At 51.3% G+C, this 105,680-nt stretch overlaps 6 protein-coding genes and 1 pseudogene across 19 annotated transcripts; 2 read left to right on the top strand and 5 right to left on the bottom strand.

The window, feature by feature from the left end:
• Positions 1-11,287: 11,287 nt before the first annotated feature.
• On the top strand, positions 11,288-27,017 carry MYLK2 (myosin light chain kinase 2). Of its 2 annotated transcripts, XM_081149880.1 has the most exons (13): positions 11,288-11,550; positions 11,647-11,744; positions 12,215-14,606; positions 15,514-15,815; positions 17,376-17,481; positions 18,037-18,130; positions 20,419-20,528; positions 20,611-20,752; positions 23,793-23,863; positions 23,984-24,112; positions 24,675-24,827; positions 24,966-25,098; positions 26,066-27,017. In XM_081149880.1, exons 2-13 carry the CDS (start codon positions 11,693-11,695, stop codon positions 26,144-26,146), a joined length of 3,765 nt encoding a protein of 1,254 aa, XP_081006006.1. In that variant the 5' UTR covers positions 11,288-11,550; positions 11,647-11,692; the 3' UTR covers positions 26,147-27,017. The 2 variants fall into 2 exon arrangements, with proteins under 2 accessions (XP_081006006.1, XP_081006007.1); XM_081149881.1 differs by lacking the exon at positions 11,288-11,550 and having other exon boundaries at positions 11,565-11,744.
• An 8,610-nt stretch (positions 27,018-35,627) lies between these two features.
• FOXS1 (forkhead box S1) lies at positions 35,628-36,934 on the bottom strand. Its single transcript, XM_081149911.1, has one exon. The coding sequence runs from the start codon at positions 36,918-36,920 to the stop codon at positions 35,871-35,873; it is 1,050 nt and encodes a 349-aa protein (XP_081006037.1). The 5' UTR covers positions 36,921-36,934; the 3' UTR covers positions 35,628-35,870.
• A 1,666-nt stretch (positions 36,935-38,600) lies between these two features.
• On the bottom strand, positions 38,601-48,281 carry LOC308563143 (interferon regulatory factor 4-like). The gene is made up of 8 exons (XM_081149903.1): positions 47,972-48,281; positions 43,001-43,190; positions 42,611-42,705; positions 41,686-41,797; positions 41,502-41,567; positions 40,429-40,803; positions 39,792-39,910; positions 38,601-39,549 (listed from the first exon to the last, which is right to left on the bottom strand). The coding sequence occupies exons 1-8, from the start codon at positions 48,200-48,202 to the stop codon at positions 39,457-39,459; spliced, it is 1,281 nt and encodes a 426-aa protein (XP_081006029.1). The 5' UTR covers positions 48,203-48,281; the 3' UTR covers positions 38,601-39,456.
• A 2,813-nt stretch (positions 48,282-51,094) lies between these two features.
• Positions 51,095-59,730, bottom strand: DUSP15 (dual specificity phosphatase 15). Of its 3 annotated transcripts, XM_081149914.1 has the most exons (7): positions 59,316-59,724; positions 58,581-58,614; positions 56,955-57,037; positions 54,899-54,948; positions 53,845-53,919; positions 52,513-52,684; positions 51,095-51,671 (listed from the first exon to the last, which is right to left on the bottom strand). In XM_081149914.1, exons 1-7 carry the CDS (start codon positions 59,334-59,336, stop codon positions 51,399-51,401), a joined length of 708 nt encoding a protein of 235 aa, XP_081006040.1. In that variant the 5' UTR covers positions 59,337-59,724; the 3' UTR covers positions 51,095-51,398. The 3 variants fall into 3 exon arrangements, with proteins under 3 accessions (XP_081006040.1, XP_081006041.1, XP_081006042.1); XM_081149915.1 differs by lacking the exon at positions 53,845-53,919 and having other exon boundaries at positions 59,316-59,730; XM_081149916.1 differs by lacking the exon at positions 56,955-57,037 and having other exon boundaries at positions 59,316-59,726.
• Positions 59,731-60,249: 519 nt separating this feature from the next.
• On the top strand, positions 60,250-95,756 carry TTLL9 (tubulin tyrosine ligase like 9). 9 transcript variants are annotated; one of them, XM_081149894.1, is made up of 17 exons: positions 60,250-60,488; positions 61,355-61,584; positions 63,375-63,496; positions 66,145-66,188; positions 69,149-69,241; positions 72,987-73,098; positions 73,841-74,026; positions 80,044-80,112; positions 80,773-80,847; positions 82,251-82,341; positions 84,109-84,149; positions 85,017-85,104; positions 86,488-86,546; positions 87,381-87,577; positions 88,918-89,031; positions 90,175-90,299; positions 94,439-95,756. In XM_081149894.1, the coding sequence occupies exons 3-17, from the start codon at positions 63,482-63,484 to the stop codon at positions 94,513-94,515; spliced, it is 1,386 nt and encodes a 461-aa protein (XP_081006020.1). In that variant the 5' UTR covers positions 60,250-60,488; positions 61,355-61,584; positions 63,375-63,481; the 3' UTR covers positions 94,516-95,756. The 9 variants fall into 9 exon arrangements, with proteins under 9 accessions (XP_081006020.1, XP_081006023.1, XP_081006022.1 ...); XM_081149897.1 differs by lacking the exon at positions 63,375-63,496; XM_081149896.1 differs by lacking the exon at positions 80,773-80,847.
• Positions 95,757-95,829: 73 nt separating this feature from the next.
• On the bottom strand, positions 95,830-96,941 carry LOC308563150 (large ribosomal subunit protein eL6 pseudogene; annotated as a pseudogene). The gene has a single exon. The product of its transcript is annotated as a large ribosomal subunit protein eL6 pseudogene (transcript).
• A 737-nt stretch (positions 96,942-97,678) lies between these two features.
• On the bottom strand, positions 97,679-104,806 carry PDRG1 (p53 and DNA damage regulated 1). 2 transcript variants are annotated; one of them, XM_081149927.1, is made up of 5 exons: positions 104,597-104,764; positions 102,372-102,447; positions 101,294-101,368; positions 99,231-99,311; positions 97,679-98,642 (listed from the first exon to the last, which is right to left on the bottom strand). In XM_081149927.1, exons 1-5 carry the CDS (start codon positions 104,681-104,683, stop codon positions 98,560-98,562), a joined length of 402 nt encoding a protein of 133 aa, XP_081006053.1. In that variant the 5' UTR covers positions 104,684-104,764; the 3' UTR covers positions 97,679-98,559. The 2 variants fall into 2 exon arrangements, with proteins under 2 accessions (XP_081006053.1, XP_081006052.1); XM_081149926.1 differs by lacking the exon at positions 99,231-99,311 and having other exon boundaries at positions 104,597-104,806.
• Between the last annotated feature and the right edge of the window lie 874 nt (positions 104,807-105,680).

Here is a 105,680-nt window from a genome sequence, read left to right as displayed (position 1 = left end):
CCCACAAACTGATGCAAAATATGGTTCCTTTATTTACTACTAGACGTGTATGGTGTACAGTTCCGTAACTACTCATGTAGTTCATGTAACAAATAGTAATTTGGTGCCAACTACATATAACTTGGCATTGTGCTAGTCTCTAGGAATACAGCAGTGAACAAAAATAGAACATCTTGCTTCATGGATCTTACCTTTTATGACGGGAGACAGTAAGCAAGACACTGTCCTGCCAGGTGATAAGTGTTTCCCTGGCCGACTGCTGTGTGGAGACGGGCGGGCGGGCGGGCATGTGAGGTGGGAAGCGGGGATGCTGAGTCGGCTCTTGCCGCTGTCTGGGTGTCTGGGTGAGCCGATAGTGGCCCGGGCTCCGCTGGCACTGGAGGTGGCGAGAAACGGCTGGATTCTGAATGGATTTTGAAGCTGTAACTGATGTGACTTGCTAGCGGATTGGAAGTGGAGAGTAAGTGGAAGGGAAGTTAAGGAGGCACCCAGGTATCAGCCCCAGGCGGAGACAGAGTTCCCCATCCCTTGTACTCTACCGCAGTCCTCACATCTCTTGTGGCTTCTCAGGGGGGCTTAGTTTTTTTTTTCCCTGGTCACCTCTTGCTTAGGTTTTTTACTTCCATTCATCTCTTGATCCCCTCTCTGTTCTGTGTAGCTTTTCTCCCTACCGCTACCAGCCTTTCCCTTCTAACAGTTCACTGGCATTCATGTATTTCCATCTGGTATCATTTTTGTTGTCCATCTTTTGGGTTTGGTTGTTTAGGTAAGAGGATAAATCTGGCCCTCAAGCTGAGGCTTTGGAAGGAGCGTTACTGAGAATTACGGACCTGTGGCTCCTTCCATCCCATTTGCTTCACTCTGGGTTGCCTCTTCCAGAAACACCCGTAGCAGCATGATGCGTGACGGTCTTGTTGAAGCAACAGAGAGGGATTACAATTAATTCAGAGTAAAGAGCTTGAGCTGAGACGCAGGTGGCCGTCGCCTCTTGCTTCCCAGAATTCCTCAATTTTCCAGTGGTGCTCTCTTCTCAGCAGTCTGTCTAATATTTAATCCTCTCTGGACGACCTCATACCACCTTCATTTTTCTACTACAGCCTCCCATTTCCCCTGAAACGTTTGCACACTCTCTCCACTCTTATTTTACAGAGAAATTCAGGTTCTTTACCCCTTCAGGCCATGTCCTAGGAGCCTCTCAACACTCAGAGGTCACTGCAGTTTTTCTAAACAAAGGGATTTACTGATTTCTGAGAAATCTGACTGTCACACTTTGCTTGGCAACTTTGCAAAGTTCCTGGCACATGTGCATTGTTGGAATTCCCACAATTTCTGGGAAGAGCTCTTTGCTTCCCATGTTGTTTTGACTTGGTCATGGTTTCCCTCTGCTGATGGTCCTACGCTGAGTTACACACTCAGATCATTGTTCACTCTTTGCTTGATTGCTTTGTTCTTGTCTAACTGCTTTGTTGCCATCTTGACTGCTGCACTAGTTCTTACCGGTTCTTTTCCAAAGAGTTTGTCACTGGAAAGTAGAGCTTGGGTGTAGACAGGCTGTGGTCACAGTTGCTCCATCATTTAACAGAGGTGAGACCTGTGCATGAGTAATAGTAAAACAAGATGGGATTGAGCCATGTGAGACCGACAGGACAAGTGCTAAGGGAGATTCTTGGAGGTAAGGTTGCAGTTTTTTGTGTGTGTTTTTTTTGGAGAGGGAGAGAAACATTGATTTGCTGCTCCACTTGTTTATACACTCATTGGCTGATTCTTGTATGTGCCCTGGCCAGGGATGGAACCCACAACCTTGGCATATCCTGATGATGCTCTAACCAACTGAGAGCTACCTGGCCAGGGCGAGGTTGCAGTTCTTGAAGATGCTTCTTTTTTTTCCTTTGTAAAGTAAAAATTACAAAAGTAATACTGCCTTTTGGAAGCAGAACAATACTGATTATATCAAAACACGAACATCTCCTTCCTTCCCCTATTCCCATCCCCCATGGATAACCCATAGTTAACAGTCATATATTCTTTTTATAGAGCACAGACATCTAGAGCATTTTTCTTTTTATAACAATGTGACTATAGCACTGCATTTTAATTTTAATTTGTTCTTTGAAAGGTTATGCATTCACATGGTTCTAAATTCGAAAGCTACCAAGGCAAAATCTCCCCTTTTTCCTCCAGCTGCTCCCTCCCCAGAGATAGTGCTGCCAGGTGTTCCCTTGCAGAGATGGCTTCCGTACTAAGGGTTCCTACCTCTTCCCTTTTATTTTTACACAAATAGTGTCACGCTCCACACTCTGTGCCTCGCTCTTTTCCTATGTTCTGCATTGAATGATGTGGTTCAGCTGCTACCTTGGGCATGTCCTGGCTTGCTCCCTGACTTGAGTAAGAAACCTCTTATGAGAATCTAGTGACACAGAAACAGATCTGGAGTGGGGTCTAGTTGCTCTACATGATGTCCTAGGCTAGTGACCTGAGGTCCCATGGACTTGAGGGCAGGTCAGCAACACCTGGTCTTTTAGCTCCTGGCTTAGCTGGGCCTTGGGGGCTTATGGGCTTGCGTATCTGGTCAAACCTGTTCGTCCCTTTATATAAATCTTGACATTGCTTTCCTTTCAGTTCCCTTCTGAATCTTGTCTGCTGGGAAAGTTCCTCACTGCTGAGAGTAGCAGTTAAAGCCATTAGCCACGCTGCTGGGCTCCTATTTCTGCACAGGCAGGCTGAGTTACAGCCTGGTGCTGTCGGTCCAGGTAGGAATTGGTCAACATTTGGAATCCTGAGCTGCCATCCGCCCTGCAGCCTGCTGGGATGCTCAGTTTAGACAACATATAAAGTTTCCTGGATACAGGACAAACCCAGGCCTATGGAAAGAGCAGAGAGGTTAAAGTGTGTGGTACTTTGAGCAGTGACGAAGGCGTAACCAGGGAGCTGACATGTTTGCTCTGTCGCCAAGAATTCCAGGACAATTTGTTATCCAGCTGAAGCCAGTATAGTTGGCTGCAGAAAAGAAGCCTGGGGACAAAAACATAGCTTTTCCTTGTTGCCTTTGTTTTCTGGCATACCTACTCTTTTCTAGTGCTGTAGTGATGGCACCGACATCGAAAATGTCTGATGATATTTGCTATTCTCATGCCAGAGGAGAGGCTGGGCTCAGGCCAAAGCATGGCTTTTATGTGCTGAAGGTGTCAGCTTTCTGAAGGGCTTGACAAACGCAGGCATTTCACTTGCAGAAACGCTAGTTGCAGGGGCAGGGCTAAAAGCTTCGGAAAATACTAGGTTTTATTTAGAAACTATTTCACCAGACTGAGTGTAACCCGAGGTATCACCTGCACTCTCCCTTTTCCATTAAAAACCCTCCTGTCTGGTCTGCCGAGACCCACGTAGTTATGGGATTGGTATCCTAGCACCTCGCAGGCAGGTGTGTGGATGTGCTGAGAACTGCAGCCAAGTGCTGTTGCCCAGCTTGTTTTGGCACCGGTGGTATTTCCTCAGTCCTTTCAGGAGCAAGGGTGGGAGACAGCCTGCAGTTGGTCAAGATACTAAATAGCCAGTGGTTGTAAATTGTAATATGAAAAGCAGTTTGGCAGCATTGTTCAGGCTTGTCTGGTGGTGAGAGATGGTCTCTAGCCTGACAGTGACACTTTCACTCGTGGGCACTCATGTACACGGTCTGTCACAGAAAGCCCACAGCGTCCTTAGAAAGTGACTTTAAATTTGCTCTATGCACAGATCTCACAACATTGTTATTTTCAGTTTTATTGTTAGTGATGTACAATTTGGAATATACCTGGTAATAGGAGGAAAGAGAAAAAAATCCATGGTCCCATCACCCACCTTGAATATTGGTGTTTCTTTGTATAATCTCTTTTTTCTTGTGTAAAAGTTTCATCTTTTTCTACATTGTAGGGTTTTTCTGTGTATATATTTTGTATTCTGCTTTTTTTACTTAGCATAGTAGTGACTCAAATGTTTTTCCTGTATTACCGCACACTTTGTAAATACCAGTTAACAGCAGCATACTGCTCCACTGTTTGAGTTTGCTTTTCTCTGTTGAAAATGCTTGCTTTGCAAAGAATTTTTCTAGACTCTTTATAGGACAGATTTGTCTTTATTTGCTTCCCTCTAATGTATCTTGTCTGTGTCAACTTTAAATGACTGTTTCAAACCACTTAGTCAATCTTTGTAATTAAAATATTAAAAAGAAATATAAGCCCCTCCCCAAAGCATAGTTAGTGGCATTACTCCGGTGTACCCGTTTGCAAGATGGAAAGCTCCTTTCGGCTGGCGTGATGTCAATGTTACTGGCACTCATGCCCAGCAAGAAAGTTGATTGGCATTTAGCAAAGTTTTTCTGGAGAGGACTCTAGTTATGTTATTTTAAAGTCTTGGAACACGACATCTTCAGACACCGCGGGTTGTCCCTCAGCCTCAGCCTTCAAGTCCGATGTGAAAGGAGGACGCCCTTGTCCTAACTCTGGCTGGGGCTGTGATGTGTCTCTGGGGAAGAACAGGAGCGGGGATATCATCTCACTCTGTCACTGACATGCTAGGTGACAACAAGTTGCTTCCCTTTTCTGGACCTCAGTTTCCACATCTGTCAAACGAGATTGAACTAAAAGGATTCGTAGGGCTCTTTTCAGCTTGAATATCTTAAGAATTTTTTTCTAGGCAATTTGTCTTCACGACACCAGCCCTACTTTCGTGTTTACATTTTTCTATAACCAGCTGCTCAGTCACTGAGGGAGGGCACCTCTAGCAAACTCTCCTGCCCCTGGATCTTCATTTGAACCTCAGCGGAGTATGTTGGAGACCAGTTTGCTGTCTTGTTGAGGACGTTCCAAGAGTTGTTCTGGAAGCGGAAATCTATCCCAGATCACTCCAGGGGACTAATCCCTGAATAATGTCCTCTGACACACACACATATTTTCTGATGTTTCTCTTGACCTTGGAACTGGTTAAAGACTACACCGAATGTTCAATGAATTCTTACAGACTGCTGCATGATGTCCCCCCATTCTTGGTGTTTTCAAGGTGTGAAGTTATCTCTGGTGGTTTAAGGACATCACAGTCAACCGATGCCAGACCCCTCAGTCAGACACTGGCAACTGTGTGTGTTTTAACAAGCCCTGCAGGGGACTGGTGCATGCCCAAGTGTGGGGACCACTGCTTGGAGAGGGACCTGCAGGTCTCCCAGCTCAAAGGTTTCTATGGGCAGGGAGCCAGCAGCCATTTCCTCATGTGACCTTGTGTCCAGACCAAACATGAGCCAATCTGGAGGGCAAGAACACCCCTCCCCTCCAGAGCTCCCTGGGAGTCACCTTTGTGCAGTGTGTCATGTACACAGGAGAGCTGCTGAGTGTTGAGTAGGTATTTATCTCCTTAACCAAGACTTTATGACCAGGATGAAGACGGAGGAAAGAATGCTTTCTCAGTGTCCTCCCAGTAAGTCAGATGACAGATAAGGAAACCGAGGCTCAGAGTTTAAGTTACTTTCCAAAAGGTCACAAAGCTAGTAAGTAGCAGAGTCAGAGTTCGGATCCAGGTCTCTTTGTCCCCAAGTGCCCTTTCCACCACATCCGTTGCATCCCTGAGTAGAGCCGGCTGTAGGGAATGGGCATTCTTTGTCACCAGGGGTTGCCAGAAGCCCCTGCTGTTTACCCAAACAGGACACAGCCGGCAGCTGCCCCTTAACTGCAGGGTTAACAGCCAGCGAAGGGAGCAGGGGGACTTCTCAGGGAGGAGGCCACGTGGGAGTCTGTGCTTTCCTGGCTCTTTTTAGAATTGAGTGACTCGCTTGAAGGCCCCTGGCTGAAGAAGAGATTGTTTTGCCACCCTCCAGGACCAGCAGCTCCCGACTGGAGCAAGTGTCCTGTGAAGGTTGCGGTTTGGGCTGGGGCCTGCCCTGAACTCTTGACCTTGCTGCGGGAGCCTCCAGCTAAGCTTCCCAGAGGCTGGGAGGCAGGTCCTCTCCTCGCTTTCGCACAGCAGGCACCTCCGCAGGCCGTTCCGGATGCTTGGGTTCCTGTCAGGGATGTGGTAGCTGCCAGTCAATTAAGTCACAAGCCTCGGCGGGCCTAAGTGATAGCCAAGGCGGCCGGAGTGCCAGGCACCCCGAGCCAGGAGGCGTCTCGCCCGGCCCACTCCTCACCCTTTGCTTGGACGCCCCTCAGCATCCCGCACGGCCCCCTTCTCCCAGCAGTCACTCAGCTCGCCGTGAACCCCCTGCTTCTTATGGCGACAGCTTAGCAAACGGCCTGGTTTTATAAATAGCACCATGGTGGCCGGGGAAGTGGCCTGTGCACTAGGGCAGAACACACATTCCCTGCCTTTTGAGCCCTTTCCTGGGACCCTGGGACGAGGGACTTCTGGTGCAGATAAAGCCGAATTACTCTCAACTCCAGGTCTCTACTCTTCTCGCCCTTGGGTCTCGCTTCTCTTATATGCGTTTGGCCCCCGCCCCTGCCCCCACCAGGCCTCTGTCCTGAGGTGGTGCTTCCAAGTCTGCTCCTGGGACATTTCCTGTTCTTGGAACAGCTGCACCAGCCTGGGGTACCCTCCTGCTACTTGATCCTATAGGGAGGTGTCCAGTGGCTGTGGGCAATTTTCAGATGACCTTGTTCCTCTGACGTCATTAGATGGCTATTTTTGGCTTTGCTGTTTATGCTGCAGAGAAGTTGGGCTGAGACGGGGAGAGGGAGGAATGAAGAAGGGCTGGTCCTGGTGCCAATGGTCCCAGGGCCCTACCAAAGTAGGAGCATTTCTTTGTCGACATTTACAGAGCACCTACTGAATGTCAGGCCCTGGGCTTCCAAACTGGTGACAGAGTCATCTTCACTCACTCACAGATTTATTTCTCAGCAGACTTTTACTTTGTGGTATGGAGTAAGTGTGAGGGCTCTGAGCCAGGCGGCTTGGGTTTAAATCCCCACCCCACAGGAATTCTATCTCTGAAGCTTTGGACGAGTTACTCCCCCGTGCCTCAGTTTCCTCTTGGAAATAGGAATGGTAATAGTATCTACCTTGTAAGGTTGCTATGAAGATTAAGGGAGTTAATATCTGTGCCTAGCGCATGGTAAATACACAATAAAATGAGCGGCTACTCCTGTTAACCGCAGCACATTTTGTACAGGGTCCTTGGGATACAGTTGACTGACATGGTCCCTGAATGTTCTGAGCTGGCATCTGTGTCCCCAGAGTCTCAGACTCTGGGACAGCGTGCACAGTCAATACAAGTCAGGGTGGAGCGCCCGCCACATGCACTGCTTTGCCCAGGGGTACTCCAAGGAAACAAGGTGATGTCCTGGCCCTGGCACAGCCTCAGGGCAGTGACTCTCACCCTGACTGCACATCAGAATCTTCTGGGGAGATTTAAAAAATACCCAGAGTCGGGCTTTACCTCTAAACCGTCTGATTTAATTGGCCTGAGCTGAGGATGGGCTCAGGTTTCAGGAGTTGCGAAGCTCTCCCTGCGCTCCCCAGGTGCACCAGGCTTGAGAGGCGCGGCCCAGAGCGCTCTGGAGGGAGATGTGCTCTCAAATCACCAGGGGCTGCACCAGGGGGGCGCTATCAGGAGAGCTTCAAAGCCGGCCCCCTGACGTGGGGCTTCTCACGCTCGGGTGTGCATGAAAACCACCCGAAATGCCGGTGACAGATTCCAAGGAGGCTTCATTCAAGCTTGGGGGCCTGGGCACTGAGAAAGCCTGCACTAGCCTTCCCTTTGGCTGAGAGTGCATCCCTGATCATAGTCCTAAAGATTCCTCCTCTAAAATCCCAGTGTTTTATATTTCCTGGGTAGCTCCTACCATTTTCTGTCTTGAATTGTAGAAATCCGAGTCCATATTGATATGTTTTGAATTATTTATTAATCTGCTCAGTTACAAATGGTCACTTCAAAAAAATTTGCAAAATCCAAAGTAAAAATTGTCTGCACTCCACATGTTCATATGTATGTCTCTATTCCTCCAGACGTTTTCTCTATAAATATTTTTACCAAAACGATCCTAAATTCATGAATGATTTTACAGTCTGTTTTCACCTAAAAGGAACTATGTGGTGATTCTAGCTTTGCCCCAACTCTCTCTTTGTCCCCAAGGTGACCAGTTTAGTCCTTGCCAGAGAGTAAAGCACTCAGTGAGTAATCTTTGCAATAAAACAACAATTCCAGGATGGAACAGTGTGTCATTTGAGCTTCCAGATAAATCTACGTCCAATTGGCACACAGAATGCCCATAGATTTCTGCGTACCAGCCTTGGGGGAAGGAGGGAGAACCTGCTTTAAGGACAGCAGCCTGACCAAGGGCTTCCCCAGAGGCTGGAGAGCTGCTGCTAAAGCCCTGGGCTCAGGGGCCCAAGGTGGGAGAGGGCAGGAGAAAACATCCCTGAGTGGCTCCCGTACCAGGACTAGAGGAGAACTGTGAGGGGACTTGGCTGCTCTCTTTAGAGTCAGAAGGTCATTGCTCAACTCCCTAAATTTTCCATCACAGCCGAGTAGGGAGAGGGTGAGGCTGGGAAATGTCTCCTCTGAGCAGGTCCTTTTAAAAGCATCTTGGCTGGATCAATTTCGTCCTAGGAGCCAGGGAAGCAGTGCCCGGCTGGAGTTAACCCCTCCACTCCCAAGGAAATCTCCCAGAAATGCGTGAGCCTGGGAGCCCAGGCTTCTGGAGTGCAGAGCCATCCAGGGCAAGAGGCCTAAGGAGCCGTGAACTCTGGCTGGAGATGCCTTCCCTCTGGCCTTGTTAAATCCAACAGGCATAATTGCATCCTGCTGACCTTAATTCCCTTGGCACGTTTAATTGGTTCTGGCATTGCCCCACTTCCTGCCCTGCCCCTGTAGAGGCAAAGAGAGTTGCTGCACAGCTGGTGCCGGGTGGGAAAGCCCCTTGTTAAGGATGGGCAGGGGCTCTGGTGGCCCCCAGCTGGATGGAGGAGGTTTCCCCGTGCCCCACCCCTGTGCCTCCAAGAGAGAGCTAAGAAGAAGCTCCGGGACTCCCAGCAGCAGCTGGCCAAGCTGAGCTCAGCCCGGGTGGCCAGCAAGCTACAGGCAATCCTGTGGATCTGGAACGAAGGCCAGTCTCTCATCCCAGGAGGGACCACAGAGGAGCCTGCAGGGACAGCTGAGCCCTCTACCTGGGGTGTCCACATCATTATGGAGACCCCACCATGTCGCAGCACTCTGATACATGTGCTCACTAAATGGTCCCAGCCACCCTGGGAGACAGGCCATGGGCAGAGTGGCGATGAGCTGAGCCTTGGACTAGATAGTTCAAACCGAACTCTGAGTTTGCTCTGTGACTTAGTTTTCCTGTCACATCTTTGAAATGGGGTTGAAATGGCTGACATTTATAAAGCACTTACTATGTACCCAGGCACTGTTCAAAATGCTTCCATCCCTCCCCATGAAGAAGATGTTCCTCCAGCAGATGAGGAAACAAGCCTCAATTCTTAGTCTCAGCTTGGCTGGCAGAGCGCTAACCATCGCTGACTGTGAGAGCTGGATGGGGGACACTCATGAAGCTGCTTACCCAGGTCTGGCCTGTTTATGGAAGAGTTCGAGAGACACTAGTTATTATTTGGGAATTGCGACAGTGACAAAGGCAGCAAGTTCGGCCCCTTATGTTGTCCCAGCTTGGATTTTGGTCTCATCAGGAGGTGGCTCTGGATTTGAATCTGAGTAATTTGAAGCTACTCAATAGCTGTGTGACTCTAGAGACAGGCCTCTTACCCTTTCTCAGCATCAGTTTCTGTACCATTAAAATGGTCTAAAAGCTGGCGCCTCGAGTCCCTTTTGAGGATCCAATGAGCTGGGGTGAAGCCTTTGGCAGAGTCAAGTCTGGCCCTTAGTGGGCACTCACTCAATAAATGAGCGGTATTGACAACCACACTAATGACAAGAGGGTGTCAGCAAGGATCATCATGGTAGAGCAATTCCACACACCCAGTTCAGACCCTTGCTAGTCACTCATCAAACACTGACTGGCAAGTACACTTTGTGCTGGGGACACACATTAGCTCCATACAGCCCCTGCACCCTAGGGCTCCCAGACAGTGTCAATAGTGGGACTGACTGGGGTTGAAGGAGGCCAGAGGAGGGAGGTCCAGCACTTCAAGCTAAACCAGAACCTGCTAAGGGGATGACCAAACGGAGGGCCAGGGTTCCCAATAACAGGCACAGACAGGAAGCATTTCAACCTTCAGAATGATACGAAACCCCAGTGGGGCAAGTCACAGGCTGGGAAATTTTACAGAAGAAAGAGAACTTTGGACTGAAAAGGAGGACATTTTGGGCTCAACTTCCTTCCTTGTGGAGTGATTCTGGGCAAGTTACTCGGTCTTTTGGTCTCCCTGTCTTCATCTAGAAAATAAGACGAAAGCCCCACAAACATTGTCAAGATGATGCTTTAAGACAATATAGACAGCCTGGCTGGCGTGGCTCAGCGGTTGAGGGCCAACCTCTGAACCAGGAGGTCGTGGTTCAGTTTCCAGTCAGGGCTCATGCCCGGGTTGTGGGCTCGGTCCCCATTAGGGGGCGTGCAGGAGGCAGCCAATCAATGACTCTCATCATTCATGTTTCTCTCTCTCCTCCCTTCCTCTCTCCGAAGTCAATAAAAACATATATAAAAAAACAACAACCCAAAACCAAATATTTTTTAAAAAGACAATATGAATAAAGCTAATAATGGTAGGCACTCAAAAAAATGGGAGCTCCCTTCCCTTCGGAGAGCCTGGGTTTGGGTCCCAGCTCAGTCCCTTACAAACTAGATGACTTTGGATAAGTTACTTAGCCTCTCCGTGCCTCAGCTTCTCTATCTGTAGTCCTACCTACCTCATTGGGCTGTTCTGAAGATCACATGAGTGAATCACCACAAGAGCCCTGAGAACGAGGCCTGGCACATGTGGCAGGTAGCAGACAGCATCCATTATTCGTTGTGCTTTCTAGCAGGGGCAGGCTGTCAGCTGGCCCTCGAGGAGAGAAGTGAAGGGGGGGCAGGTCAGGGCAGGAGGGAAGGGCCAGGAAGAGCAAAAGTCGTGAATGAGGAAGGAGCAGCAACTCTGTTTTTTCCTAGCCTATACCAACCTCCCAGAGTGGCTCTAACCAGTTCTAGGGACCCCAGGAGATGTGGCAGGCAGGCGGGCAGAGCTAGGGCCCAGCCTCGGCATAGTCTTGCCCTTCAGCCCGACCTGAGAGCCCCTCTTCTTCCAGGTCCCCTCCCTGATCCTCTTCAAGCCAAGGCCTGGGGAAGGCTGCTCCCCCAGGGCCCCAGGTGCCCCCTCCCTTTTCTCTTCCTGCCTGTTCCAACGCCACTCTCCCCCCAGTCGGTCCGTGGGAAGAATGCTGTGTCCTCTGAATGGGGGCCAAGAGTGACAGGTGGTGGCAGTCCGAGCTGCATGGCCCCTGGTGTAAGAGATCCTCTCCTCCGTCCCCGCCTCCCCTGCCCGAGCCCCTGCCTCCGCCTCTGCCCACCCGGCCCAATCCCTTACAACTGCCCCAGGACTGCTCCTGGGCAGCCGCTGCAAAACAGACGGCCACCAGGCTGCCCTTCTCTGCTCCAGGTACCTTTCTCCCCTCGGTCAGCTGGCCTGGCTTCCCCTCGGCCTGACAAGAGGCGGAATCCGACAGCTTGACACGCTTCACACTTCTTTCTGCAGCTAGAAAGACGCGTTAGTCCAGTGGAAGCGTCTGCCTCCCTACCTCATGGCGACAGAAAACGAAGCAGTGGAGCTGGGAACCCAGAGCTCATCAACAGGTGCCAAGCCGGGGCAGGAGGCGGAGGGAGGAGCTTGGGAAGGGGTATCTGAATGCAGGTTGGGCCGGTTCCTCAGTGGTAGTTCTGTGCCCAAGGCCTCTTTGCATGGTGTATGGGGACTCAGAAATCAGAATTCTCTCTGGGTAGCACTGGGCTGGGTCAAGAGCTTACGTGAATTCCTCCCGGAGAGACTAGGGAAATGTGAAGCTCCCATGGACAGCACCTAAACACAGGGCAAGGGATGGGGGGCATCCGGGCCCACCAGAGGACCAGAGCCTTCCATACAGGCCTCTGAGGTCCCAGCAGCCCATCTCTAGAGCCCGTCAAGTGGTCCTAGAGGCTCAGTGGGACAAGCATTTGCAAATTGTTGCCTTAGTGGGGACCTGGGCCCAGAGCCGGTCTCTGGCCAGCCTGGCTGGGGAAAGAGGGGAGGAGGGTGAATCCTGACTGGTGTCTCACCTCCTCTACAGACAAGGCACCTAAAGGTGCAGCAGGCGAAGGACCCCCAGCTTCAGAGAAAGACCCTGCCCCCCCAGGCCCACAGAAAGAACCTGCCCCCCCAGAACCAAAGAAAGAACCTGGCCCCCCAGACCCAAAGAAAGAGCCTGCCCCCCCAGAACCAAAGAAAGAATCTGGCCCCCCAGACCCAAAGAAAGAACCTGTTCCCTCAGACCCAAAGAAAGAAACTGCCCCCCCAGGCCCAATGAAAGAGTATGTCCCCCCAGACCCAAAGAAGGAACCTGCCTCCCCAGACCCAAAGAAAGACCCTGGCCCCCCAGACCCAAAGATGGAACCTGACCAAGATCCAAAAAAACCTGGCTCCTCAGACCCAAATAAAGACCTTGCCTCCCCAGACCCAAAGAAAGAACCTGTCCCCCCAGACCCAATGAAAGAACCTGCCCCTCCAGACCCAAAGAAGGAAACTGGCCCCCTAGAACCAAAGAAAGAATCTGTCCCCCCAAACCCAAATAAAGACCTTTTCCCCCCAGAGCTGAAGAAAGAACCTGTCCCCCTAGACTCAAAGAAAGACCCTGTCCCCCCAGACCCAAAGAAGGAAACTGTCCCCCCAGACCCAAAGAAGGAAACTGGCCCTCCAGACCCAATGAAAGAATCTGGCTCCCCAGAACCAAAGAAGGAAACTAGCCCCCCAGACCCAATGAAAGAATCTGGCCCCCCAGAACCAAAGAAAGAACCTGGCCCCCAAGACCTAAAGAAAGACCCTGCCCCCCCAGACTCAAAGAAAGACCCTGCCCCCCCAGACTCAAAGAAAGAATCTGGCTCCCCAGACCCAAAGAAAGAACCTGCCCCCCCAGATGCAAAGAAAAAAACTGCTCCTCCAGACCCAAAGAAAGACTCTGCCCCTCCAGACCCAAAGAAAGAATCTGGCCCCCCAGATGCAAAGAAAGAACCTGCCTCCCCAGATGCAAAGAAAGAACCTGCCCCTCCAGACCCAAAGGAAGAATCTGGACCCCCAGACCCAAAGAAAGAACCTGCCTCCCCAGGTGCAAAGAAAGAGCCTGCCCCTCCAGACCCAAAGAAAGAACCTGGCCTCCCAGACCCAAAGAAAAAGCCTGTCTCCCCAAACTCAAAGAAAGACTCTGCCCCTCCAGACCCAAAGAAAGAATCTGGCCCCCCATACCCAAAGAAAGAACTTGCCTCCCCAGATGCAAAGAAAGAGCCTGTCCCTCCAGACCCAAAGAAAGGATCTGGCCCCCCAGACCCAAAGAAAGAACCTGCCTCCCCAGATGCAAAGAAAAAGCCTATCCCCCCAAACTCAAAGAAAGACTCTGCCCCTCCAGACCCAAAGAAAGAATCTGGCCCCCCAGATGCAAAGAAAGAACCTGCCTCCCCAGATGCAAAGAAAGAACCTGCCCCTCCAGACCCAAAGAAAGAATCTGGCCCCCCAGATGCAAAGAAAGAACCTGCCTCCCCAGACCCAAAGAAAGAACCTGCCTCCCCAGATGCAAAGAAAGAACCTGCCCCTCAAGACCCAAAGAAAGAATCTGGCCCCCCAGATGCAAAGAAAGAACCTGTCTCCCCAGACCCAAAGAAAGAACCTGCCTCCCCAGATGCAAAGAAAGAATCTGCCCCTCCAGACCCAAAGAAAGAACCTGCCCCCCCAGGTGCAAAGAAAGAGCTTGCCCCTCCAGACCCAAAGAAAGGATCTGGGCCCCAAGACCCAAAGAAAGAACCTGGCCCCCCAGACCCAAAGAAAAAGCCTGTCCCCCCAAACTCAAAGAAAGACTCTGCCCCTCCAGACCCAAAGAAAGAATCTGGCCCCCCAGACCCAAAGAAAGAACCTGCCTCCCCAGATGCAAAGAAAGAACCTGCCCCTCCAGACCCAAAGAAAGGATCTGGCCCCCCAGATGCAAAGAAAGAACCTGCCCCCTCAGACCCAAAGAAAGAACCTGCCCCTCCAGACCCAAAGAAAGGATCTGGCCCCCCAGATGCAAAGAAAGAACCTGCCCCCTCAGACCCAAAGAAAGAACCTGCCCCCTCAGAATCAAAGAAAGACCCTGGTCCACCCACCCTGAAGAAAGGTGCCAAAGCCCCTGCCCCAGAGAAGGGGGATGGTGCCCTAGCCCAACCCTCAACTAGCAGCCCGGGCCCTGATGGAGAAGGAGACTTGGGCGGGGGGCCTTCGGAGGGCAGTGTGGGGCAGCCAGCAGCCCTACCCCAGCAGACCCAGACAGCTGAGGCCAGTGTCAAGAAGCTCAACGACCGCGATGCTCAGGAGTCCTCGGGCAGCCAGGATCCTGGAGAGCCCAAGGAGCGCAAGAAGGCAGCAGAGGGCCAAGCAGCCGCCAGGAGGGGCTCACCGGCCTTTCTACACAGCCCCAGCTGCCCTGCGGCCATCTCCAGGTGAATGCCTCCCGCCTGGGAGTGGGGAGGGGTCCTGGGCTCTGTCCCCAGGGGTCGTGCTGAGCTCCTCTGTCCTGGGAATCATTGCCATCACATTCAGGGCTGGATTGGGTAGTTCTGATGTTCAGCTACCTCTGTCCTGGGCATTGGCCGTACCTCCTTGTACCCTGGCATCAAGCAGGGATCTCACAGGAGCCTGGCGTGTCAGGGAGGAGAGGTCCTCAGACACTACCCAGGCCGAACCTTCTCTTCTAGGCACCTGGAGTCCAGAGTTCGCCTTACTCTGTGAACTTGGGTCTAGCCAAGGGTGGAACTGAGATGTCAGGGGGAAAGGCTAAGCCCTCTTCTTCGTCTAATTATCAGTATAACATGGAAAGATGACTAGTAACAGATTGGTAGATCCTTACTAATACTTTCATAACTTACTAATACTTTTCATATAAAGCATCACTCTTGTGATGCAATCAATTTCACTTACCTGAATGCTAATCATATTACTGAGGTCATTAATGATATATTGTATACCACAATAATAACACAATATCAACTTAAATTTTATATTAATATCAATTGCATTGCCACAGTTTTTATGAGTCAAGAGCTATCTTATCTCCCTAATTATATCCATATGATTACCCATATCAACAATCCTTCTAAAGGTTAGTTATTAATTACCTATTACTGTGTTGATAGTCAAGAAAATGACCACAGTCATTTATGAAATACTAACACCCCTTGATTTTGTCTAAAGTGAATTTGGATGCATTGCCCTGTGCATTTGGGGTTGGGGGGCAGGATTATATTAGTTCCAGAGAGCAGATGAGGCTTTGGAAGCATGAAGACCTGCCGGAGGCTGCAGTGGGGCTGTGGCTGCTAAGGGCATCACCTCTGTGTTCTCACCTTCTAGCCCTGAGAAGCTGCTGGCCGAGAAGCCCCCAAATGAGACATCAGAGCTCATCTTTGAAGGGGTGCCCGTGGCCCCCGGCCCCACGGATCCCATGCCAACCAAAGCAGCAGCAGGAGGGAAAAACATCCTGGAAGGCAGCCAGAAGGAAGCAGGAGAGAAGGCTTCAGGCCAGGCTGGCCAGGCTGAGGTGCAAGGGGACACCTCGAGGGGGATCGAGTTCCAGGCTGTGCCCCCGGAGAGATCAGAGGTGGGGCAGGCCCTCTGTCTCACAGCCAGGGAGGAGGACTGCTTCCAGATTTTGGGTAGGCCAGGGGCAGGTGTGGGCTTGGGGCTGCCTGGGGGCCAAGGGAAGAGGGAAGGGGGATCCCTAAGTCTCTCCAGTTTAGAGGACTGAACTGCTCTGAGCCATGTCTCACCCAGGCTGATTCACCTAAGTGTCACACAACTCCAGGCAGTATGAGTTTCTAGATCCTTCTGATAGATGGGGAAACAGAGACTCAGCAAAATGGGATGTGTGACCCCAAATCCATAGCTAGAATAGGACTTTAACCTGTTAGGATAGCCTGACTCCAGAGCTCACTTTTGACTTTCTTTTGCTTTGGCTAAAATGGGACTTTGAAAAAAAATCAGGCAGGTTATTGGAGCAACACCAGCTCTCTGGGCAGCGGAATCTGAAGTCAGTCTGCGGAAGGACTAAAATGCCAGGCTTTGGTGCTTTAACTACATCGTGGGCCGGGTGGGGAGGGTCATGGGAGCCAGAGAGTGTTCATGAGCTGAGGAGCACAGGTGTGTGTGTGTGGAAGCAGTGACCAAGGGAGCTGGGGCAGGACTGTGGCGCGGCCTTACCTGGTGGTTTCTGCAGGAGCAGCAGGGCGCCCCTGAGCCTGCGTGAGCGTGGCGAGCGGGGGAAAGGCCGGGCTGGGGGCGGGTGAGACGGGGTCGGGAGAGCCCGGAGTGCGCGGACAACCCCCGCCCCCTGGGCCGAGGTGCCCCGGGACACTCGCCAGCCTGCCTAGTGAGCGGCACAGTGCCACCCAGACGGGGCGGGAGGGCCTGGCGGCTGGGCGGCGGCCAGGAGCCCGCCTCCCCCCCCCCCCCCCCATCCCAGTAGCGGCGGTGACCTCCGCCCCGCCCCGCCCCGAAATCACATCCTCAGGGCGACGGGACCTGAACAACCTCCAAGGGCCGTCTGATTTATCACCAGCCCGGCTTCCCTGCGACCTCCTGCTATTTATAAAGAGGTTTCCATTGCCGATGATTCAGCCCGTCGGCGGCCAGGGCCCCTGTTCACCGTTGTTGTCACTAGGTGGCAGCCTCTCCCTACCAAACTCCATCCCTGCCTCTACTCCCCACCCCCTGCCCATCCGCCCCTCCCCGCCCCTGGGCCCTGCCCAGGTTAGCCGCCCATTCCACAGGTCTGACCCGCTTGTGGTGTTGTTTGAGGGGAGGGTAGGCAGATCCCATCACCTGCCCCATCAGACTTAGCAACCCCTATCTGGCACTCCATTACAGTTGCCCCTTTTTCCTCAATGGAAATGCAGAGAGCTTGGGATGCAGATAGCTTGGGGTGCAGATAGCTTGGGTGGGTCCCCTAGTCTAATGAGCCATCCTCGTTGTGGTGCTGGGAGTAGGTAAGCCTCCCTCTGTCAGAGGCAGAGGCCTCCCAAGGCCATTTTGTATGGTGGTGGCAGAGCTGAAATTGGAAACTGGGCTCCCTAGCCCCTGTCCTGGAGCCAGTTGTCCCCCAGGTATCACTCAGTGAACTTCTCTGGATGGGCTTAGGCCAGGCAGGAGGGGGTGGTTCCAAGGTGGATCCTCAGCAGCCCCTGGCACTGACTGAGATGGCTCTACTCTGCCTCCAGATGATTGCCCGCCACCCCCGGCCCCCTTCCCCCACCGCATTGTGGAGCTGAGGACCGGGAATGTCAACAGTCAGTTCAGCATGAACTCCAAGGAGACGCTGGGCGGGTAAGAGCTGGAACCCTGGGCCCCTGGAGAGCAACAAACCCCCTGGGGCTTTACATCTTCCCTGTGCAAGGCCCTGCCACACCCCATTGGACATGACCCACATGGACACAATTGCTTCCAGTGGTTGCACCTGTCATGTGCAAGCTGTCACGTGGCTGATGTCTAATCATGTCACTGTCACACAGACACATCATCAGCCGTTCAGTATTTCCTGTAGAAAACACACAGTATTTTCCTGTCTGTCTGTTTCAGACACTGCACTGATCCCTCAAGGTAATTCCTGCTTTGTAAAAAGCCCGGAAAGTTTCCTCCCCTGGGGCCCAGAACCCCAGGTTGTCACATCAGGGACCACCCTTCAGATCAGCCTGCACCTTCCTGTGCCCACAGTTTGTGTGGTTCAGCCATTGTCCTCAAAGTAGAGCTTTAGGAGGGAGTCAGGGCTAGCTGGGATGAGTACCCCCATCTCATGGTGGGGACCCAAGTGGTCACAAAGCACAGGCCCCGTCAGCCCTTGCCCCTGAGAACTCCCTCACTCTCAGCCTCATGTCTCCGCAGTGGCAAGTTTGGAGCAGTCTGTACCTGCACAGAGAAAGCCACAGGCCTCAAGTTGGCAGCCAAGGTCATCAAGAAACAGACACCCAAAGACAAGGTAATGGGGGTGGGGGCTTGCTATGTGGGAGAGGGAGATCTTTGGAGTGGGAGGGCCTCTCACCTCCCTCTACCCATGTGTCTGTCCAGATGGACAGACAGACAGCCCTGCCACTGGGGCCTGATGCCCCTCAGTTAGTGAACTTACCCTGGGGACTTTCCCTTCTAGCCACAGGATATTCATACCCTCTGTTTTGGTCAATTCAACAAGTATTGATAAGTGCAGGCTCAGGGCCAGGCCCCATGCTGGGCACTGGGTGTCCAGAAGTGAAGAGAATGTGGTCCCTGCCCTCAGGGAGCACCAAGGTAAACAGGCCTGGTCCAGAGTTCTACCTCCAGCACCCAGCCCATGCCTGGTTCAGAGGAGGCCGAGAGCAGGGCCTGTGGAAGGAAGGAAGGAAGGAAGGAAGGAAGGAAGGAAGGAAGGAAGGAAGGAAGGAGGGAGGGAGGGAGGGAGGGAGGGAGGGAGGGAGGGAGGGAGGGAGGGAAGGAAGGAAGGAAGGAAGGAAGGAAGGAAGGAAGGAAGGAAGGAAGGAAGGGAGGAGAGAGGAAGGGAGGAGGGAGGGAGGGAGGGAGGGAGGGAGGGAGGGAGGGAGGGAGGGAGGGAGGGAGGGAGGGAGGGAGGGAGGGGGAAGGGGGGAAGGGGGGAAGGGGGGAAGGGGGGAAGGGAGGAAGGGACTCATGGAGTGACAGAGTTGGATGTATGAGGAGGTGATGACAACCTAGCCACCTGGCGTGGTGAAAGCTGTAACTCGGGAAAGCTAGGGCAGGGGCAGTGAGAAGGGGGCAGAGGAGGCTCCTGTTTCAGTCTGTGGGGTCAGGGAAGCTTCCTGAACTGCTGTCTCTTTAATGAAGGCTTTGAAGAAGGAGAGACTGTGAGAGGAGAGGCCCGAGTGCTGGAAATAGCAGGCAACTGCTGGGGACACTTGAGTTGAAGCTGGGGGAGCCGAGAAGTGAGGTTGTGGGCATTCCAGGCAGAGACCACAGCACGTGCAGAGGCCTGGAGCCCAGAAAGAGTGGGAGAAGCAGCTCTGGATTGCTTCTGCCCTCAACTCCCGGCATAGCTCTAAGCACCTTTGGGAGGCACGTATTTTCTATGTGACTCTGTCTTTCTCTGCCTCTTCCACTCGACAGGGCCTGGATCCATATTATTGACTGCTGGGTCCCCAGGTCTCTATCATGGACCTGGCTCACCGTAGATGCTCAATTCATTTGTGCTGTGTAAATTAACTTGAGGCAGCTATTGATTGATTAATTACCAAGCAATTTCTGTGTGTGCCATTCACTGTGCAAGGGAAATGTCAGTGAACTAAAAGAGCCCCTGCCCTTCTGGGCTGACATGCTAGAGAAGAGAAACAGACAACTAAAATGCAAAACGCAACAAAAAGCATGGTGTCAGGAACTGAGAAGTGCTAGGAAGAAAAATAAAGGCAGGTAAGAAGCAGGGAGTGTGGAGCTGATAAGGGATGTTGAGGTGGGAGGGTGAGGTTAGGCCTCTCTGAGGAATGTGTGTGAGGTGAGAGATGAATGAAGGAGTGGAGGGAGTCATGAGAGAGAAGAAGTAATTTGGGTGGCGATACAATGTTCTGGGGGCACAGTTCAGGGAGAGGCCTGATTTGTGGCATTTGCCAATTTCCATGGTGTAAATATTTCTACTATAGCTGATTTCAAACTACCAATGTGACAACCATCTTGCGAACTTTTTCAAAGTGACAGATAATGGTGGCTTAGGCTAGGAAGGCAGTGGTGGAGGAGGTGAGAAATTATTGGATTTGTAATCTAGTTTGAAGGTAGGGTCAGAAGATTTACTGATGGATTGGATGTGGGGCGTGAGGAAGCATGATTAAGAGAAGAATCTGGGATTGCCTATTAGACATCCAAGGGAAATGGCAGTTGGGCAGTTGGAGATAAGAGTATGTTGAGTTCAAGGGAGTGCTCAAAGGTAGAGATAAGTATTCGGAGATGGATCACATTCGGGTGGAATTATCTAGTCCTGGGGCTTGGGGAGAATGCCCAGGGAGAGAGTGTAGGGAGGGGAATGATGAGTGCGGGTGGGGGGGACTGGGCTCTCGGGATCCCAGTATTCAGTCAGGAGGAGAGGAAGAACCACAAAGGAATGGTGTTCCCACAGGAAGACCTGGGGGGGGGGCACAGGCTTGGGGTTGAGGAGAGATGGGAGGCAAGGAGGCCATCGAGGAGGAGGCTGGGCAGTGGTCCGGGCAAGGTCTGGAGGGTGGAGGGCAGGAGTGATGGCACTTGGATGTTCCCCCCGACTTCTTTGGTCCCCAGGAAATGGTGATGCTTGAGATCGAGGTTATGAACCAGCTAAACCACCGCAATCTGATCCAGCTCTACGCAGCCATCGAGACCCCACACGACATAATCCTGTTCTTGGAGTAGTGAGTGCCAGCAGTGGGGGCGGGGGGCAGGGTGGGGTGTCAGAGGCCCAGAAGCAGCCTGTAGAGGGGTCTGTGCATGCAGCATCGAGGGCGGCGAGCTCTTCGAGAGGATTGTGGATGACGACTATCAGCTGACCGAGGTGGACACCATGGTGTTTGTCAGGCAGATCTGCGACGGGATCCTCTTCATGCACGAGATGCAGGTTCTGCACCTGGACCTCAAGGTACGGGGCCTCTTGAAGTCAGCGCTGCAGCCGGCCGCCCCCCCCCCACCCCCTCGTCCCTTCGTCGGTCCTTCCACCTGCAGGCTCAGAAAGGGTTTATCCGGAACTTTCTAAGTCCCAGCAGTGAAGAGTAAGAGAAAACAAAAGAAAACAAAACACAGGACTGGTCCTCGCTCTTAGGAGCTTCTAATCTAATACTAGATACTTGTTGAAAGTGTCTTTTGTGGTCCTGTGAACCCCAAGCTCGGTGCCTCCCACAAAGAACTGACTAAGAACTGTTGCAAAAGCGCCTACCTCCGGGCTGGGCCCTGAGAGACACTGCAAGTGTTTGTTTATTTACTTAACAAATATTTGTTGAGCCTACTTTGTGGGCAGCAGTGTCCTAGCGGGCGGAGACCCAGGGGTGAGCAAAATAGACCAAAATGCCCGGCCTCGTGAAGCTTACGCTCTAGGAGGGGAGTCGGAAAGACAGCGATAGGCCGTGTCGGTGCAGCAATACGGTGGGCACCAACGAAAAGTGTTTAATGAAAAATATTTGTATCCCTCTTCTGACCTTGCTTGGTCCTTGCACACAGCAGGTTAGGGCAAGCAGGAGATTTTATGCTTAACTGGTAGCGGCTGCCTGGAGCTTAGTGACCTCGGCTGCGGCGTGGGACAGGCAGGGCATCGGGAGCGCCCGCTAGCCCCGGTCCTTACGGCGGCTGTTACTGTGCCGAGGGGATGTGGCCAGGCCAGGAGAGAGCAAGTGCGCACACGGAGGTGGCGCAGTGCCCAGCAGCAAGGTGGACGGCACTTGCGCCGGTCCGTTTGATAAATCCGTGCCGAGCACCTGCTCTGCTGGCGCCCACTGCGCCTCGGGGGAGACGCAGGCGTTACCATACCCATGAGGAAGGCCAGGCCTTGCCCCATGGAGCCTGCAGGCTGGTGGGGGAAGCAGACATGCATAAAATAGCAACCGAATAAACAGATCATTTAAAACCATCAGAAGCACTATGAAAAAATGCATTAGAGAAATGGGGAGATGTGCAAGGTGAAACTGGGGGAGTGGGCAAAGCCCAGAGCGTTCCAGATCTGATGCAGGCCCGGGAGCTGCTGCTGGCTACGCCTGTCCCGTGCTCGGCGGGGTTAGATGCTGCTCAGGCGGGCCTCCCACCAGCCCATGGGGTCAGGTGTCCGCTGCCATCCCCACTGACAGGGGAGGAAGAGAAGGCGCAAGATGAGTTTAATGGGGCCAGTATGGCAGAGGGCATTTCGGAGGCTGTTGTGATAAGCCAGGAGAGAGGGTGGGGCTGGAACCAGTGGCTGTAGGGGGATGGGAAGTGGCCAGAGGATGGAGCATTCTGAAAATAGAGCCATTCTGATTTGCTGATGGTTTGGATGAAGGTTGGGGAGGGGGAGGAAGGAAAGAGTATGGGTGACTCTTGAGTTTCTGGATGGGGCTGGGTCATTGGAGCCTTGCCATTCCCCAGGGAAGGCCAGTTTCTTTGGGGTAGAAAATGCAATGTCCTGGGAAGAAGCTCAACCTTAAGCCTCTGTATCCTAAAATGTGCTTTTTTCAGGATAGCAATAAGTTTCATCAAAAAAGGGCTTCACCACCAACTAAGTTGGGTGAACCATTTTGCATGCTAGGGCTTCTCAGAAGGTTTCGCCTCCTCCAATAGGAGATCTAAGTCTGTCTTGTTTCCCCAAATAATTGTACCCTGGGACCTTTCTGTTCCTTCTCTGTTTTGGTGGGACACCTGGTGGAGCTATTAAAGTTGTAAGTGTCCTGCTCTAAGTGAATGCATCATTTGGGCCTTCAGGAAGTATGTCATTAGATGCCCACAGAACCAGGAGGAATAATGGAACTGGTTAAAGTGCCTATCAGGCTGGCAAAGGCCCCCAGGGAACTGGAGACTTCGCAGACTCAGGGGTCTGTGCGGCTGGGGCTTCTGCTGTTTCAGGAGGTGCTAAAAATCAGGAAATCAGGGTGCTTGTGCAAAATCTCCTGCCTTTTAAACATTGTTAACTACTTAAAATATTTCTGCCCGATAACCTCTGATTCATCCTGTGTCCTTGTGTTATATGAAGAGGACATAGAGACCCAGTGTGGGGAGGGACTAGCCTTAAGTAACTTCATTCACACGCTCACCTTGCTTGGAATACAGGGTTCTGGGAACCATGGCTGAGCACCTTTGTTAGACACTGAAGGTGTGGAGCAAGGGGCCAAGGGAAGACCGTCCTTACCCTGGAAGAGCCAACCCACAAACACATTGTCTGCCTAGCCCCTTCACTGTAGAGCTCACTGTGGGTCCTTGCAGGCTGGTGGCAGGCAGAGAGATATCTAGAGACCAGAACTGGAGTCAGACAGTCCTGGGGTCAAGTCCTGGCTCCATCATTTACTTGTTGGGTGACTGTGGCCAGGTCACTTCTGTGTCTGAGCCTCAGTTTTCTCAACTGTGAAATGGGGATGAAAAGTGACAGCCTCTGCCTCATAGAGCTATTGGGAGGATTGGGGAGTGAACATGTGGAAAGTGACTCCCACAGGGCCTGACATTTTGTAGGTGTTGTTGTCACCCCTAACTGGGGAGACAAGAGTAGCACATCTTAGAGCATGCCAGGAGCAGCATGAAGCCCCTCTGTTCCCAAGAGGCTTTCCCTGGGAGCCCTGAGCTGGTGTTTTCTTTCTCTGGTCTCTGGAGCTTCATGTACCTGGTGGTGGCCCTGGACTAGCCTCACACCCAGGCATAGCTCTCCTCTGCAGGCTTCAGTTTCTCCATCTTCAGAATTGCTAGAACACTGTTGTCCTTTCATGGCCTGAAATGAGGGAAAATACCTCCTGCAGTCATCCAGAAGCCTTGTGCTGTGTGGCCTCATCTGAATCCCTCTCGGGCCCTCAGGTTCAACATCTGGGCCTGGAGCAGGCGGGTCCAGGGTTCTTGGATGGGCTGCCAACTCTGGCAGCCTGGGTCTCTGGCTGGACCTGGGACTTGGGTGGACCTGAACAGGGAGGGAGGGTGAGCTGGGTCAGAGGCCAATCCAGGCCACCCCTTCTCCTCAGCCAGAGAACATCCTGTGCGTCAACACCACGGGCCATTTGGTGAAGATCATTGACTTCGGCCTGGCACGGAGGTACCACCTGGGGGGGGGGTTCAGGGCAAGCCTCTGAGGAGGGCAGAGGGCAAGGGAGGGGTGTAGAGTGTCTGGGAATGGACTGGGAGCTGTCCTCTGAGCATTTGGTCTCACTCTCAGGTATAACCCCAACGAGAAGCTGAAGGTGAATTTTGGGACCCCAGAGTTCCTGTCACCTGAGGTGGTGAATTACGACCAAATCTCCGACAAGACAGACATGTGGAGTATGGGGGTCATCACCTACATGCTGTGAGCCCCAAGAGAGCATGGTGTTCCTGGGGTTGGGGCACCTGGGTGGGCAGCTAAGGCCAAGACTGGCCTTGGGGTCTTGGGGGGTGGTGCCATCTCCTCACTCACTCAGTCAGGGATTTGCTGGGTGTTGGGAATGCTAGAGAGAACCAGGAAAGGGGAACTTCGTACCCATTTTATAAATTGAGAAACCAAGGCCCCTAAAGGCATAGCATCCCAGCCCAGGGCTCTGGACAGCAGATCTCTGATCACCCAGGGTGGGGGCAGAGGGATAGTGGACACTTTTTGTGCACTCACCATTCCTCTTCCTCACTGTAATGCTGGGAAGCTGGGATGATTATGCCCATTTTACAGATGAGAAGAGTGAGGCTCAGAGAGGGGAAGTGACTTGCCCAAGGTCACCCAGCCAGATTCAAATTCAGGTCTGTCCCCCGTGAGAGGCTGGGGGTCTTTTCAGCATCTGGTGCTGCCTCCTAGGATCTATCCCCACTCCCCAAACCCTCAAAGGTGACTTAGCATCTTTAATCTCACCTCTCTGCCCTCTGCCATCCCCTCCCTCCAGGCTGAGCGGCCTCTCCCCCTTCCTGGGAGATGATGACACAGAGACCCTAAACAATGTTCTATCTGCCAACTGGTACTTTGATGAGGAGACCTTCGAGGCTGTGTCAGATGAGGCCAAAGACTTTGTCTCCAACCTCATCGTCAAGGAGCAGGGGTGAGGCTCACCACAGGACATGAACCCCGTGTGTGCGAGCCCAGTGTACAGGCAGGGCGGGAACTGGTAGGAAGGCCGGCTGGGCTCCAGTGCCTGTGGCATGCCACCCACCCTCAGCATGCTACCTCCTCCCCACAGGGCCCGCATGAGCGCTGCCCAGTGCCTCGCCCACCCCTGGCTCAACAACCTGGCAGAGAAAGCCAAGCGCTGTAATCGACGCCTCAAGTCCCAGATCTTGCTTAAGAAATACCTCATGAAGAGACGCTGGAAGGTACCACTGGGCTGGGGGTAGGTGGAGGGAGGGGCTGCAAGGCAGGAAGAGCTCCTGGCACCAGATCCGGGGCCCCACCAGCCCTGCCTTGGCAGGTTCCATCCATCAGGCCTGGCCCTGTCTGGAAAACAGGGTTGGCTTTTCTCTCTTTGTCCTGGGCTGGCTCCTGACCCTCCACCCACCCCCTCCACCCTGAGGAGGGGCGTCCATCTGGGGCTCTGGCTCAGGAAAAGGTCTCTGACCTCATCACAGGCTTCCTTCCTTCATTTTACAGATATTTATTGAGCCTCTACTACTTCTAGGCACTGGGGATACACCGGTGGATAAGAGAGACGAGGATTTCTGTCTTTGTGGATTTACTTTTGGTGGGGGTGGGGGCTGGGAGATATTAAAAGGGTTAAGGAAGGGCTCTAGAAAAAACAAGAATGGTCAGAGTGCCAGAAGAGAGGTCGCACTTCTAGATGGGTGGTCAGGGAGGATTCCCTCAGAGGGAGAATGTGAACAAAGACCCGAAGGAGGTGAGGGGTGATTGGTGTGGTCCTAGGGGAAGAGTGTCCCAGGCAGAGGGAACAGCCAGTGCAAAGGCCCTGAGGTAGAAGCATGGTTGGCAAGTGTGAGGAAAAAGTAGGAAACTAGTACGGATGGAATGGAAGAATTGAGGGGGTTGTGGAGATGAGCTCAGAGAGGAGCGGGAGGCAGGGTGTGGAGGGATTCACCGGCCATGAGGAGGGGTTGATCTTTTACTTGGAGCGCCTTAGAGCAATAGTCTGGCTGACAAAATCTTTTGAATGAAGGAAGGAATCCTGGAGGATGCAATGTCATGGCTTCTCCTGTGGCCATTTTGAGCACTGCACCCTCCCTGGCATCTGGCCCTCCTGCGATAAAGGGGAATTAGGAGACACTCATCTGTCCCATAGCTTCTCCCCTGCCCTGATGCTGACTGGGACCCCTCTCCACCATCCCCTAGAAAAACTTCATTGCTGTCAGCGCTGCCAATCGCTTCAAGAAGATCAGCAGCTCGGGGGCACTGATGGCTCTGGGGGTCTGAGCCCCAGGAATGGCTGAGGCCTGGATGCAGCTGCACGGTGGCCAGGGCTGAGGCCACACAGCCCAGAAGGCCAGAGCAGGAGGGCCAGACCCCAGGGTGGGCTGGCCAGGACAAGGCTGCGCCAGGCTGGGAGGCTCGGGGCTCCCCACGCCCCCCATGCAGTGACTGCTTCCCCGATGAGAGCTGCCTCGGATGTGGCCCGAATCCATCCTGCTAACAAACGCCTCCCCAGACAGGGCTCCAGCCCATCAGCCACAGCCCCGACGCCACAGGCTCGTTGTTCCCTCCCCGGCCTCCCCTCTTGGAACTGCTGCCCTGGTGACCCCTGCTTGGCCCCACCTGGGCTTCCCTGGCCTGGGCTTGCTACTAGCTGAAGTGGGGGGGCTGGGGCCCAGTGTGTAGGGCTCCTGCGGTTGTGGATGGGAGGCTCTTGGCCGGGCAGGAAGGCAACAAAGCCGGTTCCTGAGGCCAGCTGCCGGGAGACAGAGCGGGCTTTGTGAAAGAGCATCTTCCTCCCCACACCCAACAGATAAGGCCTAGCACACCATCTGGCCAGGCCCACCCCCGCCCACCTTCCTGGTCGACCACCAACACACAGGAACTCCAGCGCGAGAGCACGCCCAGCCCAGGCCTGGCGGAGGGGGCAGGAGGGGGTGGGGAACACCAGAGACCACCCCCGAGCTTGCCTGAGGGCCTAGCTGGCTCCACCCAGCCACTCTGGGCCCCCATCCCGGGGGTCACACTCGGGCCTCCGATGATGGAGTCAGCAGGCCCAGGAGGAGTGAAAAGGCCGTGGGGCAGCCCCCAACCTGCTCTCAGCTTGTGCCTTGTAAATAAATGTACAGGTTGGACGTGGCCTCCTTCCCTCTGCATTCGTTTGGGTGAATTCACAGGCGACTCCCATTCATTGAGAACTCCCTGTGCCAGCAGCCTTAGCTGTGGCTGTCAGTCCGCAGTGCAGTGGCACCAGGGCCGCCTCAGGAGCCAGCCTGCCCAGGGCATGATCTGGGCAAGTGGTTTCCTGCCTTGTGCCTCAGTTTCCTCATCTGTGGGAGGGAGATCGCAGTGCCAGCTAACATTTATTGGGTGATTACTGTGTGCCAGGCTCTATTTAAGCACGTGCATGTGTATGAACTCTTCTCAGAAAGGATATGCAGTAGATATTATTATTATTCCTATTACAGAGGGGGAAACTGAGGCTCATAGAGGGGAAGAAACTTGAAGACTCAACAAGTCAGGAGCTGGGGCTTGAAATGAACTTTTCTATCTCACAGAGGAGGGTTCTGCTCACAAGCCCACCCTGCTTCTCACCAGAGCAAGGCATAAGCGTCAAGCAGCGTGTTTGCTGGGCCTGCAGAGATGGGGTTCTCCAGGGAGACCTCGGAAAAGAGCTGTTCTCTGCTGGGCCACAGCCCACCTCACCACGGGCCTGCAATGCAGAGGAGCAGGCTCCATCTGCTGGGGTCGGCGGTGGGGCAGGAGAGCTTACCCTAAAAGGGTGCAGCTTTTCTGGTTGTGGGACACTGAGTCAGAAGTGAGACTGACCTAAGCGGTGCAGCTGGTCTACCTGCTGGAGGCATTTCTACTGGTTCCAGCAGGAATGGAGTGATAGCAGTTCACACGCATGGTGCATCTCCTGGATGCTGTTCCTGGCCCAGCTCTGTGTGTTCATGATCACATCGACTGCTCACAGTGACCCTGCATGGCGGGCGCTGTGTTGTGTCCATTTCTCAGATGGGAAAGCCAAGCCTCAGGGAGGGTAAGCCACTTGCTCAGGGTCATATAGTTAGCTAGTCAGTGGCAGAGCTAGGATTTGTACCCAACCTAGGCCCAGAGCCCATGCTCTTAACTTCTACACTGCCTGCCTCCTGAGAATCTTGGACTTGCCCATAGACAGAAACCATGACAGTTCATCCCCTCCCTCCCTGCCTCTATGGACATTGGCCTGGTAGGTGAGGCCAGGGTCCTTACCATCCAGCAGGTGGGTACAGCGTCCTGCTATAGCAGGTGCCGCATGGGGTGGGCAACTCTGGGGTCTAAGCCTCGTGGGGTTTTCAGTCAGGGCTTGGAGGGACTTGGGGAGCCTGGCTTGAGCTCTTGGTGGGAGATGAGTTGATGGGCAAGGCCCCCATGGACGTGGATCCCTGCCTTCCTGTCCGCCTGCCACCTGCCAGCTGGGCCAGGGCTGTGGTTTCCTCTGAATTTTCTCAGCCTCACTGGCCCCCACCCAGGCTGAGCTTTGGCCACACAGCATGATGATGAGGAATGAATCACTGCTGTGGGGTGGGGGGAGGAGGAAATGAGGTCTGGTGAGAGCAGAGATTCGGGGCCTGGATCCAGCTGGGGAAACCGAGGCCAAAACGAGGAAGGCCTCTCAGCAGGGACAGCAACAGCTGGAACTAGAACCCAGGACCCCTGACTCCCAGCACAAGCCTCAATTTCCTCCTCTATAATATGAAAACCTCAGCTCCGCTCTCCTCTGCCATTCCTAGGACCATGGTGACAATCAAGATATGGGACTGGATGCTCATTCACCATATTTCATAGGTTCAGAAAGGGAAAGTGACTTGACGAAAGTCACATAGCAGATTGGGCAAGAAGCCCACCCAGAACCATGGAATAGGGCTGATCACTGCCTCTGTCCCCTTCCCCTCCCAGGAGTACATCTCAGAAAACTCTTTTTGATTCATTAGATACCTCCTTTGGGCCTCCCCTGGTCCCTGGAGGTAACAATATGGATGGAGAAATGGGGATTCAGAGAGATTTTGCTCCCTTCAAGGGCCATGGAGTGCACCTAGGAAAAAGCTGGGGTGGCAGCCCCTAAAATGGGACTGAGTCTCTGCCTCTCTGTAGGCCTGGCCCCAGCAACGTAACTAGAGCTCCCATCCCCAGCAGCCTCAGGGCAGCAGGGAATAGGTTTTTCACCCTAGGAGCCACCCTGATGGAAGGAGTGCACCCTCAGCTGGTTTGGGCCTGCCAGCTGGAGCCAGGGCCAGGGCCAAAGCTCTGGGTCTGGGGTTCTGCGAGTCTTGGATGCTAGGCTCTGACTGTCCCCTGCCCTTTACTTGGTGTCCCCTGCCCGCCATGGTGCCTGGGTTGTGGGCTCCTCCTGCACAGTGCCCAGCACATGGCTGATGCCGTGACCCTTCTTCCTGGGGCCAGAACCACAAACTTCCTCTGCCTCGTGTCCTGGGCTCTCTTCGCGGGCTAAGAAGGGTTAACAGCCTCAATGGGACAGCTCCTCCTGGTTGGTCCCAGCCCAGAGAGCGTTCCTTCAAGACTATTTCCTGCCTCTGGGCCTTGGCCAAGCCCACAGTGACCACCCCATGGGTCTGAGGCTGCATCTGGTTTGGATTACACCAGAGCTGGTGACGCTGCCTTTTCCTGTCTGCGTCCAATGGCCTCAAATTCCACTGGCCACCTTGGACCCCAGAGGGCAGCGGTGGGAAAAGATTCAGCCAGTGATAGGCATGCCTCAAGGGCGTGAAGCAACCAGGGCGGCCTGAAGAATGTGCCCACCTGGACCAAGCCCCCACTCCTGCAGCTGCGCACCACCTGTTCCTCCTTCACTCTAATAGGTGTTATTTATTGAGCACTAGGCTCTGTACCAAGTGATTCCATGTATGAACTCATTTCGTCCCCACCCTATGAGTGGGTATTTTCATTACCAGCATTGCACAGAAGAGGAAACTGAGGCACAGGAAGTTTATGGACTAGTCCATGAATTCCCAGCCAATAAATAGTGGATGCAAAGCCAGCAGTCTGACTTCCGACACATCCAGTCACCTCATGGTTAATTGTTGAGTCCCTGCTCTGGGCCTGGCCCCAAGCTAGAGCGTGGAGATGAATTAGTCATGGCTCCCACCCTTGGGGGAGTTCACAACCCCTGGAACCCCCATGGGTAGGAGGTTGGAGATGGCAGTGAACCTGGAAAGATATGGAAGAAGACACTAACCCTTATTCTCTCTCCAGTGAAAGTGACAGCCAAACTGAGAGCCAATAGGAGCAGGGTTTTTCCAGATCAAGGGAATAGGGGGGTCCAGGCATAGGGGAGTCACAAGTCCAGAGACTTGGAGCAGAGAACGAGGTTGTCTTGGAGCATTGCAATAAGGCTTTTGCATATGATGAAGCAGGAGATAAGACTGGAGAAGTTGGCAGGGCCTCAAATGCCAGGCTGGATCGGGGCAATAGGGAGCCATGGAAGGGTTTTGAGCAAAGAAGGGACATGGTCACATCTGTGGTTCAGAAGGATCTCTGCAGCCAGGGAGGTCAGTGAGCGGGAGAGAGAGATTGGAGACAGGGAGACCAGAGAGGGGCTGAGCCATGTCTGCTTGAGAGGCTGTGAGAATTATGGGGACAGGAGGATGGAGATGTGATTTCATACACCTCTCAGGAGACAGGCTGGTGACAGAGAGACGGTGCAGGAGGCTGGCTGGTGACAGAGAGACTGGGTGCAGGCCAGACAGAACAGGGTTCTAATCTTCTCTGAGCCTCAGATTCCTGTCCATGAAATGGGGTAATAATAGTACCTGCCTTCCAGAACCAGTACAAAAGTTACATGAGCTGTGTAGAGCCGGCACAGGCTGCTGACCTTATGTTTGCCCCACAGTTATTTCTCCAGCTCCTACTATGTTGCAGACACTGTTCTAGGTTCTGGTATAAGCAGTCCATTGACAAAAACCTCTGGCCTCATGAAACTTCATTCTGGCGGCGAGAACTCTAAAGAGCAATAATGAATTTAGAATGTGTTGGGTGGCTGGGGATATGGTAGTCAGGGAGGGCTTCCCTGAGGGCGTGAAAGGCATGGGGGAGCGAATCCCGAGGGGAGGGCAAGAGGAGGTGAAGCCAGGTCACACAGGCCCCAAAGGATCTGGGCTTTTGCTCTGACGGGGCCAGGGAGCCCTCTGAGATTTAATTCATGGCAAATGGATGAGTGGCTGACCGGGACTCCACTTGTCCCTCAGCAAACCTTTATTGAGGGCCTGCTCTGTGCTGGTGACCGGCTTAAGGAATTGGACACGATGAGCGAGGCAGACCCAACCCCTGCCTCCTGAAGCTTACGTTCCGAGGTGAAAATGCAATAAAAAGTGAATACACCAGAAATGCATACTCCCACATTGCAGTAGATGCCAGGTGGAGGAAGCAAATGAGGTGCAGAGAAAGAAAATAATCTGGGGGCACCTAACAGATTGGGGAGAGGGGCTTCTCGGAGGAGGTGATATTTAACTTGGGCTCTGGATGTGGAGTCAGCCAGTGGGGAGGGAGCATCCCAGGTGGATCGGGGTCTCATTTGTATCAGAGAGATCAGTGCACCCAAGGACTGTGGTCAGGAGCAGGTGGCCCTGGCCTTTCAGGGGGCACCAGGCTGGGTTCCGGCTGGCTCAGGCTGGCTTTTAACCTAGAACTGCTCCTTCAGCCCCATGGGCTGCCTCCCTGAGTTACCAGCCAATTACCAGCAGGGCAGGAATAAGGGGTTAGGCACTTCCAGATCTGCTGGAATGGAGGTTTTGCCACATGCAAAGGGAGGGGAAGAGGGGACTGGGCTGAGGGTACAAGGCCCTCCAGCAGAGCTCTTTTATGTTCCAACTTTATTCTCATTGACTGAATTGTACATATAGTACGCAGGTTTCCCACATACCAGCCCTGGGAATTGGAATCATTACTCCCATTTTACAGATGAAGAAACTGGAACTCAGGAAGGTGAATTCACTTGCTCCAGGCCACACAGCAAGGAAGGGGAGATGCCAGGAATTAAATCCAAAACATTGTCTACATAAGTCTTCCTCCCCTGCATCCCCCCACCTCCATAGTAGCTTGACCTTCTCTTAGAGGTAAATTAGTTTAAGGGCCCAAATATTTATTTATTGTACTTAACAATTGTATCGCAGTTTCCATGTTAGACTCTGTTGTAAGCACTTTGCAAATATTAACTCATGTAATCCTCACAACTACCCCATGGGATAGGTACTGTTAATGTTCATATTTTAAAGATAAACACAGAAAACCATGGAAAAGGAGAGTGATTTGCCTAAAGCCACACAGCTAGGGACTGATAGAGCTCGGATCTGAAACCGGGCATTTGGGCTCCAGAGCGCTTGCTCTTAGCCGCTGCACCTACCGCCTCTGGCAGCCTAGCCTTCAGGGAGATGGGAGCCTGTGTGGGGAGGAGCCGTTTTGGCTGAGGCCTGGATTCCTGGGTTCTGCATACTCCCAGCAGGGGGACGTCCCAGGCTGGCTGACATGGCCTCTCCCTTCCTTCTTCCACATCACTTGGTGGCCTCTGAGTCCCCCGCCCTCCGAGGGAGAGGGAGAGGGTCTCCCCACCCCTGGCCCAGGGGCTGCCTGGGGTGTGGGAAGGAGTGCTGAACTCTGGGCAATGGAATGCCAGAAACCAGGGAAGGAAACGGGTGGGCGGAGAGCTGGAGGGGAGATAAGATGTGGAGGGTGGAGGAGCCGCTGAGGAAGGCCCAGCCCGTGGGTGGGGTGGCCTCCTTGGGGGCAGGGAGAGCAGAGACCAAAAGTCCAGCAGGTGAAGAACTTCCTGACAGTCCTTTGGAGCTGCTCAAAGTCAGGGGGCTCCCTTTTCCTGGAACCCCATGTGATATGCACCGCTTGGTGTAGAGGGGATTCTGAAATGGAGCAGGAGACGCCCTTTCAACTCTGATATTCCAAGAATCTGAGCTGCTGTGATTAAACACTCTGGAATATTCTGAAATACCACTGGTTTTACCGTTTTGAATTTTGATTTAGCAAGGTGACTCAGGACCTGTTTTTGCTCTAACCTTCGAGGAGGAGTGGGGGCTGTGATTCCCCTCTCGGTTTCAGATGAGTCTGCAGTGAAAAGGGTCCTCGAAGCAGAGTCCGATGGGATGACCCTTGTCCTGCAACAGCTGAAAGGAGCAGAGGGGGACCATGGGTAGGTAGGGAGGACAGTTCTGCTTCCACCTTGCTGTGTGGCCTTAGGAATGTCACTTGCCTTCTCTGGCCTCAGTCTCCCCAGCTATGCCGAGGTTACTCTCTGGATCGGCCCAGCTTGGGCATTCTGAATCTCTGCTAAGCACTGTCCACCCCCTTCAGGTGGGGGTGGCCAGGCAGGAGCCAGAGGGTGTCTGTTGGTCATGGAAAGAATGTGAGGGCAGAAGGCCCAGTGGGTGGGGTCCCCAGGCTGGGCAGCAAGCAGAGGGCAACATGAGATCATGATGTCTGGGTCTCCTGGTCCAGCACCTCTGGGGATGAGATCTCCTCCAGGCCACCCCCAGGTCACACCCTCCTCTGGGATCCAGACTAAAAAAGTCAGGCTGTTCCCTTGCTCCCCCACTCCCCCTGGGGCAAAGGAAATGAAACCAGGGCCAAAGAGGTGGGCGCTGGTCCAGTCTTATATAGCGAGTCCAAGGCAGGCACTGAGCCCAGGGTCCTGCTTGGGGATTGGGACTGAGGGGGGCCTGTCTTCACTTCTTGGCTATGTTGGGAGCCAGAGAGGGATGTGGAGAGCAGGTTCATGCCCAGAGCTGACTCTGCGCTCCTGGGTGTGGGTGACTCTTTTGCATGTTTCCCCAGGGCAAAGGGTGGGTAGGGGACATAGCATTCTTCTCGCCAAGCCCTCACCCCAGTTCAGAAGCCAAACGTCCTCGGGAGGGCTGGGCAGAATGCAGAGGCTTGGGCTCCCGGAGGCAGGCCAGCTTCCCCATCCTCATAATGGTTCAGGACACAGGCTGGGAAGGGACTAGGGTTACCGGGTCTCCACAGGAATGCACCCCAGGGAACAGTGTCTGGCAGAGAGGCCTCTTTCCCTGACCCAAGTGAGAAAGAACCCCCACTCCTCTGATCTGCTTGTCCCTGTCTCTAGGACTGTCTGTCTCTGTGCATCTCACACACACACACACACCCTGGGACATACTGACCCACACAGGCACACACCGTTGTATGAACCCACACAAGGACATCCTTCCCCTCTCCCCATCCTTGTCCCCACAAACAGGACCTTTCTCTCCTCACCTTTCAGCTATGAGGCTGCCTGACTGCGATAGGACAGACCCTCTCTCCTTTTCCCCACCTCTCAATGGGTTCCAGGCTGGGGTCCAGCAGGCATGGGAGGGAGGGGCCCCACAGCTGGCCAGGCACTTTCTCAACCCTTCCGGACTCAGTTAGCCCCCACCCTGCAGGTCCCCTTTCCACCCTGGCTCTGGAGTCTGTGGGAACCAGACAGTTGGGGCTGTCCAGCCGGGCTCGCTTCCTCCCAGGCCCCAGGGGACCTCCTGAGGGAGGAGGGAGCAGCAGAGACTGAAGTCGGTGTGGCAGCCTGCCCAGGAAGGGCCTTTGGGGGGGACTGGGCTGCCTGCCCGATGAAGGGGTCTCCAGCCCCTGGATGTTACCTTGTGGGACATAAGACCCCCTAGGCCACTACACCAAAGATCAGAAAGGGGGTTCCTCAGTGTCCTGGCCCTTCTCTTCTCTCCCTATACCCATGATCCAGATGGGGGAACTGAGGCTCTGGAAGGAAGCCTCAGCAACTCTGGTATTAGGGGTGTGGGGACAATGAAGTTTCAGGACCTCAACTCCCTTCCTCTTATGGGGACGACAATACATCCATTTCTCCTGCTTCCCCAAGGGGGAGCTAGAGAAGGCCAAAGGTCAGAACTCTGTCACTTCTGATCTGTACCCAGGACAGCCACTCCCCTTCCCCATGAGAGAAATGCTTTCTTAAAGAGTCACCAGGAGAGCTCAGCAAACTGGGACTCAGGGAGGCCCCATTCGTGTGGGAGATCCAGACAAGAAGGTTGGTGCCTGCCTTCTGAGCCTCGAAAGGCATAAGCAATGCCTTTCTACCACTGGCATCTGACCACCCCCTTCTCCCCATCCCCTGAGAGCTCCTTCCCGATACCACCAGCTCTGCTTCTACTCTCTGTGGCACCCCTGCATCTCTCTCAAACTGCAGGTCAGGGGCTTGGGGTAGAGTACACAGACCTAGTTATGATTTCCTCTCTGCCATTCATGTGCCATCCGGAGTTGAAGTTAGGAGGCCCAAACTCTCCAAGCGTCAGTTTCCACCAATGTAAAATGAGGATATCATTCCATATCAAACAGAATATATATATATACATATACATATATACATATATATATAAAGAATGGAATAAATGTCACAAGTTGTCATAGTTATTCTGACTGCTCAAGATGGGGGTAGCTAAGCCACAGAGTTTGGGGTTGGAGAGCCAGCCCCTGAGGCCAGGCCGGCCTCACTCCCTGCCTGGTATCGCTCATGGCTGCAGCCCTCCTCTCTCTACTCTAGTCCCTGTTTCCCCTTCCTCTGCCTTCCTGGGAAACTCCCTGAGAAAGTCCCCAGAAGAAGAAGTCTTCATGTGGAATGTTTCCATCTGGGGTCTCTCACCCCCGCACATAATCCCACAGCCACAGCCACCCCGCACAGAATTAGACGTCCCGGCCCTTAGCCCCCAACCATCCAGCAAGCTGACCCTCATCATCACACTGGCTTTATTGGCCCTGAGAGCCACAGAGTAAATCCAAGGGGGCTCTGCTTCCCCTCACCCCAAGTCTGTCCGGAGGCCCTGGGGGGCTGGCTGAGTGTTCACCACTCCAATCTTGGCTTCCCATCCCAGTTGTCGTTGGTTTGCCAGACCTGGGTCCTTTGAGAACTCCCCGGATCCTAGAGTCAGGCTCAGCCTGGAGGGTGTAGTGGCAGGGACTGCCCAAGGCCAGGCTGGCTTCACTCAAAGAAGAACATTCCTGGAGTCCGGTATAGACAGGGGGTCAGCCCCAATGGGTAGCCAGAGCCTCCCTGGACAGGGAAGCTGCCTGCAACCCAGGGCTCCTTGGGGTCAGCTGTCAGGGGCAGCGGGCCCCGCAGTGAAGCTGGAGGGGTGGGAGGTGCAGGGGAGGGGGCTGCTGAGGCCAAGAGGTGTTCAAAGCCTGGGTCTGCGCCCATGCAGAAATTCAGGGCCTGCAGCCGGCACTGGTAACTGCTCCCAATGCCCGCCTCGGGGGTCAGGATGGGTGTAGGGGCCTTGCTAAAACCCTCGGCCTCAGAGAAGCTTGCAGGAAAGCCAAAGGCTGGGCATGAGGAAGGTGAGGTGGCCATGGGGAGCTCCCCCGAGCCTGTGGGCTTGGGTGTGGGCATCTCTTTGGGCTCCGCAGATGGCCGGGGCCTGACATCGGTGGTTGCCGGGCACATGCTGGAGGGCAAGGCCCCCACCAACCCCCCAAAGCTTAGGCTTTTGGGCTCCGGCAGCTCGGGCAGGAATGGGCACTGCCTGCCAGTCGTAGTATCGGGGACTCCTGGGTCCTGGCTGGTCACTCTGAGGGGTCCTCGGCGTGCCTTGGCAGGGCCCTTGGTGCCCTCGGCACCTGCCCGCCGGGTGAAGCGTCGGCGTCGGCGCAGGAAGCTGCCGTGCTCGAACATGTCGTGACAGTCGGGGTCCAGCGTCCAGTAGCTGCCCTTGCCTGGTTTGCGGTCATCGCGAGGCACCTTGACAAAGCACTCGTTGAGTGACAGGTTGTGGCGAATGCTGTTCTGCCAGCCGGGCCGGTTGTGGCGGTAGAAGGCGAAGCGGCCCATGATGTAGCGGTAGATGCCACTGAGTGTGGCCCGCTGCCCCGGGGAGCTCTGGATGGCCATGGCGATCAGGGCTATGTAGCTGTAGGGGGGCTTGGTTGGCTCGGCTGCAGGGGCCAGGGGCCCGGGCGGGGGCTGCTGTTGCATGCTGGCTGGGCTGGCCTGGCTCACAGCTGCCGAGACCACGGGAGCCAGGCACTGCATCCAGGGCTGGTGTCCGGCACAGCCTGCCCAGGCTGGTTAAAAGGCCCACTGGCCCAGCCTCCCAGCCTGGAAAGGCAAAAAGGGGTGGGCCCGCCAGGCTGCCCTCCCTTCCTCCCTCGCCCCCCTCCTCCAAGGCCCAAGAAGGGCGGGCAGGAGAGGCCAGGATTGGGAAGCTTTGAGCAGCTGCCAGGGGTGAGGAGTTGGGAGGGAAGGGACTGAGTGAGACCCTCAGCCCACATGTGCTGGGTGGTGGTGGCTGGGGAAGGATAGGTTGTGAAACTGAGGGAGACAGAGACAGAAACAAAAAGAGATAGAGGCAGAGATGTAAAGAGACAGAGATAGTGAAAGGTAGAGACATAACAAGAGACAGAACCACACACACAAAGATAGAGGCAGAGACATGGAGAGACAAAGACAGAAAAACATACACACACGCACACGCATGCACGCGCGTAGTCTACAGAAAACGTTAGAATTACTGAAACAGAGGAATAGAGAGACATACAGAGATAGAGAGAAAAAGGAAGAAACAGGGAGAGACACAAGTACAGATACAAGGGAGGGAGGGGCAGAGAGACAGAGACGGTCATCCCTGATGAGAGACGGCAGAAGTTAGAATCTGAACTAGAGAACTGGGAATCTCTGTGAGAAAAGCCACCAGGGCTTCTCGAGTCCCCACCTCCAGGTCCCTTTTCTCCTCTCCTCCTCTCCCAGGCCTGTGGTCTGCTTCTCCCCACAGTGCAGGGCCCTGAGGTCACACTATTTATTCCCTGCTCTCCTCTCACTAGGGTGTATGAGGATGTGGGGCCGGGCGGCTAGGACGGTGAGGAGAGCCGGCCAAACCTGGTCTGCTGAGCCCCCGCGCCCTCTAGTGGTGTGGGGAGGACGGACATTTGGGCAGAGACATTCCCCCTCCCAAGAGGTGTCTCCAGCAAGTCCCTGACCCTGGCTGAGCCTCAGTTTCCCATCTCTAAAGTGGAGCTGGCAACTCTTCATCTGTACGAGCTGTGGTGAGGAGGCAACAGGCTTCCTTACATGGAATCCAGCACCCTCTGTGAGCCTAGCGGAGAGTAGGACATGATGAGGACTGTCACTCTGAACTGAGGCTCCCCGCCGGCTGCAGGCTTGGGTCAGGGGTACAGCAAAGCCCAGGACAGACACTCGGGCCTTCTGAAGGATGGGGCAGCCTCCTCCATAATCTCCCAACCACAAGTAACCAAGTCAGAGGGTACCTACTGTGTGCCACTCTTCACGCTAGGCCCATTCACCTCCCTTCTCCACATTTACTTCTCAGACCAACCCCGCTCTAGAGGCCTTCAGAGCTTCCTTTGGATAGATGAGGAATCTGAGGCTCAGAGAAGTAAAGTGACTTGCTTAAGGTCACACAGCTAGTGAATGAAAAAGCTGGTGAGTGAAATCCTGGATTTTAACCCAGGATTCTGTAACTCCGTAACATCACCCCTCCTGTGAGTGGCAGGGATAGAGAACAGTCACTGGGACCCCACTGGAAAACAGGCTGTGAACCCTAAGAGAGTAGGGACCATGCTGTTTTGCTCTATCCCCACTGTCTGGCATTGGCCTGGAACAGGTGTTCAATCCACTTTTTAAAAATAGTGATTTGATTGACTTTTGTCCTTTGTTGAATCATACAGTTTCCCCCTATTAAAGTGACTTATTAATGAATCACTAAAAGAGATTTATTATGTTGCCATCTGTAAATCAGAAAAGGGAAAAATGTTTGATATCTGCAGCAGAAAACAGTGACTTACTGATAAGGCAGGATTAACTGCCTTCATGGTTGAGGGGCTCCCTCTCAATTCTCAAGAATTTCTGACAACTTATACTTTGCAAGGACTGAAGGGGCTTGGGAAGGCGCTGGACTCCTCCTGGTTCCCACTTTGGCTTCTGCCTTAGGGCTCTGTTTGGGAGCCTGGCTCAGTTTCTCCAAAGAAAGTATCTAACGGTGCTGGTGGTTCAGTGGTTAACATCCAAAGCCTCAGATTCAGGCCAAGTCCTCTGTTTGGGAACTTCCTTCTCCTCCCCCCTGGCCTCACCCAGAAAGAAGAGAGATGGGGCACCAGATACCCCTAGTGGCAGGTAGGAGGAAGGGTCTGGAAATTCAGAGCTCCTCAGAGGTAAACTCAGCTTTAAGCAAAGCTTATGATGGATCAATCACAGGTAAGGTCTGCTTTAGATAAACTGCTATAGGCAAATTGGGCTCTCAACAAAGAGATGAAGTCTCATTTTTTCTGCCCTAGTTGCTGTTTCCGGAATCTCAAGGTCCAGTTCAGTTTCCACCTGATGCCCCAGGCCCAACTGCGGGCCATCCACCTACACACACCACGCTCCAGGGCTACACCTCCTCAGTTCAGAAGTTTAAGGCCACGATTGGGTCAGGGGAGGCCCAAGTCCACTGGCTCAGTTTGGGCAGAGCTGGGGTGGGGTCTGCACCCTTTGGGGGGCTGACTTTAGAGGGTATGAGGAAGCAGCAGCTGCTTAGGGCTGACTCAGCGGTGTCATCAAGTGAGTGATGCCATCACGGATGTGGGGACTGGGAACCGGCCACTGGGGCACTGTGGTTGTGTTGCTTCAAGTGCCGGAGGAGCTCCCGGGCAAAGACCGGCTCCACCTGCAGGGGTAGAAGGTGGGGCAATGAGCCCACTTTCTCCGTCACCCATCCCCTATGTTCCTGTGGGAAGTCATAGCCCTAGTGATAGCCCCCTCCCCACACACATTTTACATGCAGGCTCATACAGATCAGAGGGTCATACAGCAGGTCAGGGGCAGAGCTGGGACTAGAGGGAGCAGTGAGGGCTTGTTAGGAGGGGACTGGAGGATGTGGGTCTCCACTGCAGTGGGGAGGTGACTCACGTGGGCCATGATGAGCCGCTCCTGGGGCTGGTCTGGGGGGCCTGGGTACTCCTCACCAAAGCACAGACGGATCTGGTACTCGGGCTCTGGGTGGCCATCCTGCAGGTGGGCCCGCAGTTCTACAGACACTGAGACTGTAGGGGCTGGGCCAAGATGGGGCATCCCACCTGGTGCCCACCTTGTGCCCATATCCCATCCCACGTCCTGCAAGCCCCATATCCTCATCGTGTATGCCCATGCCTTATGCCCACTTCCATGTCCCTATGCCTGTCTCATGTCCCACACCCATGCCCACTTCCAGAGCTCCTGCCCCATGCTTTGTGCTCCTATGCTCACTGCCACTCCTTTATGCCCACCCCTCTGCTTAGTGCCCTGGGATGATACAGGTGCCCGAGTCCTATGTGTATGTCCCACACCCAATGCCTGAAGCCTCTTCCTCGCCTAAATCTCCCATGTGCCTCTGTCAATATCTGTGCCCAGCTCTCCCGAAGCCCACACTTGTCCCCACTCCGGGTATTTTTGTGTCATGCCCTTTGTTTCAATGTGCAACCCACACCTCGTGCGCCCGTGTCCCTCTCCCACGCTCGCGTCCCGCCACTCTGTCCCGCGCCACGCGCGGCTCCACCTTCTGTCTTACCCGCGAGGAAGCGGCGCGTGTCGAGCAGCTGGCAGGTGCGCTCGCGCTCCAGCTTGTTGGGCCGCGCGCGGTGCGGGGCCAGCGGGCCGCGCCAGTACACGCGGCCCTGGCACAGGCGCTTGGCGAACACTCCCTCGGGCGCCACCCACAGCAGCAGGCCGCGCTCCAGGTGCGGGAGCAGGCGCCGCAGCACGCGCGCTCCGGGCGGCGGCTCCGGGAAGCCCACCTGCGCGACCCGCGCCGGCGGCCCCAGCAGGCGCTCGGCGGCGGAGGGGCCGGCGGCCCGCGGGCTCAGGCGGCAGCCCTCGGCCGCGCGCGCCGTGGCTTCGTGCACCAGCTCCGCGCCATAGAACAGCCGCACGTGCAGCCAGCAATCTGAGGCAAGGGCACAGGAGGCGAGGCGCGGGGGTCGGCGGCACCAGCTCCCACCTGCCCCCCCGACAGCGCAGGGGGCCTTGAGGTCCTCCCAGCCCCCACTTCAGGACATTTTGGCGGTTCCTCCCAATAAGTGACAATAATTCTAGTGGTGGTGGTGGTAAATAATTTAGCTTCCAGTATAAACAAGCTGGTAGTTGAGCTTCAAAAGCATAGGGCCTGGGGCCATCTGTAAAATGGGGGCACCACAGTGAGGCCCTCCCAGCCCCAACGCTGGGATTTTAAGAGCTTTTTCCTCAGCAAATATTTTAATGCCGGTGGAAATAACAACAGAACAGCAGCCTCCCGTGTGAGGAGCCAGCAGTGTGCTGCAGCCAGGCCCTTGGGTTCTAATTTCTCGCTGACACTTAGAGCTGTGACCTGTTAACTTTCCCAGGGTACTAGCTGTGTGACCTTGGGCAAGGTTCTTAACCTCTGTCTGGTTTCTGCCTCTGTGAAGTGGGGGTAATGGCAGGATCCATCTCTCAGGACTGTGGGGAGAGCTTAGAGGGATGCCTGGAGTGAACTAAGCCCTCAACACAAGTTGGCTGTTATTGGGAGTCTGGGCTGGGTTCTTTGGGTGGGAGACAGAGGGCCAACTGGCCCCAACCCCGGCCTTCCCCATTCTGCACAGCGGTCAGAGCTTTTAAATTCCTTACCAGGGTTGCTGAAGCCCTCGGAGGGCAAAGGGCTCCAGAGGTGTGAGGGGCCCTGTGCCTGGTACCCTGGGAAGGAGGGGAAGCAGTCAGGCATCACCTCACCCTGGGTTCCTTGATCTCTTACATCAAGGTCCAGGAGGAGGCCAGGGAGGAGGAGGGCTGGGTGAGGAGACCCAGTACTTACTGTGGTCAGCCAAAGGGCCTGGGAGCAGGGCGGCTGGTGGCAGAGAGCCCTGCTGGGCCAGCCTGGGGCGCTCCTCCTTGTCTCTATCCTCTGGGGCTAATCGGGAGCCTGCCTGAGCATCAGAAGAGAGGGTTGTGAGGGTGGGAGAGGAGTTCCCAGGCTGGCTGCCTCGGGACAGACGGAGGTCTAGGCAGACTGAAGGCCACCTGGGGTCGACAGGGACTTTGAGGTTTCAGAGCTCATGACCCTTTTCCCCGTAGAGGTTAAAAGAAAGTCAATGGGGTTGGAGGTGAGGGGGTCAGAGGTGAAGCTCACTATGAGAGTGGGAAATGCTAGGAGTGAGTGGGAAGATAGGACCCAAAGTGATAGAGACAGGGGGACAGGGTGATGGAACGGATGCCGATGGGGGCACTCGGGAGAGTGGCATGGACCAGACTGGTAGGGATGGGGCCAGAGCAATGAGCCACTGACGATGGGGGAGAGGCGACAGGGTGGAGGTGATGGGGTGATGCGGACAGTGATGGAGATGGGGACGATGGGGTCGGTGGCGACAGTGACAGCTGACGGTGATGAAGGTGAAGGGAATACAACAGTAGGACTGGATCTCCTGGGGTGACTGGGGACAGAGCAATGGACCCAATGATGATAGGGGTGGGGTGACCTTGGAGAAAATAGGGTTGATGCAGACAGAGTGATGGCGCTGCCAGTGAGGGAGGCGATGGGAGCGGTGCGGGAGCCAGAGACGGTGGAGACAGAGTGAACAGAAAGACGGAGTTGAAGTGACGGCAGAGATGAAGGAAGGAGAGCTGATGGGGGAGTGGGCACAGAGGGGATGAGAGCACGCGCTGGAGACCACAGAGAGGGCGGTTTGCGTAAAGGTGACTTAGCTGGCAAGACTGCAAGAGCTGCAAGGGGACACACTGACCTGGTCTGTCCTGTAAGCTGGCCCCGTCTCTCCTCTAGGGGGTTCCTGCTGGCTCTGGAGAATGCCTTCTTCAAAGGAAGCACGAGCCCCAGTAACTGGGTGGAGTAAGAGAGAGCCTGTTGTTTCCTGGGCCCCAAGGGGAACCTCCTCAACTGAGATGATTCCAGCTCACTGCATGATCTCAGGCAAGACCCACCTCTCTCTGAACCTCAGTTTCCTCTTTTTTAATTGGGAAGATTAACTGAGTGATCTAAGGGTTCTTCTGTGCTTACCTGCCCGTGAGTTTAAGCTCAATAAGTCCACCATTTCCCATTTTACAGATGTGCAAAGGGAGGTTCTTATTGCCCAGAGAGCCATTCTTGGCCACTTCCTCCAAAGGCAAAATGGTACCTGGGCCATGGACACCGTCGGGCACAATCTGGTAGACCTTGTAGGGGTTGGAGATGTCCAGCTGGCTGCGCTCACGCACCTCACGGAAGTCAGCGCTCTTGTTGAGAGCGCAGCGGAGCCGTGTCTTCCAAGTGGAGGGGTCCTCCTTGTCAGTGCCCTCTAGGTGCTTGCCCTTGTATATGGCCCAGGCCTGGGGATGAGCAAAGATACTTGGGGAGAGATAACCTGGGGTGGGGGGGGCTGCTGTTACAAAAACAGATGAGGGCCTCCCTTGCCTCCCACCCTGCTCTCTCTCCCTTCGACCCTCTGTCCCTCTACCTCTCCATCCTTTCCTCTCTTCCTCCCTCCCTTCCTTCCTCCCTCCACCCAACGCATATTCCTTGAGCTTCTACTATGTGCTAGGTCCAAGTTAGGGACTGAATGGGAACAAGATAGACATGGCCTCTGCTCTCAAGAAACTCAAGCCCAATAGGAAAAGACAGCTGCAAACAGCTCAATGGTAATAGCTATATTCCAAGCTATGGATTATGATAAATAAAAAATAAATAGGGTGATAAAATATAAAATAATGGCTGTGACTTGCTATCTGGAGCACCATAAAATCAAATCTCAACCTATTACCACATACAAAAAGGACTTCAGGTGATTAGCAAGTCAAAAGTAAGAGATAAACTTGTAAAATTAATAGAAGATAATGTAGGAGAAAATCTTTTAGGAGCAGAGAATGCTTGGAAACAAAACTTCAAAGGCATGAACCATAAGGCAAAAAAAAAAAAATTTAAAAAATACAATGTCTGAAATTAACAAGGGGCTAAGATCTGAAACATACAAGAAACTTCTGCAAATCAACAAGAAACAGAGCATCCCATAAATAAAACATGGTTTACTGGAAAGGGAACCATAAGCCCATGAGCATATGAGTACTTAAATGCATTAGTGTCAGAGAAATGCAAATAAACATAGAGATATCACTTGTAAGCTGACAAAATCTAGCCAGTCTAATAATGTGAGGAATTTGTTGGGATGTGGGCACTGTTGGTAGGCGTGCAATGGGTGCAGAGCTTCTGGATGGTCATCTGGCCTGGCTAGTTAAATTAAGTATAAACATACTCTGTGAGTAGAAATTCCAGTTCAAAAGGAATTCTCACAGAGGCTCATAAGGGGCCCAGGGCAAGAAGGTCTACTGCAGAATTACTTGTGGTACTGGAAGGCAAACCTGTGTCCATCCCTGAGAAAGTATGTGAATGAAGAGAGTGGAGACTGACAAAGAGCTGGGGGAAGGGTGTTCTAGGTAGAAGGAACAGCAAGTGCAAAGGTCCTGAGGTGGGAAGAGATTGATAGGTTCAAGGAAGGCCAGTGTGGCTGGGGCAGAGAAGTCAAAGGAGATGTATTGCTTGTGTTGATCACATTCAGAGCTGGGGGTGGTGGTGTTTCGCTAATGAGTCACACTCAGTCATTGCCCTCAGAGACTCCAGGCCCGGTGGGAAGCACGGACCCCAAAGCAAAGAGGCACATTCCTATGTCGATGCCACTTGCCAGTGATGAGACCTTAAGGTTTGATTTTGTTGTCTGTAAACAGTGCCGATGATTCCTAACCTCACGTGGTTGTGGTGGTTGCAAGATGAGCAGTCTATATAAAGTGTTTAGCACTTATTCATTATATATATAATTTTTTAAAATTATTTTTTTATTTACTTACTTAATTCATTATATTAAGGATACTCTCACTCGAAGGTAACCCGGTCACAGGGCGGAGAGTGCTATCACCATGATGAGAGAGGGATCTTTGTTTTGTTCACTGCTGTTTCCCCAAACACTTTGAGTGGTACCTGGCACCCAAGAGACACTCACTAAATATCTGTGAATAATTGAGCTGGGCCTTGAAGATGACTAGGAAGTCGCCAGATAGAGTGACATTCCTGGCAGGGGGAACAGCTCGAGCAAAGGCCTGGAGGTGCTGAAGAGCATGGTGCATTCAGGGAACATCAAGCGGCCTGGTATTGCTGGAGCTGGGCATGTGTGTCTGAGGCTATGTGCACAGGAGGTTCTCATTATTCGTGGTAGCTATGTTCTACAAAATCTACACAAACACCGAATCAGTGAATTACTGCACCATTGCTCCTAGGGAAAATACAGAACTAGGTTTCTCTGAGTCTCTCTTTACAACATTTTCATCAAGCGATCAATACATAACTGTTTTATGTGTATTTCCAGAGGACACCATATTTGATATAAACTGTTGATTCATTAACATTGAACTCATGGCCAACGAAATTGTAACTGACACCTGAACGAAGCTTATCTGACACACATGCACTTTCTCCATCAGGCACATCACAGGCTTCTTGTGCATGTGAACACTGGACAGCACTTCAGCACTACATAGGCTCGGGCCATTTCAAATTGTAAAATCATCAACAAAAAGCACAAAAATAGCCCTGGCCAGTGTGGCTTAGCTGGTTGGTGTTGTCCCGCGCTGGAAAAGGAAGTTTCAGGTTTGATTGCAGGTCAGGGCACATGCTGGGTTGCAGGCTCCATCCCCAGTAGGGGCTGTGTAAGGAGGCAGCCGATGTTTCTCTCTCTCTCTCTAAAAATCAATAAAAATATTTTTTTAAAAAGCACAAAAATATTTAACATGTGGCACTAAATGGACCACAAAAAGGACATTCATTTATAGTATGAGAGCAGAAACAAGAAGGCAGAGTGTCACCTGTTCAACCTCAGCCAGGAATGTGCACATCCGGTGACTCAGATTTTTCACTCTTCTGCACGTGTCTGTGAATGGCCACAAAAGTGCCCTAGGTGTTGATTTGGGGATTACAAATTTCAGCAAGTGAGTGATTTGCAAATATGAAATCCATAAATAATGAGGACCAACTAACTGTATGTGGTGGGAGAGAGGTGAAGAGGAACTAAGGAAGAGACAGGTTGAAGCTGGATCATGAATGTCCTCAAAGGCCAAGCTTTATCCCCTGGGCTTTGGGCACCAGGACGGTGTGAGGCCAGGGAGTCACATGTGTGTGTTAGTGGTGGGCTGAGCGATGTTTAAAGCAGCCAGAAGGATGGGGGAGGGCCAGCCCGCAGAATCTCTCTCCTCTAAACGACAGCACATAAGTCTTAAGGGACAGGCCATGCAAACACTTATTCAACACGTACTGAGCACCTACTGTGTGCCAGGCACTGTGCTTGGTGTCACCTAAAGCAGCTGGAGGAGACAGACTCACACAAGGCACTTATAATTCATAGGGAAAGTAGTTTCAGTGGGGGGAGCAGAAGGAATCAGGGATGAATTGGGAGAAGCACTGAGTTGGAGCTTAATAAATGCATCAAATGAATGCATCAGGGAAGACTCTTGAGGAGGAAATGTTTAAGCTGAGCACGATGACAGTTGGCCAGATGAACCTGAAGATGAGCGGGTGTTCCAGCAAAAGGAACAACATGTGCCAAGGTCCAATGGTGAGGGAGCCACAAAGCATTTGGAAACTGAAAGAACTGTCAGGCTGGGTCTAAAGTTGGGGAGGGGAGGGAGTGGAGAGAGATGAGGCCAAGGAGGAGCAGCCCCTGCAGGGCTTTGAGGTTATGGTAAGGAGTTGAGACTTTATCACAAGGGCAATGAGGATCCATGGAAGGATTCTGAGTCAGGGAGTAGTAGGGCAAGATTTACATTTAGAAAGATCCCTTTGGAGGACTGAGGGGAGAACTGAGGGACAGGGGGAAGCAGGGAGTTCAGTGAGGTCACAGCAGTTGTCCTGGTGAGAGATTGTAAAATGGGTCCAAGTAGATAGCCTGAAGAGGAGTCCTGTGGGAAGAGCTCCTTGGTAATGGAGTAGAATGAGGCTGGAAGAGAGGGGAGCAGCCAAGGTTCAGGTGCCTGGCTCTGGGGTCTGGGTGACAGTAGGTGCAATATTCCATTTGAGAAACAGATGTTTGTAGGGGCGAGCTGATGAGCGTGGTGTTGAGGATATGCTGAGCTTGAGAGGTCTGGGGACTGTCAGACCAGCAGGCATGGGGCTCTATGCTGAGGCTGTGGAAGGGGAGAGTGGGACATGAAGAGGAGGGCCCAGGAGTGGATGCCCAGAGTCCCAAAATAGGAGGGGAGGGGTTAGAGGCTAAGAAGCAGGAGCCATGAAGGTAGGAGGAAAGTGGAGGGCAGGGTGAGGGGTGGGGAAGGCAGTTTCTGGAAACCGAGGGAGTACGTTTCAAGGGGGAGAGAGGGTGCCCCAGGCCAAGACTCTCACTACCACCTCCCCTACCACCAGGGATCAAAGAAGATGACAGTGATGGCATCCTTGGGTTTGGCACCTAGAAACATTAACAGGAGGACAGAAGCCAGAAGGGGCAGGGAAGGGAGAGGAGGAATTGGGGGCTATGCGTGAGGGAGTTGGTGACCAGGAGACTCTTTCCAGGAGAGGGGAGGCCAGAGGATCAGGAGCTGGAGACACTGCAGGTTTTTGTTTTTTTTTGGGGGGGGGGCGGGGTTTGATGTGGCTGGCTGGTTGGTTGGCTCCTTTTTGCTTACAGGAGAGATTCTGGAGTTTAAATGTCATGGGAAAGAGCCAGTTTCGAGGAAGTTCATGATGACCGAAGAAAGGGAGGGCATTCCTGGAGGGGTAGGTCCCTGAGAATGGCTGGTGCCGGGAAGCATAGAAAATGTCCCCAAGCTGCTGGGCCGGCGGTTTGGGGGTGGGAAGCTGAGGGAGTTCCCGTCAGTGGCATCTAATTCCACCCAGTGGAGAGGGAGGTGGGGCCCCTTGAGAGGTGAGGACGGTGCAGGTCTCCCAGCCCCAGTGATTCTGTTTTAAGAGGGTGTCTGAGGGTCTCCCAGCTGTGAAGGACACTAGAGACGACCGAGGCCAAGGGCCAAGCGAGTGGCCCAGGTCACCCGGCGCCTCGTGGGTGCGGCCCCGGGGCGGTGGGGCCGTGCTCTCCCCAGCCCCCGGGCCTGGCGTGCCCCCGCCCCGGCCCCCTTACCCTGAAGAGCGCCGCGTCCTGCTGCGCGCGGTAACCCTGCTTGGCCGCGTGCTTCCAGGGGATGCGGAAGAGGGTCTTGCCCCTGTCCTCCCAGCGCAGCCCCGCGTAGCGCCCGCTCTCGATCTGCGCCACCAGCCAGTCGCGGAGCCGCAGGGGTCCCACAGCCCCCGCCCTGGGTCGGCCGCCGCCGGGGACCTTCCCTTCCTCCCTCCGCCAGGGGTCGCCGGCCATCAGGGACGCTGTGCTCCGGGGAGCAGCTCTGGGGCCCGCGGCGGTGGGACTCCCAGCGCGACGGGCGACCGTGGGGCCACCTGGGTGGCGCGCGGAGGCTGCGAAAGCGAAAGTCTGGCCTGGCAGGTTTCGCTTTCCGTTCTGCTCCCGCTCCCGGGAGGCCCTTTCCTTTCATCCCTCCGCGTGTAGCCTGGCCCGGAGGGGTCTCCTGCAGGGGTCAACTAGAGGTGCCATGGGACGCCAAGACCCATTGGAGGGTAGGGCGTGGGACAGCCAGGGCTCTGCCCGCCCCCAGGGGTAGTGGCGGTGGGGCCACAGGCATTCAGAGGCGGCCCTTGAACTACCCCTGCAACTGTTTCCTGCTCTTTCTAGAGGGCCAGAAAATTGTCATTCCCTTTTCAGAACCTGGACTCTAGTAGAGGCTGGAAAGGTGTAGTGCTTCTCAAACTAAGGCCCATGGGAACTGGGAGGCCTCCATCGCAGACTTGTAAAATGCGATTCTGATCCAGGTGGTCCATGGGCCACACCTGGAGGACTAGTACCTTAAACCTTGGGAGCCCTGTTTACTGATGCTCACCACAGTGCTGGGCCTGCCTGAGCCTTTCCTGCATTGGCTGGATTGGTTCTCACAACAGCATTTGAGATTAGTATAATTGCCTATTTTATTGTTAAGAAGACTGAAGTTCAGAGAGGTTAAAGCCCTATAACAAGGGCACAGGGCTAATTGGTGGGGGAGCCAGGATCCAAACCTGTGTCTCTCTCTCCCCAGAGCCCAGGAGCCTAAACAGTGCCCCACTGTGCCTCCCAACAGCCACACCTGGAGTTTGCCGATTCCTGTTGGGGTCTGTGATCCCCTTGAAAGTGTGTGCAAATTTTTTCATTTCTTTGCATTTTTTCTAGAGTTTGTATCTCTCATTAAATTGCCACATGGGGTTTGCAATCTGAAAGAGATCAAGTAGCTCAGACTGCTCCACCCCTTGCTGGGAAACTGAGGCTCTAAGAGAGAAACCACCCCCTCTGCAAGCGAGTGCAGAGCTGGGCTCTCAGCCAGCATTGACCAGAGGCTGGTAGCACTGTCCCTCATGTGAACCTGGCAGAGGGGCCTTCATACTCCCTACCCTCTGTCCCCACATTCCAGCAGCCACCCAGTTCTGACACTTCTAGTCAAAGCCAGGATTCAAATTCGGACCTGTAGGGCTCCCATGGGGCATAAAGCATTTCATATGATTAAATACAAAATTATTTAAATAATGCAAAATAATTGCATCAAGCAGAGATCTTCAGTGTGTCAGATAATCCCTTCATTTTCCTAAGTGGCGGAGTCGTAGTAATTAGGAGGGTGGGGTCCATAGCTAGATTGCCTGGATTCAAATCATGGCCCCACCACTAGCTAGCTGGTGACTCTGAGCACCAACCTTAGTTCCCTCATCTGCTAAATAGCAACACCTATTTCATAGGGTTGCTTGAGGATTAAGTGAGATACAGGGAAAATGTTTAGCACATTGCCTGGCCCATAGTGAGAGTTCAACAAAGGAGTGGTATTACTATGGTTGTTGAGTCACAGTGTGGTGAAAGTAATGATTGAAGCAGGGCGAGCATCATGAAGGATATGGAACAGCTGATCCAGGGGCTTTGTTTTGTCCTATTGATGATGGGAGCTCTAGAGGTTTTGTTTTTTAAAAAATGTGTTGGTTTTTTTTTTTTTTTTAGAGAGAGAAAGGGAGAGGGATAGAGAGATAGAAACATTGATTGGCTGCCTCCTGCATACCCCCTACTGGGGGTTGAGCCACAGCCCGGGCATGTGCCCTGACTGGGAATGGAACCAGGGACCTCTTGGTTCATGGGTCGACAGCTCAACCACTGAGCCACAATGGCCAGGACCGTGAAGGTTAAGTAGGGGAAGATACTGGTAGAAATAGAATGGCGTTTTAAACCCAGTGGATGGTGATGCCCTAACTAGCCAGGACTACCACAGATTCCCTGCACTGTGATGAGTCCAGACATCTTGCTTTCACAGAGGATCCTACCTTAAGGGCCGTTTCACCTACTGTTCTCTTTACCTAGAATGCTTCTCTCCAAATAGCATGAGTTCACTCCCTCACTTATTTTTTTCTTTTGCTTATCTATCTATCTGGTGTCTTTCTCACCAGAATATCAGCAACACGAGAGCACAGTGCTTGGTGCATAATCAGAGCCCCATGCAGGTGGCTATATTATTATAGGTACTTCAGACCGCTCTCAACATCGGGCTACTTTTAGTTTAGGAAAAGTCAGCTCCAATGACCTCTGCTCATCCTTCAAATCAGTTTGCTGCTTTATTGGGCTGCCTGGCTTTTAAACTCTAGGTGGGAAGGGTCATTGCCACTAGCTGGGGGTGGATCCTCCCCTCCAGTAATCTCCAAGACCAGAAGGAGCTGCTTCTCAACAACCATCATGCCTTGCAAACAGCCTAGGTTCACCAGCCCCCCCTACTCTAGCTGGTGTCCTGGGCAAGCTGCCTGCCCAGGGATTAAGTGAACTCCCCTACATAAAAGGTCAGGCTTGAGGGAGGCTTTTACCAGCTAGTATTTGTGAATAGCGAAGGGGAAGGGCCTTGGAGAGGAGGAGGGGCCTTGGAGAGGAGGAGGGGCTCAGAGGGGGGGAAGGGGATTCAGAGACAAGGAGGGACTCAGGGGCCTAGTCAGGAGACCAGGGCCTGGGGAGAAATGTCAGAGAAGTATTCAGAATTCAGCCCAGGGGACTGCAATTTACCCAGAGTGTACCCAGAATGGCAGGCTCCTCGGGCCCCAGGGGATGCAGAGCCCCTCCCGTCCCGCTTCCCGCAGGATCCAGGCCCCCGGCGGAGTCCCGCTGCCCCGCCTTTGCTCAATGACTGGGAGGCACTCAGATAGGCAGCTTCTGTGTCTCTTTAATATCCTCCAGGCCCGTTCAACCCCCACGCACTCGCTCCCACTCCCGCGCCTGTAAGAGGGGGGGCCGTGCGCCCCCGCCTCCAGCCCGCGGCCTAAGGCACCAGGTGGCTGCAGCAGGCTGGCCCAACACAGGCGCGCGCGGACGGAGGACACGCTACTGCAGACAAGCGGGGCGGGAGCGGGGCAGGGGCGGGGCTCCCACAGGCTCCGGGCCCTCCTGGAGGCCGTGGGAGGCCCGGACGGCCCCCGCGGGGGACCAGTCGGGAGGGAGAGTCGCGGGGTCCTCACTTGCCGCCTTTGCGGGACAGACACCGCGGGAGGCAAGAGAAAGTCTGCTTGACGCGCGTCAGCAGCGGCAGCGGCCGGTGGGCTTCCCGGGGCGTCCGCGGCACCAGGCGCTGCAGGATCCCGTCCGAGACTGAGGCCTGCGGCGCGGGGAAGGCGGCCGAGGGCGCGGCGCCCTGCCCGCAGCGCTTGCACAGCGGCAGCAGCGCGCGCACCTCCTCCACGTCGCGGAACGGGCTCTCCCCGAAGCGCTCCTCCAGCTGCCGGCGAAGCTGGGGTGGGGGGGACAGGGGGCGGGGTCGGCGCCGGGCCGCCGGCCAGTCCCCTCCCGGGGCCGCGGAGCTCCCGCCCCTTCCCGGAGGGCCTCAGCCTCCCTGCCGAGTTCCCGGCCCCTCTCTGAGCCCCGCCCCGCGCCTCTTCCCCCTCCCCAAACCCACTCTCCTGACGCTTCATCTTCCAGACCTGCTGAAGGGCCCCTCCTACCTGCACAGTGGGGACCACCACATTACGACCCCCCCCCCCCCCCCCCCGCACAGCAGCTGCGCTCACACAGGGCCTCTTCCTTGCCTCTCTCTTCCCTAGGGCATTGTAGACAATCCTCTGGGTACCAGCCTGCCACCTGATGAGAGCCTTCCTGTACTTGCTGCTTCTCTCTCTGTCTCTCATCCCCTGTTCATTTCCTGACATCTCCATGTCATCTGCCCACTGGGCATAAAAGAAGGAACTGCTTTGGCCTCATCAAGGATCCAGGGGTGGAGTAGGAGATAGACATTTCTCCCCAAAGGAGATAGACATTTCTCCTCAAGTGCCCTTCAGGGTACCAGCAGGTAGAGCAGGCAGTTCTGGGACCTGATCAAATTGAAGGGTCCATAGTCTGGCCCATAGGCATTCAAATTCTAAATTAAAAAGGGAAAGAAAACATCTGGCTATCTAAACAATACACCTAGGGGCTATATTAGTTCAAGAGCCATGAGTTTGAAACCCCAGAAAAACCTTCTGCCAGGTCTGAAGCACAGGCTAAATTCTATCCTAAAATCAGTGCTCAGCTCAAGTGCGAAGAAGAGCCTCCCACCCTGCCCCAGCCCCAGCCCCTGCCCCTGCCCCAGTCCCTACCTTCCCGGAACTGCCCCAGCCAAACTCTTCAAGCTGCTGCCTAAAGCCTGGGTTGGGGTTGGCAATGGGCCGGGTAGACTTGATGGCTTCAAGCACTTCCTGCCAGCCTAGTCCCGTCACAGTCATCACATATGCTGTCACGATGGTGGTGCTTCGAGAGATGCCTGCAAAGCTGGTACCCAACCCCCAAGATTCAGGTAAGGGCCAACATCCTCTGTGCCCCCCAGACATTCCATCCCCACTTCAGCTCTCCCACCCTTGCCTACTGAGCTCCAACCACAAGGAACCTACCAGGACCTATGTATCTTCCCAGCTCCAGGCCTTTGCCCATTCTGTTCCCTCTGCCTGGAGAATCCCCCAGGCATTCCCTCACATTAAAAGCCTGAGTGAAACAACATTTCATTCATTCATTCAACAAACACCTCCTGATTGCCTGTTATTTTTCAGGTACTGGGGATATAGTGGGAAGTAAAACAGAGATGGTCTCTGTCATCCTGGTACTTGTAGTATGGTTGGGGGAGAGAGACACTAACGAGGGAAACAATTTCAGGTGGTGATAATGACTTTGAAGATGAGTCCAGGGGCTACGAGATGGTATAGGAAGAGATATTAATCTAGTGGGGGGGTGAGGGAAGGTGTTCCCAAGGAAGTGACATCAAGCTGAGTCTTGAAAGAGGGGTAACGATTAATAATGAATGTTCTGGACAGCGTGTAGGAAGACCATGAGGTGGGAGCCTGGTGGATTTGAAGAACAGGGAGATGGCCAGTGCATTTGGAGCGGGGGAAGGAGGGAGAGAGGGTGAGAGACAAGGCTGGAGGGAGCTGTTCCTGTGGCTGGGGCTCCAGCACAGGGTAGGTGCTCAGTGAGAAGTTACGAAATGAGTGACATCTACTAGACCAGGGGCTCCTGGGAAGACTCAGAGGTCCTGTCTCCCAGCCCAGGGTTCTCCACTGCCCTGCATTACTATGGCCTTGAAGGCCTGGAGAGGAGGAGAGGGAGCCAGAACTATTGGAGGGTATTTGGCTACCTGCATAACCTCACCTGTCCCTCCCAATAGTCCATCATTGTCAGCATTCTTTTCCCCATTTTACAGATGAGGAAACTGAGTCTCAGGGAGACACGGCTATTTGGCCATGGCCTCACAGCTAGTAAAGGACAGAGCCCTGATTTGAGCCCCTTCAGTCTCTATCAGATGAATGGTGGATTGTCAGCCATTGTGACAACTGGACAAGCTCTGTCACACATTCCTCCTTCCCCACAAGATGAGTGTGTGTGTTCAGGATGGAGGACAGTCACTTCCTTTCTTTCTCCCCACTCCCGTCTTAACTCACCAGTGCACAAGGCAGTTCCCCCCATTGAGGCGGCAACAGTGGATGAAGCTGATACATTCTTTGAAGTGCTTTTTGCTAGAGAAGAAAGCAATAGGGTAGGGAGCACTGGGGGGGCATGTCTCCTAAGAGTTGTCCCCCTCCCCATTTATGATATGGCAGGAGACAAAGAGCCTGGGGGTCCTTAGGCCAGCTAGTATGCGCAGTGGGCAGGGCCAGTACTATCTTAGGAGGTGGAGATGTGTGTGAAACAATAATGGTGGCCCTTGGGGTGGTGAGAGAGGCCAATCATGGCAGACCCCATACAGAGGCAGGAGAATCTCCCCAATGCGTCCTGTGGATCCTATTTACACGGAGGAGGGGATGGTATTTTGACTTTTCAAGGAAATGGGTGGGAGAAGACACAGGGATTGCCCTCCTCTGGGGTCTGCAATCAAAGCATCGGGGGACAGTGATAGTATACAATGGGGTTGACAGCAAGATTTCAGAGGGGCAGTAATGTCTTGTCTGGACCCCTCCCAGGCTGGAGGCACTGCTGCTTCCATGAACAAAAATCCCGTGTTCTGAGCCCCATTACACTCCAGGCCTTGTCCTAGATCCTCAATCCACACTATTTGATCTTGGAAAGCCTCTTCGATGCTGATTGTGCCCCCATTTTCCCTTTCAGAGAGGGGAAGTGATTTGTTCAAGGTCACACAGCAAGTAAATGGCAAAGCCTGGCCAAAACCCAGGTGTCTTAATTCCAAGGCCAGGAACCAGCTGAGCCTGACCTTTTCAAATCCACTGGTGAGGCTGATCCTGTGAGACAGGGTACTTTCTCCAATTCACAGCAGAAGTGACTCAGCTCTGGGAGGTTAATGGTATTGGTCAGGGGCACAGGCAAAGGCATGGCTGAGACAGTCAAACCTGGGGCTGGGAGACCATCTGTGCTCAGGTCCCAGGACAGCTTTCTGGCCTGAGTTCTCTCTGTTCTCCCCCAGAGCACTTCCCATCTGCCCTCCCACCATCACAGAAGGCAGCTGTCTGTCCATCTGTCAGTCCATCCTGGGGAACTTACATGGGTACCTCAGGGTTGTCCGCCACTGGGATGCGAAGGTAGGTTATTCCCTGAAAGTACAAAACACACACAGGCAGTGGGGAGGGGCTTGCTTGCACCCCCTTACCCAGCCTGGGCCCCCAAGACCTCCTGACCTCAGACCAGTGCCTGCCCCTCTCTGGGCCACGGTTGTCCTCTTTGTTCAAACAGGGTAGACACCATCTCTGAGGTCCTACCAGCTCTGACCATCTGTGATTCTAGAACCTTCTAAGAACTTGATAAAAAGGATCCAGGGACCTTTCATTTAATAGCCTGGAAATAACCACTTACAGTGACTCCCCTCCAAATGAGGATTACAAAATTACATAGTAAGAAGGGCAACGCAGATTTTATTTTCTTGAAAAGAAACAAAAATTATGAAAATAAGTTTACACTTCATGAATTGTGGTTATAAATTTTGTGCTAATTATTAAAACAAGGAGTAAATTGTCAGTAGCTTTTCCAACAAACTTGTTCCAACTCCTTCACTTCATGCTTCACCTTCACACAAGATCATAAAGATGATTTTTGCCCACATTCCAAGAACCTCATCACTTTTCTCAAGAATCTCTCTTAATCATTTGATACTCAAATGGCTCTTTTCAGGTGTCTGGCCCACCAATGGCCAGTGGCTAAGGGACCCTAGCTAGGTCCTCTTTTGTTAATGGCTTCATGTGAGAGTCCAGCCTTTCTCTAACTCACTTTCCCCAAAGTCACTCAATCCTGCATCTTTTGCAAGGTTTGCAATTTCATTTGCAACACATTTGGCCTTGCATTTGCAGGGCACAATTAAACTCTAACTGGTAAATTCACTGATGGATGGAGCGGGAAAGACGCTTGTGGGAAGAGGAAAGGGCTGTTGGAGCAGGGATTCATTTTGCAAGCAATCATTTCATTAGTAAATATATTCATGATTTGACAACTTTCCCCATGCAATCTAGTGACTGCATACTCCAATTACTCCAAAACAAGCCTGCACCGTAAAACAAAATCAGACTCCATTGACCTGGAAATTTCTTCTTTGACACTGGGAATCACAGATTATTGGAGGTTGCTCTTAGAAATCATCAAATCAGGCACATGGGGAAACTAAAGCCCAGAGAGGGGAAAGATCCTGCCCAAGGTCACACAGCAAATCTGTGACAGAATGTGGTCTGAATCTCAGCTCTCCAAAGCCCTTTCCCACCCACAGTTCTTTCCCTCCAGTGGATGACAGAGACTGTAACAGATAAGAAGGAAGTGACTCTGTTGGATAAGAGTATAATTAACTTTGTATTATATCAGCTGTAATTTGTTAAGCACCTATTATGTGTCTCTCAACAATTCAGTGAGGTCAGTACTCTTATAAATTCTCTTTACAGATCAGACAACTAAGGCTCAGAGAGGTGATATCCTATACCCGAGGTTACAGAGAGAATACGTGAAGATATGAACTCAGGCCTCCTGACTCCAGCACATGTGGTCTGGATTTCCTGCTTTCCTCCTCTGGGGTCAAAACACCCTCGCCCACTTTTGCCCAGTGTTCCAGTGGGAGCCATGCTTTAAGTATGCAAGGCATCTTCATCATCCCACAGCCCCTTTGCCTCCTCACAGCAGCCCCCTGGGGGCAGACAGGGCTGAAGGATCAGAGGCACAGAGAGGCAAAGTCACAACACTAGGTCACGCGGCAGGATACAGAGCCCAGATCATCCATCTGGGGTCATCTATTCAGTTGGGCAATGGGAAGCCCATGAGCGGGCCTTTATATGGTTCAGTGGAGGCATCTGGGGCCAGAAGGCCTGTGTTCAAATTCTAGCTCCTTAGCTTCCAGGATGTGTGAGTTTAGGCAAATTACCTCTCTGGGTCTCAGTTGCCAAATAGGGATCAAATAGGGCTGGATGCTAATGTAAAACGGGCCAGTTTTCAACCAAATGGGATACATGGGCCAGGAAGGCAGTATAGGGCCTGGCACATAGTAGGTACATGATAAACGGGTGCTGTAGGGGGTCTGAAGCCCCCTCCCCAACCTGTGCAGCCCTGGGGTGAGGGTCAGGAGTACCTGCAGCAGAGGCTGGGGTGACTCATGAATGGAGATGATGTGTGTGATCTTATTCTGGCCCAGCTGATCCAGGTCTTTGGCATCTGAAAGAAACAGGAAGCTTGAGCCAACCTGGCAGGTGTGACTTATGTGTTCCTGATGGTCAAGTGAAGCAAGATTCCTTGCCCAGCTCTCCTCACCTCACCCTCTGCCAGCTCCCAGCTCCTTTGCCACCTCCTGCTCCTGGCATAACAGGTCCTCCCCCACCCTTAGGCTTCATTCTTGTCTCTGGGGCACCCGCAGGTAACAGCCCAGCATCTCCCCCACCTTCCCCCTGCTATCCTTTCCATCGCAAACACCCTTCCCTGGCATATCCTTGACCCAGTAATTCTACTTCTAGGAACCTTGTCTACAGAAGGGTTTGCTCACACGAAGTCTCATGTGCAGAGGACGATATTCTCTGCAGTGCTGCGTATAACAGTAAAAACAGCAGAAATAATTAAAAGTGGGAACAAACTAAATGTCCATCAAAAGGGAGCTAGATAAAAAATATATTCAGACTGGAATACTCCGCAGATCTTTATATGCTGATGTGCAAGGATGTCCACAATATATTATTAAATGGGAAATACAGGTGACAGAACAACATGCAGAATAGGTTTCCAGTTTTGTTTTAAATCTAGTATCTGTATCGACAAAGAGATGAAAAATGACCCTGGGGTATGCCCCACACTGCTATCAGTGGTCATCTCTAGGGGCTGGATTTCCAGTGTATACAGACCTTTTACAATCAGAGCAAATAACACACATCCCCTCTATCTCCCTTTGCCCAAGCCCTCATTCAGCACATTTACTGAGTACTCACTACGTGCAGTCTTGGCTGGGCACAGAGGTATGGGTCAATGGCTGCCCTCATGGCATTCAGACCTTAGTTAGCCAAATACTCAGGAATCAATGTGGCGTGAGCTGCCGAGGGAGCTCCAGGGAGAAAGGGATCAGGGTTTATGAGAGTGGAGCACCTAGGCCAGTGGGGGACAGGGTGGATAGGGAAGGCCCTGTCCCAGTTCAGATGCCCCTCCCTCTCTGAAGCTTTCTCTGACTCTGCAGATGGAAGTGACTTTTCTCACCATGGGTCCCACAAGCCCTGAACCAGCCTGTCTCTTAACACAGGCCCAGGACAGGCAGAGCGCCAAGGCCTTGGGACAGAGTGGGCAGTGCTGACCAATGAAGTTTCTGAGGTAGAGTCCAGTCTCCAGGACTTCTCCTCTGAGGAGGAGGTTGTGGGGGGAAGGATCCCCAGCTTTCCAGCTAGAAGCAACACCTCCAAGCACACCTCAACCCAGAACCTCAGGGCTGAAAGAGCTTTTAGAGGTGGTGGGTCTTGTGCTGAGAGAGAGGCTGAGGCTCAGAGCAGGTGCAGACTTGCCCAGCTTCCAGCGTTCACAGCCCTTGGCCCTGGAGACACTTCCCCGCCCATGTACCCTTTAGTCCTTGTGGCTCCATTCCCCTCCCAGCCTGGCACCACTTTCCTGCCCCCAGCCCCATTCCTGAGCGCCTCCAAGGTGCGTGGGCCAGAGCATGAATGATGGACATGGGCCTGGGACAGGCAGAGTGCCATGGCCTCAGGACAGAGTGGGCAGTGCTCACCAATGAAGTTTCCGAGGTAGAGTCCAGGAAGTACCTACAGGAGAGACAGGCAGGGTCAGCAGGCAGGGTCGGAGGGTGGGGGAGCTCGCCCTTCCCACCCCAGCCGGCCCGCGGCCGCTCTCCATCCATGAAGGGTGTCTGAGCCTCAAGACTTGGGGAGCACTGTCCTTCCTTGGCGGGCCTGGACTCTGTGAGAGGGATGGGGAGGCAGAGGGGCACCAGGGCAGGCTACCTTGGGTAGGGGTGAGAGGAAAGAGGGGGCAGGGCACAAAGGCCTGGGGGGGAGGGGGGAGGAGCACAGAGGGGAGGGCAGGGGAGAGGCGGACCCCCCAGGGTGGGTGGTGGGGAATTCTGAGGGAGTGGGGGGGGGGGGAGAATGGAGAAACAGCCCGAGAGAGAGAGTCCAGAGTCAGAGACAAGGGGGACAGAGACAGAGACGACAGAGAAGCGGAGTCAGGGAGACAGTCTGGGAGTGACAGGGAGCCACAGAAAGACACAGGAAGGAATAGAAAACAGTCACAGAAGCGGGCAGAGACGGAGACCCATCGGGAGACAGAGACCAGGGAGAGAGAGAGAGAGAGAGAGACAGCCCGAGAGACACACGGCGAAATGCGACCTCAGAGTCACGGGCAGAGAGAGGCAGAGCCGCGCAGGGACGCGCCGCGCGGAAGGTCAGCGGCGGGCAGCGCGGCCCGGCGGGCGCGGCGGGCGAGGGGCGGCAGGGCCGCCGCCTACCTTGGTCATGCCATTCCCCATGATCCCCGCGGCGGGGGCCCGGGCGCACCCCCAGCCCGCGGCCCCGAAGGCGCTCGGGTCGCAGCTGTCCTGCGGGCCCAGGCCCGGCGCGGGCAGCCAGGCGGGGAGCAGGGGCCCCGGTGTCCCCGGCCCCGCCGAGCCCGGCCCCGCCGCCGCCGTCACCGCCCGCGGACCCCCGGCCAGGGAGGGACACGATGGTGGAGCCGCCGCCGCCGCCGCCGCAGGCTCCTCCTACCCCCTGGGTCATGTGGGGGCCCCTCCCCTGGGTCGCAGCGGGGGGCTGGACAAAGCCCCAGTGTGCCGGGCCCAGGGCCCGCGGGACAACGGCAGCTTGTTGGGGCCGCGCGGGGCCGGCACCTCCGGAGGTGGGGGCGAGGGCGCCCCCCCGGCACGGTCAGGCTCGGGGGGCGGGGCCGGGGGCGGAAGGAACCCTGAGCCCGGGCGCCGAGCCCCGGGTCCCGGTTCCGGCTCTGCCCCGACTTCCCTGCGGCCCTGGGCAAAGCCCTTGGCTTCTTTGGCCTCGGTTTTCTAGCAGCAACGTGCTGGGGCTGGGCTCTCATTGCTGTGGGTCCTGGGTTCTTCAGATTCTGCTTGAGACGAGAAAAGTTACCTCTCTCCTGCCCCCCTCCCCATGCAGGATCCTACCAGCCAACCAGCCTCCTTCCCCATTCACACAACCGTCCGTCAGTCCATCCATCCACCCACCCACCCTGCCATCCCTTCCTCCCATCTACTTTGACCTCTATGTGGATGGTGCCATTTGGGTCAGTTCTGCTGGGACCAGACACATCTGTCCTTAGGGCCCCCAAGAAGTCAGAGGTGAATGTGAGGGGAGGGGAGGGTTGCAGTCACCCGGGTCCTGCAGGTAACTACAATAGGATGTAGTTGGAGGCAAGAGTCCTGGGAAGTGATTCTGGAGACCAAGGTCCCAGGCCCTATTCCCCTCTACCTGCTGGGTGACCCTGGGAAAGTCCCCTTGGGGTCACAGCTGCCCTACTTGTGTGTCTCAGCGTGTTGAGGTGAGCCCTTCCTGCTACTGGGACCAAAGCTGGAGAATGGAAAGTAGTGGAAACCAGATACCTTCGACGGGACTGAAACAGAAGCGGCTGAACCAGCTTTGCTCTTCCAGCTGTCCTCCCTCCATCTACAGTAGTAGGTGACTGCGAGGAATGTCTGTGCAGAACAGGACAGACGGTTGACAGAACCTGTTGGAAATGCAGTGGCTGGAGAAAAACAAAACCCTTTCTCTAGCGTTTCTTTATTCCTTGAATTCACAGCATACACGGGGGCTGTCTTCCATGTGCGGGCCGACCCTCTACCACTGAGCACACTGGCCAGGGCTATCAGTCCATATTTTAAAAATTTTAATACCTATACACCCATAAATATATAAAATATACTTTTGTATGTGTGTTTATAATTAATACCAATTGTAATCTTTCAAAATATTTATCATTCTACAACTTTCTTTTATTCACTCAACAATAGGTTTGGGGGATATTTTCTTACTGATATAATCTGAATCATCTGTTTTCATCACTGTGTAGTATTTCATTATTAGAATATATCCCATTTTATTTATCCATCACCCTACTAATAGACATTTAACTAGTTTCTAATATTTTCCACTGTGATAAAGAATGTTGCAAAGGACATCTTTATACATATGACCTATGCACAAGTGTGAGAATTTCTTTAGGAAAGGTTGTCACCTTGCACTTTAGCGGAAAAATGATAGGTAGTCCATGGGATGTGTAGCTGTATTTTGAGAGCCTATATGATACAGCCAATAGCATAGAGTTGGTGTTAAAGTAGCGAAATCAATGGATTATAAGGTATGTGCATTTTCAACTTTACAAACTATTGTCAAATTGCCTTCCAGAGTGTGAGTGTACCAGCAGCACAGAAAGGTTCCCATTTTCCAACATGCTCACAAACACTTGGCATTGATATATGTTTTTATTTTTTTCTAGCTGATCATAAAATCCCATCTTATAATTGTTTCTATTTATTTACAGTGGTACCTCAGTTTTCCAACGTCTCTGTTGACGAACATTTCGGTTTACCAACGCTGTAAACCCAGAAGTCAATGCTTCGGTTTTTGAACGTGCCTCGGAAGTTGAACATGCCACGCTGCTTCTGCTGAGTGCAAGATCCTGAGGCCTAGCTGTCAGCTGTTGATCCCTTGGTTTTAGAACGTTTCAGAACTCAAATGGTCTTCTAGAACGGAGTACATTCGAAAACCCAGGTACAGCTGTATCTCAATTTGCTTATTGGCTATTAAAGTTTATTCTGATGAAGGCTCCTTATTCATATCTTTTGCCCATTTTTCTTTTTTTGTGTGGGTTGGGGACTCTTTCTTAATGGTTTGCAGGAATTCTTTGAGTACTAGTCCTTTGTTATATGTATTGCAGATCTTTCAACCTAGTCTGTAGCTTGTCTTTTAATCATATTTACAGTGTCTTCTGTTAAATGGCAATTTAAATTTTGAGAGCGTCATAGATCAATTATTTTTCTTTATGAGTTGTGCTTTATTATTGCTTATCTAAGAATTCCTTCCTCACCCTGAGTTTGCCATATTTGTTCTTTTTTTAAATACATATATATCTTTATTGATTTCAGAGAGAGGATGGGAGAGGGAGAGAGAGTTGAAACATCAATGATGAGAGTCATTGATCGGCTACCTCCTGCACTCTCCCTGCTGGGGATCGAGCCTGCAACCCGGGCATGTGCCCTGACCCAGCATCAAACCTTTGTCTCCTGGATCTTAGGTTGATGCTCAACTGCTGAGCCACGCCTGGCCGGGTGCCATATTTATTTTTTAGTCCACTTGAATTTGGCATCTATTTTTCATTCGTAGGAAAGCCTGTTCCTTGATGCCATTTACTGAGCCCTCCATCCTTTCCCTACCAACTTATGATGTCATCTCTATTGTACATCAAGTTAACACACACACACACACACACACAGTGTCTGTTTCTAGGATCCCCCTTGTATTCCATTGATATTTGCCTCTCCCTGCTGGGACTGATAGCCAGGGAAATGTCTTCTGCCTGAAGACATACAGTTTGTTGTTTTGGTTTGACAAGACCTCAAAAAATTCCTGATTGGATTTAGGAAAATACACATCTTTATGTTGATATCAAGCCTTCCCATCCATGAACATGGTATGTCCCTCCATTTATTCAGGCCATCTTTAATGTCCTTTAGTGTCTTGTAATTTTCTCCGTGAGGATATAAACTCCACAAGGGCAGATGCTTGTTGATTTTGTTCATTGCTGTATCCTCAGAGTCAAGAATGGGACATGACCTAGAGAAAATGCTTAATAAGAATTTGTTTAATGAAATAACTTGCATACATTATGTTAAGACATAGTCCTACATAACTTACATTTTTGTTGCTATAAAAAATAACAAACTAAAAAGAATAGTTTCTAATGAGCTATGATTGGTATATAGATTCCGGGGTGAGGAAGGGGAAGGGCAGGGAGCCAGTACAGAGCGCAGTGACCAACAAGTTGCCGCTTCAGGTTATATGCAGGGGAGAGACAAGATCGGATTTGTGTTTTAAGGAGCTCTTTGGCTGCAGTGCAGAGAATGAACTGTGAAGGGCTGGGTAAGAGAGGTCACTAGGCCAGGAGGATGGCTACTGCAGGCGTTGAGGTGAGTGCTGGCATAGAGATGGTGCTCAAGAATTAAGAAGAGTGACTGGGAGAGGGCAGAAGCGACTGGCAGCATTACCAATTGATCAACTCGCTGACCAGGTGACTTCGGGCCGGAGGAAGGAAACTAAGAACCATTGCATTTACCAAAAGCTGACAACTTCTCAGACTCAGCGCTCTCAGGTCAAGCGAAGTTCAGCTGGAAGAGGCGCTGGGCAGTGAATGCCCGCGGCAGCCCGTGGCCGGGAGAGCCCCAAGGTCTCGGAGGCGTGGGACTGAGAGAGAAACGCTCGGGGACTAGAGGGGTCTGGGGCGCGGGGCTGCACCGATTTCCAGCCACAGCACCGAAAGGCGTGCTCTTGGCTCATCCAATCAGAGCCGCTGATTGGGGATCCACCCCTCCCTCCGTCGCCTTGGCAACGGGACGCACAGGCCCCAGCCGAGTGAGGCAGCGGTTTGAATCGGGCCCGGAGGAATCGCGTCATGTCAAGACCGAAGGTAGGAGTGCCGCTGGACCCGGGTGCTTTCAGCATCCCTAAAGACAGGGAGGGTGAGCTGCGGAGGGATTCAAAACGCAGGGCCCTCGCGGAGGGATTCGGCGGAGCGGACGGAAACCGCGAGCGCTAGGCGGGGCGCAGGTCCCGGCATGCCGCGCGCGCGCCGGCGGAGGCGGGCGGGGCGGCGGCGGAGCTCGGCTCGGAGCGGCGCTGGGCGGTTCCTGTACCGCGGGGGAGCTCGGAGCGTCGGGTTTCCTGACCTGCACGAGCTTAGAGATCTGTTCGTCCGTCTCCCGGTCGCCCGCCCATCCATCCTTTCATCATCCAGCCAGAAAACGCTAATCAGTGTCTTTCCCAAGTGGCGCTCAGCGCTGGCGGTAGGGCCGCAGAGGTGAAGCAGCCTGCCCAGGCCCTCGCCCCCATTTTAGGAGTGCGAAAAGTGAGACCCAAAACAAGGAAATGGGGTCCTCCGGAACCCGGCTCTTCCCACCCCAGCCTGCCGCTTCTCACCCCGCGTCGCGCCTCTCAGGAATGGCAACGCCTTTCCTTAATTCCCTCGCACAACTGAAAACGCGTGATTACATTGGACCTACCCAGGTAACCCCAAGTAACCCGGAGTAATCAATAACTTTAAAGTCAGTTGGTTAGCAACCTTCATTCCATCTGCAACCTTGATTTCCCTTTGCCATATAATGTAACATGTTTACAGGTTCTGGGGATTGGGACATGGACATCCTTTTTGGGAGCATTAGTCTGCCTACTTCAGTAATACTGTCATCAATTAAAAAATGAAATTTTAAAAATACTATTTACAATAGCATCACAAAATCAAATCACTGCGAAAAGATTAATTAAGTTCAAGACGTTCACTGAAAACTAGAAAACATTGTGGAAAGAAATTAAAGACAAATTAATGGAGAGACTGACCATACCTATGGATTGGAAGATCCAGTACTTTATGATGTCATCCCAAAGCGATCTTTGGATTTAATACAATTCCAATCAAAATCCCAACATGCTATTTTTTAATTTTTTTTAGAAATCAGCAAGCTGATTCTAAAATTTATGTTGAAGGACCCCAAATTGCAGACAATCTTGAAAAAAATGTTGGAGGGCATGCTACCTGATTTCAGATTTACTAGAAAGCTACAGTAATTAAGACAGTGTGGTAGTGACATAAGGATAGACAAATAAGTAAACAGAACAAAATAGAGACTACAGATTGACCCACATATACGGAGTCAATTGAATTTTTGACAGAAGTGCCAATACAACTCAGTGAGGGGGGGAAAAAAGTTTTTCGACCAAAGACTGGAGCAACTAGGTAAACATAGAAAATGGAATTGAAAACATGAGAGAGTATAAAGGATATAATTAAAAAAAGGTTAGGACACTTGACTAGTTCTGGGGGAGTTGGAGGGGCTTGAGTGGACAAATGAGCTAAGGTTTCACTTCTGTGGGTGAGCTTGCTTCTGCCAGTTTTGTAGAGCAGTATCCTATACCCCCTCCAACAGCTCTTTGGGAGGTAGAATGGTGTGGTAGGCACAATTCTAGATGGGCCCAAGATTCCTACCCCCAGTGTACACACCTTGTATAATTCCTTCCCCTTAAGTGTGGATGGAGCCTGTGAATTTGATGGAATAGTTACTATCATAATTATGATAGGTTATATAAGACTCTAGTGTGGCTAAATTGTAGAGGCAAGGGTTGGAAGTCAGAGGACATGCTCCTCCTGGCCTGGAAGCAAGCAGGCATTCCTGCTGTGAACTGCTTATGGGGACAAGCACTCTCTAGGAGCTTCGAGCATTCCCCAGCCAATGGCTAGCAAGTAAACAGGGACCTCAGACCCACAACCCCAAGAAACTGAATTCTGCCAAGTGGTCTGAATGATCTTGGAAGAGGACGACAAGCCGTGCATGAGAACCATAACCCAAACCATCACCTTCATTGTAGTTTTGTGAGACCTGAGCTAAGCCATACCCAGATTCCTGGCCCGTGGAAACTGTGAGATATAAATTTGCACTGTTTTAAGCCATTAAGTGTGTGATTATTTGTCATGCAGTAATAGAAAACTAATGCAGATGGCAAGTCTGTCCAAGCTGCAGAGGTCATCCTGCACAAGACCAATTCTTATTTCTTTTCTCATACCTTCCACCAGTCATACTAGGGCTGAGGGCCAAGCTGTTTGGGACATGGCAGAAGTAGAATAATACCCACCACCCTTTGAGGATTTGAAAGGTCCATTTTGGGTGAAAGAAATTAACTTTGACCCAGTCCCCTCCTGAATCATGGATCTTGTCTAACATTCAAGGTTGGAGTAGAAGGTCTTCTCACAGAGATTGCTGAGCTCAGCTCTCAAAATTGAAGTTCAGGATTAGACCTTTGGAGCATTGAAAACTAGGTATTCACTCTACTGGTCATGCCTGTGGAGCAAGTCTACAGTGAGGTGGGCCTTGCGTACTTGGGGATTCATTCCAAGGACCAAGTTGCTGGGAACATGGTAACCAATGAGAACTTGGCCAGGCTGGACCTTGTCAGGACAGTGTTGAGTCTGATGGTTTGAGCATGTTAATATTTGCAGCAAGTGGAGCTGGGATGGGAAGTTGGATATGCAAAACTAGTTGCATCACTTTCCTTTTCTCATTGCAGAATCAAAACTACAAGGGCTATGGGTTGTCAAAGGGAAAAGAACGGTGAGTGGTCCTACCCAATCTAATAAACATAGAAATAGCTCCCTCCTTCCCTTCCCTTCCCTTCCCTTCCCTTCCCTTCCCTTCCCTTCCCTTCCCTTCCCTTCCCTTCCCTTCCCTTCCCTTCCCTTCCCTTCCCTTCCCTTCCCTTCCCTTCCCTTCCCTTCTTCTTTTCCTTCCTTCCTTCCTTCCCTTCATCCATCCCCCTCCTCCTTCTTAATTTCAATAATAATAATAATAATAAATAGTTATTGAGCATTTACCATGAGGCAGGCTCCAGGCTAGTCACTTTACCTGAATTATCTCATTGAATCCTTACCACAATCCTTTGAAGTAAATACTACTATCATGTCCACTTTACAGATGGGGAAACTGAAGCTCAGAGAGGGTATGTAACATGCTCAAGACCATAGGATTTGTTAGTGGCAGTTTGTTGGATTCCAGGGCCCATGTTGTATCTAACTATGCCCTCCCTCCTCCTTTGACAACCATGTGAAGTTGACCTGATAACTCAAACGTCAGCTCTGCCCTGACCCACTGCTTCACTCTGCATTGATAACCTGGGTGCCGAGCTCAGCACCTTTTTGGACTTCCTAAAGAGAATCCATTTGCAGAAAGCAGGAGTGAGCACTGTAGACTTTGCTGAAGATTTTTGTTGGGAGTTAGAAGAGGTAGTTTACTTTGTATGCACCATGGAAAATATTTTAGACATTTCTATTCTTTATTTCATTAGATATTTCTGTTCTCTCTCAATCCCCTGCTGGCTATACCACCACTGTGTGGTCTTCTCTCTTGCAGCACCCATCTTTGCCTTCTTTCTCTCCATACTGACTCTATCCTATCAGTTTCAAATCTTTCACTCTTATGCAGAGCAATTCAGCTCTGTTCCAGATCCTGGCCCTAAATTTATACACCCACTCCTACCCCAACAAAACAAAGAGCACTGTAGTTAACAGGATCCACCTACATATTTTATCAGGATAGATATCAGTTAGAAATGCATTTAGCTACAAGTAACAGGAAACCCAACTAATAGCATCTTTAAAATATTGTATTTATTTTTTTCACGTAACAAAATATCTGGAGGGCTGGTGCAGCGGTTCAACAAGGTCAGAGCTAGTGTCTCTGTGATTGTCTTGATCTTTTCCTTTTGGACACCAAGTGGCTGCTACAGCTCCAGCCTTCATGTCATGATCAAGATGGGAAGAAGTGGGGAGGGAAGATACAATCTCCCTCTCTCTCTCTCTCTCTCACACACACACACACACACACACACACACACACAAAACAAACACACAAAAACCCCACAAAGCTTTCCAGGAACCCACCGGCCTTAGCAGCCTTACGTGTTTAGCTTATTGACCAGAACTGTGTGACATGGGCACCCCTAGCTGCATGAGTGGCTAGGAATATGTTACATAAATGGCATTATACTGTGATCATTACACACCCTGCTTTTGTCACGCGAAATCATATTTTCAGTATTTATCGTGTTTGTGCATGTAGGTCTGATACATTTAACTACTCCATATGTTCCATTGTATACCACAAGTTATTTACGTACCTTCCTGTTAAAAGACATTAAGGTTGTGTCTAAGTTTCCTCCAGAAGCCAACCCTGAGACAAGGATGTGAGAACAGTCGTTTATTGGGAAGGTGAGCTCAGTAAGCACTGACAGCTAAAGGAAGGAAACCGATAAAAGGTACATTATTGACAGGTCATGGCTTTGGGCAAGTGGGGCTCAACCCCACTGGTGATTCCTAGGAGACAGCATAGAACGCATCACAGACTTAACCCAATTGAGTGATGAGAGAGCTTATCCATCAACTCCAGTCACCATTGGTTATATGCTGTTGGGGGAGGGCAGTTAACTCCCTGGTACTTCAGTTCTGCTCTAGGCATTAGCTGAGCAGACTCTGAGGGCCAGGAAAAGCCCTTTGGCAAAGAGCTACAGGTGCTGGTCCTGGAAAGCCCTCTACTTGGCATGCACAGGAATGGTGAATGCCCAAAGCATAAGGGCGGACCACCAACAGCGTGTGCTGCACGTAAGTTCCATACACAGTGTTAACAATGACTAATGAACAGCCTTGCACATACATTGCCTAGTACATATGTAGGGTATCCATCTAAGGTATAGAGCTAGAATGGAATTGCTGGGTGCAGAGTATGTGCATATTTAGCTGCACTAAATACTGCCTTGTGGTTCTCCAAAGTGCCTTCTACCAGCAGGGGAGGAATTTCCATTTTAGCACATTGTTGCCAAAACTTGGATGTTGAGATTTTTGCCAGTCTAATGTGTATGAAATAGTATCTGATGATTTTAATATGCCAAATTGCTCTCCAAAGGTTCATCCAATTTACACTCCCATTAGCAGTGTAGGATAATTACCATTTCTCCACATTCTTATGAACACTTGGTATTTGTCTGAGTTTAAACATTTTGTATTTACATCTGGGATCCAGGAGGCAAAACAAAACAAAATAAAACACACGCAGAAAATTCACCACTCCACTGCTCCTTGGGCCCTAAAGTCCCTAGCTGGTCTGCCTTCTTCTATCCATCTTATAGAGTCTTCTTTTGTTTGCTTTTTTATATAATGTCCTGGGGTTTTAGTTGTACTTATAGAAGGAATAGGGGAAAGCACATCTGTTCCATCTTCCCGGATGAGTGCCAGAAAAGGAGATTTGCAAATACTTATCATTAAATATAAGGATTAGGCATGCCACAGAGTAGGCACTGAAGGAGATGATTGCTATTATTTTTCAATGATTCAGAGCTTCTATAATTCTCAATTTGATTATTTAAAGTGTTAAATGCTAAATTCTGAAATTCAGGAATTCTACTTTTTGGTATTTCCAGGTATGCAACGTGACCTTTCTTCCTTCCCCTTTTTTTCCTATCCCTGGGCCATCTTAGAGAAATAGTTGATCCTCAGCAAGTGTTCTTTTGCCTTGTCTTACAGAGAGCAGAGAGCATCAATCCGGTTCAAGACCACTCTTATAAATACTCTTATGGATGTCCTTCGCCATAGGCCAGGATGGGTGGAAGTAAAGGAGTAAGACCCCTCTCCTCAACCTCATCCCTCCTTCCCTTTGTCTCGCAGGTCCTTGGCCCCCTTTGTTTTTCTCCCAGTTCCTCTGGGTGACTACTGGGACTCATTCTAATTTGGCTATGACGGGGGCGAACATTTATTTAGCACTCACAATGTGTCAGGCACATTATTGATGCCATCTCTGTCTTATTTAAGACTTATAAGCATCCAGCAAGATCTGATTATGTTCAGAGGTATTAAACCAGTTGCTTAAGGTCACACAGCACATAAGTGAGATTGAAACCCTCTCAGTTATTCCACAACCAAGCAGAGTCCCAGGCTTATCTCTGCCATGTTCTAGCAGTGTCCTTTTGCTCTCTGTAAATACAAGGAGTGCAGCCATCACAGACCTGCTGGCTTGAATCCTCCAGTGATGGAAGGTCCAGGTCAAGGGCTGCTCTTCTCTGGCCACTCGCTACTTCTGTGACCTTGAACAAGTTACTTGACCCCGAAGCCTACATTTCTTCTTCTATGCTGAGCCCTGAGGATACTGAGATGACTGAGCTTATAGTGCCTGGCATGTAGTAGGTGCTAATGTTAATTACTAGGGTTAGGGTTTGGATGTGTATTACAGAGAACCAAAGTAAAAGAGGCTTTTACACTCTAGAATTTGACTTACCTCTCCCACTGAAGTCCAGATGTAGTGTGTTCAGAGATGGTATGTAAATGTGGGATCCATATGCTTCTGTCTTTTCACTCTGCTATCCCTTGAATGAGGCCCTTGTCTTCCATGGTCTGAGGTGGAGCTCCAGCCTTACATCCACATTCCAAGAGCAGTAGGTAGGAATGAGGCAAGAAAAGGCATGCCCTGCCCTTGAAGGACACACCCAGAAGTTCCTTCACTGGCTGAAACTTAGCCATGTGGCCACACCTAGCTGCAAGGGAATCTGGAAAATGTAGATAGGTAAATGTTGGGATTTCTACAACTATAAAAAAGGGGGAGGGTGGATATGAGGGGTGGGGGCAACCATCTGCCCTGTCATGGTGCTCAATAAATATTTATTGCATAACAATAGTTAAGCCTGCTAGCTATTGTTATGCAACTTTATATGCACAACTCCTTTGAATTATTCAGCAAACCTGGGTAGGTGCTATTGTTATCCCCATTTTACTGATGAGAAAACTGGACACAAATAAGTAAAAAATGTCATGTTTGAGGTCACTCTGCCTGTAAGCACTTGTGCTAAGATTTGTACCTAGTCTGTCTGCAGAGTCCCAGGTTCATCTGTACCCTATTCTGGCAGCCTCTTAGTGAATGAAGGAACAAATGAGCCAATGGATGAATCCATGATTCCCACTGCCTGGTGTAATGGAGGATGGGGGAGGGGTTGGGGGATGAATTAGAGGAGAGTGAGGTGACTGGCTCATGGAGGTGGTATATAGGAAGGGGCTCTCTCCTGACTTTCTCTGTGATCTCAGGCTATCCACTGCCCCTCCTCTGCCTTGCTCCTTGGTCTGAGGGTTTGTCTGGTGCTGATGGTGTGGGAGTCCATGAAGCAGGTTGCTTCATGACTGATCCAAAATTGCCTCAAGGGTCCTCAAATCAGGAAGGGCTAGAGGCCAGGGCCATTACACCACACACAGCTCTATGAATGTGAGGCCTCACCCTTTTTGACATAACCTAAGGTCTGGTATCTCCAGATAGAATGAGGTCTCAGTTCAGGTCATTAGCCTGTCAGGTCAGAGTTTGGAACAGATGTGGCCAGAGCTGTCCCTTCCCTTGCTTCCCACCAAGAAAGCTGTTGTGACACCTAGAACTGCAGTGACCATCTTGTGACCATTAGGTGATGAGCATGAGGAGAACATGTTAAGGGTGGCAGAATGGGAAGGTAGAAGGAACCCGAATCCCTGCAGCCCTTGTTGAGCAGTTTAATGTCTTCCTGGGTGATTTAGGAGCAATTTGATTGTGATGATCATGAAGATGGTGTACAAATGAATGAACTTCCAGGATTAGAAAAGAACCCCAAATCTGCACAATGGTCTATAAAACCCGGCTTAATTGGGCCCTACCCCACTCTTCAGCATCATGCCTGACCTTGCTCCCTCCACTCTGACCTTTCTTCAAATCCTTAAACGTTCCCTTTCCCACCTCAGAGCCTTATGTCCTGCACTTCCCTCCTCCTTACCCTTCAGACCTCAGTCAAATTATCTCTTCCATATGGTGGCCTCTACCCAATATAGGTCCCTCAGCTACCCTGCCTCCTAGCCTCCTACTGAATTACTCTTGGCACATTTCACAATTCCTCATTGTAGAGTTATTATTTTGTTTCCTTGTTTATTGTTAATCTTCACTGTAGTATTATATGGACCACCTGGCCAGGAGTTTTGGTTCCTCCTCTATCCCTGCACTAACAATGCACCCAACATTGTCTCTGACACCAAGATAACCTCAACACATATGTGTTGAATCAATGAATGCATAATGCATTATTTATTCATTCATCTATTATTTATTCATTCAACCATTATTTATTCATTCATCGAAAACAAAGTTGGTGGAAAAGCAAGTTATGAAAAGAAATAGTCAGGATTGGTTCTAACCACAGAGCTTGAACTCAGAAGCCTGATGGTCTGAGTTCAAAACCTGCTCTGCAACTTACTGGTTGTATAAACTTGGGTGAGTTCCTTCACATCTTTGTGCTTCAGTTTCCTCATCTATAAAATAGGCTTAATAATAGAGCCTAACACTTAGGATTGCTATGAGAGCCAATGAGTTGATATTTGTAAAGTATTTTTAACAGTGTCCTGCACATGGGAAGCAATAAGTATTAGTTATTAGAAAGTTTAAAAACATGCCAAACAGTGTCATGTGCTATAGATGAATACACACATATGTACATAGTAAAGCTGTGAAAACACTCGTAGAAATGATACATACCAGATTCAGGCTAATAGCTTCCTTTGCGACAGGAAACAAGATAGAATCAGGCAGGAATATACATGGGGCTTCAGTTACATCTAATTTTTTACTTAAAAAAAGTAGAAGTAATCATGGTGTGTTATTTTATTTCACATCTTGTTCAAGTACCTCCACCCCCTCTCTGGTATCAGATTTCATAGCTTAGCCTGGCTTCTCCCCCTCTCCCTGCCATGGCAGTGAACAAAGAGGTTGGAATTTGGAGTCAGGCAGGCCTGGGTGTAAATCCTGATGTTGCCGTGTCCTGGGCGAGCAAGCCCATCCTTGTCTTAGGGCTCCCGGTATGATCCTAGTCACTTCCAGGGCTGCTGCTCTGAGGATTCAGTAAGAGGAGGACCTTTTGAACTCCCAAGGGCTTGCAAATGTTACCTAATTCCACTAGTTGGTAATGTGGGATGGGGGGGTGGCAGCCCCAGGATGCTTCCAAGACCCAAGCAGGTAACATGATCAGGTGAGGTTGGCTGGTTGTCATAGGCCATAGGGAGCGGTGGGGCTGTGATCTGAAGGGTGTGCCCTGTCTGATGTAGTGGCTACTCCTCAGTCCAGCCAATATGTGCCAGGAAGTAGTATCTGCACTCACTGGAAGCCACCAGCCAACAAACTAGGAGTGTTTCTCTAGTTTTCATTCTAGCCTAACAAAGCAGGTTGTGGTCAATAGCAGCCCACAGCTGCCACCTTGAGACTCCTAATACACATATTGCTGCTGTCCCCTCAGCTGTACTTCCCTGAGCCCCAGGCCCCCAGCAGTGCTGAGGTCCTCTGGTCATGACCTTTGTCTCACCCCACCCCTAGCGAAGGAGAGTGGGATTTCTACTGGTGTGATGTCAGCTGGCTCCGGGAGAACTTCGACCACACCTACATGGATGAACATGTGCGGATCAGTCACTTCCGAAACCACTACGAGGTGCGCTGGGTAGGCTGAGGGGGCCAAGCCAGTCAGCTCCTGTCACTGGTGTAGCAATGAGCAGGAACTAGTTTGGGGTTATGAGACCAGAATGAAAAGTGTAAGGGACTTTGGGGTGCATGCCAGGTGGGGAATATATGCTCGAGATATATGATGGGCTAACTAGTGAGAGGGAGTAAGGTTCTAAGACCTGAGGAACAGGCTGTCTTGGGATGGGGTTTGAGGTCATGGGCTGCTTGGTGTTTCAGCACTAGAGATGTGAAGGTCAAGTTGGCTTGGGTCACAAGGGCCAAAGGAGCAGGATGCTTGAACGCTTATGGTGATCTCAGGGGAGAGACCAGTTGAGCAGTTTGGAGTCTAGAGACAGGAAGAAGGTCCAGGAGGAACCAGGCCACAAAGATGGGACTGGAGAAGCCAGTGGTGGGAAATTTTAAAAGGTTAGCATAGTTTAGTGGTTAGAAACATGAACTTTGGAGTCAGGCAGATCTGGGTCAAAGCCTTGCTGTGTTGCCTGTTAGCTTCATAGCTCTGGGCAACTGACAGCCTTTCTAAGCCTGTTTCCTCACCTGTAAAGTGGGGATAATTACAGAATAGCAGGCTAAAGTTACTCTTAGAGTTACTGTTATTTTGTGGGCCAGAGAATGGAAGCTATGGGGGCAGTTGGGATGGGTAGGTTGGGAAGTGGAGTGGGGCAGTGGCCTGAGCACTAATGGCCTGCCCATCTGTCCGTCCTGCCACTCAGCTCACCCGCAAGAACTACATGGTGAAGAACCTGAAGCGGTTCCGGAAACAGCTAGAGCGCGAGGCAGGAAAGCTGGAGGCAGCCAAGTGCGACTTCTTCCCCAAAACCTTTGAGATGCCATGCGAGTACCACCTGTTTGTGGAAGAGTTTCGAAAAAACCCAGGAATCACCTGGATCATGAAGCCTGTGAGTGCCAGATGCCAGGGACTGAGGGGAGGGGTGTCCCAGGCACCAGCGTGGGGATCCTTCAGGGTGCATCCCTGGACAGGATCCTGCCTGGTAATTCAGCTTTAGATGCATGGCCTGCTTCCCTGAAGGGCCAACTTTATCTCCTCCTCTCTGCAGCATGTGGACCCAGCAGCTATGAATACTAGTACACAGTAGGTGCTCAGTAAGTGTTTGGTAGATGAACAAGTGATCCTCGGGGCACCAGGGCAGGGAATCCAGGCCTTGCTGGAGCTCAGATCCCTGCCTCTCTTCCTGCCATAAAGGAAAACCATGGCAGGTATGAGAAGTGCTGTGCTTGCACTGCCCGGGCCTCGTGGTCCTTGGAAGGAGGTCCTACCAGCCCTGTTGTAAAGATGAGGAGCCTAAGACCTATTCAAGCCTTTCACAAGTACTTAGTGAGCGAAGACTGAGCCAGGATTTACCCAGCCCCCCCCCCATCCTCTCCTGGCAAGGTCCGCTGGAAGGCTGGCGTCCCTCCCCAGGAGGCAGGGCGGAGGTCCCGCAGCTGCAGCTGGAGGGCTGAGGCTGAGGCAGCGAGCACTGCAGCCCACCTGCGGGCTCCAGCTCCCGGCGGCACCATCCTCTCAGACAAATGATATGTTGTGCTAATTGGAAACAAGCCATCGCATATTAAGTTGATTCCTTTCCCAGCCCACGGCCGTCACAGCTGTAATTAAGAGGAGGAATCTTGGCGGCCCTGTGAGTGTGTGGGTGTGTGTGTGCACCCACGCGCACACTTGCTCTTCCTCTTGAGTACTGTCTCGGGTGTAGGGTGTAGAGAGTGGGTGCTTCTAGTCAGACTAGCCTGAGTTCTAATGCTGTATCTGCCACTTAGGAACTATATGACCCGGAGCAGTCACTCAACCCCTCTCAGTCCATTTCTTCACCTGGAAAATGGGATTAGTGAGTGTGCCGTTGCTGCTGGTCCCTGAGCAACACTTTGAGCCTTGAGACTGTACAGAAGTAATTCTCAAACTTGTGAGGGAATAGGAAGTTTCTGGAGAGCTTATTAAAGCACCTCACTCCCATCGTGTCTGGCTCAGTAGACTTGGGTGGGACAGACCTTGGCTTTCACTCTCAGGGAATATAAGGACAAAGCCTGGGGTTTAGAATTTAAAAGTCCAGTCTAGAGTTAAAGTGCACACATCCAAACTCTTTCCATCTAAGCATTCTCCCCTCCCACCAGCTCAGGCCCTCTGGATTAGCAGGAAGGTGGGCAAGACCCAGATGGTGGGGACCACGCTTGCTTCTCCAGCCTCCCTGGTGTGGCTGGCAGGCAGGTGCTGGGCTCTCAGGGCCCAGGCCTGTCAGTCTCTCTGTGTCTACAGAGCTGGTTAACACCTCACTCAGGGCTGTGAGTCTGGGCAACCTGGGTCGTTCTCAGCTTTGGGGGCCTCTTTTCAAACTGCAGGACCGAAAGAACCACATTTTTACATTCTATTTTACAAGTCGACCCTAACCACACCTTCTCACACTTTTTCATTAATACCTCCTAGGAGTTGGGACGCTTTGGGCAGCAAATAACCGAGGACCCAACTAATAGGAGCCCAAATAAGGGGGCGGGGCTCTGAACTGTTCTCATGCTGTGGCCTCTAGTATCTGGTAGCGTGTGTGGGCCCCGGCACAGGATAGTGTTTCTGAAAGCATACAATAAAGGATATTTGATTATAAAATAAAACTATATTGAAAACAGTTATCAAACTGTTAGCCTGGGCCCTCTGAGAAACAGATGGGAAGGACTCAACATGCCAGAGTTTGCTTGTGAGAGAACAGGGGAGGGGGCCAGAGAGGCCGAGAGAGCTCCCAGGCCCCAGTGAGGGAAGGAAGGCTGGGGGAAGCTCCTAGCCTGCCAGCAGCCTAAAGAAAGTTCAGCAAGGCCAAGGGGAGGCCACAGGCCCACGCTGCTATCAGAGGAGTCCTCTGTCTCCCAGGCGTGGGCCAGCCTTCATGACCCTACAGCCCTCAGCTGTTGGCTGGGACCTGAGTGAGGCCTGGCAAGCCCAGGGTGGATTTGAGCAGCAGCAGCCTGGGCTCTTGGGCTCTTGGGCTCTTGGTCAGTCACCCTCCTGCAGTTAGAGGCCTATGACTACATTCTGATGGCCACCACACAAACTATTAAAATAATCTTTATGCTGTAGTAATGTATGTGCTTTTCATGAACTATTAAAGAGAGTCTAACAGCAGGCCCAGTAGTTACCATAATTTCAAAGTCATCATGAGCATAAACGATATCTGAAATATCTGCAACAATTATAACACAACTGTGACTTCTTTTGAGAGCAGTCACAGGCATGCCAATACTACTATGATTTATTGCCTGCACTCATAATAAAAGGAAATGCAAAAATCTGATTAGGGGTTAATGAAAATAAAGCTGAAAATTATTTTCTTGTTCTGATTTACAGGCCCCAGGGAATTTCCTTTAATGATGATAGGTGAGCTCCAGGGATGGTTTATTGGGCATCTCAACATCATCATCAGCCCAACCCAATGGGCTGGCTGCTCCTCTCAGTCACAACATGGCTGCCTCAGCTCTAGCTTCTCTTCCTCACACCTTCACCTGCTACAGTAACAAAGGAACACCCTAGTCTCCTGTCCCTTTTGAAGAAGGCACAAACTTTCCAGAAGTTCCTGCACAGACTGCCTCTGGCATCCTGCTGGCCCATGTTTGAACCAATGACAGGGGCATGGGACCACCGTGAGGGCTCAGACCTCCCTAGAGGGAAGGGCCACCAGGAGGAGGTGATCCAAATGGGGCTCTGTTGGCAGGGAAAAAAGGGAATGGTTGTTGGGGAGACCACCAGCCACATCTGCAACACCAGATAAATGCCACACAATGAACGTCACATGATGAATGGCCCCTAGGGGCTGAGCAGGGAGTGGCAGGGAGTGGAGGGCTGTGAGTGGCCACAGGTGGTACAAAATCAAAATACGGTTCATTCTAATAATCCATATATTGCTTTCCAATCAATAACATTTTTTAATAAAAATATTTTCCTCCCAAATTAAGATCACTATACCCAGAAGTTGCACCATGTTTATTTCTGATTTTGTGCGCTCCCTGGCCCTTTGCAGGAGGTGCCTGAGCACCAGCCTTGTGAAGTACAGGCTTGACTATCCTGTATTTGTCACTTACCAGCTGAGTAGCTTGAAGAGAGTGTGTGACCTCTCTGCTCCTTGGTTTCCTTGGCTGCAAAATGGGGATAATATAATGCTACATATAGGTTTTCCTTTAAAGCTTTAATGAGGTAATGTGTGTAAATTCTTGTGCCTGGCACATAGGAAACATCTGAGAAGTATTAGCTGCTGATATGACCATTGTTATGAACCATTTTCCTAAAGTTAGTGTCCTGGTTCTATTGCTACAGCCCCAAACTCAGTGACTTGAAACAACCATCATGTCTTATATAGCTCATGAGCCTCTAGTTTGGGTAGCGCTTGACAGCGAAAGCTCATGGCTGCTCCAGCACTTACTGGGGGCAGCTTCTTTGAGAGACAGCAAGGTGGTGCTGGCTGTTGGCTGGGAGCTCAACTAGGCGTGAGGCCTGGAAGACTCAGTTGCCCTCCATGTGGGCCTCTCCATGCGACCTGAGCTTCCTCACAGCATGGTGGCTGTGTTCCCAGGTGACCATCCCCAAAGAGAAAGCTGTGTGGATGCCATATTGCCTTTTATGACCCAGTATTGAAATCCACATAGTACTAGCTGCTGGCATAATGTTGCTTCTGCCATACACAATTAGTTGAGACAGTTTCAAGGGGAGGGGGCATTGACTTTACCTCTTGACGGAGGGTTGGGGTAGCAAGGCTCTGGAAAACTACAGAGGGCTGGAAACATTGATTGTTTTTGGAAACAGCAGTCTGCTGAGCAAAATATTAGGTGCTTTCCAGTCTTAACTACCTTAATAAATCACTGTGTAGCAAGTTTATTTTCCACTCTTTAGGATTATTCCCTTAGGAGGTTAGTTACTAATAATGCTTTAAACAATAAAGTCATTTCATTATCTCAGATAACAATAAAGCTAAACTAGGAAGTTCCAGGTTTGGGGGTATACTCAACAATGCCATTAAAAGCCCAGGTTCCTTCTCTTTGTTCATTCTGCATCCTCAGTGTGTTGGTTTTGTGTCATTAGACTTGTCACCTCATCGGTGTTAGATGGCTGCTGCAGTAGTATTTGAAGAAAGAAGGAAAGAAGCCAAGCATTTCTTTCTCTCACTATCCCCCAAGTTACTCAGAGCATAGATATGTTTGCCTGCTTTTGTACTTTATATAATTGGAATCATGCAGTATGGCTACATTGTGTCTGGTTTCTCTCCCTCAACATCATGTTTATGATATTCATCCATACTAATGTGGTTAATTAGAAATTATTATTTATCATTGTTGTTTACTATTCTGTCAGGTGAATATTTGTCCATTCTGGAGTTTTGAGGGTGGAGCTATTATGAATTGTGCTGCTGTGGATGTTCCTATACGTGTCTGTGGGTGCTCATGTGCATGCATAGGCACCTAGGAGAGGAATTGCTGGGTCATGGGGGTGCCTATGTTCAGCTTTAGTGGATGCTGCCAGAGAGTTTCCAAACTATGTGTTCTCCATCAGCACATGTGAGAATTCCAGTTTCTCCGTCTCCTCCTCAACACTTGATACTGTCTGCCTTCCGTTTCAGTCACTCTCAGGGAGCGTGTAGCGGTATCTTATTGCAGTTTTCATTTGCGTTTTTCTGAAGGCTGCTGCAGCTGAATGCCTTTTCATTGTTTACATTGGGGAATCCTCTTTTGTGATATGAACTTAAATCTTTTGTGTGGCTGTGAACTCTTTGGAGCCCTTGATGCACACTGATTATTAGTTGCTTTCCAAAACAACTGTGTATGTTGCTGCCCCTGAGCCACCATAGTGCTCCACAGATTTTTGGACACCCCGTCTTCTGGGCACACACAACCCTGAATCAGGGTACACAGCACAGCAGGCAGAGCAAGGCAGGGTTTCAGCTCCCACTGCCCCGATGACTGGGAGCCCTTCATGCGGTGGACAATCGGTACAGCCATGCCTGACAACTCTGCCTGCCCCACATTGTACAGGGAGCCCTACAGTGGCCAACTGGGCCATGCTCAGAGGAGAAGAGAGAGAAATGAGAGTTTGCTGGAGGAAAAAGTGACTTGGTGGGGGGTTTGGGGGACCTGCTCAGTGGCTACAGATAACTAAAGGACTCAGAAATCAGATTAGTTCTTAGGAGGTCCTAGAGTCCAGAGCCAGGCAGGCAAAATTGAGCTCAAAACAGGTTAGGCTGTGAAAACTTCATGAGGTCTGGATTATTGCTATAGCATAATGCCCAGCACACAACAGACACCTACTATATACCTTTTGGATGACCTCTTAATAGGGTTATTCTGCAACAAATGGGCTGTGTTGCGATGCAGGGGAAGTGAGCTCCCTGGCACTGTGGATGTGCAAGGCCAGGCAGGTGACCACAGTAGAGGATGTCACAGGAGGAAGTAATGCCTTTGGTGCCGACTGCTCTGCATGATATTAAAGATTCTCCCTGCCCCTAGACTCTGTGAAGCTATGAATTATCCATGCTGGCATTCAGTGAAGGCAGACTGATTTCAGTATTAGCCGAAGGAAAACCTAATTAGGAAGGCAAATTGATTTCCAAAAAAAGAATTGGATAATATGTTCCCAGGACTGTTAGAAATGTTTTTTTAATTGTCTGCTCTTGTGTATTATTCATGCAATTGATTCCTTTGTGAGCTAAGTTGGTCTCTCATTTTCCTCTCTGCTTCTGCCTCCTTCTTGACAGGCTTAGCACCTTCTCTGTTCCAGCTCCTTCAGGCCTGGGCTGGGCTATTCCTCTGGGGTTAGCTAGAGGCCCAGGAGGGAGATGGAGACAGAAATGGTGGGGAGGGGCCCCAGGCTTAGGAGTGAATGAGTGGCCACAAAGAGCTGAATGCTGACCTCTCTGCATCTGCCCCCACCCAGGTAGCCAGGTCCCAGGGGAAGGGCATCTTCCTCTTCCGGAGGCTGAAGGACATTATGGACTGGAGGAAGGTGAGCTTGCCACTCCCCCTTCCTCCCTAAGCCCTCTGCCCTCACTGGTACGAGGGCCCCCTCTTTCCCTCCCTGAAAGCCTGGACGGCTGGCAGAGAAGTTCTGCCCATGGGTCTTCCCATGGGTATGAGGTCTCTGGAACCAGATTGCCTGGGTTCAAATCCTGACCTTGCCTCTTAATAGCTGTGTGGCCTTGGGCAAGTTACTTCACCTCTCTGTGCCCAAGTAAATGAGGAATAGGAATAGCACCTGCTGAGACTGCAGTGAGTTAATATGCCTAAAACCTGAGAACACTGCATTCTTTACCTGGACCTCCTGCTCCCCTGGCTGGGGGGAGTGTGGCTAACTTCCACTAGGTCCTAAACTGAGCATGGTGTAGCTCCCTTCCTCCCCCTACCCCCATCATGTCCCAAGGCACAATGCAGTAGAAATCCTGGTTCAAATCCTGCCTCCACCACTCAGAAGCTATATGGTCTTGGGAAAATTGCTCAACCTATCTGAACCTTAGAGATGATAATGGTGCAGGGTGGGTGAGAGGAGCAGGATGACCAAACTCCTACACAACCAGCACCTACATGGTTAGTGGGTTCACAGCAGGTGCTCAATAAATGAATTTCCTCCCTCCACCGTGTGGCCTGATTCCTTCTGTGAAACTGTCAGGGCACTGCTGGGAAGAAGCTCACCAGCTTGGAGGCCCAGCAGGCCCGGAGTGTTGTCAATCCCTCTGGCAGCCATGTGAGTATACATACGAGGGGGGAGGCCAGGGTCCCAGGAAGTAAAGGCCTGGCTGCCCCTGTCTTGAAATAGCTTGGGGCAGGAGGATGATGGTAGGTGTCCAAAATTCCACCCTTGGGTCCTGGCCAGAGGCTGCCGGTTTGATTCCCTGTCAGGGCACATTCCCAGGTTGTGGGTTCGGTTCCCGGTTGGGGGTGCGTGTAAGAGGGAGGCAACTGATCCATGATTCTCTCTCACATCGATGTTTCTCTCTCTCTCTCTCCCCCTCTCCCTTCCTTTCCCTCTAAAATCAATAAAAACATATAAAATAAATAAAAACTGTATTAAAAAAAAATTCCACTCTTGGGGCCAGAAGCCCTGAGTTTCAGTGCTCCCTGCCACTGGTCTGTTGCGTGACCTCACCAGTGTGTGAGATTGGCCTTTGGGCCTTGGTTTTCTCACCAAGTTACTCTGAAGGGAAGAGTGTGGGTGGGCAAGGGCTTCGCAGACTGTGAGGTGCTCTGCATGTATGTGAGAGCATCGCTGTCTTCCTGCGCTGGGCTGGCCAGCAAACAATCAGCAGGCAGAGAAGGGAGAGGAACATCCCTGGGTGCCCGTTTGGTGCTCTAGATAGCGCTGACCAATGGGACTCTCTACAGTGGTGGAAATGGTACACACCCGGGCTTTCCAATATGGTGATCGCTAGCCATGTGTTGACACTGAACCATTGAAATGTGGCTAGTGTGACTGAAGGACTGGATTTTTCATTTTTTCCCCTTTTTATTGTGGTAAAATACACATAAAATTTACCATTGTAACCATATTTAAGTGTACGGTTTGTTGACATTAGTTTCATTGTTGTGCAAACATCACCACAACCCACCTCCCGAACTCTTTCATCTCCGCCAGCTGAAACGCTGTGCCCGTTAAACACTCACTATCCCCCCCCCAGCCCATGGAGCCACAGTTCTATTTTCTGTCTCTATGAATGTGACTCATCGAGGTAGCTCAGCAAGTGGAATTATACCATATTTGTCCTTTGTGTCTGACTTCTTTCACTTAGCACTATGTCTTCAAGGTTCATCCATGCTGTAGTGTGATTTCACTTACTTTTAGTCAATTTAAATGTACATAGCCACATGTGGCCAGTGGCTGCCCTATTGCATTAAATGCCAGGTTCTGGACCCAATCTGTGTGGGTCCACTTCCCAGCTGTATTACTAACCAGCTGTGTCACCTTGGGCAAGTCACTCCCCCTCTCTGTGCTTCAGTTTCTCATCTGTAAAATGGGGTAACATTAGAATTTCCCTGTTAGGGTTGATTTAAGGATCAAACGGTATACCCCAAGTAGAGTGCTTAACACAATGCCTAGTACACAGGATGTGCTCAATATATGTTAATAATAATTATTGTTATTACAACTAGGATGTAAGAAGTTCAGATGACCAGAAAGAAGAAATTCCCGTGGAGAACTATGTAGCTCAGCGTTATATCGAAAACCCCTATCTGATAGGAGGTGAGATGGCTGTCTCTTCCCCTTGCGCTTCCACTGGACAGTCAGTCAGTCAACAAGCCTTGACTAGCAGCCTACTGTGGGCTTGGCCTGACACCAGGCATGATGGGACGCAGAGATGGAGACCTGTCCTGCACTCTCCCACCTCCTAGCTGTTGCCTGTGCAGCTCCTCTGCCTGGCATGCCCTTCCCACTCCCTTCTTGTTTCACTAAAATTCCCCTAATTCTTTAAGAACCGACTCGTTCATGCATTTATCCAACAGATATTTATAAAGAGCCTACTCAGTGCCAGCCACTGTCCTGGGTGCTGGCTGCCCACGCTGTTCTCATGAAGCTTATACCTGAGATGAGTAGACAGCAATAAACCAGAAACAAATAAGATAGTTCCACAGAGTGTTATAAAGTAAATCAAGCTGGGTGATGGGACAGAGAGTGAGGGAGGGCCTCTCTGAGGACGTGATGGCTGAACTGGAACCTGAATGACAACTAGGAGTCCCCTGTAGGTAGATTTGCAGGGAGAGGGAACTGCAAGGACCTCGGGTCTGAGGTGCGTCTCTCAAGGGGGTGGGGTCCCTGGAGTCAGATCGCCTGGGTTCAGATCCTGACCTTGCCACTTAATAGCTATGTGACCTTGGGCAAGTGATTTCCCTGAACATCCTCTTTTCCTGTTTTTAAATAACAGCTTGATGGAGATGTGTTCACATACCGCACAGCTCACCCAGTTGGAGTGCACAGCCCAGTGGCGTTCACTGTATTCACACAGCCTGGTCCCTTCCCATGCAGCCTTCGAGCATTCCCTAGGGCAGACCCATCTGCTTCCCCACATGGGTCCATAAAATGCAGGCATGTCAGGCGTGTGTGAAGGGGCATGACTCGCTCCCCCAGGGAGGGCCTGGTCACCTGAGAGGCCAGGTGCTGGAAGGGGCATCGCTGAATACTGTTAACCCACTTGCCTCCTCTCACCTGCTTGGATAATGTCCTTCCCCAAGGGCAATCCTTGGGTGTCTTCTCCTCCCTTCCCTCCCTCCCTCCCCCAGTGACCCCATCCTCTCTGTGGCTTTAAATGTCATCCAGTGACTCCCAGCTTTCTGTGGAGACCTTGCCCCCACATTCCAAATCCTGATGTCCCACAGCCTGTGACATCCCCTTCTGGGCATCTCCCAGCAACTCAAACTCAACATGCCTCAAATCCAGTCCTGTCCTCCCCACACCATCCAGCTCATTCTCCAGCCTCCCTGTCTGGGGCACAATCTCCCCCCCCCCTTGTTGCTAAGCTAGAAGTCACAGACCATTCTGGGTGTGTCTGTCTCTTCCCCTCCCACATCCGCTTCTTCACCAAGCTCCCAGCTCTTGAATCTGTCTGGCCACCTCCATCCCTGCCCTGGCCACTGTCCTCCCCCTCCTGGACAGCTGTGCTAGCCTCCACTGGTGCCCGCCGCTGCCCTGGTCCCCTTTGCTCCACTCCAACACAGTAGCCAGAGACCTTGGACACCCTTCAGCAGCTTCTCATGGTGGGTGGAACAAAATCTAAAAATTGCACAGGACCTTGTCTCCTTCCACTCTGCTCTTGGACCAAGCTCCCCTCTCTGGGCCTCTGGTCATGCAGTTTCTCCTGCCTGAGGGTCCTATCCCCTCTGGACTTGGGTGGCACCTTGTACCTCAGGATTTTTATTGGGATTCATGTCTGTGGGTCCACTGCCCTATCTCCCAAACCTAGCACAAGTGCCTGACAATATTTGGTACATGAATAATTCTTTCCTTGCCTCACAGGCCGCAAGTTTGACCTGCGTGTCTATGTGCTGGTGATGTCGGTGAGTAAGACAGGTGCCCTCTTCCAGCTGTGGGTAAGGGACAGCTGGACTCAGGGACAGGGGACAAAAGTCATTCTGGGGGCACCTGTGGGAGCTTGTCTGGCTTTGCCCGCCTGGGAGAGCCCAGGGGGACATCTGAGGGTGGGTGGGGCAGATAAATGGATTCAAATTTTACCATCTCGGATGCCCCAGCCCTCCACATGTCCTTTTTAATTCATCGTCATCCATGATGAGCACAGCTAACACTTACTGAGCACCTACTAAATCCCAGGCCCTGGTATTGAGCAGGTTTTCTCTTACTCAGTCCTCTACTAACCAGGGAGGTAGGTTCTGTTACTCATGTTACAGATGAGGAAACAAATAAAGAGGTGGTTGAGTGACTTGCCTAAGGTGACAGCTGGTAAAGTGAGAGCTGGGATTAGTATCCAGGCAGCTTAGCCCCAGAACCTAGTCTCTTAACCAAGGAGTTGCTATGCTCCCTCCACCCAGTCACTCATTTACTCATTCACTCATTCATTCATTCAACAAACACTTAAACCTTCATGGTCACCACTCTACGCTGGGCACAAGGAGACAGGCTCACCCATTGTCTAGTGGGAACTATGGACACACACCCTGAGGTGGGGGTCACACATGGGCGTGAGCAGAGAAGAAGCCCATTAATTTCATTTTCTTCTGCACCTTGCCCCAGCCCCTGCGCCTGGGAAGGAGGGGGCAGGGTCAAGGGAAGCTGATGTTTGAGCAGATTCTGGCGGGTGCAGGGTGCAGGCAGGGCAGGCCCGCTGGAGGAAGCAGCAGGTGCAGGCGCCAGGGTTCAGTCCCCTCCTCTCCCGTCCCCTTCCTCTTCCTCCTCCCCCTCCATCACAGTACATCCCCCTGCGTGCCTGGCTGTACCGGGATGGCTTCGCCCGCTTCTCCAACACCCGCTTCACACTCAGCAGCATCGATGACCAGTGTATCCTGGGGTCCCGCCCCCATCCCCGGGCGCCCTGCCCTTCCTGTTCCCCGGCTGTCCTGAGAGTCCATCCACACTGCAGACGCCGGGTGCCAAGTCTGGGCACAGGAGACACACAGTGACCACGACAGGTCTGTTCCCCTCCCTCTGGGAGCTTACAGTCCTGTGGGGGTGGGGGGTCCCCCGCGATCTGAGGAAAGCAGCCCTGCTTTGCTCTCAGCGACTCATCCCGCACAGTTCTGCATGATGATCACGTTGGCGGGGTGCCTGATATTGGCCTTGACTGTATTCACAGGATCTACTTTCATGTCCACTAGGGTCCGTAGGCTAGGACAGTGCCCCTTGGAGAGCGTTTGCGCCTTTTATGGGCTTTTCCTTCAGTGCCTACCTGGTGGCTCGCTCACTCTCTCAAACATGATGCCATTCTCACCCGTCAAGGTGGCAGCAACCAAAAATTTGATAGGACACTGTGCTGGCAAGGCTGGGGGAACGCATATGCTGGCGGCAGGAGTGTACATCGGTGCCATTTATTAGGAGGCAACCTGGAAAATGTCCATGGAGGGACAAATGCACATACCTCTGAGCCGGCAATTCTCCTTCGGGGACTTTCTCCTACAGGTGCACCCACAATGCAGGAAGATGGAGGCTTAAAGGTTATTCACTCCACAGTCTTGTTTGTGAGATGGGAATAATTTGGGAAAGTGCCAAAGAGCCCAGGACAGCCTGTCTTGGGCTCACAGTTCACAGTGAGGTCAGGCCCACCCATTTGTAGGGCCCAGGGCAAGATGATGTGTATGAACGTGCTCTGTAAGCTGCAAAGTATTGTCAGTGTTACTGCTGGTCACCATGGTGATGATAGCGCAAGGCAGATGTCAGAGGCCATCTTGACCCCACCCCAAAGCTGGATCACTTTTTCAATATTCCTACAAAGTGGCCACCCAGCCTGAACGCCTCTAATGACAGAGAACTCAGAATGGCCTGAGATGGCTGTTCTATATTGTCTTTCTACTTGAAAATGTTCTCCTATTGAGCTGAAAAATCATATTATCAGCTATGCCAACACTGTAAGAGGTACTTTTATACAGAATGTTATCTGATCTTTCAAATAACTCTGTGAGGCCAATATACTATTATGTACTCCCGCTAAATAGGTGGATAGAGAGGTTAAGTGACTTGCTCAGGGGCCGACAGCCAGTAACAGTGCAGGCAGGATTTGAACCCAGGCCCATCTGGCTCTAAAGCCCACACATGTGCCCTCTGGGCTGTTTTGTAGCCTTCCCCATCAATTCCTGAGGAAGGGTCTTAGTTTGGTCCCTGGGGGCTACATGGAGCAGGACTCACTCTTTTTGTCCACACTGATCCTTGACCACCAACCTCTGCCAGATGTTCACCTCACCAATGTTGCCGTGCAAAAGACGTCCCCGGACTACCACCCAAAGAAGGTGAGCAAGCGGGGCTTCTGCCCTCTGGGTATAGCCTCTGGGACTTGGTGGGGTGACGAGTTAGAGTGCCAAAGAGCCCAGGACAGCCTGTCTTGGGCTCACAGTTCACAGTGAGGTCAGGCCCACCCATTTGTAGGGCCCAGGGCAAGAGTACAAATGGAGGCCCATGCATTGTCTAGATATTTAAAAGTTATAAATCAAACTAACACATTCTTTAACAAAATGTTCTATCTTCCTGCCTTGACAGATATGCTTCTATCTATCTATCTATCTATCTATCTATCTATCTATCTATCTATCATCTATCTATCTAATCTATCTAATAACCTGCAAGACCAGGTTCAACTCTAGAACTCTCAGACTTCTCAGAGTTAAGAGCCAGAACAGAGGTGCACAGGGAGAACTGGTCCCCAGCTCACACCCACACAGTGAGGGCCTTCTGCATATCACCCAACCCTACCACAAACAGCAGTTGGTCATTCATTGGGCCTTGGGATGCACACATGGTCAGTGCAAACTCTCTTCAGTGAGGCAGGCCCAGGGGAAAGGCCTGCACAGGGCATTTGAGCAAGGACTTCTGGGATTGTGGGTTCCCAGGCTATGCTCTAGAAATAGAGGCATACACACTCTAGTTGGGCACATCCCCCTGGGCATGCAGAGTCTTTGTCCTGAAAGGAGGGGCACACTTGGGGTTCTCCTACTCACAGGACTCAGGGATGGGCTCCTCTTGTCCAAGCCTGAGGGCCATCTTCATGGTGATTGTTGGAGGGTCCCAGCAGGTCAGGCCCTGGTTAACTGAAGCTCCCTCTCCCAACCCGGGTGCATGGGCCCCAGGGCTGCAAATGGATGCTCCAGCGCTTCCGCCAGTACTTGGCATCCAAGCATGGGCCAGAGGCAGTGGAGACACTCTTCAGCAACATGGACAACATCTTCATCAAGAGCCTGCAGAGCGTGCAGAAGGTGATCATCAGTGACAAGCATTGCTTCGAGCTGTACGGCTATGACATCCTCATAGACCAAGATCTCAAGCCGTAAGTGGGTGGGCCAGTGGCCCTGGAGAGGGGGTTTGTTTTCTACACTCTTCACCTTGACTGCCTGGGTTTGACCTCAGCTTTGCCACTTCCTAATTGAGCACACTTCCTGTTGCCTCAGTTTGCCCATCTGTTAAATGTTGGTTGTGCCTATAGGATTGTTATGAGTAATAAATGAGGTATTGTCTATGGAGCACTGAGCCCATGCCTGGCAGTACGAGGTTTTCCCTGAATATCTGCTGAATCTGGGATCCTCCTCTGGTACCAGGCAAGAGAACTCCTCTCTGTAAGCTCTGGTGCTTTCGGGATGCAAAGTGCCTTGTAAGGGAGTATTGTCACCATGTGGATCCTTGTAAAGAATTTGGTGCACTCCCTCAGTGTCCATGAGGTTGAGCTGATGAGTAGAACAAACCTGAGGTGGCAGGGACCACAGCAGTGGCCCTCACGTGATACCAGTGGGGTTGTTCTGGGAGCTTGAGGTCACGCAGTAAGTCAAGGGCAGAGCCAGGCCCAGGGTCATAGTTCCTGGGCTGAGCTGCTCCCAGTCAGCACCCCGGCTCCTGGACCCAGCCCCTCCCCAGAGTTGCTGTATAGCGTTGAGGGGCTTTCTGAGCCAGGATCTAGGTCAGGCCCAGGTTCAAGAGAAACAGGGTTCTGGCATCAGTGGGTCTGTCTCCTTTGTCCCTGGGGTAAGATGTGGCTGTGGGCACTAGAGTGGACACTGTGGGGAAAACGAGCTTGGAGGAGGCAGCAGATAGTGGAAAGTGAGACCCGAGTCTCCCACTCCCTGCTGGGTGAGCCCTTCCTTCTCTGCACCCAGGTTCCTGGCTGTAAATGACCAGGTTGCACAAAACAAGAGGTTGTAAGCTGGAGGCCCTTCAGTTGCTTTCTGCCTGCAGACATCTGGAGTTTGGCCTTCAGGATGTTTTTTGTTTGTTTCTTTTTAATTGAAATTCAGTGACAATCTCTAAACATTGGGAGATGTTTGCACAAAAATCTGGATTTTTGGCTTTTCTGGAAAACTCAGACAATCTAGCAATCCTGGACTCGCACTCCCACACGGCAACACACGCCCAGGAACTGGTCATCGCCAGCCCTTTAGACATGAGATGCTCTTCCTTGGTCACCACAGCCTGGCCCCTTTGGGGATATCAAATTTGTAACAGTTGTTTTCAAAAAGTTTTAGGCACTGAAAATTTTCTTCTAATGGAAAGTGGGGACAGTGACTCTGGTTGAATGAGGGTGGGGCCCAGGCACCCCATCTGGCCTCTCAGTGAAATTCCAGGGGCTCCAGGGAGCAGGAAACCCTATACCCCCCTCCCCCGCCCTGCCCTCCCCAGGTGGCTCCTGGAAGTCAATGCCTCCCCGTCGCTGATAGCCAGCAGCCGGGAGGACTACGAGCTCAAGACCTGCCTCCTGGAAGACGCCCTGCACGTGGTGGACATGGAGGCCAGGTGAGGGGCGGGCAGCCTCCCAGGGAAGAGGCAGACTCAGAGCCTGGGACGTGAGCTGCCCTCAGAGACACTCTGGCCAGCCCCGCTAGTTTATAGATAGAGAAACAGATGTCCACACAGGGCTGGTGCCTGGTCCAAGGACTCAGCCCTTTTGAGTCAGAGCAGGGCCAACCACAGCGTTCTGAGTTTTGGTCCAGCAGGATTTCCTTGACACTTCTGGACTGGGGACCCTGGACCAGTCACTTCACCTCTCTGAGCCTATTTCCTCATCTGTAAAATGGGAAAACATTATGTCTACCTCTCAGGATTGTTAGATCAATTTACCAAGATAATTTATTGTCAAGTGCCTAGCTACAGTAAGCACTCAATAAGAGACTACATGTTGTTATAACAATGTGTATATAATGGAAAAATCCAGGGCCTGATTTCAGTCGATGTTGGCTGGCCTGTCTTCCCCCCTCCCTCCCTCCCTCTCCCTTTCTCTCTCTCATCTTTCTTCTCTATTAGCTTTTTCTCAGTTATTCCAGCAAGAGTTTGAGGGCTGACTCTCATTGCTCATGGGTGGGGTTTGGGTCACATGCCCATCTCTGAACCAATCATTGTGACTCTGTTTGACCAGGCTTAGGTCTTGTGCCCACCTCCCAGGGGGTGGAGTCAGCCTCACCTGAGCCCTGTGAGAGAGAGGAGTGGTTCTCAAAGGAAAAACCAATGCACCCTTAGGCTGAAAGAAGGTGAAATGGATGCTGAGCAGGGGGAACCTCAGGTGTCCACTGTATCTACCATCATTTATTCATTCAACAAACATTTGAGCCCCTACTGTGTGCCAGGCCCTGTGCCACACATTGAGGACACAGTAAAGGACAGGATAGGCACAGTCCCTGCTTCCATGGAGTTGATGGCTTGGGGAAGACAGAATTTAAACCAGAATGCAGAAGTGTTTGAGCCAAGGAACAAAAGTGGGGAACGACCCCTCTGAGACCTCTGTGGGCACCTGGGAAACAACCAATGAATGGATGGACAAAAGAAGGAACTCTGACAGTGTGGGAACCAGTAGGGTGCAGGGATGAATCAGGAAGCCAGCTTGGGTCTTTGGGTCCCACCAGGTTCACCCTCTTTAATCCTCTGTGTCTCCTGCCTGGCCAGGCTCACAGGAAGGGAGAAGCGAGTGGGAGGCTTTGACCTCATGTGGAATGATGGCCCTGTCAGCAGAGAAGAGGGGGCTCCTGACCTGTCAGAGATGGGGAACTTTGTGACCAACACACACCTCGGTATGTGGGGCCAGGTGGGAAGTCGGCACCAGGGATGTGTCTTGGGAGGTGCCACGTTAGTCTGCAACTGGCAGCTTGGCACAGCTGTATGACGTTAAGCCAAGGACTTCACCTGTTTGTTCCTCATCTGTAAAATGGAGATAAATAGTTTCTATATGCCGAGTATATATGCCTAGAACATTGCCTGGCACATAGTGAGAGGTGTTATTAATCTGTTAGGAGGTAGGTTTCAAAAGGTTTAGGAAAACAAAAAACCCCACAGGATAGGTTAAGAGAAATTGGGGACTTCAGGGCTTGACTTTAAACTTGGTGTTTAAAAAAATGAAAATTTTCTCTGAGTATAAAAATTATTCACACTTATTGTAGAATATTTGAAAACTAAAGAAGGAAATAAAAAAAATAAAAAAACACCACCCAGACATAACCATCTTTAACAATCTGGTGTATTCCCTTCCAGTTTTTAAAAAATGCATATATTCATACTTTTTCTTTTACAGAATTTGGCATAGGACTGGAGTTTTGAGTCCCACTTTTCCACACAGCATTTTCCACATCATTCAACAATATTAATAAGAGCCTGTCTTTTGGAAACACTTACTTGCTAGGTCTAGACTAAATATTTTACATACATTATCTCATTTCATTTTTAGGCCACTTTTACTATTATTTTACAGGTGAGGAAATAATCTCCAGATGTTACACAACTTACTTAAGGTCTCGGGTGTAAGTGGGAGCCAGCACTTGAACTCCAGTCTGTCTGACTCCAAAACCTGAATGCTTGACTTCTAGGCTCTCCTGTCCCTTAGCACAGTTAAAAACAAAATTCCCACATGGCTACAAAATATTCCAGCTTGGCCCAGCCAGTGTGCTTAGTAGTTGAGCATCGACCTATGAACCAGGAGGTCATGGTTTGATTCCCGGTCAGGGTACGTGCCTGGGTTGTGGGCTCGATCCCCAGTCGGGGGCGTGCAGGAGGCAGCTGATCAAGACTCTTTCATCATTTATGTTTCTATCTCTCCCTCTCCCTTCCTCTCTCTGAAATCAATAAAAACATTTTAAAAAAATTATTTAAAAAAAAATTCCAGCTTGCATAGATGCCAAATTTGCTAAACCAATTTCTTATAATTGAGCACATGGCATGATTTCAATTTTTCACTTTTATAAACAATGCCATGATGAACATCCTTTCACATAAAGCTCAACTGAGAAATCTGGCTGTTTCTATAGGAAAGATTCCTAGAAATATAATTACTGGGTCAAAGGGATGGACTTACTATAGCCAAATTGCTTTCTGGAAAGATTAACAAATGTGCCAGCTCTGAATTAAAACAAACAAAAAGCTTTACCAACTTGTGCATTCCACTGATTACTGGTGAGGTTTCAGATTTTTAAATATTCATTTTTCTTGTGTTAGCTTTCCATACTCAATCTATTTTTCAGTGAGTTGTTTACATTTTTCTAAATGTATAAAGGCCTTGGATATTAATATGTTGAGGTAATATACCTCTCTGTCAAGCTTACTGTAAACATTTTACTGAGTTTGTAATTTGCTCTTTAAATGTTGTTTGTGGCATCTTTTTAAATTTTTTAAAATTTTTATGAAAAGGTTTTAAATCTTTTTTAGTGTCTGTTATGATTTAGGATTGGGCTTGACTGCAAGCAACAAAAAAGCCAACTAATAGCCAGAGGGAGACTGAATTATACTGGGCTACAGGAAGTCTTGGGATTGGCCGTATAGGGCTGACACAATAGCAGCATGATGCCCCCAAGGGCCCAGCCCTTTCCTCTTTTTGCTTTGCCACACTTAGCAGGTTGCCTCGGTGCTCATGCCTGTTGCCTCATGGTTGCAAGATAGCTGCTCCAACTCCAGACACAATGTCCTTGTCCCAGGCAGAAAGAAACAGGAAGGCCCAAGGACCAAAGCCTTTCCTTCAAGCTTTGACTATTTATTCCAAAAGGGAAATGCTCCCAGAGACCTCTGCTGACATCTTACCCATCAGAGCTGGCTCACATGGCCACCCAAGATGCAAGGAAGCCTGGGATGTCAAGTAGTTTGCCTTGAGGAAGGCAGAGGAGAGGAAGTTTGTGGATGGTTTTTCCACAGCAGATCCCTAGTGTCTGCCACATTGCGTTGTTGGAGGATGACTACATAGTGCTTTCAAGCTGTGCATACAACTACCCGGAAATCTTGTTAAAATGAAGATTATGATTCAGTAGGTCTGGAGTAGGGCCTAAAATTCTGCATATCTGACAAGCTCCCAGGTGATGCTCTATTAGTTAACTGTTACTGTGTAACAAACCTTCCTGAACAGCTATCATATTTGCTATTCATTCTTCAAGTGTTGCCTCATAGGGCTGCAGGCACCTGGCAAATTGGCTGAGACTTGATGGCCTAGGATAGCCTCGCTGACGTAGGTGGTGGTTGATACTGATTGTCAGCTGGGCCTCTGGGTGGCCATTCATCCTCCAGCAGTGCTGCCCTGGCTCCTTCACATGGTGGTCCAGGGTTCCAGGAAGGCGAGATGCAGCAAAGCCTCTCGAGACCCAGGCTTAGAAGTCCCACAGTATCATTCCTCCACAGTCCATTAGTTAAAGCTAGTCTAGCCCAGATTCAGTGGGTAAGGAAATGGGCCCCACCTCTTGGTGGGAGGAACAGCAAAACCACAGTGCAGAGAGAGGTGCCTATAGGAACGGGGAGGAGTTGTTGCAGTTCTCTTTGCTAACAATCCACCTCAGATATCAGTGCTGCTGGTTTCTGGACCCTGTTTGAGTAGCAAAGATCAGTGCTTCTCCATCTTGGCTGCATGTTGGAATCATATGGAAACTTTAAAAAAGACCGATGCCTGCTGGAGATATACAGTTGGTCTGGACATCAGTCTTTCTTAAATCTCCCAGGTGACCCTAAAGCACACCCTAGGTTGAGAGCCACTGATTGAGAAGTCTCTAGAGTAATTCCCAAGTATCCAGTGGAGTGTGGGCATATGGTGGTGAATACAAGAGGAGTCAGTTGGGGGTGGGAAGAGTATTGATGAAATGTGTTACGGATGTGTTGAGGGATCTCCTAGTGAAAAGATCAGCAGATAACTCAGAGATGAATCTACAACTCCAAGAAGAGATTTTCATTGGACACAAAGATTTGGGAGTTATGAATGAGCCAATTACAGTTAAAGCTAGGGTTCCATGGAACCCTGGGGATGCATATAGTGGGCTCTTGTGCAGTGATGCGTTGATGACCAGTGAGTGCCTAGGAGTCAGGAATAGGGCTTTGGGGTGCTAAGAAAGATGGCCAACTCTTCTAAGTCAGTAGTTGTGGCTATGCAGATTCATCATTCCCAGCATTCGTGAGTGCCGTCAATGTGCCTGGCATAAGATTAAATGACCATGGAGTTGCTTCAAAGACGAGCTCTGAGAACACACAGGAAGAGGTGTCTCAGAAGCTCCTGTGGGCCTCTCTGCATGGACTGCCTGGGACACACTTCCATGAGAGTAGGGGCTGCTTGTGGAAAAGACTTGTGGGGTTTAAGAACTTGACCTCTGCCCTGGCCAGTGTGGTTCAGTTGGTTGGAGCATTGTCCTATACACCAAAAGGTCGCAGGTTCAATTCCCGGTCAGGACACACACCCGGCTTGTGGGTTCGATTCCCAGTTGGGGTGCGTATCAGAGGCAACCAATCACATTGATATTTTTCTCTCTCCCTCTCTCTCTAAAATCAATAAAAACATATCCTCTGGTGAGGATTAAAAAGAAAAAAACTTGACCTCTAGAGCTAGGTTAGCCTGGGTTCAAACCCCAGATCTGCTACTTATTATGTGATTTGGAGAAAATTATTTAGCTTCTCTGAACCTGTTTTTTCTTCTACACATTCCGGTGAGATCTCAAGTTAATCCACATTTAGCAGCTGAGGTAAGTCCCCAGTGAACGTTTCCTTCCTTTGATGATCCTTATACTCATCCCACAAAGCAGGTAACTGGTTTACAGATGAGAAAGCTGATGCTCAAAGAGAAAAATGACCTGCCTGAGGGCCACAGCAATTCAGTATGCACGGCTGCTGTCCCCTCCTCCCACTAGGTAGCTGCACTCCCCCAAACCCCCTTTTCTATAGCCAGGCCCTCCCAGCCAACACTCCGCTTCCCTTCCAGGTTGCATCAATGATAGAAAAAAACAGCTGAGGCAGCTGTTCCGCTCCCTGCCAGGCCAGAAGAAAGCTTCCAGCTAATACCCAGCCGCTGGGAGGAAAGCGACCCTGGGAGGTACCATGCCAGCCAGTCCTCTCCCCACTCCATTTCCAGCACAGCAGCACCTCAGAGCATGCACCTCCCTCCCTCTGGCTGGGCCACAGCTGCTGCTTGCTGCTTGGGCTGGGCCCCCTGGATTCCCCACCCCTGGGCGTCTTTGCACCAGAAGCCAATCCACTGGACTGGATGGGTTTTAACCTTGACAGACTGACTTGGCTAACAGGCCCAAAGAGTAAAAACTCATCAAGTTCTGCTATCCCAGAGAGATCACATCTAATAAATGCGCACAGGCCTTCCTCGAAGTTACTGGGCACTAGGATTGGCTCAGAGAATGCTGTCGGCTGCAGCCTCATCCTCCTGACTTTGACCCTTTGATGTCTCTCAGGTTAGTGCTGAAAGAGTTCTCCAAGGGCAAGAATTCACGGCCTGGGGAACTTGTCTTAAGCTGTGCTTGCAAAGCAAGCAGTTACTAGATTGTGTTTGTTGGAGGTCTGGAGGACTGAACCCTGTACATCTTCCCCTCCTTGTAATACCCTGACCTTACATGTCAGGGGAACCCATGGAGCTCCCCTGACCATCTGAAAGCCAGCAGGCCAGAGCATCCCCATTTCTCAGATGGGTATGGTAAGGATCAGGAAGGCAGAGCTGCTTAGTAGGGGTCCCTGCAAAGCTGCCCTTAGATCTAAGTTATCTGAGTGACATAGGTGCCTCTCTGGGCCTTCCCGCTTGAGGTTGGGTGCTGAGTTTTTTAAACCAGAATGCCTTGGGCTGGTAGGCCAGGAAATGGCTTAAGGAGTTGGGTGCAAGTAAAAATTTCTGCATTTTCCACATTTCTACGCCTTCTCTTGGTTTAATAGGAGTTACAAGTGGGCTTGTGGCTAACTGCTCCATGAAGGAACCATCCTGGGACCCCGGGCAGCTCCCTCTATCACTCCCCATGCTTCCAGAGAGTTCTTTTGGCTGCAAATAACAGAATCTGACTACTTGGGGAAGGGAAGGGCTTTTGGAAGAAAAATACTGCCGAATCCAAGAAGTGAACCAGTTAGCTTTGGGAAGGCCAGAAGCCGGCCATTCTGGGCCTCCTGCCTCCAGAGTGCAGACTTCCTTCCATCCCTGTAACTGAGGCAGCCCAGACAGCCCCAGGCAGAGGTTCCACCTTTCGAGCAGAAACCAACTGGCTCTTTTCTGGCCTAGTATCTACCCTGCCAGACAGGAAGGGACAGTGTTCAGACAGAGAGATTGTGAGCAAGGCAGTCATACAGATAGTATCTACCAAAGTAAACGCTGCTACTCCCTACGTTTTAAGTTTGTATTTACAAATATGCAATGTAACAGCAACATGTTCTTCCCTTCCACCCAAACACGCAGTTTCTGCTTTGAGGGAACCACATAATTGGTGACTGCATACAAATCACCAGCTTATTAGACACCTGTCCTGCTCTTTGCTTTTCTCACTTAATCTTGGAGCTTGTTCCAAATCAGTGCTCAAAGAGCTTCCTTCTTCCTTTTTGTAAGTTTATTTTTTTAACAGATCAGTTGTTTAATCAGGTTCTTCATAAGAAATGTAGAACACCAGTTTGTGAAGACAAAGCCCATTGGTGAGAGCAAACAGCGGAGGGAGCCCTGGAGCTGAGGAAGTGCTTTGATTTTTGACAGAATTTGCGAGTCCCTGGCTTTCTGATCAATCTTGCCCTGCTCTGTAATCTTGTATTTCTCTTTCTCTATGTCAAAGATCTCACCCTCCTGGTGTCTGGGCTGACGCAGCTGCTGCTTCTTGAAGCATCAGTGAGATGTTTGGGGATTTTCACACCACTGATAATCAACTTTGGTGGCGATGACAAATTTCTGGTGTGTTCTATGCAGAGGAACTGAATTAACGGACAGAGGTCCAGTCACTAGTAGGAAACCACTGCTCAGCTGCTTTAGGAAAACCACCCTTTTGCCTCCATGGCGCCCAGTGAGGGCGATCAGAATGGTTGCAGGAGTGATGCTGGCCCCGTTTTCTCACATGCTGACTGAAGGGTTTCTTACCCTGGCTCAACAGCTTTCGAGGCACATCTTTAGTAGGATAACATCTAGGTGTTTTGTGAAGTTTAACCACTCGGGTACCACCATTCTTGTCGCCATCAACTGGTTTTGTGACAGTAGCAAAAACTTTTTTTCTTTTCAATCTTGGATTTAGCTGCTGAATATTTCCTCTTGTGCATGGCCTTTTGGGATACATAGCTGACCGGGAATATCCGCCAATTCTTCTGACTAGGACAAGACTTCGGCTACAGTGGGGCTTCCCCTTCTTAGGCGTCTTGGCCTTGAGGTTACCCTTCTTAGCCTTGCCACCAGCATCAGCCTTCTTGGCTTCAGGTTTCTTCTCCTTAGTATCTGGCTTCTCAGTTTTTTTGCCAGCCATCTGGCAAGATGGAAAAGAAAACTAAGGAAAGAGCTTCCTTATTCTCAATTATAGCTGTGTGGTATCCCAATACCTGGAGCTATCAATTCCTTTCATCTACTGCGGACATTTAGTTGTGTTTTTTTTTTTCATTTAGTTTCCAATTTCATCTACCTATTCTTTGGGCCCTTGCGGAAAAAACAGAAATGTCTACTAAAAAAACTCAAGAGGATGCAAAATAGTAGTTCTGGGCCAATTCCTTTAATCTACTGAAGACATTCAGTTCCTTTTTTTTCTCTCATTTAGTTTCTGATTCCATCTACCTACTCTTTGGGCCCTACAGAAAAAACACAGAAATTTCTACTAAAAAAACTCATGAGGATGCAAAATAGTTCTGGGCCAAATTTGACTTATGTAAGGTATTTTGTTTGGTCAATACCAAAGCTTTAAAAATTTTTCTGCATTAGTCAGCAATATTTAAAAGACAGGAAATTCTACTTAAAATCCAAATTGCTAGCTCCTCTTGAAGAAAACGTATGATCTGGTCATACCAGCCTGTGTGCCCATAGGACTATTGGCAGGAGCTGAATGGAGCAAGGGAAACGGCAGTGTGCTCTCTCCATTTTGCCATTTGTCGTTACTGCCTGTCTAATCCTGCTGTCACTTCAAGGAAGCACCGCTGCCCCTTCATCAGTGGTATCCTAAAGGGAGCGGCGTGCCCTCAACTAAAGACCGAATGAAGTACAAACTAGAAGCTATTCATTTAGGTAGCCTTTATTGAGCCCTCAATGAACAGGAAGGACACCGTGATGCCTTCACAGCACATTCACATTAGGACCCAAGACCACTGAAGGCAGGGGAACTCGGAGAGCAGCGCTGCCCTGGCCCCGCTTTCAGAGGGTGGGGGGGCGTCCTGAATGCACGCAGCATGTAAGGCGGTCTCCCTCACCCATCTCTGGTGCAGGACTCTGCAAGGCCTTCCTCAGGAAAGAGCAGCTGCGGGGAGTTGATAAGCAGCACCCACTCTGGGCTGTCTGGGAGCAAGCAGGAAAAACAGGCCAAAATGGAGCCAGTGGGGAGAAATGGTATGTCTGCTCCACAGATAGTTGTGGTGGACCACAAAGCACCAAGACTGTCCTCCATTCAGAACCACCTGTGAGCCTCCTGCTTTATTCCAATTGTTACACAAGCTGCTTGAAAATGCCGGCTCCCTTTCCGAGAGGAATGCTGGAATGAAGCTCCCACTCTTCCCCTCTCCCTTCTTCCCCGCCCAGGGCCCACTTAAACAGCAGGCCACTGTTAAGTGTCTGTTGCAGTCATTCTCATACCCCCACAGGCGCTGCCCCCACCCACCCACTGATGGCTGCTAGGCCTGTCAATAGGTCTTGTGTCCATTCAGCCCCAGTGGTCAGGCCTGGCAGACACTGGCAGGCTGAGGGTTCCCTCCTGCTGTCACAGAGCAGTCAAGTGCTACAGATAAAGAGGCTGCATACAGGAGCCATGGCCAGATTGTTGGTGCCTATGACCTTGCAGAGTAGATCCTGTCCTTGCAGGTGCCAGGGTTGGAGAGTTGTGGGTCCTACACGATCCAAGGGGGGATGCTGGTCTTAAGCCCCCTATCTTGGTTCTCGAATTTTTTTCATCCTTTCAAGATGACCTTGAGAGCTTTAAGTTCATCCTGGTTGAGGGGGGTCAGGTTAAAACCCTTCAGCTCCGGTTTGCCTAGGGGGAGAAGACAATCCATCAGCGTGTTCGGACCTCCTGCTGTCCAACCTATTGGCCCTGGAGTCAGGCCTGGGAAAGGAGCTTACTCTGCATTCATGCTGCCAACACTTGGCTTTGAGGTCTGACAGGGAAGGGCCTCAAGTCTGCAATGTACTGAACAATGAACATTGACACCCGCTACTGAGTCACCAAGCACCTGCAGAATCATAACTCTGCTGTCCAGAAAACTCCAAATTTCTGCCACACCTGTGACGGGTCTGGAGTGGTTAGGTTTACTAGAAATTCAGCTTCTGAGTCAGAGCTACCCTGATCCCCACACCATGCCCTGCAATAAAATGTAAGATACCCCAGGCCATTCCTAGAGCCTGGAAAAGAACTTGTGATAGGAAGAAGACCCCCAAACTTCCTTGTCCATTCTACCTGAGGACAACTAGAGACAACCACTGCCCACAGCTTCAGTGCCACTCACATGCTGTACAGGCCATTGCCCACCTGAGAGGGGCTTCCCAACCCTGCCCCCTAAGTCCATGTTGATGGTTCTGTCCCCTCCTGGTTTCCTGCTTCCCCATCCCCCCAGGCTAATACCTTGGGCCTCAAAGAGGCGGTTGACCTTCACTTTAAGTTGTTTCCGGAGTTTCTCTATTTCTTTATCCAGATGATCCTGATCTGAAAAATGAGGTGGGCAAGCAGGGTGAGGCTATGCTACAAACAGAATGACCCAAAGGGAGCCAGGGACACCAGCCTCTCCCTAGCCCCTTTGAGAGCAGGGCTATTAGTACTCAGGAAGGAATAGAGGACTCCAGAGACCAATTGAGGAAGGAACCAAAGGCTAGAGAAGCAACATGACCTGCCCACAACCACTGAGTGAGCCCAGGTTCAGCTGACAAGTCCCCTGACTTTCAGTCTCCTGAGCTGTTTTCATTATGCAAAGTACCTTGGGCTGGTCAGTACACAGGGAAGGCAACATCAGGATTTTAGGTCACCCTCCCGCAGTGAAATTAGAGAAAATTCAACTGAAAGAATAAAATGAAGAACCTACAACCAACCTACACTATGATGATTAGAAAATGGGTGGTAAGGAATTTATAAACCCAACTCCATTAAGGAGTTTTTAGAAAAGCATGATTGTGGTAACATGCGACCTAAATATCCTAAACAATCAATAGGCAAGCTGAATGCTCAAGCTTAACCTAATTAGCCTCAGTGAGTAGAAAAGGTTATCTTACCTTAACAGACTGCACCTAAAAGCAAACTGTACATAAGTGGAAGCTACAAAGCTCATCTTTAGATGATGCATCTGACTGATGTCACCCAATCCACTCCACCTGCTCTGTTTTCACCTGCTCACAAGGGACATTCTAGCTAGTTTGTCTTCCCCACAGACTTTCATTCCTTCTGATGAGATGCCCCTGACCAGCTGAGCCTCTGGCCTGGGCAATGGTACTACTAAATGTTTTAAAATGGGTGGCTCAATGTAAATGAGTAACCCCAGTCTCTTACAAGCTTGTTTAGCCTGTCAATCTCTGTAAACCATAGATAATGATGTCCCAGAGCCCCTCTAGGTCCAGTGACATGACCACATTTATGAGCGAAGAGAGCTGATCCTGAACCCAGGCAAGTGACCCCCTCTGAAAGCAGCCTCCAGCCTACCACCCAAGTACAATAACTCAATTTATAATAACATTAGTGTATGTTTTTCAACAAAACTGGAAAACTACTCTTCCAAGCTAGTCTAGTTTCCTCTGCTAGAATTTTGATTTCAACAGGGATAGAGATATCCTGTCTTCAGGGACAGAGGCAACCTTGCTGATTCTCTTGACCCATACATTTTCAAGGGTAGAAAAGAAAAAATATGTGTAACCTGCCCTTTTCCCAGCCAAGGACCCATTTGTAGCCCGGCTTTTTGCCTTTATGATGTATCTCCAAAGAGCTTTGGAGACTGTGGTCATGCACATTTGAGAAACATCTGTTGAGCACCCAGGCTATGGCAGACCCTCGGGTTCACTCTCCCCAAACCCCCATTTTCAACCCAGTCTTTCTCGTAGGGGATGTGAAAATAAAAGCTTACTACTCCAGGCTCCCTTGCAGCCATGGGGGCTATATGACTTAGTTCTGGCCACAGAGATGCCAGCAGAAGTCCCTGAGGAGGACATCCAATTTCCAAAATAGAAGCTAGGCCATATATGGAAAAAGCCCTTTGCCTTTCCTCCAGCCTGAGACCTGCAATGATGACACAACAGCCAAGAGAATATGCTAAGGTGACATTGCTGAGCAGCAGTGCCAGTCCTGGATGGCTCACTCCAGACAACTTCTTACATGAGAAAAACAGAACCAAATCTTAAACCTCAATTTGTTGAATTTTCTGTTATCTGTGGTCCAACTTGTTCCACATTGATAAGCATTATGCTGGGCACATATACTGTTTTTTCTTAACTTCAAAACAACTGTGCTATAGAGATGCACCCACTCCCCTTTAGAGATGATGAAATAACTCATAGTGGCAGAGCAGGGATTGAAACCCACATAAGTCTAAATCCTTTAACACAGCTGCCTCTCATCAAGCTGCCCAAAGCCTAACAAAGGTCTGTTAAGACTGAGGCTGGTGAGGGAGGCAGCTGTGTCCCTGACCCATGCCCAGGAAGCCTTACCTTTCTCAATCATTTCCTTTGTCTGAGGGTGAGGCATCTTGATAAACATGTTCCCGAAGCAAACCATCACATCTTCTGAAATGGAAAATGGTAATTCCTTCAACAAATATTTTTGAGCACCTCCTATCCACTAGGCATTGTTTTAGATGCTGAAAAACTGCAGAACAAGACAAAGTTCTGCACTCATAGAGCTTGTTATAGTGGAGGAGGGGGAATAAACAAGCAAAGGCCCTGCCAGGTCTAAGTACTATAGAGAAAAATAAAGCAGGGTAAGGGGGATGGGGAATGCCAGAGTAGGGAGAGACTTGTTATTTATACCTGGTGGTCTGAAAAGGCCTCACTGTGTGACTTCTGGACAGAGACCTGAAGAAAGTGAGGGCGTGAGCCCTACAGCAAAAATCAGTAATTCTGCTTGGGGTGTTAGGAACAGCAAGGAGACCAGGAAGGATAGAGTCAATGAGCGAGGAGGGAAATAGAAATGATGCTGGAGAGTGTAAGGAGATCTGAATTATATGGGGTCTTGTGGGACTCTGGATTTTACTCTGGTGAGATGAAAAGCAACTGGAAGGTTTTAGATCTTCCACTGCACTTTAAACTCAAACTTCTTCCCTTCATTATGTCCTAGCCTCTGTCCATCTTTCTAGCCTCATCACTTCCCCTTCCCCACTTGCTTATTCTGTTACAACCACTTGGCTTCTAAGAGCCCCCATCCCATCCTCCAACACCTATCCCACGCCCAGTCCCTTTTACAGCTTTCTCACAATTTTCAATTACGTATTTATGTTGTTCTGCTCATTTGTAGAACACAAGGGCAGGAACTGCACTGTTTACACTACACACCCACCCACACTTTACCAGTGCCATCATTGATAAGCCAGCACCTAATGGTCTGTCGTGGAGTTGAGCAGCTGAAACCCTGAGCCACAGTTTGTGTCAGACCTGTGAAATTTCCTCCCCTATCTCCACGGGCTGTGTCACATACCTGTAGCCTGCCTGGTCTCTATCAGGGACAGGGTAAAGGCCTTAGAAGGAAAATTGAACAGGCCTCCTGGGCTGTAGTGAGGAACTCTTGACTCACCAGAAAGGTTGAGATCTTTCTGTAGGGCCCTCAGGCCCTCTCGGTTCTGATTCCTTTTGGTGTCCAGATCCACAATCTGAAAAGCACAGGGGCAGGAGGGAAATTAGCTACTTCTTGTCCCAGCCTGTCACCTCCCAACAGACCCACCTCTCTATTAAAACTTAACAGAGACAACAAGGCATCATTCCTGGGTTACTTCCAGTGTCCTGTCTAAAATGGACTGATTTGTGAATGTATTTCTTCCCCCACTCAGCTTCCAGGTCCTTAAAGACCATGTATTGTGCAGGTGTTTTCCCCCTAGAAAAGGTGCTAAGAAAATGTTAACTAGTCTGGCCGGGCTTGGCTCAGCGGTTGAGCGTCGACCTAGGATCCAGGCGATCGGGGTTCGATTCCCAGTCGGCACATGCCCGGGTTGCGGGCTTGATCAATGACTCTCTTATCATTGATGTTCTATCTCTCTCTCCCTTCCTCTCTCTGATATCAATAAAGATATATATTTAAAAAAGAAAAAAAAAGAAAATGTTAACTAAACAGATAATTTTTTATTATATACTTGAGCACTAATTCTCACGCTTTAAGGCATTTCAGAATCACTCAGGAGTGGAAACCTCATCATGGGCAAGCTCCTCCAGCTGATTCTGACCTAGCATCATGAGAAGCCCAACAACACTAGACTGGAACAGAAGGTGTGGGGAACTGAGATGGTGGTAACAACACAACAGCTACTAAAGAAGTGAGGGGGGCGGGTACAATATGCTGCTTTAGAGCACTGGCTCTGGAACCAGGATAACCAAGTTTGAATCTGGCCGTATGCTATGAACGGTGCAATTTCACCTTCCAATTTACCTCTCTGAAAAATGGAGATATGAATAGTACCTACCTCACAGGTTATTGAGCCAGGAATGAAATGCATTATCAGCACAATACCTGACACACAGTAGGTACTCACAAACTTTAACCGCTATTATTATCATCACTCAGCACACCGATGCAATGTTTGAAAGGGTCTTCCCCTTGTCAGTAAACAACCAACCAACCAACCAACCAACCAACCACCCAATCATTCTAAGTGAAAATGAGTCCAGAAGCATTCTTGGCCCCTCCTATCCCTCACCCCTATATGTAACCATCACCAAGACCTACTAAGCCGGATGGCAGAGGACTGAGTAGAAGCTACACTGATACTCTCCCAGGACCCCAAACTGGAATTACAACTAAAATATACAAAAATCATCCTGAATAACCAACTAAAGACTAGCTGGAGATGGAGAGACCCCTATAACCAAGGACATAAAGAGGAGGCGACATCAAGACTGGTCCATTGCTAGTTTTTACTGTTTCACTTAAGACACTTCCAATGACTTTCACCAACTGGAAAGTGACGAGATCATATTGATTTTATTAAAACGAAATCTTTACTGCCACTGTCTGAAAACTGTCAAAATATACAGTTCTTAAAAAAACACACACACAAATAAAACTACTAAACCCACCTCCAAAATATATTCCTGACCCATCTGCTGTTTCCATCACCACCACCCTGGTCCAATCCCATCCCTCTCCTGGACTGGCAGCTTGCCTTCCTATTTTTACTGTGCTCTACAGAGGAGCCAGAGGAATCCTTTTAAAACCTAAATCCAATTACCTCATCCTTCGCTCTCCTCCGCCCCCAGCTCCCTTCAAACACCTGGCACCTTCATTAGAACCAGACCCGAGCTCCCAGTTCAGGTCTGCAAGGCCCGCCAAGCCCGGGGTCCCACGTTCCTCCCACGTCCCCCGCTTGCACAGTCAGACCTCTCAGACCTCTTTTCTGTTCCTCTTCTCCCCTCAGGGCCTTGACTAGGGCAGTGCAGCCCAGGTCAACTAGGGAGCCCAGGAGCTGCCTTTTGAAAAGGGGGGTCTGGTAAACTGCCCAAAGGGGTAATGGTTCGGGATCTGGAGGGCATGGTAAAGGGCAAAGGAAGGATGGAGAGAGGATGGCTGGCACGGAGCGGGCGGAGGCTCCCCTAACACGTACGTGCTGTATAAACGGGTGAGGCGCGGCGCGGTGCCGACATGACCTCAATCTGTCGTTTGTCGTCACAGCCGACAGACCACCCGTCCGGGTAAACTCAGGGCAGCCGGTGCTGGAGCCGGATTCCGGGCCCCGCGCACTTCCCTACGGCGCTCGCCGCTAGGCCCCAAGCGCTGAACCCGAGCCCCTGCGCGGCGGACGCGCCTCCTACCTGCCGCTTGTCCGACAGCACCGCCTCGGCGAGCTCCTCCACCTCCACCAGGTACTGCAGCACCCGCTCCGCCTCGGGCGACAGCATGGTGCCCGCCCGCTGCGCCTCCGCTCCTGCTCGAGTCCGGCTCCCGCTCGGGCTCCGCAGCGGCTCCGCCTGCGCACGCGCTGCTCTGACAGGGCTTCCGGCGCGCATGCTCAATTAAAAGAGGAACGGCGGCGCGCAAGCTCCAGCGCACGCGCGTCAGCTGAACGCGAGTCAAGGTCGATCTTTGGGGGCGGGGCTGGAGCGCCCCCTGCAGGCCCCGAGAGAACAGACCTCAGCGCGGCCCCTTCTCCCTTCCTCTCTTCGCGTGGTTCTTAAGCACCCGCTGTGTCAGGCAGTTTTAGGAGCTGAGAATGCAGAGTGAACAAGACAAAGCCCCTGCCTTCATGAAACCTCATCCTAGTGGGAAAAGCCGACCATTAATGACCAACAAAATAGATATGAAAGAGCTGCAGAAATAAATCATTTTTTCCCTGTTTGAGAAACACCAAGGAAGCCCGTGGGGCAGTGTGACTTATATGTAACTTCTGACACCTTAAGTTCCTAATTCATAAAACAGGGGTGAGTAAAAGTATCTCTCATCGTCTTTCTGCAGGATCAGGAAAGGCAGGAATCATTTTTCAATTCCGTTTGACCAGTGTTTATTGAGACCCGGTGTTCGGCCCAATGTCCGGAGGAGTTGAACGAGACCCGAGGAAGTGGCTGGAAAACCATGAGCAGTGAGCAGTGAAGTCCTGTAAGCGCTGGAGAGCAAATCGGTGTGGGCCATTGGATCCAGAAGGACCTCCAAGAAGGGGCAGGCAGGTAAGAGTAGCTGCCCTTTAGGACCAGAGGGTTTCCTGGGGATCATGCCCAAACCCTCATCTTGCAGCTGGGAAAGCCAAGGCTCGAAGAGCAGCGAGGACTTTATAAAGTCAACAGCAGACCTGATACTAGAACTCTGGCCTCCTGCCTCCCTGAATCCAGCTTTTTATTCTCTCTTTTCACCCCTGTGACCAAGCTCTTTCTCACCCTGGCCTTACTTTCACAACCTTTGTAT

Source organism: Miniopterus schreibersii (assembly GCF_964146895.1).
Source record: "Miniopterus schreibersii genome assembly, chromosome: 10".
Classification (NCBI taxonomy): domain Eukaryota; kingdom Metazoa; phylum Chordata; class Mammalia; order Chiroptera; family Miniopteridae; genus Miniopterus; species Miniopterus schreibersii.
This window is presented reverse-complemented; position numbering and strand designations above follow the sequence as displayed.

Bases quoted from the DNA above. Each gene is read 5' to 3' on its own strand.
- PDRG1 (XM_081149926.1), bottom strand. From the start codon at position 104,791: ATGCGCGCCGGAAGCCCTGTCAGAGCAGCGCGTGCGCAGGCGGAGCCG. The intron at 102,448-104,596 runs GTAGGAGGCGCG...TGTGCTTTTCAG, and splicing joins TGCTGTCGGACAAGCGGCAG to ATTGTGGATCTGGACACCAA. The intron at 101,369-102,371 runs GTGAGTCAAGAG...TTTCCATTTCAG, and splicing joins GAAAGATCTCAACCTTTCTG to AAGATGTGATGGTTTGCTTC.
- TTLL9 (XM_081149891.1), top strand. From the start codon at position 63,955: ATGGGGTCCTCCGGAACCCGGCTCTTCCCACCCCAGCCTGCCGCTTCT. The intron at 73,099-73,840 runs GTGCGCTGGGTA...CCTGCCACTCAG, and splicing joins ACTTCCGAAACCACTACGAG to CTCACCCGCAAGAACTACAT. The intron at 89,032-90,174 runs GTGAGGGGCGGG...CTGCCTGGCCAG, and splicing joins GTGGTGGACATGGAGGCCAG to GCTCACAGGAAGGGAGAAGC.
- MYLK2 (XM_081149880.1), top strand. From the start codon at position 11,693: ATGGCGACAGAAAACGAAGCAGTGGAGCTGGGAACCCAGAGCTCATCA. The intron at 17,482-18,036 runs GTAAGAGCTGGA...ATGTCTCCGCAG, and splicing joins TCCAAGGAGACGCTGGGCGG to TGGCAAGTTTGGAGCAGTCT. The intron at 24,828-24,965 runs GTGAGGCTCACC...TCCTCCCCACAG, and splicing joins CTCATCGTCAAGGAGCAGGG to GGCCCGCATGAGCGCTGCCC.
- DUSP15 (XM_081149914.1), bottom strand. From the start codon at position 59,336: ATGGGGAATGGCATGACCAAG. The intron at 58,615-59,315 runs GTAGGCGGCGGC...TCTCTCCTGTAG, and splicing joins TGGGGAATGGCATGACCAAG to GTACTTCCTGGACTCTACCT. The intron at 51,672-52,512 runs GTAGGGACTGGG...CCCCCACCCCAG, and splicing joins GCTGGGGCAGTTCCGGGAAG to CTTCGCCGGCAGCTGGAGGA.
- FOXS1 (XM_081149911.1), bottom strand. From the start codon at position 36,920: ATGCAGTGCCTGGCTCCCGTGGTCTCGGCAGCTGTGAGCCAGGCCAGC.
- LOC308563143 (XM_081149903.1), bottom strand. From the start codon at position 48,202: ATGGCCGGCGACCCCTGGCGGAGGGAGGAAGGGAAGGTCCCCGGCGGC. The intron at 41,798-42,610 runs GTCAGTGTGTCC...TCTGATGCTCAG, and splicing joins CAGCTTACAGGACAGACCAG to GCAGGCTCCCGATTAGCCCC. The intron at 39,911-40,428 runs GTAAGACAGAAG...CAGTGTCTGTAG, and splicing joins CACGCGCCGCTTCCTCGCGG to AACTGCGGGCCCACCTGCAG.